This window comes from Rhinolophus sinicus, linkage group LG05, assembly GCF_036562045.2.
Source record: "Rhinolophus sinicus isolate RSC01 linkage group LG05, ASM3656204v1, whole genome shotgun sequence".
Taxonomy (NCBI): Eukaryota; Metazoa; Chordata; class Mammalia; order Chiroptera; family Rhinolophidae; genus Rhinolophus; species Rhinolophus sinicus.
Genome location: NC_133755.1, coordinates 26,660,706 through 26,804,884, shown reverse-complemented (window position 1 = coordinate 26,804,884; position 144,179 = coordinate 26,660,706). Strand labels below are relative to the sequence as shown.

Genomic DNA, 144,179 nt, shown 5'->3' with positions numbered 1-144,179 from the left:
GTAAATCCAACTGTCTTTATGACATCTCTACCTCAACAATCATACAGTACCTCAATCTAACAAGAAACAGACTTATCTTCCACCATGAACTTGGTTCTCTTCCATTGTCCCTCATCCATCCACTGGAGCTAGGGGAGTACAATATGGGGGAGACAAACAAGGAGCATGGACCACATAAGGAGAAAGAGAGGGAGAGTAAAATATTACAGCTGACTCATTTATCACCATGAATAACCCCACCTAATGCAGGCTGACTGAACAGGTGACCTATAAAAGAGTTTAGATCTAAAAGTTGAATATTTTTGCTTGGGACAGCAGTTTTACTGCAGTATTTTCATTTTGGGCAGCCTAAAAGATATTAGGGCAATGACTGTCTCCTGCCAGCAGTGTGCTATTTTTGTTGGTTGTGCTTGTGGTAAAATAGTTTGATTCTGGCTGTAAATGAGAGTTTCTTAGTTACCTGCATAAAAACCCTGACTGCCGGCTCTGTGAACAGATTCAAGGAAAGGACAGTATTAGAGGCATTTCAGGAGCTCCCAAGAGAATCTAACAGAAGTGGGACTCTGAAGCAAACACAGAGGTAATGCCTTCAGGGCTTCTTCACTCAACTAAGAAGAAGAGAAAAACATCTGTCACCCTTTTGAGAAATCAGCACCTTTTGTGGAAAACCATCTTCCCCAATGCTATATCCACACAGCCAAAAATCTAAGGGACTCCTGTAATTGGCTCAAACCCCTGCTCTATTTTTTTACATGTCAAATCCTTCAAATATCTGAGCAGATGATTATTCTCCCTCCTTGGTGACTAGCACAATAAACCCAGTGATTCCCCACAATGTGTCCCTCCCACAAGTCTTAGGCCAACCACTGGGACCTAGTCCTTTCTCAAGGAAGTTTCCAGTGTGGAAGGTAAACGTAGCAGCAGCTCTCAGAAGCAGCACCTTGTCGGCCATTCTCTCTGGCTTTCATGGCTCCTGGAGTGTTGTGGAGAGGCTGAAACCCACAGTATGGGTGTTTCAGAGCCCCAGAAGGCTCCTACTGAACCCGCTCTTCACAACTATATCTTCAGAGACCCAACTCTTGAAAAGAACTTGTTCAGGATCTCTTCATGTTGCATTAGGGACTCTAGTTTCTGAAATACCACCCAGTTCATACCTTTCAAGTCTTCAGTTTTCTGAGGGAAGACACGGGTGTGCCAACTTTCCCTCAGCACGAGGTTGTTTCCATATGCAAGGGAGCCTCTCTTAGCAGTTCAGAAAAGAATCCAGAATTCTCTCCTGGCAAATTCAAAGTCAAGTAGTTTGGAGAACTAATCCCCAAATCTCCTCCATATGTCCTTCCAATAAGATATTAGGACACATTTGAGAATTAGGATCAGGAAAATCCCTTGAGTTTCCTAATATTGCCATCCAAAGTAATCTCCAAAAATGTACAGGAGATTCCTTTTTTTTTTTTTTTTTTAAGAAACCATAGATTTAAGATGAAAATCATGCCTCTCTAATCACATACCATGAAGGTCACATTAGCTCAGGAAAACGAGCAGAGGAAATAGGAAAAATATAAATTACTTTTAGTACCCAGCTATATCTCTAGCAAGGTATTAGGTTTGGTCTTCGGCGCCTGACTAATTTTCAACCTTGGAAAAAATGAAGACACCTGGACATCAAAATGGGTCTTTAGAATATAGAATTGCCTCTATCCTCAAGTGACCCACAAACTTTTCAAGTGATTGAGAACAATATACATGTTAGGTTTAAGACCACTGTAAAAGTTTCCTAGTCAAAAGCCCAATTACAAAATAATGGGAACATTGACCATACAAAATAAACCAAAGGGACTTGGTATATATTCAGCAACTTGTAAGCTTGGTTATTAATCCAAATTTTATATCTAGTCCTAGTTTACATTTAGAAAAGGAAAAGCTACTTAGACTATCCTGAAAGCCCGAGTTGGACCATGAAAATACAAGAAGAAGAACAGAAGGAAGAGGGAACGTTGCCTTAATCTAAAAGGTCCCGGTATTATGCTTAAAAGCAAAGCATCATCCCTAGGATTTATCTTTTCATAGCCTCAAAAAACATCCTAAAATATTCTAACTTCTGTAAAAATTTTTCTCAAAAGTGCAAATAATATACCGATTGTTTCTCTCAGGATACTACATTTATAGCTTTTGACTATATAAAATTATGTATGAAAATCACACTTAGCTTAGGATATAATTCACACAATTATGATTCCTGAAGCCTACATTCAGATATAAAAGTTAAATCACTGTAGCATTTTTTTTCACTTTTTTTCTAATAGCCAACAGTCACATGGAGAAGAATATTAAATGACAGTTCAGTCTAACTAGAGAAACTTTGAGTACCTCATTCTCCATGTTTCTGCTCTGAATTTTCCCAAAGCAGATGCCTCAAGAACTCAAAATAGTTACTGTGTACCCAACAGCTTCTTAAGTAGCCTCTGCAAATGTAAATATAATTCTTTTCTGGTGCTCTTTACAGTAGAAGTTGTTAAGAAACTAAATGACCCTACATACCCAATACGTGAAATGATATGTATAGATAATATATACACACAGTACAAAATTCCTCCTGCAATGTTTGTCGGTCAGTCACACCCCAATGATAACTCAACCTGTTGGTTCCATGGCTCTAGACAGAGGACAGAGGGCTCATATTTCAGCTAAAAGTGATGTCAAATTTAATTTTTTTCCATCACTACCACACAGAAGAGAATCCATTCTAAATGTGACAAGAAAATTAGCACGCCCAAAATAAAAATTCACATTTACCCCTTCACCCAAGTCCCCACTCCCATGACATATGCAGGCATTCTTGTGCCTTACCCAGAATTCTTCTTAGTTGTTTTGCAAAGTTTACTGACTGTCCGAAGACTGCATGTCACATAATGTCCACTTCTGGCTCCCTCAGGGTCAATGTATTCTCCATAAATGGGATGGTAGTCAGGTATTTCCTTAATGTCTGGGCACCTGCAGCAAGGTCGCCTCAAATACCCTGTGGTATTGGTGCTTTAGCCCTTAATCTTGTAAAGCAGTGGCTGCCTGCAGTCATCTCTGCTTTTCCTCTATCCTTTCTCAAAAGCTGTACACATTCCTTCCCGAGGCCTACAATGTAATATAGAAGTTAACAACAGTTAAGCATAAGCAAACCAGCTTGGGTTCATTATGACATGACCTTGAGACAGGGATGGCAGGTACCTCCCCATTCTCAGTGGTGGCACTCTATCCTGCTGAGCTGGAAGTAACAAAGTGCTAAGCATGGCTTTCATGGAAAAGAATCGGTGAATTCTGCCTTCCCCCCTTTTTATAGAATAATTGAAGGAAAAGATTACCAGAAAAGGGGAAACCTTGAGGCTACCTACATTCCAGGCCACATTTATTCAAAAGTCTGGCTATTCTTCTGCCAGATTTACTCAGAAGCCCCAATCCAATTATCCATTTGATACTGTTACTTCATGTGGGTCTAACTATTTGGATTATGATTCTTGAAGCAACCTGCTTTTTATAGTTTGGGAGAATCACCAAAGATGGCTACTTCTCTTTTTTTTTTTTTAACTTTAAGAAACTATAGTCACCATGATGTACATCACATCCCCAGAAATTATTCATCTTACAACTAGAAGTTTGTATCATTTGACCACCTTCCCCCATTTCCCCCACCCAGCCCTGGCAACCACCAATCTATTGCCTGGTTAAATATACTTGATATATCCTTTTACTTTTTCTGTGGTCTCATATTCAAGGTGGATCTCTTATAAACAACATAGGTGAATTTTGGTTTTTAGTTAAGTCAACCTTTATCTTTTAGTATATTTAGTCCACTTACATTTGATGTAATTACAGATACATTTAGGTTTAAATCTACCATTTACTATTGCGGGGGATTTTTTTTGTGGGGGTTGGGTGGATCGCACCTGTTCTATATTTCTTTATTCTCACCTTCATGCTTTATTCTAGATTTTCCCTCTATGAGCTTCTCAGCTACACAATAAATTCTTTTACTATTCTTGTAATGGTAACCATACAAATTACAAATGCACCATTTTATTAATATCTAATTTAAATTTGTGGTTTTAGCAATTGCTGTATAGTGCAAGGATCTCTGAACATATTAATTCTGTTTACCCCTTCTGTCTTTTGTGCTACTATTGCCATGTATTTTCATTCTCTCTATATTTTATTCCCTACAATAAAATAGAGTCTTGACAGCTCTCTGATGTACAGGCGTGTATGTGCGCATACACAAACACACACACACACACACACACACACACACACACATAACTTTTCTAGTTTTTTTAAATGGAAGAGTTGGTCAATAACAAGCTAGTCTATCATTTGGGGATATAAAAATCCAAATAACCCTATCATAAATGGGATTAGTAAGTAATGATTTGTTTATTAATGTTTCCAAGGGTCACAGCTGTTAAATCCTTAGGTCACAGTAATTATTTTTTTATATTTTCATCAGCAGTTGACTTTAAGCTTCCTTTATTTAATTCAGGTGTTGGAAAACTACAGCCTGTGAATCAAGTCAGGCCTGTCACCCATTTTTCTAAATAAAGTTTTACTGGAAAACAATAGCCACATCCATTTACATATGGCCTATGGCTGCTTGCATACTACAGAGACCATGAAGCTTCTGAAGGCAAAAATATTCACTATCTGACCCTTTACATAAAAAGGTTGCTAACCCCATGATTTAATTCCCATTTTGCGTTCTCTTTTCTACATAAGACTTTTCTGCATAAGACTTTTATGCATTCTCTGGTCTCCTGCCTTCCACTCCCTATATTCCAACCCATTCTGGTTATCACTGGTAGATTGCTATTCCAAAACTCAGTTCTAATCACCTTATTCTTCTGCTCAAAACGATAGTATTCTGCCTATGCAAGTGATTTGTATGTACTTATTTTCTTACTAAAATATTTATAGCATTCCTTCCTTGAAGGCAGGATTTGCCTTTAGGATTCTAAAATTCCTTTTTACTATGCTACACCTGACAGGTAATCAATATTTATTCATTTCATTGAATAACAAATTTATTCATTATTAGAAAATTTAAAATGTTCTTTTTTACTCCAGTCTGAACATTAGCTTTAGGCATCTGAAATAATACATATTACTGCCAAATCATTTCATTCCAAGTTCACTTGCAAGTAATTCACCACTACCTGCCCTCGGTTGCTTCCTTTTCTGCCATGCACCATCCCCCATAGGACGCAATTTTATCCTTCCATCCCAGTCTCCTGCTTCCACCAACCAATTCAATTTTGAGCCTCCTTAATCAACTAAACATTCGTCCTTCTAACCATGCCCTTTTCAGTATTTGTGAGAAGTATTTTGTCTGGTCGTTTTGTTCAGAAGTCATGATTTGGAAGATAATAGCCTGCTCTGCTAAACTATATTTATAGCCAGTTCACTTCCCCACTCTCCTTTCTATTCTAAAGCCATAGGGTTGAACTAGAAGGATAAATGAATATAAAACGTGGGCAACCTTTCCCTTCTTCTTTATTTCCCTGTCCAGAGACTCAGCTCTCTAAAGAAAATTATCAGAGTCTCACCTCAGGTGACGCAGCAGATGTAGAGAAGTTTTGAGTGGGTAGGACAAGCTACAATACACATCAAAAATTAGTCCAAAAGGGTCTCCAACCAACTCTTTCTATCCCCCCTTGTTTATATAAAGACATATTTAACTCCATTTTGCATAAATTATTCTTTAGAACATGAGTATCCCTTGAAATGTTCATCGGGGTTGTGTAAATATGACTTCCTTACTTATAAGTTTAGGAAATTATAAGTTAAATACAGTTAAAGAGGTGGGGTTTTTTTACTGCAAGCTTCAGAACCTTCGCTATTCTAACAGGCCCCATGGGTCTGCGAGGGAGGAGTACATTGCAAATAACTTTCCAAAGCTCATTTCATCTCCCTTTTGGAGATCAGCTGTTAACATCTTGATGAACTGCCCGTGTTCCCTCTGAAAAAAAGTTCAGTGAATGCTAACAGAACTTTCAAGTACAGCGTGGTTGGGAAGGGAGAGGACCTTTTTCAAGCTAGGGACCAAAAAAGATGTTTGACCCCTCTTAGGACTTTTGTTGATCTCTATCTCTCATTATTGCTCTATTGAAATACTGTTGCACTGTCAACTTAAACTCCTAGTTCCCGTGAAAGTTTAATTTCCTCCAGCACAGTTCTGCCAGCAAGGCCTAAGCTATCTGCCTTTGAGCTTGCCTGGGGAGCTGTAAAGAATAAAGTATCTCCTGATAGTGACAATTCTAATGGGATAAAGCTGAAGTTAACCAGACAAAGCAACTAGAGAAAAACCTGTTTTGGAGTCTTTATACCTCTCTCTATTTTTATTTCATTTTATTTTGTTTGTTTGATTTGAAATTGCTTTAAATGATAACGTAGGTCAAAAAGGAGAGCAAATTACAATTACTCCCTCCTGGGCCCCTCATTTTAAATTTGCCCCTCTCCAACACCTCTCGTTTTTTTTCTTTTTCTTAAACGAAAACAGTCCTGCCTGGTTTGTTGTGTGTTTTCTTTTCTTCTCTGGGTACGATGATTAAATCAATTGGATATTGGTTTATCACTTGGACCAGCTTGTTGTAAAAGCAATTTTTTTCAAACCTATTTCTCATTTCTAGTACCTTGAGGGAGAAGCACATGACTAGTTTATGAACAGATGCACACTGCAGCTTCCTCCAATAATGTCACCGTAGAAAACATGTTTTAAAAGCAATCATGTCAGTCCAGGAGCAGTTATGAGGCCACTTGTGATGATCAAAAACGCCTGGTGGCATACAGGTAAGGAACAGATAGCAGAGGAAAGTTAGAGGTGACTAAACTATTTCCTGTTCAGCTGAATTTTTAAAAACCACTTCCATGCCTGTTATTTTACAACCAGTGTTAAAAATAGAAACAGCTTCGTCTCAGAAACGTGAAATAATCTTGTAAAAGGATTGTCCACTTGCAGAACTCACAAGACATAAAATTGCATCCACAAGCATTTCCCCCATTCTCCTTTCCAATTGTGTACCCCTTTTCACATGGCATGAAAAGGAAAACCTGAATGTGATTATTCAGGCATAATTTTACCACTCAATTTCTGATGACACACTACTCTCATAGGAATCCACTCTAGAAAAGCAGTTTAACCAAAAACAAGTACTATGTGCATCAGGAAGTTGCTGTAACATTTATAGCAGAAAAGAAAAAGGATATAACCGAAGTATTTAATAATTCATCTACAACATAAATTGTATAGTTTTATAGTGTAGACATAGAAATACTATATATATTAAGTGCAAAGCAAAATACAAAAATCTTAAACTTTGAAAGAAACGTATATACATATGGATGTAGTGGGAAATGCAAATTGATATAGTGGGTTCATTTTAGCTTATAAAAATTACATCATATTCTTTGTGAGGTTGTGTGTGGCACAGAAACCATCTCAGCATCCTCAAATTTCCTTAGGGCCCTCGTTAAGATTGCATTTAGCAAATAAAACTCTAGTACACCAATTAAATTTAATTTCAAATTAAAAAAACAACAACTAATTTTAGTATAATTATTATAAAATATAACGTAGTTTCATAGTTTAATTTTTAATACAATATACATGCAATTTTGAGACCTACTTATATCCAAAAAATTTATTTTTTTATCTGAAATTGAAATTTAACTGGATGTTCTATATTTTATCTGACAACCCTACTCCTATTTCTTCCAAAAACAAGTCTAATGGAGACCTGGAAAAAGAGGCTAGTATTTGGGAGGAAAAGATCATTTAAACTCTAGTGACTCATCTTCTTTTCATTTATATCCCAATAGAGAGAGAATATGTTGGGCTTGGTTTGTCATTATCAATGTGGAGTTCCCCATATTGGGTTTAGTTTCACACCAAACTTCTCCAATGACCAGTTCCTCATGGGAAGCTTTTGACTTACTGATCCTCAGTTTGGCCAGAAATGGTTCACCCTACAAACATGCCACAGACCACAGAAATCTCATGCACAAATTACAATTTGAACTGCTCTTCTCACATAGGGAGTGACACTAAGACTTTTAGGACTCCTCTCCATGACAAAAATTGAAGTGGAGAAAATAAAACATAAATTAGTATATCCATATGCAAACAAGATTTTTTTAAGCCATTCTATTAGCCCATTGCTACAAGAGGCAGAATGGTTGGTGGAAATGGGATTCTAGGAACCACATCAGAACCCAATATAAATATCCCTTCAAATTCCCAATATTTTCCTTTACTAACCATACCAGTAGTATGGCTATCCAAATTTTTAATGAAGGAGTGTCATAAAAAATCTCCTCAAAAGTATAGAAGACAATTTACAGAGTAGCCAGTAAAATGCCTCATTTTACAATTAGAAATGAAGACACCGACAGGTTAAATAAGCTGTTCAAGATCACATCTACTTCTTGACTTCCCTTCTGGAAGTATAATTGAATTTTTTTTTCCATTTTTCTTACCAATGCACAAAGGTGATTGAGAGGACTGACCATTGACAGTAGCTAATTGATTTTCTAGGACTAGGAGATTCATGGTAAGTGAAAGGCAAAATACTAGGGCAATATAGGTAATTCTTGACATGCTTGTTGCAGCACAAACTCAAAGATGAATGCAAGGATTATGATTAACAAATGTGTATTGATTTCAGCTAAGAATATAAAGACTATTTAATTATGACTTACAGTGATTTCCATTTCACAAGTCAATAACTTTTTGCTATGGCTCCCTTCAACTTTGCATTCAGGTGACTGTGTTTTAATGGAAGATGTAACCCACAAACAAATAATCAAAAACAAATCCCGCATCCATTTTTTGCTTCCACAGACAAGAGAGCTAAACATCTCTCTTGGAAAAATTGGAAGCTTAAAATTGTGAAGAGTGACAGTCTATTTTGTGACCTTTTCTAACAGCTTGACTGTACATCAAAAGCTACGCTAACGCCAAGAACGCCAGGTAATAAAGCTTCCGTGCAAGATCATGATCCATTGTCAGATAAGATGGGAAAGTAATGTTTCTGTAGCAGTTCAAAAGAGTTTTAGAAATTGCTAACAAGTAACTGGTTTCTTTCCTTACACCAAAATGTTACAGAATAAAAACACTTCATCTCAAATGAAGCTATAAAAGTGAGAGATGGACTCATAAAACACTTGCATTTTATTTAATTACCTTAGTCTCTTCTTTTCAAGGGAAGGGTGGCATCTTGTGGCACAAACACAGCTTGCTTCAATAACCCTTACTTTCTCTGTGAGCAAAACAGTTTGGAAAGACATCTGGTTCTGAGTAACTATGCGTATTTTTAAATTTCTTTTCCGTACAGAACCATCCCTACTCCTGCCCTTTTGTGGCAGCAGTTACTGTCAGTAGAGAGAGTGGGTGGAAGGTGTTTGGTTTATTAAACACAATCTGACAGCCAAGCCACCAAAACAAGAAGCATCCCGCACAGCTGTGCTCACCTCTCCCCCACTCTATTCCACTTAAGGGGTGGTGGGCCTTATTTTCAGATATCCTGAGATTGTTCTCTCCTTGCTTACTTAGCCTAAGTGATTAACCCTTCCTATAATTACACTTTGCTTCTAAAAGCACTTGGCCTATTTCTAGGAGAGAGAACAGTAGCTGTGGGTTTATTGCAATTCAGTGTTAAGAGTTTTAATCACAGTGCAGGGGAGGAGGAAAGCCCACATACACTCCGGGTCATGAGGGAAAGAAGCAAAAATGTTCCCAAACTGTTTATGAACATACTGAATGAAGGCAGGAACTCTGACACTATAATCACTTTCTTGGGAGTTAACTTTAAATGTAAACTTGAAGTTTTACAGGTCTGACTTGAAGGGAGGGGTGTTTTTTTTTTTCACTTGTCAGCTGCAGTCACTGACATAGCAGAAACGCACATACCCAACACAGAGAAACACCCATTCAGCTCATTTGTAGCTTTTGTATCACAACCTACCCCGTTTGAGGCAGCATCAAAGATGTTTTAAGCCATGTTTACAAGGGCTAGTAGTTTCTAATTTTTCCTTACTTTCCTTTGTAAAAATATCACTGGTGCACACTTGTTTCACAAGCAGATGATTTCAATCTACATACTCTGTGTGTGGACATTTCCCTATGACATGAAATTTAATGCCAGCACCGTGTTCTCTATGTAGATGTATTTTCTAAATCCCCCCAATTATTAAGCACTTAGGTAGTTCTCCTTATAAATAACACTATGTAAATGTTTGTGCACATTTCTGATTATTTTCTTAGAAACTAATTCCTAAAAGTAAAATTTCTGGGTAAAGCATTATGGATATTATAAGTTTTTTAATATATTGTCAAATTGACCATCTAAAAGATCATACCAATTTACATTCCTCTGAGCAATGTTTTCACATAGCAACTTGAGTTTTATCACTTTTTTAAACCTTGCAATTTTGATAAGTGAAAACTAGTGTCTCACTATGAAAAAATGAATTTGTATCATTTCTAGTGGACAAATATTTATTGACATAATTTTACTCTATATGAATTTTTGCTTTTACTTCTTCAAGCCCTTTGCCTCTTTTTAAAATTATTTACATTTTTTATATTAATTAGAATAATCTTTCTATATATTAAGAAACTCAACCCTTTATCATTTAAGTAGAAAATATTGTCCCCAGTTTTTCAATTTCAACTTACTTCATTTTATGGTGTTTTTCTTTGGATTCTAGCTCAGTCTGTTTATGTCTCTTAAGTCTGCCAATAATCTCTTCTTTTCTTTTTCCAGCCTACTTTAACTTGCCTAAGATTTGTAGCCTTTATTCCTTCCAGAAATTGACTTTGATTATTTATCAGTCCAGTATTTGTCACAGGTTGTATTTCATGTCTGAAAAGAATGAATTGATTATTCAATAAATGATGATCAGACAATCAGATAACAAAAAGGATGTAAAACTTACATTCTTACTACAAACCTTACACATACATACAGGTCTACACAAATTCCAGATAAATTTAAAATCTAAAGATAAAAATAAATAAGAAATTAAAACAAAATTTTAAAAAATTAGAAAAAGAAATAAATCGAAAGAACATCTCCTAGTCTCAGCCAAAAATCTTGTCCAACAGAGAACAGTAAGGACTTGAATAATGGCATATGAGTGATATCTCCACAGAGCTCAAGGGCCTGGCCAAATACACCGCTCTGCAAAAGAGAAGCTTCTCACATCCATGAAGGTTTAGCAGAAAAACCCCACTGATGACTGACCTTGACTTTCTCATCCCTGGAGGATATTGTGAGAGATGTATATAACTGCATTTAAAGAATATAAGGTTATGTGATAGTTCTTAATACATCTGATGATTGGGGTCACAGATTCATACCAGATAGAGAGAGAGAGAGATACATAGATAGATAAAAGATCAAAATCCAGATTTTATATATATACATATTTATTTAAATTACTATAAAACAATAAAAAGATAGTAAAAATGACTAAAGTTTATGAAAATTCACCAAAAAATATACAGATGGTGAATATATATATGAAAAGATCTCAGACTCATTAGGAGTCAGGGAAATACAAATTCACACAACAAATAGATATCCTTCTGTCATCTACAAAATTGGCAAAATCAATAACATTGATAATATCCAATTCTGGGAAAGCTATTAAAATCTCTCATGTGCATATAAATTGGCATAGACCCATAGGAAGGCAGTCTGACGGAACCTACCCATGTTTTAAATGTACAAACTGTGACTCAGAAATCCACAGATGCTTTTTCTAAAAAACTACTTGTACCTACACACAAAGGTGGTACAAGCAAGTTTTTTCAGCATTATTTCTCCATTTTTCAGCTTTACAAGGAAAGTTTCCCTTATGGTCTTTGTACATTATTTTTAAGCATCTTTAAGTATATGTCTCTATAAAAATAGAATTGAATTTGCTGAGTCAAGAGGTATACACATCTAAATTTTTATATCAATGGACTAATTGCCCACCAAAATCATCTTACTGATACTCTCTCCCAACAACAGGGTTTGAAAGTGCCCTATTTCCTGTTCTCTTGCCAATATTAAGTATTGTCAACTTTGACCAAACAATGAGTAAAATAATTTGCAGTTAAACAATTTGCATTGCTCTAGTTAACAGAGAGGTTTTAAATGTTTATGTGGTTAGACTTGTAAACCTTCTCTCTTAGAGTTTCTGAGTTTTAGAAAATTTTTCTAATGCTAATTTTCATCTTCTTAAAAATTGTAAAATATGCCTAACATAAAATTTACTATCTTAACCATTTTTAAGTGTACAGTTCAGTAATGTTAAAGTGTATTCACATTGTTGTGCATCCAGTCTCCAGAGCTCTTTCCATCTTGCAAGACTGAAACTGTACCCATTAAACAGCTCTCCATCTCCTTTTCCCTCATTCCACAGCAACCATCATTCTACTTTCTCTCTCTATGAATTTGACTGTTCTAAGTACCTCATATAAGTGAAATCATACAGTGTTTGTCTTTTTGTTACTGGCTTATTTCCATGTAATATATTTTTAATATTTAAAAACTGAAAACAACCTACTAAACAGAGAATATTTAAACTATAATACAGCCATACATTTTATGACATGTAAATGTACTGGCCTGGCAAGTGGTAATTTTGACTCAGATAAAGATCACCATATTGGGTGCTGGTGGTAAAAACTGGCCAGATTTTGGATATATTCTAAAGTTAGTGCCAATAGTATTTCCAATTGGATTGGATATGGGATTTGAGAGAGAAATGATGCTAGTGTTTCTAGCCTGTGGAAAGAGAAGATTGGAGATAGTATTTCCTAAGGTTGGGAAGATGACTGGGGGAACAGGTTGGAATGTGCAGGAATCAGGAGTGACTTTTGGTCACTTTAAATCTAATGTGTAATTGACATCTATAGGTGTATATTCCACAAATAGAACCATTTAAAAGCACTCATTTTAACTTACTGTCTCATGCCTTAAGGTTAGACCAATACATTTTTTTAAAGGATTCAGTAATTTTAACTGGCTGGCTTTTAAACAACAACAGAAAATGAATGCTATTTGTAAATGCAACTTTTTAGCCAAACTTACATTTTAATATGGTGGCCTATTATGCAATGCTACCACTTGTATAAAATGAGTCAAGTGTAGTTTAATAAGACTGGGATACAATAAGATGATTTATAATGTAAAATAGAATTATCACATTTGGTGATTATCAGAACTGTAAGCTGAATAAAAGGAGAAGTCCATCTGTTACTATTTACCTTTCACCCCTACATGAAGGAAATATAAAAGGAAAGAGTTATAGGAGCTTCTTTAAGTGGTTGCATAGAATAAAAGTTCCTATTTGGCAGGGACTGTGTGTTATTCATTTTTTTATCACCCACAGTGGCTTGTGGGTAGTAGGCGTCCAATTAACATTTGTGGAATTTAATCAAAATCTATTGGGCTGTAAAGAAAAATGTCACGATCATTATTCAATACATTTGCACAAGCACTTATTATAAAATGTTTTTTAAAAAAATAGCTTAATTTCTGGCAACTTCAATTATCCCCAACGCTGATAGTAACTGAGAAAATAAGTGATAAAAGGTTCACTACCGTAGAAACATTTGTACTTTACTATTTAAGAGAAAGCAGCTGTCACCTTTAGGCTAGAGAATTATAGGTGAATTATATTCATTGGTTTAATAGCTTAAGTGAAGAAATTCACAGATACACACTGAAACACACTGATAAATGAGAACCACAAATGAAGGAGAGAAAGCAGGATACCAATTACAAAGCAAATAATGTATTAACTGCTAGTAGCATTTTTCTCTTACAGCAAAGTGTCATAGTTGATATGCATGATGATTGTGAAAAGATTCAATTCCACAAATGTGTCAAAGATAACACATAAGTAGATGCTACAAGGATTCAGAAATGTTTATGTTAAACCACATAAAATTTTAAAGACATAGACTCAGCTGCCAAGGACCTAAAAGTCCAAAGGTGAAGATATGAAAAGTATATAAACTATAAGCAAAGGCAGACTATGAAATTTACAGAGTCAGGAATGCAAAAGAATGACAAATAAGAAAGATGTGTTTCATGGAAGGAGACCAACGTCTTTCCAAGTAGAGGAAATATAGGAAACTTTACCATAGAACTAAGTAGAGATTAATGAGAAACATCAATGGAAAAGTGGATTGGGACCAAATTATGGAAGGTATACACACTAAGATCATGATTTTTGTTAATTAGTAAGGGTGGGCAGTTGAGGGTTCTAAAAGAATTCTGAGCAGGGAAATAATATGATAGGAATTCTGGTAGCGAGATTGACCTAACAATGTGTGTAGACTTTGCTACCCAGTGTGGTTCCCACACCAGCAGCAACTTTTTAGAAATACAGGTTCTCAGGTCCCACCCCAGACCTAGGGAATTAGAATCTGCATATTGACAAGATCCCCAGGTAACCTGTGACTCTTTAAAGAGTGACAAGAACTGCTTTAGAATGGCCTGGAGGGGAAATACTCTGGAGATGGAAAGCCAACTAAGAATTCATTGCAATAACACAATCAACAGATAAAGTAGAAAACCACTATTGCCATGCCTCACTTATGTACTGATATCTCTTCGGTGACAATGAGATGCATCTTAAAACAGTCTGGGAACACATTTACTGGGCTTCTGTCCTTTTCTTCTTGAAACCCTAGACTGACTCTCCAGTTCCATTCCAGTTCCATCGTCACCTTTTTCTCTATATGCTGAGGACCCAGGTTTCCCTGAACCAAATTTGTGAAAGTTCTTTCATCCGGTATTTGATGACATAATGAAATCCTCCCTCTGCAGCTAGCGAAGTGGGTCTAAGGAACACTGAAAGGAAGTTTGATGAGTCATCACCTAAGTCACTTCACCCAACCATCTTAAAAGACGACTTTTCTTCTTAAGGATTTTATTTTTTCAAAAACATCATGATGCATTTTGAACTATTTTCTTCATTAAATAGAATATTTTACAGAAGAAAATACTTTCACACCAAGTGAGTACTCACTGTGCCTCTCCCTCCACATAAACTTCCCTAAATGTAACACCTTTCCCACTGTTTCTTACCTTTGTACATGCTATTTCCTCTGCTAGGTAAATCCTCGCACTGATCCCACTGTTCCCACCTAACAAACTCCTGTTCAGCCTTCATTATCTTCTTGAATGAGCTCCAAACCCCCTCTCCTCTCCCTACACAATTAGCTGAGCCCTCATCTGCATTCCAGATCTGGTCAGGGAGGACCCAGCTGTCTCTTCAGTAGATGGTCTGTTACAGAGTTACACCACAGGTAAGCTTCATGCCGTCAAATGTAGTCCATAACACTAAATAGAACTTGAGGTGTGCATTAGTGAAAAGGGGAAAAAAGAGGAAGAACAAAGAAAAAAGAAAAACAATTAGCTATATTAGCAATTTTTTCAACATTGATATCTCACCATTTTCTCATTAGAAAATGAGAATATTTGATGAGATATTCATTACTACTCTGTGATTGACCCATAACATTAATCATAATGGCTAGAACAGACTAAGTTTCTAATGTCCTATAGTTCAATTCTTTTATGCCTTATTAAAAAACAAAAATACTTTATTTTCAAGAGGTTTTTGTCTAATGCTAGTTTCGCTATCTGCACTTCTTAAATAATGTCATATTCTATTGTATTTCAGGCAGCTGCTTATATTGCAACATAAATCTCACCAGACAATGCAGTTATTAGCTGAAATAGTTTCATTTCAAACCAGCATTTTATTGGATTGGAATACTAGGCAGAGAGCTTAGAACAAAAAATGTGCTCTTCACAACGAGCCCATTGCTAGAGGTATGAAATAAATAGATTTTCCAGGGTGAACTCCCAATTATTTTAACTCCAAGTTATTATGTTAAAAATAAACTGTTTTTCCAGGACAAATTTCTGAAATATTAATGTAAAACAAAAATTATGCTTCTGGTATAACTGAGATGACTTGTATCACGGTCATGGCTGAAAGGTTGAAGACAAAAAGCGTATTTACATCGTCTCAAATTATCCTTCCACAAATTACTTACTAATTGAAAGGGAGAAATTGTTACTGTGTATTTAGAATTGTTACTTTATAACACCTTAACTAAGGAATCACAGCAAATATCTCCAATATTGGGACAAAAAGACATCAGGTGTCTCTTTATGGAATGCATTAAGAAGTACTCAACCCCATTTCAGTGATTTCCTTCTGAAAATACATCACCTCTATCTACATCTGAGGAAATTTCAGACAAATCTAAATTATTACCTATACTCCTCAAAAATGTCACCATAAAAATGCTAAAGACAATGGAATTTCAGGACATTTTTCTAGATGAACAGAGAATAAAGAGACATGACAGGTTGGATCCTAGATCTGTAGAGGTAAGGGTGAGGTTTAGTGACACAGCTGCAACACATATTATTGAGACAATTAATTAAACTTGAAAATGAATAGAACAAAACTAATTTACATATGCTAGTAATAACAGAACATCTGTGTTCTGAACGACGGTGTTTGCTACAGGACTGACCACAACCTACTGCCACAGCGTGGCTTCAGGGAGCAATTCAGAAAGGGCATCTCAACGCCGTACCTTCCCTTAAATGCACTTACTAAGTACAAAGAGCTTGCTCACCAGTAAAGTGCAATTTCAAGCCCACACCAAATAAAAGCACAACCTAAGTAAAACACATGCATATATACACACAGAGAGCTTGCTATATACATTGGGAAAGGGGAACTAAAATATACACACTGAGCAAAATTCCTTCTTTCTCTAGACTCTGATGGTGGAAAATACTATTTACAATTTAAATTGGAGCCTAATTATAGTCTAATTCAGTCTCTTGATGAATGATTCCAGATTTCTAACCTCTCCCACCCTCCTTTCCAAGATGGCACCTGAGTGCAGGTGAGCTTTGTACAGGCTCATGAGGTTAGAGGGAGCCCATGATTCTCACGGATCCTTCACAGTAAGGCTGGTCTAGCCCGATCCCTGCTTGTGGGGGCTGGAGCTTGCTGAGCTGTAGCTGGCCCCACTGATTCTTCCGAAGTCCTCACCACTAGAACCTCTTCCTCTCGAACCCAGGCCTGTCTAAACTCCTGGTTCTCTCAGCATCTCTGTTTTCTACTTGAAGGACTGGAACTCATGGCTACCTTCTCCACACCTTGAAGAGCTCTATGAAAAAGCCCTCTAGCCCACCCACCTAGACATCTTTCTCAACCATTATGAATCTACTGCCTGCATGTGTCCTCCCAGCACTCTTCCAAACTAAGGGGCATACAGATTGCCCCAATCTCCCCACCTATGGTAGGCAGAATAAGGACCAGCCCCCAAAGACGTCCATGTCCTCATCCCACAAATTAGGACAACCCATGAATATGTGACTTGGCAAGGGCAATCAAGGTTGCAGACAGAATTAAGGGTGCTAATCAGCTCACTTTGACATGGGAAGATTATTCTGGATTATGTAGCTAGGCCCAATGTCATCACAAGTGGAGACAGAGGCAGAAGAGTTAGAGTCATGTGACGTGAAAAGAAATCTACTGACCACTGATGCCCACCTATGAAGATGGAGAAAGAGGACGATGCGCCAGAGAATGCAGGCGGCCTCTAGAAGCTGCAAAAGGCAAGAAAATGGACTCTCCCCCAGAGCTTCCAGAAATGAATACAGCCCTGCTGACCCCATGATTTTTGCCCAGTGTGATCCATTTTCAACTTCTCACCTCCAGAGCTGTAAGATAATTAATTTGTGTTGTTTAAGCCACTAAGTTTGTGCTAATTTGTTAATCAGTTTAAGGAAACAAATGTACTACTCTGCAAAAAAGCAAAAAGGAATTCCTCCTCCGCCCTGAGATTTCCCCACACACTACCTGTACCACCAAGCACAATACAGGAGGTGAGAGCTGTCAGCTTCTTGGCACCTCTCCATTTTTCTCTTCCCTGCTCCCTTCTCAGGACAATTAAGACAGCAAATTCTTCCAAGGTCTTTCTACACTTAAAGCATCTCCACTACAGCTCAAAATAAATTCAGCATTCAGACACCCAAGTTTTCTCTTGATATTTAAAAGGTGTTGTTTAAATTGAAGAATCCCTCTTCTCTCCCTGCAGAGCCTAGCTTTCAAGACAAGTATCTTAAGGCTGAAGAAAAACTGTTTCAGAGTCAAGATTTGGCTCTAAATGGTATCTTCTGTCTCCCAGTAAAAAACTAAAGCCCACAGAGTCTGTGAGTGGGAAAAGACGTCAGGGAATAAAAATAAATCAGAAAATATATGTTTTAACCTTTGACTTATGGGGCTGCTATGCTATTAGGTGGTAAGCTCCATGAAGACAAGGACCCTGCCTATTTGCTTACTGTATCAGCAGAATTCAGGCAAGTCCAGAAACATAACAAACACTCAGTGAATAATTAAAGAAAAAAGAAAATATATGTTTTAAATATTGGCCCTAATACCCATGCAAATGTGGCATCATTGCAAATTGTTTAGCCCCATCCCACAATCTCCCAACAAAATTGCTGCCCCTAAGCGCCTCCTATACAAAATACTGGAGCTGCCACTAGTCTAGAAAATTTCCATAAATAAAGTGCTTTGATCTAACCGATCATTAAAAAGAGAGAATCCTCACCCTGGTGATTCAGTCAACAAATGTTTATTGAGCACCTACTATGTTCCAGGCACTGATCAGAGGACTGAGGAATAACAGGAATAATAGAGGAAAGGTTTTTCCTAGGACCACCCATCAGTCATTGTCTTCAAACCAGTTCCACCCTGCTCACCTTTTGTTACTCAAAATGGGGTATCAAACGCATCAACCTGAGGAACAGGGTTGAACAACTCGAACTCTGCGGATGGCAGACTGCCTTTGTTTGAAAAATGCTTGAGTTTCAGCTCTGTTTAGACCTTCCCTGAGGTGAGAGGTTTAATGTGGTCCCTTTGAGCTATTTATGGTACAAAACCAATCCCCAACATATCCCCTGACTGCAATATCCCCGAAGAAAGACAGTTATGTGGAAGAACAGGGTGCCAGGGGTTTCTGTTTGACTACTGAGTACAAAAAAGTAGGCTCTACTCCAATCTCTTCGGGTGGTTCAGAGGACTTAATTGGACCGAACCAGGTAGGTACCAGCTAACTGGGCCTGTGAGGTTCTACAGGGAGCTATGAGCCAGGGCTAGAATTTACATGGCAGAAAACAGCTAGGAGGTCAGAGACACAAAACCCTAAGCCTGACCAAAGCCATAGGTACAGAAGAACCACTGTCACTTGGAGGCCTCTATTTTTCTTCATAAGGTTCTGCATGCTGACTGGGATTGAAACATAGGCTAGTCGGGGAGGTCTGCCTTCTTCTTCCTTTGTGCCTAATTTTCCTGTAGAAACCTCTAGTGCCTATTTCTAACCTACCTTGTATGTCTTTTGAATCAGTTGCGTCTTCTTTCACTTAACCTGTTTGAGAAAAGAGAAATGAAATATGAGAAGGGTAGATAGACCAGTTCATCTAGTTTGTGACTTAAAACGTTATAAATGGCCATGAAAACACCCCCAATTATTCCATAAACTATGACCAAGTGCTGGAGGGTTGTAAGAGACGGATTAGTGGATGTAGTAATGTAAAATTTGTCCATCTGCCCTGGAAGTAAGATAGGTTTTTTCCCTCACCACTTTCCTGGGATTGTACCGGTTAACAGCATCTCTCTCTCTCTCTCTCTCTCTCTCTCTCTCTCTCTCTCTCTCTCTGTCTTTCCCTCCCTCTTTCATTTTCCTCTCTCAATCACATATAAACACACACACAAACTTAGTATGTGATAAAGATGGAATTGCTTAGTAGTGGATATTGGGGAAAGTGGTTCACAATGAAGGAAAAAAGACTGGATCACCCTCTGCCATCATATATAAATGTGGATACCAGAGAAATTTAAGACTTAATATAAAAGGAAAAAGCATATAGATAATGGTGAGTGGGGAGAGGGGGAATAGAATGTCTTTGTGACTAAGGGGTAACAGGCTATAAGGAAAGATTATCATTCAACCCTTTATAACATAGACAAAACTAACAGACGAGTGACAGAATGGAGTGCGATAACTGTAATTTCTAATACCAATAAAAGATTAATAGCTAGCCTCTGAAAGGAACTACTGCTAATCAATTGGAACAAACAGAGTAACTTTCAATAAAAAAAATGGGAAAGGATATGAACAGGCAATTCAGAGAAGAAAAAAGATGACAAACATAAAAAAATTTTAAATGCATTAGTATTTAGGGAAATGCAAATGAACACAATTGTGAAATATATTAAATTAATTGGGAAGAAAAAGAATGTTAGACCATGCTAAACATTGGCAGAGGTGTGGCTACATGTGGACCCCCGTGTACTGCTGGTGGAATAGAAAGCAGCAGCCATTCTAAACAGCAACCTTGCAGTACTTACTTAAATTCCCACATGCATAATGCATGGCCCAGCAACTTTGCTCCTGGTTATATACACCAAAAAAAGTTCTCACACAAGCCTATAAGAGGACACCTAAAAGGCTATTCACTGAGCATTATCTGATGGTGGGAAGTGTTGGGGGTAATCTAAGAGAATGGATGGGCAAAAGGTGGTGGATGCATGCCATGGAGTCCCATGATGAAACCAGGCCCAAAGGACTCTGTGTACATCCAGAAACATACATCGATTTGGAAAGTAAGGTATTGAGGCAAAAACTTTAAAAATTGAGTGAGATATAGAATACATGAAAAATAAATGTATACTAAACAACAAAACACAACTTGCGAGAACATAGATAAGCAACTACACTTTAGTTGGTTGCCTGTAGGGTGAGGAGGGGAATGGAGTTGGGAATGGTGATAACAGAGAGTGAATGAGTGTTAAACAAGCAAACAAATGAGAAAAGAGGTCTTGCAAGGACGATGTGCGTTCACCTGAGGGATGAAAGTAACTCAACCTTCTGTACCTGAATCTCACGTGTACTCATAATATTCAAGGAAGTCCTCAACCTGTCAGTGTGAGCTTTCGAACATTCTTCAAACCTCACATCATCATGTTCCATCCTCAGTTACATTGCCTTCTTCTAGCTGGTTCTTCTCTACATTTCACTCTCTCCCCCTCCTTCTCCAGCATTCTCTCTCTAACCTCTATTTCATCTCCCTCATCCTCTTCCCTTTCTCCCTTTCTATTCTTCATTATTTTGTCTTCTTCCTTAATCTTTCTTTCCCTTCATTTCCAAAGTTTCCTTGTTTTCTCCCAGAATAACTTTTAAAATGTATATAACACAACTATTACCACAATAATAACAATAGCTAGCATTTATTGACTGTTTACTATATGCCAAGCACCATTCCAAGCTCTTTATATACATAAATTGATCCCCACACCAACTCAAGTGTAAACTATCCTTAGGCTTATCAGACAAGGAGGAAAGTAACGCATAGAGAGGTGAAATAACTTGCCCAAGGTCACATAACTACTGAGGAGCAAACAATGAATTCAAACTTCAGGCAATCTGGCACCAGAATTCATGCTATTAATCACTATGCTACACTGCCTTCTCTAATCTGCAGATAGACTCTCAGAAGTATTTATAGACCTATGTGAGAATCCTAATTGTAGCCTTGTATAAACTAGAAAAAACAAAACAAAACCTGGTCTTAATCTAACTGTCCACTAATAGTTGTCCATATGCCCAGATGGTCAATGTCCATAAAGAAGGAGCTAGATCTTGCATGTATTCACATGCAAGAAACCTAAAGACATAAGTGAAATATACAAGAAATAAAGTATTGTGTATAACGTGATTTATTTTGTGTAATTTCTTTTTTAAAAGAGATGAGTGTTTGTGTATATGCATACATGCATGCAAAAGTGTGAGTATGTACATCTGAAAACATATTTTTGGAGACATTATACCTAGGAATTTATTCATGGCAGTTTTAGTTGGAAAAAGGGTCTAGAGTAGAAAGAAAGAAAAATTTTACTTTTCATTTCATTCCTTTTTGGATTGAGTAAATCTTCTAACCACACATGTATTAGTTTGTTTTTTAAAAAAGATTTACCAGAATTGTGAGATCGTGGGCCATTTTTACTTTGTTCTTTACATTTATGTACCCCAAAAAAAGAAGCCTAATAGACATTATTTGAACAAATACATATACTTCTATTTTAAATCCACTGATGGCATGACTCACTGATGCTTTCATAATTGAAATTTTCACTTAATGTTTGACATTGTTAATGAAGCACATGATGACAGAGAATACAATTTCACCAAGAGAAAACATAGTTTCTCTTCTCAAACAGCTTGTAGCCTTGGCTTAATGAAGTAGCAGGATAAAGATGGCATATCTCCAATATAACAGACAGCATGTGGCCTTTCAAATGGATTTACATTAGAGCCGAAAAACACCCTTTCCTAATGATAAATGTGAAAGGGAGGATAGAAGGGAAAGGATCTAGATTAAGAATTCTTTGCAAACCCATTTAACGGTATTGAACATTTTACTTCCCACTCCTCAGGAAAATTAGATGTAAAGTATGAATGTTAGTTACTAAATGACCTGGATGATACCCAAAGTTCACATAGTTTAAATGGTTAACACAGTAACTGTCAATGTTTCCCAAGTAGGAGTGTTATGAACATTACATTCAGGCACAACATTATTAAACTTGAATTCAGGTATTGGAGTAGCAAGGGCATCTAAATCTGTTCACTACCCAGACAAAGACCCAGAGAATAGCACTATTGCCTTACTATTAGTGCACATTTTTCATGGCACCAATAAAACATTGTTTTCCTCTAAGAAATTTGGAAGGTTTTCCTCTGTTGTTAACTAAGCTTTTTTTATAGTCTTGAATTAATTTTAAATTAACATAATATACTCTTTTTTAATTATACCCACACTAGGCTTGGAGGTGCCTGAGGAGGCAAAACTGTGAACTATGGCCGGCTGCCTCTAATGCCAGGGTTGGGAGCCGCTCTGCAAGAGGTATCGGGCACAGTGTGGCCAGATGGGGCTTGTTTAGGGTTTGTGAACTTTTGAGAGATTTTAGCAAAGTCCAAAATATGAGCCAAGACAAGCTATTTGTATGGGAAGAAAACACTGGAAGTGGTTCGGGTGGGCCCACAATTGGAGTGGGGTCTCAGGGAATCATCAGGATAGGGAGAATGGTGTCAGGTAGGTTGATAGAGACTCAGATATGGCGCTAAGTCTGCATGCTGGGAGGCGGTAGCACTAAACAAGGGAACAATGCTTTCTGCCTGAGCTTCTGTTTGGAAGAAAGCTGTCCCTCCATCCCTCACCCTAAACCCAGATAACTCAGTTCCTCCCCATATGTCCCTGGTGTCTTTCTAGCTGCTGCCCCAGTACTGGAGCCCAGAGCAAGTGAGTCTATTAATGAGTAAGTCCATGCGCAGGCCCCTTAAGAGGACTATCTGGGACTCCCATGCCCTTTGTCTCACTGAGCCACAAACTCCACTGGTTTTCACAGCCAGAAGTTGTGGAGACTTCTCTTCCCAGCACTGGAACCCTAGGCTGGGAGGCCAGATGCGGGGCTAGAACCCCTAGTTCCTCAGGGGGGGAACCTCCACAGCTGAGATATCCCTCCCAATTTTTAACTACACCCAGGTGTGGGACCAGCCCATTCTGTGGTTCCACCCCTCCTACCAGTCTCAAGGTGGCTTCTTCCATATGTCCTTAGTTGTAGGACTTCCGTTCATCTAGACTTCAGGCAATTCTCAATGATAGTTGTAGTTTAGTTGTAATTTTGTGGTCATGAGAGGAGGCAAGCACAGTGTTTACCTACGCTACCATCTTGGCTGAAAAGCCATCTGATGCACCCTTTTTTCAATGAAGTTTGAAAAAGACTCATTTGAAGCAAGTAAGAATTCCCTGTATTAACTTCAACCATTCAGAAGTTATACTAGAAGAAAAAAACTGTTTTCAATAGCAACAAAAACGATAAATATAATATGCAACATATATTAAGGAAAAGCCTACTCCTAAAAGAACTAAAAGTTAATTGAAAATATAAACAATCAACATCAGTAATGATGGTAATTCATCCCCCAAGTTAACCTATAAATCTGAGACAAACTCCAACAACAACAAAAACCAACCACATCTTTGGAAGCTGTTTAGGAAGCTCTATCAAATATTAAAAGCACATATAAATCTTACTTCTAGTAATTTATCCTACAAATCTACTTGCCCCATGATCCATGTTCAAGGTCATTCACTGTAGCATTGTTTGTAAAAGCAAAAGATTGCAAATAACCTAAGGGATCATCAATAGACCAGTTAAATAAATTATTGCATATTTATCCAGTGAAATACTATGTAGTGGATTAAAAACAAAATATTACAAAGTTCTCAAACAATGACATGTTATCTTATCGGTTATAATATTAATTTTAAACAGAGCTCACTTTCACTTATCAATAGAATTCTATTATTCATCACTCTTGTGCACACATAAAACGGACAGTGTAAGTAAAATCATTTGGTTAAGGGATTCCTAAATCTTCTTCACATCCAGAATCCAACTTCTCAGAATCACTTTTAGACTGAGAGTTAGGCATAGGAGGGTGTCTAGCTTATTTTAGGGTTATGTAAGGAGACTTTAAGAGCTGACAGTCAGACTGAATCCTAAAGGCTCTTAACTCTGAAGCAAATAAACTCAGTGGCAAATGTGTTCAAAACCTAGTCAGAGGATCCATATTTTGCCATGGAATATCATCCTCTGTGCTCCACTTTTATCTCCAAGATCATCAAAAATATTGCCACTCATTAGTTTTGATGCTGGAACCTTGTTAATTTTTACTAGAAGAGGAATTGGGAGGCTTAAACTGGGACTCTTATTTCTTCCAAAGTGGTCTTTCAATGGTCTGTTGCCTGAAACATCAAGGAGTTTGAGCTCCATCCCCTGAAAGCACAAACAGTAATGATCACACCATGACTGCTGCTATTGACTATGGTTGTAAGATGCCATGGAATGTAAGCCTCACCTTAATTTCAGGTGCTAAAATGTGAAAAAAAAAGAAGTGTCATTATTGACATACATCATTTAGAGAGCAGGGTACAGTACAATGTGTAAAGCAAGCCACCGTTTGTGGGAAAATGGGGATAAGGAATAATATATATGATTGTGACGCATAAAATATCTCCAGAAGAATACACACACACATACAACTGTTGTCTGAAGGATGGGTGGCTGGTGATGGGGTAGGAAGGATAACTTCATTGTATAGACATTGTGTCTCTTGAATTTTAAACAATGGGAATATTTAATTCAAAAAATACATTTAAAAATTTATAGATTTGCTTTTATTGTTTTAAACGTAAATTGGAAGTAAGGTACCATTTTATTCTTATCACAAACAACAGTTTTCAATGCTAGATAAAATGTGTTCGCATAAGAAGTAGCTACATTTATTGCTTTATGTATGCAGTTACTTCAGAGCAAAGAGACCCCAAAGGATCCATTACCATAAGTAAAATCTAAATGAAAGTACAAATCAGTTGATAAATCACTCCTGGGTTGCCATTTATGTCCTTGATAGCTGACTCCAAAAGACATTTAAAAGCTTTGAACCACAGAGAAATTTAAAAATGCCATTTCTGATCCATCCATTTGAGTTGTGTATACAAACACAAAAGGGATGGCAGTCATTCATTCAATAAACTACTGAGTGGCTATTGTTAGGGGACTACAAAGACAAAAGTCCTGATTTCAAATACCTCACATTCTAGTAAGGGGAAAAGATTCCATACACCAACGATAGGACTCAATGGGGAATGTACACGTGGTACAATGGAAACAAAGGGTGTCTACCTGATTGTAGGATTATATAGGGACACTTACTCCAAGAATTGACACTCAGACTGAATCTAAAGGCTCTTAATTCTGAAGCTAACAAACTGTGGAAAATCTGTTCAAAATCTGATCAGAGGATCAATTCATCTCTACTCTTGAGCCCATCACCATCTGATAATTGATGAACTTAATAATTCTATCACTTATCTCACATATCCTCAACTTTGCTTTCATATCAGCTTTTTCTTCTCAGCATAGAAATTCATCTTTACATCACCTTTTGCTTCAATGACCCCTTTCAACTATTGCCCTACTTCTTTCCTTTATAATCTCTTGACAAACCATGCTACTTTTACTATCTCTGCTCCTTTAGCTCCCATTCATCCTTCTTGCCACCTCACTGGTAATTACACTTGCCGGGGTAGCCAATAATCTCCTGCCTGCCAAATGCAATTAATATCTTACCATATCTTACTTGACCTCTTTTTCTCATTCCTTGGCTTCTCAAATCTTTTAGTTTGTAATCCAGCCTTCCATCATCTGAATGGCCAGTAATCTCAAGCCTTGAACAAAGATTAAGGAGGTCCCAGCATGGTAAAACTGCCACCTAGCAGAACCAAACGAAAGTCCTCTCTGAGAAAAGACGCCATAATCCTAGGCATCAAAACACTGTCCAGATTTCTTTTAAATACAATGCCCAGCACAGACTTAAAGATAACCAAGCACACAAGGAAACAAACACCCTAAGCAAAAAAAACAATATAAACAATAAGTAACAGAAATGATCCCAAAATAGGATGTATTGAAATTATTAGACACCGATGACTAAAAAGAGCAAAACAACAACAAAACTGTATTTACGATGTTTAAAGAAAAAATGCCAATATTAGAATTTTAAGCAGAAAATTGGAAAGTATAAAAAACAACAAAGAAGACAAGCAAAAGTCTAGAATTGAAAAACATAATGCCTAAAATTAAGAATGAAACAGATGATTTGAACAATATATTAGACACAGATTGAGAAAATTCGTCAACTGAGAAACAGATCAAAATAAACTATCAAGAAGATAGCACAGAAAATTTAGGAAATAAGAAAAGATATTTAGAAAATACATCAAGACGGTATTTAATGCTGTAAATTTTGCATCATGGAGAAGCAGAACAAAATGCATTCTTCCACGGGGCATTGGGGTCCCAAGAGAAAAAGAGAAGGGAAAGGTCTGGGCCCTGCATGCTCACTTCCTATTCCCAAGTTTACCAGGCAAATAATTCCTTCTTCCCCTAAAAGGAGTGTGTGAGGGGGCAGAGAGCTATCAAGAATATCACAATGACTGATAAAGCTAGGGAAAATTCAGGCCACCCCCATAGAAATACTTATTGTTCTAATCTAGGACACTGTGACATATTTGTTTGTGGGGTATGGGAAGGAGAGATTAGGGAAGGAGAAAGTGAATGTACATATAAGGCAAATCTTAAGAAAGCTATAAAACCTACAATCAGGCTAGAAAGGAATAAAAAGATGCCTGAGATATTTCCAGAAGCAGAGTTATTAGGACAAAAATAAAGAGCAGTAGGAGCAGATACAAACGATTGGGGAAAATAGGGAAGAAGAATTGGTTAATACAAAATTCAGATGAAATATAATTTCTTCTAGTATGTCTCTGTTTATCTACATCCCCTTTAAAAATATCAGTTGCACAAAAGCACTTTTTAAAGGCCTGCATTTTTCAGCTAAAATTGGAGAGCAGTTTCAATCAAAGAATCATATAGAGTTAGAAAAGATATCATCTCAATCCTTCCATCTTTAAAAATACCCCTAAGCTAGCCATCTCAGAAAGATACAAATATATCCTATATTTAAAGACCTCCAGAGTAGAATTTTACAGGTCATCCCAGTAACTAATTTCACCACTTAGCACAAACTGTGTTTACCAATGAAATTAACTTATCATTTAGAACCTTAATTTGAATTTCATTAAAGAAAACTAAATTAATTTGACCTACAGCTTAAAGCTAACTTTTTTCCCCTCCAGGAAGATAAATATTATATGAGCTCCATAAGACTGGTCATAAGATACCCTGTTGAACTCGCAAGCAAACCTCCCCACAAAAAGTGGGAAGTTGCATGAGAATGAAAAGCTCAGAGAAAGGATAGCTCTTCATCACCATGCTTGATGGATCTGGTATCGGTGCAGGTGCAGGATTTATGGTGCTGAGGTGAATTCTTGGACTTTGTGGAAATCAATGAAAGTAAAATTCAATTTAAACTTTTTATTAAAATAACATAAATTTTAAGATGTGACTTTCCTGTCCTAGTAAATCATCAAGACTGGGAAGGATTACTAGAGGCAGAACCACAGAGCATCATTCAAGTGCATGAATTATACCCTTGAAGGTAGAGTATTGCCCTTTTTGAGGCCATCAGGAAACGAAAAGTTGAGTCAAGTCTATATACTACAGGCACACTATTCTATTCATATCAGAAGTCTCCAGAAATAGTGATTGGTATGGCCAGCTCAATTACACAGTAATATGCATGCTTGTTAAAATTACTGAAATTTGGAAAGGAGCCATGGTATACAAACACGGTATAACATGTCCTTTCAAACACAGTGATACAGCTTGAGAACTGGCAATATTATTAAAAAAAAAAAAAAAAAAAAGTACACTGTGGCATGACATTGAATTAGCCCAGACTGTTAGCTCCCTCTCTTGAACCCAACCCTAAAGAAGCAAAACCAAAACAAAGCAAACACAAGCAAAACAAAACAAAAACCAACCAAGAGGGAATCACGTGCATTTAAAAAGCTAATATAAAACTCGTAAAAGACCCCTGAGGATGCAGGAGGTGGTTATAATCTTGAGAGGAGAGGAAATGGCAGTCTCACAAAGAGGTTTACAAACTGGGACCTGAGTTTCAAACTACGCTCTCTGGATACTCATTAAAAGTCAAGGTAATAAACAAAACAAAAAAGTCAAGGTAACAAATACCCTCAGGGGAATTTATTTTTCAATTTATTTTTTAAATTGGGGAATATCGGGGAACAGTTTGTTTTTCCAGGACCCATCAGCTCCAAGTCAAGTCTTTGTTTTCAATCTAGTTGTGGAGGGCGCAGCTCACTGGCCCATGTGGGAATCGTACCAGCAACCTTGGGGTTATGAGCACTGCTCTCTAACCAATTGAGCCAACCAGCCACCCCCCTCAGGAGAATTTAAACTCAGAAGGAAAAAAGGCATTTGAAGAGTTTAAGTGCTATAAAACAAAAGATAACATATAGCAAACAAAGCTGAATTAATGGAAAAAATACATTAAGAATTTAAAGTAAGCATAAGACCAAGTATTGGTTACATGAAGCAGAAACAAAAATTTTAAAGAAGAACCAATGAAGAACCATGAAAGGTAGTATAGATACAGTGAAAACTAATTTAATGAGCTGGAAAACTAAGTCAAAGAACCATCTCAGAAGGATTCAGAGATTGATTAACAGGTGGAATATATATGCGATATTATAAATATATGATAAAGATATGAAAATAGAGTGTTGCCATCTGCATAAGTAGTATAATGGGAGAGTAAACAAAAAGAAGTAAATATGTGAAGAATTAATGACTGATAGTTTCTGAAAGACCTCAGATTAAGAAGGCACATATGGTGCCAAGAGCCAAAAAGAGTGAGAAGGAAAAGAAAACCCCAAAATCTAGATATCAGTGGGGAAAACTAAAGGATTTCAAAGTCTAAGAGAAAATTCTAAAAGCTTCCAGAAAGAAAGAGCAATTCAGCTACAAAGAATAAAATTCAGATTATTAGCCTTCTCAACAGCTACACTAGAGACAATGGGGAAATATTTTGAAAGTGTTTAAAGGAAAGAACAATTGAACTTAAAATTTTATGTCCAGTAAAGCTATTGCTTAAATATGAGAAGGCGATAAGAATATCCTTTGTATGCAAAGCCTCAGAATATTTACCACACAAAGACCTGCTGTGAAAACTACTTAAAAAGTAGTCTAACAGGAAGAAGAAAAAAAATAAAGCTATAAGGGAAGTTAGGGTGAGTGAATAATTCGGCAAAGTTTATTTTGTCTAAAAAAGCAAAGGTGAAAAAATAAGTATTCGTAATATTGCAAAAGTAACGTGGGATGATACTAAAGGGCTTTTCTTCAGGGAAAAGGGAAGTAGAGACTAGAGTCAGAGAGAAGTGAGACTCCATTTTACAGATGAGGAAACTAGGCACAGAGAGGTTAAGAAACTTATACAAAGACACACAACCAATAAGAAGCAGTGCCAAGATTCAAAGTCAAGCATTCTGACTCAGAGTCAGTCCACTCTTCGTGGGGAAGATACAGATATTGATAAAATCAAGAACTGTGAAAGGGAAAATAAACATTAGAGTATGTCTTAATAAGTTTTAGGTGATCACTAGGTAAATAAAAATAAAAAATGTGTAACTGTCTAACTGGCATAAGAATATTTTATTTTTTCATTGTAAGGAAGGAGAAGCGAAATAAATAATCAAATGAAACTGTGATAAAGAGATAATATGAATTAGGTGGTCTCAATAACTCTAATATGACAATAACTAAAATAAACATAAATGATTAAACTAATCAACAAAAAGAAATAGGGTATCAGATTGGCTTAAAAATAAGTATGTTTCCACAGAAACATAAATGCAGAAAAGTAGACAATGAAGGGAAGGAAAAAGATATAATAGGCAAGTATAAACTAAAAGAAAGCCAGAGAAACAATCATAATGTCAGATGCAAGTGAATTCAAGGCCAAAAATATAAATATTATATAAAATTAAAAGAATATGAATAAAAAAGGTATAATGAACATATCCCTAAATGTACCTAACAACATCTCAGATAATAATAATAATAGTTCACCTTTATTGAGTGCTTATCATATTCTAGGCATTGTTCGAAGAGTGTTACAGATGTTAACTCATGTAACTTCAACTACCCAAACAGGTAAATACTATTATCCCCATTTTACAGGGGAGGGAACTGAGACACAGAGGATTAAGAGACTTACACAAGAACACATTCAGACTGTCTGACTCAGAACTCACATGCTAAACCTCTATTTTCTGCTACTATTCTAAATTATAAAGTAACTACCGATGTTTTTAAGGATATAAATCAGGAATAAACCATCAATTTATTTGGAAATTTTAACACACCCTACAGAAACTAATAGATCAGGTAGATAACAAATAAACAAAGTAATAAAATATGGGTCAGAAAATTATGGCTTTCAGACTGGCTGCCCATTTTTGTAAATAAAATGTTATAGGAACACAGCTAGACTCATTCATTTATATATTGTCTATGGCTGCTTTTGTATCATAACAGCAGAGTTGAGTAGTCATGACAGAGACTGTATGGCATGCTAAGCCTAAAATATTTACTATCTGTCCTTTAAGGAAAGTTTCCCAACACCGGCTATAGAAGATTTAAACAACAAAATTAACCAGCTCAACCATTGACATATACATCATTTTTACACCCAGAGAACAGAGTCTACACATCTTCCAAACAGTGCATCGAATTCATTATTGTAAAGCTCTAACTCCAGCCTCTTTGCACAATAACACAGCTGTCCAAAATATAACCCTACTTACAATATTAGAGAACAAAACCAACATTAAGGACCAGGTAAATAAGAAGAAAATCAATGCCTTAAAAATGGCATTTGAATGTGACAGTCAAATGCACAGATCTTTAGTGCTAATTTAAATTAGTGTAGATGTATAGATTAGTAAAATGTCTCAATGCAACTATGATTATTAATCAACACATTTTTCATAAGCATTTACTGCACAGTTACTTGAAGCATTTATTGCATGTCCTTTGAAGGAGAAAGAGTGAAGTATATAGGCAGATAAGAGCCTGGGCATTGAGGGCAAGCAGCAAGAATTCCATTCTCAGCTCTGCCCCTTAGCAATGTGTGTCTTTGGGGAAGTCACTTAACCATTCTGTGCCTCAATTTTCTGATCAGTAAGATGTTAAAAATAGTACCCAGCTGATCACAGAGCTATTGGGAGTAATAAGTGAGAGGATGTAAAGGAAAAAGTTTCACATAGTTCCTAGCACAGAAAGTTTTCAATACATGCTACTGGATAGTATCTATTAGTAAATGGGATACCCATTCAACTGATAATTGGAAAATCACCATAACTCCAGAAATAGTGTGCTATGAGATTACTTTTTTAAAAGTTTTAAAAAATATTTTTCCTGTTTCAACAGCTGAGCCAGCCATATTTTGAGAGGCCAGGTGCTGCTCTCCACTATTCTCTCATTCACTAAGAAAACGAGTATCCAAGTTTAAAAGCAAGAACATTGTGGGGAGGAGGGCAGGCAAAGAGCAGGATATCTGTACTGAGGGGAGAATACACTCAAAATGTAAGGAAATCCAAACGTATGAGGTTATCTTTTATTTAGTTCTGTGAACGTCTCCTAATACAGACTGTCAAGAACAATGGTCGGTGCAGAGACATTTTTATGATCAACACCATAGAAAGCCAGATGTTAGCACCAAGATCCTCTCTGATAGGAAGTCAATTTTAAGAATAGAGGTGCAAAGGATGGTTTCTCTTAATTATGACCCTAACCATGATGTCATTGTTCAAAACTCTATCTCATTCTGATCAGTACTAAAGAGATATAGAAACAGGGTTATCCGACTTCAAGAGAAACAAAGCTTCACCAACATTTAGGAAACCCATTCCTTTTATACAGGCATTGGAAATAAAGGCAGAGCAACAAAAACTGGCAAAGGTCATAACTCAAAGATCTGGATTGAGAGCAGAAGAACTTTAGACCCAGAATTTGTCATTAGTGATGCTTGGGGGCAAGTTTAACTTGACATCTCTGGATAAACATGTTAATTTGAATAGTCACTCAAAGAATACCCATAATCTCTGTAACAAAGGATACCTAGAGAGAAAGATTAGAATATCGTCATCATTTTAGGTGACATTTCTTACAAGATTGTGAATCTTTTTTGACTGAAATCTCTAATTGGGAAATATTATCATTTATATAAATAGTACCATTTGACTCATGGCTGACATTGTGTACCATGGGCTTCAATTGATCTGAGACCCTTTGTATAAAAGGTGGGAATCTCCTAAAATAATTGGAAACCTTCAAACCCTCTTTTTTCTCTTGTGTCTATAAGTCCTTATAGAGCAGTTGGCCCCACTAGCTCAGTAATCAAACCTCAATAATAATTATCACAATTGGTCATTTTCATTCAGACTATTACTAAGAAATATTCCCAAAATAACTCTACAAAATTAATACTTTGAGTTGTTTCATTGTTCTTGTCAAACATTGAACTGGTTGAATTAAAACTTGTATTTAGGGGTGGCCGGATGGCTCAGTTGGTTAGAGCGTGAGCTCTCAACAACAAGGTTGCAGGTTCAATTCCCGCATGGGATGGTGGGCTGTGCCCCCTGCAACTAAAGATTGAAAACAGCAACTGGACTTGGAGCTGAGCTGTGCCCTCCACAACTAGATTGAAGGACAACGACTTGGAGCTGATGGGCCCTGAAGAAACACACTGTTCCCAAATGTTCCCCAATAAAAAAACAAACAAACAAAAAACTTGTATTTAAATAAATTATACCATCAACTCCAAAGGAAAAATAATTATAACAAGTTCATTAACTCTCCATCTACTGATCCACCTTCTCCTAGGGTATAACGGAAAAAGATTTTCCTTGGTTTCTAAATCTTTTTATTGAATTAAGCCTAACCATAAACAAAATATATAGCTGTGTTGATTTTCAAAATCACAGAAGCAACACCAAGCAATTTGGAATTTGTTACAGATTTCCTTCTGACATGTATTTACTGAAATATTTGTTGAACAGTTTAAAAGAAAAAAAACAGAAAAAGTAAAAAGGAAAGGAAAGAATGATGCCATGTCAAAAAATCTCATTTCTGTAGGCAGTGTTAGTGTTAATGCAATCAAATGGAATAAACTGGGAAAAAGCTTATTACAAACTGTTTCCAGAGATGATGACTATTTTTTAAATTTGTTCCTCAGGTTATATTTTATCACACTTCTGTTTACACTTAATCCAGGATATAAGATTGGATGATTTGCCTCTGTCAGATGTGGAAGCCTGGGTAAAATAAAGAGTTTTCATTTGGTGCCATAAAACTTCAGACCACAAGGCCATCACAATGACTCAGGGAGGAAAGCAGAACACAGAGCAATCCAAACAGAACATTTTTTCTCTGCCTCATTTCAAAAACCTAACTGGGCTGAAACCATGCAGCCATAAAACATTAACCAGCCTAGACTACATCTCCTGAAGGCCCTGACCTCCAGAAACTTCTGTTTGTTCTGCTTCTTTTTTTTTTTTTTTACAAGCAAAATCTTATAATTATCAGTTCCCCTCCAGAAAACATAAGGATTCCCATACATTGCTGCCGTTTGGCTAAAGGTGAAGCTGTGTCTCTTTTCATGGATATTTTTCTGAAAAAGAGTCTTCTCTTTGGTTTTCAGTGTTTGTTCTATTCCCTCCCCAGAAAGTACATTTAAAAAAAGACTTTTCTTTAAAAAATAAATACATAAAATAAACCAAGGAACAGTGAGTGAGGAATTTTCCCCACTGGGCTCCCTACAAGAAACTTTATGTTTAGTTGATAATAATTAAATATCAATAATATTCAAGCCCTGATCCATATAGATTTTGGTATTTCTTTAAATACCAGTTTTCTACCATTGTCTAAAAAGTAATTTTTAAAAATCTTTCCAAATGCCTTACATAAAAAAGTAATAATTTATGTACATAATTTTAATAAATCTCAAGCAATTAATTGAAGTAAAATCTGAGAAAGACTCTTTGAAGAGACTAATTCCTCTGTCTCTTTCCCACCTCTTGCATTAATGCTTGGTGGGTTTCCTTGGGAATCAACTGCTGTTAAATCGACCAGAGTGAGTAGAGAGCCAAAAGTCTCACGAGCGGCACCAGCTGCAGGTCAGAAAGGAAGACCCACGACTGATTGTATCCCTTCCCGATTCCCAAATAGACCAACATGCTGCTATCACAAAGTGCTGCTATGTCAAACATTACTAAAATAAACCAAAGCTCAAAGGGACCAGGGGATTCTCACAAGCTTATTAACCTGGAGAAGCACTTTCTTCCTTTTTTAGAAAGTGAGCTCCACGAGCCATGGACCTCTTCAGGCTAGTTCACTGCCATATCGCCAGCACCTAGAACAGACATAATCATGATTTTTGAAAATCGTTGTTTTTAATTCTGTAAATTCAAACTGCACAAAATAATCACAACTTTTGGGTTCCAAAGATTATATGCCATAAGATGTCTAACAAGACTATCAGATAGACATAAGGACATACAATTTCAATGAAATTAAGGTCCAACCCATTTCCCTTTATCTGTGGCTAACCTTCTTTGGCCCTTTGTAGAGACATATTGGCTACAGTAACTATTCAGAAAACGGATCTAGTATTGAAGTTTATATTTCATTATAAAGAGGCATTTATCTAAGTATTTAAAGATATATCAAGTGTCAAAAGTAAAATCCGTGAGGCCTGCCCTTCTCCACCTGACTTAAAACTGAGCTGTGCTCTATCTTCCACTCCTGACCTGCCTGAGCTTCTTCTGTTTTTTTTTAAAGTGATTTTCACCTCCTAACACACCATGTATGTTTTATTATGATGATGGTTTCTTTGCTTGCCTCCCTCACCCCCAACTAGAATATAAGTGCGACAGGGGTATATTTAAAGACAGAGAATTTGTTTTGTTCACTGATGCTTCTTTCCTATATGCTTTCTAAAATCATGCCTGATACAGAGTTGATGCTCAGTATTTGTTCAATGAATTAATGTTGTTTTTTTAGAAATTAGATATGTCATTCTACCATGCTTATATTAATGATTGGAAATATAAAAACAGAAACACAAAACTGAGTAAGAATTATCATATACCCAACCTTGGTCTGTTTTTGAAAGTTGAATGAGGGAGTGTTTTATGGGAAATATCATGGGCTTTTAGGAGAGCAGTTATACATTTAGGAAACCAGTTTTAGAGTTTTAGCCAGGTTTTCTGAAAACCATTTCATCTTGGGGATTTATCTGCATCAAGTTTAACTTTGGTCTAGGATACCCTTTGTCTCAGTTCAGAGTGCTTTTGTAAGCGGGTAATAACTGAAGAGCCACTCTTAGGGGTCTAAACCATAAAGACACTTATCGTTTACTTAATAAGAAAAAGTAGGTAGTCCCAAGGTTCAACGAGGTTATTAAGGGTCCAGGATCTTTCCAACTTTCTGCTTCTTCATTCTTAACTTATTGGGTTTTTGTTCTTCATGCTATTGCCTCCTGGTTATAAGACGGCTATCATAGCATAAGGCATCACATCTGCGTTCCAGGCAGAAAAAACGAGGACGATGCCACATCAGAGTCTTCTGGCATCTATCCCTTTTATAAGAAAAGCAAAAAGTTTCCCAGAAAACCCAGTGTCATTTCATTGGCCAGAACTAGGTCACATGAACATCCCCAGGGATTAAAAAGTCTGGAAAAGCAAATGTCTGGCAAAGAAGAACAGGGTTGCTTAACAACCTAGTGGGAGATTTTTAAAAATCCCAATGCCAAGGCCCCACATCAGACTAATTAAATCAGAATCATGGAAGGAGAACAGGAATCTGTATGTGCAGGAAAGGATGAATACCACAGACTGGACCATTCAAGAGTCACTGCCAGGACGAGACATATTGTCATTGTGAATAAAATTTGGGTTTTGTTAAAAAGGGAAGAAGTAAAGGGGGTAGGAGAAAAGCAAATGACAGTGCCAGTCACATGGTTCAACATACTATTATTACTACCACTCTACTTGAAAGACTCATTCTATTGTTATTCTTGCATTTAATCAACAGACATTTATTGAGTACCTCCTAAGTGCTAGACCTTGCAGACAAAAGATGAATAAGTTCTATAACCTAGAGACTAGTGAGGGAGACAAACATGTAAGAAAAAAAACACAAAAAAAATCCATCAAAATCTAATATGCCAGGGACTGGAGGGAAATGTTCAGTTTTACAAGATGAAAAAGTTCTAGAGATCTGTGTCACGATAATGTGAATACAGTCAGCACTACTGAACCATCCACTTAAAATGGTAAACTTTACGTTATATATATATATTTATTTATTTTATTTTATTTTTTTTTACCACAATTAAAAAACCAAAAACAAAACAAAGAAAACAATGTGGTAAATCCTAATAGAGGAAGAAGACTAAGGAACTTATGGGAAAACAAAGGCTTTTTTTTTTTCATTAATCAGAATCTTTGGAAGTCAGTAACAGCCCGATTATCCTTTTCAGTAACCATCTGTCCCTGCTCTTCATTTCACTCTTTATGACCTGATCCTGGGACACCTACCTTGCTTAGAATGTGGTCAAGCAATGGTAAACAATAGTGGCTGCACTATCACACACCCAGAAGAGGCCTTAAGGGGAGAAGAATCAGCAAGCTACACATCTAGGACATCAGACCACGGAACTTCAAAGTCTCACAAGGTTTTAAAGGGTTTCAGCCCGGGCCTTTTCTCAGTCCTATTTATAAACAGGTCAGTATCCCACTTATAACCCCAGTCAACTATTTGAAGATATTTAAGGCTCTTCTTAACTTTCCCTCATTTCAACGAGCTAAACAATTTCGACTCCATTTAACTTTTCTTATCCACTCAGCCACCCTATGTCTCTTGATCGGAGCATTTAATCCTTTTACATTTAAAGTGATTATTGATAGGTACATAGTTATTGCCATTTTTTAAATTTGTAGTTAGATTGTTTTCATCTTTCTTCTGTATACAGAAGTCCTTTTAATATTTCCTGCAATGCTGGCTTGGTGGTAATAAATTCCTTTAGCTTATTCTTTTCTAGGAAGCTCTTTATCTCTCCTTCAATTTTAAATGATAGGCTTGATGGATAAAGCAATCTAGGTTGTAGGTCTTTGTTTTCCATCACTTTGAGTATATCCTGCCACTCCCTCCTGGCCTGCAATGTTTCTGTAGAAAAGTCATTTGATAGTCTTATGGGAGTTCCCTTGTATGTAACTCTCCGTCTTTCTCTTGCTGCTTTTAGGAATCTCTGTCTTTAACCTTTGCCATTTTAACTATAATGTGTCTTGGTATGGACCTGTTTGGGTTTATCCTGGTTGGAGCTCTCTGCACTTCCTGGGCTTGTATGTTGGTTTCCTTCACCAGGTTAGGGAAGTTTTCGGACATTATTACTTCAAATATGTTCTAATCCCTTGCTTCCTCTCTTCACCTTCTGGTATTCCTATGATGCACATGTTGTTGCACTTGATGTTATCCCATAGGTCTCTTAAACCATCTTCATTGTTTTTTGTTTTTTCTTTCTGTTGTTCTGTTTGGGTGATCTCTGCTAACTTGTCTTCTAAGTCGCTGATTCGATCCTCTGCTTCATCTAACCTGCTGGCAATTCCTTCAAGTGAGTTCTTTATTTCAGTAATTGTGTTCTTTAGTTCTAACTGGTTGTTCATCCATTTAACTTTTCGTGTAAGATTTTCCTTAGTTCCTTTTTATCTTTTTCTCTGAACTTCTCTACTTTCATACCCACGTCAAAAATGAAATTGTTGTAATAAATGTCAGAAAAATACTATATTAAATAAAGGTTAATAAAAAAATAATTAGTGGTCAGTTTGCAGCCCACTTTTAGTACTTCGGCTTATAACAACTAAATTGGGATTAAACTTCTGCCTAGCCAGTCTTCCCCATTTCTTCCTTGCATTTGCTCCCATCAGATTGATTTTATTATTGAGATTTTTTTTTTCCCAAGTATTTGAATATCGTTTTGACAGCATCTGGGGAGAAAGCCAAGTATAATTTCAAAAACAGAAAGAAATTTCCAAATCAAGTTATCACCTAACACAGTTTTCAACAAAGTTATGTACATGACTGTTTTTAATTCTATGTATACCCAGTCTGACATAGCAAGTACGTACAAAACCTGAGTCATACATTTAAAACATATGGGTGTCAAATTCATCTGGACTTGTTGGATTAACAATGATTTCCAATATTTGTTACAGCGCTTTGTGTCTTCCAGCTCCCTACACCAGACGCTCAGCATCAAAGTTGCCTTCGAGGAATCCAACTCTCCAAAACTGTAGCTGCTCTTCTCACCCCAAAGCATCTCAAGGTTCATAGCAGTGTTTCCCCAGCCCAACACACATACTCTTTCACAACTTTAGGAACTCATTCTCTAAGGAAATCAAGCTCACCACCACAGTTAAGAAGAGTGCTGACAACTTAAGGAGTGTGTGTGCCCAGCCTAAAAAGTTTGGGAAATCTACACTACAATCCACATTCAATGTAGACGACCAGTACAACATCCAGCATGAACTACATGCCATGTCCAGATAACAGATTAAATCAATTCTGATTGATGTGATTAATTCATATGCTAATACAAAACTTGTACTATTTTAATTTAATTAAAAAAAACACTAGAAGAAAATGATCATCCAAAAATATGAAATTGAGAATGTTGGCCCCAATACCTGATCATTATCCCCATTAGTTAATCTGCCCTGGGTTGCTCCAAGATGGCAATGTCTACACCTGTCAACAATAAGTAACACACATTTAAATATTAGACACTTGGTTTATATGAAATCTATTGTTCCAAGTGAGGGATCAATTCAGCTGAGTCCAGCTGCCAACTGGATTATCTTTATCTGAAATTGGCCTGCATTTCTGCCTTTTGTCAGTGATGACCCAGCACCCCTCTCTGTATGTTCCCAGGTAACAGACCCCTACACCGAGGTTTCTCTTATAGCTCTACTCTGAGTTGCTGCTGTCACTGAATTTACTCAAATCAAAGATGTCCACAATCTATCTTGAGGGTGCCACCTCTTTTCCACATCACAACACCCTGATTCTCTGAATTCTAAAATACCTGAGGCAAAAAGCTCAAAGTTTTGTCTATTTGTTTTACTGAAAGTTTGGGTCACTGGAGACGGTTTAACATGACAGCACCAGAAACAAACCTAAATTGACTATTGAACATCCTTCTCAGACGGTCTTCAGCTACCACACCACGGCCAAGATCTAATTGGTTGCTTATCCCCATGGCCTTAGCTTCCCACAATGCTGTTCCACACATTCCCTTTCCTTATCTGATCTTTGCCCCTCATGAATATTCCCTACATCCTGTCGACAACTTATGCAGAACAGTGTAATTATCTCTATATGTATTTCACTGGTCGGCGACTTGAAGCCTCACTGAACTCCATTAAGGAATTTTCTTAAAACGAAGAGTATTTTGTACCCATGATGAATTTTCAGGCCAGCTTTTAAAATTATATTTTCCCAACCTGACTACATTTCGATTTTGACATTTATGAAGCAGAAGATCTGTATCATCTCAGTTGACCAGAGTGACAGAGCAATAAAGCAGCATATGGTGATTAAAAATACAAGTATTATTATCGGTCTGTGATCTAGAAGCTCATCCAGTACCAAATAATTTCCGGCATCATGTCCTGTTCTGAAGGTATTTTATGAAAGAACCAAATGATTGCCTAAGCTGGTATGGCAGGTTGCATGCTTTTCTTTTCTATATATACCATTTTTCTGTTTAGCCAAGGAATTCATACCATTATGAAAACTTATAGCAGTAAATGTAAACAGTATATTCTTCACTGTTAAATTTCAAACTTTTAAAAAGAAAATTGTTGGGAGATGAGCCTGATTATGTGTGGATATACATCAAAAAGAGCTTTTCCAGGGTGCAAAAATCTGTTTTTCAAAACAGCACAAAATGTCCACGGGCAGCAAAGAATTATCACCCTTCAATAAAAAGAAAAACAGAGATGAATAGATAATAAAGTAAGTTTGCCTATTACGTAGTCCACTCTCAACTCTTCATGAACAAGAATGGGAGAAAAGTTGACTGAATTAAGCAAACCTTCTCATAAAATCTTTAGGTTCTATTCTGCCAAATATCATTCACAATGAAACACGGTATTCCGTGTTTCTGAGAAAATAAAGTCTGTCCCTTGGTTGGTTTTGTTTATTTGCAGATCACATCTGCTTGAGTTTTAAGGTGATTTTTTTTTTCAATTAATACTGAAAAAAACAGGCAAAATAAATAATCATCTACTAGAAAGCAGTAAGACCTTATAGGAATATGAAAGGGGAAAATATCATAATATGGGTATCCTAGCTAGTTTTAGACATTTGGGGGGCTTTCTTTGGACTAAGAAATAGAAAGATAGGTAATAGAAAACCTCTAAAGGAAAACAATTCACAGTAATGGAGCAAGAAAAAAAGAAATATTAAAACAACAGTCTGAGTGAGATGAACATAACTGCAAGGAGAAAATGGCTTTGTTTTATTTAGGCAATATAGTTCATTCAAGTAAATTGAAGAAAATTGTAGATTCAGTCATTCGTTCAGTCAGCAAATGTATCGAAGAAATAATTTCCATACTCCCTTCCAACTGGGCCATTATAAGGGTCTATCAGATATAAATATGGTTTTATGGGCTCAAAATATAGTTAAACAAATAGAATCACATCAAATACACTAGTGTTTCAAAATATGCATTAAATACATGGCTCACTTTTCTGAAAAAGCACTGGATATACTAGACTCTATTTGTACATCAAAATAATAATTTCATGCACTGCATAACTAAAGCAAAACAATACATATAGAAGAATTGTCTCTCTGCATCAAAGCATGGAGATCGCATCTTTTGAATTTTGATGCTACATTAAAACTACAGTGATATAAGCACTAATAAAAAAAGAATGTTTTAAAAGCAGTATTTACGTACGCAATGCAATAATTTTCTGCTAAATTTTCTCTCTTTTGATTGTATATGCAAAGAAGCACCAGTCAAGTGATCACTGTGTGCATGTTAAGTGGTTTAGTCAGTATGTGACCACATAGCTTTTCACCAAATTGCTTTTACACTTGCAGCCATAAAAAATGTTGATTCTTTCTTTCACAATCTGCACTGACTTGATTGGAATGTATGTGCTCGACATTCCTCTGCGTCTGTACCTGTGGCCACAATTCAACAGAATTCTAAAAAAAATTATAAAATCCTACTCTTTATAAGTTACCACGCTAGGTTGTATGAGCAAGAGTTCATCAACCCTCCATGGTGCTTACAAACTACATATCTACCTTGGGGAGGTGGGCCTCAGAAGGCAGATAAGGCCCCAACTTGACAAAGATGTTCAAGAGAGCATGCTGCTAGCCAGCCCTGGGCTGGGGAAGTCATTTCTTCATCCACCTTGCACTGCACTGCCCTAACCTCGCTCCTACCCACCCTCTCTACCATTATTTCCATCTGCTTCTCAACTCATAATTTATGCTCTAATAACACCTAGCTGCTGTTATGGCCTTCCTGTCCCAAAGCCCTCACCACACACACACACTCCCATTAACGTTTGCTGCTCTTTCTACCTGAAACACTACACCACTATTACAAAGCCTCCCACCCCCCTATCTCCAGTGAGTCGTTTAACTTTTACACATCCTTTAATACTTGGCACAGAGTAATTTTCTCCGGGAAGCTCTTCCTGCTGCCAGTTTGTGCTGCCACAGCATCCTGGGTACATTCTTGCTAAATCAATCTCACCATCCTCTAAGCCCTTGAAGTGCAGACCCTTGTGTACTACTTGTCTTTGTATCCTCAAGACTTCGTGTGGTGTTTGGCAGAGAGTAGATGTCCAGTATTTGTTGAATTAGGTGGGATACATTATGTCTACGTGTTTACCTTCCTGGGTACAGAATGTAGGAAGTACTAAGAAAGTGTCATGAGTCTCCCCAGACAGACTTGAGAGTCAGGAACCCCAAAGTATAAAGAAACTGGAATGAGCGGTGGCAACTGCCAAAAGAAACAGCACGTAAGTCTGTAGACAAAAAGGAAAGATTTCACCAAAATAGGAGGGTCTGAGAAGTCTTAGGACTGAACTTTGAAAAGCCCATATTACATGACTCCATATAAATTTTCATGATCCTGTCCCAATAGACCATGAGCTGGGGACGGGGTGGGGAGGAAGAAAGCACATGGGAGCATTTGCCAGAGACAGTCATTCATTTAACAGTTTCTATATATCTATTTATATCACTACAGAGCCAATTTAATGCTGTTTTGTTTTTGTTTTGTTTTGTTTTGGAGGCAGCAAAGTTATACCTAGAGACTGATTTTGTCTTTGCCAGCAACTTACTTAGCACAGGTTCATTGTGGGAATTATAATAATTTCGCAAGCGAATAAAGAAGTATGAATAAACCAATAAAGAAGTAACATACTCCAAACAAATGACAAATTAATCACACTATTGATCCAGGCAAGGGGAGATGAAGGAATTAATTTCAAATTTAATATGAGGTGTACCTTTTTATACCAGGAGGCACTCAGGAGAGACAGTGACCAACCCAGAGCTGATTTCCAGCTGCCAGTACAAAAAGAAAGTCCCCTGTTGCTAGAGCAGGTTGCTAGGAAACAAATACACCAAGGCAGATGTTAGCAGTCTAGGAGTCACCTCACCTAGGCAGAGCAAATGTTCTAAAGGTCTTTGAAGAGTTTTTAGGTTTGCAATGTGTCTCCTTGCTCAAACTGAAACTCAAATAGTCCTCACAAACTCTCAGTACAGCTGACCTTGAACAATAGGAATTTGAACTGTGTGGGCCCACTTACATGCAGATTTTTTATCTATAAACACAGTCAGCCCTTCATTCCACCCTTAGTATCCACCAGTTTCGCATCTGTGGAATCAACTAACCTAGGATGGAAACAGTATTTTCTCATTCCCAGGTGCAGCTTCCCAACTGCGATTCCCAGCCTCAGACAGAAAATACTGTTTGAATCCTTGGATGCAAAGGGCCAACTGTAGTTTAGTTTGGGGAAGTCAAAAGTTATACACAGATTTTCAGCTACTCAGGGGTCAGCACTCCTAACCCCAGTGTTGTTCAAGAGTCAACTCTATTTATAGTCTAAATGTCCCCTTGCCATAATTGCTTCTCCACGTTCTTAACCATAAGCCTCTAGTGGGGCCCCTCAGCAGCTGGGCTGCTGACCACTTATCAGTGACAACAGATAAGATGATCCTGACACAACTTACTTCATTCTTACATCAAAAACAATTTTACTTCTAAAAACAACTTTGTCTTTGTAATATGTGAATTAACACATCACTTACCTAAATGAGTGGGTTTGAAATCATATTAAACCATTACACAACAAATGCTGTTCACTGTATAATATGGATTCTAATCTTCCCAAGTAATATTTTCATGCCAATTTAAAATTCAGAGTTAAAGAAAAAAATCCCTTTAAATACTAGTAAGAGAGCCAATCAAATCAGGTGACCCAAACATTGCCTTGTTAACCTAAGTAGTGCAAGAACTGCAATCTGTTTCATGAACATCAAGGCATTTTGTTGGAGAGTGGGAATGTCTGCCCTGGGTCCTGGGGATTCCCAGCTTTGGCCCAATGCTTGGCGAAGGCAGTGCAGGGCTCCTTCTGTGTGGATAGCAGTGGGGAGGCACCAAGGAGAGAAGGTGAAGTTGGGAGAAATGGAGAAGGTCCATTATATTGGGAATTAAGAAGTCTAGGTTCCTGCCTCAACTCAACTGTGCCACTGACTCGCTGTCCCTTGGCTTCTGTAGGCATCAATTTCCTCAATCTGAAAAATAAGGCCGATAGATTAAAAGATCAATTATATCCCTTCCACCTGTGATTCTACATCATTCCAGATGCCTAACCAAGGAGACTCACAGGGGCCACCCCAGCCGACCTGACCCTCCGGAGCACGCCCGGCCCGCCGGCCTTTGGCTCCACGCGGCCGGCCCACTCCTGCGCGCCGCCGCCGCCGAGCCGCGGACACGCGCCGCGCGCGCCCGAGGCCACGTGACCCCGAGCCGCGGGTCTGCGCCCGAGCCGCCATGGCGGCGGGGCCGAGAGACCCCGCGTGGCGGCCTGCAGCGGGCGCCCGGTTCTTCTGCACCGTGGGCCGAGGCTTAGAGCCCTTCCTGATGCGGGAGGTGCGGGCGCGGCTGGAGGCCACGGAGGTGAGTGAGCCTCTGCGCGTCCCGGAGGGAAGGAGGGCGGCCCTGCCCCTGCAGCCCTCCCGCCACGGTCGGTCTGAGACCCGGGGAAGCTGCGAGCCCCCCACGCTCTCTGCCACAGACCGACCGTGGCGACGGTCCCCGCCCTCGGACTTTAATTACTTCTGGAGAGAACCGCCAGTCGTTTTTCCCTGCACATCTCTCACCGCACGCCAGTCACGGCTGAATTTTTTTTAAAGGAGGGGTTGAGGCACGTTATTTCCTAGGTTCTTTAAAAGCGCACCATAGTACCTGTCATTGCAATTAGACCTGTCCGAGTTAGCGTCTTGTCTCCATACTTTAAATGCAAGTGCTGTATTCTTGAGGTTCAGTGGACTCTTGCCAGTTTCCTGACAATGATGAGACTTTATAGGATTGTTGGGAGGATTAAATGATAAAGAGTTTGTAAAGTAGTCACTTAAACAGGCAGTAAAGACTAACTAGAGAAATACTCTTGGAGGCTTCCTAGACCAGCTTCCAGAGGAACTTAACAGTTGCTGGTATTTATCTGTTGTTAATTTCAATGAAGTGAACAGTTTGGGTTCTACCTGCTGAGCTGGTTTCCTCAAAGCAGAGGGAAAGGATGTAATAGGATAAGCCTTCAGTAACTGGGTGGGATCAAGGTGACAGTGTGAATGATGTGCTGTTGGAAAAGGAAAGTTTGCTAAATGAAACTGACCACTCCAGCTGCGCCTGCGTTGTAAGAAGCCAACAAAAGGAGTTTCTGCAATGAGGGGGTGGGGGGAAAGGAGGATGGAGGAGGTCGTGAGAAGGGCATCAGTCTTACTAGGCTAACTTGCCATTTGTGGCTTTGGTCACAGAATTTGATGTAGCTAGTATAAAAAAATCAGTGTAATAACTTCCAACATTTAATATGTGTCAGGCACATGTTCTTAGGTCCTTACTCTGTATTCACTTTTTTAGTTTTCACAACCTATGACACTTTCATATCTATAAGAGAAGCTCCACATGTAACAGAAAAGGAAAATGAAGCATAGGTAAGTCCAAGAAAGGATTCAAGTCACAGAATCAGAAAATGGCAAAGGTGGGGTTCGAAACCAAGCTGTGCGAAATCAAGCATGAGTAGATAATAAAGTTCAACCCAGGCAGACTGGCTCCCTGGTCCAGTTCCTTGACCACTGTGTGACCATGACATAATGCTGCATTGATTTTTTTTTTATGTTCAATTAGACAAATAGAAGGCTTGATCCAATCTGAGTGTGTTGGATTATTAGAGAAAGACAGACCCTCTCTACTTGTTTTCTTCCATCTTCTCTAAAGACAGAATTAAATGGGAAGGTAATTTAATCACAACCAGAAATTCAATTAATTGTAGGGGAAAACTTCTTGGCAATGAGCAGAATTAAATGCCAAGAGATTTGGAAAATTCTCCTATTTTGATATTTATGTTTTAAGGATAGGTATGCCTGGAAATGGAATCTGAGCAAATAACTTCTCAAATTTCTCCCCAGTATCCCTAATATAAACTCTCTAAGGCAATCCTGAAATAATAATAATAGCATCTAACATTTATGAAACGAGTCAGACACATATGTACATGTTATGATTTAATGCTCAAAAGAATCCTATGTAAGCCATTTTTACCACCATTTTACAAAGAAATAAACAGAAAAGTGATGCTAAGTGGTGGAGCTGGGACTTGCATTTGAAGCCCGTGTGCTTTACCTCTGTGCCAGAGTTTACCGTGGGAAACTACCCCGGAACACCGCATGTAGGTTCTTTCTATAACAGCATGGTAAAACATGTATGTGGGCTTTAGAGTTAAAAGGCATGCTCAAATCTTTTATCTTCCTTTAACAGATTTGTAAGTTTGGGGCAAATTACTGAGCCACACTTTCCTTGGATATAAAATGGAGATGATAATACCGACTTTAAATGATTACTGCATTCTTTGAGACAACGATACGTTGTACAGTGTCTGGCAAATAGTTAGGTTCTCAATAAATGTTCCCATCAAATGAGTTGCACAGGAATACTTAAAATCATTCTTGCAATGACAAGAGACACGGTTAAAAACTTTGGTTTGCTTCCAGAAAATTAATAGTGTAAAATCTGAATTTACAAAACTAATATAGCAGTGATTGTTTAATTTTTAAAAAGTAATCACTCTATTCTGATCAATGTTTTTCCAATTTTAGTAAACATAAGAATCACCTAGGAAACTTGCTGAAAATGCATATTCCTAGTTGCCAGTCCCAGAAGGTAAGCCCAAGGTGTTTGCATTTTAACTTGCAAACTTTCTCCCCATCCAGGTGACTGATACAGCGCTTCCTCCAACACATAGCTTGCAAGAGAAAATGTCCCATCTATTCTGTTTAGGTTTTTATTATGGAGAATTTCAGACATACACAAAAGTAGAATAGTAGGATGAATCTCACTCATCAACCAGCTGCAACAACAATCAACTCCTGGTGAATTCCGCTCCATTCACACTCCCCTACTCCATAGTATTTTTGAAGCAAATCCCAGACATTTCACTGTAACTATTAGCCTGTATAATTATAATATAAGGACTCTTTTTATAGCATAATATATATAAGAAATAATACATAGAATGGCTCTTTTTAAAAATATAAACCACAATATCATTATCACATCTAAAAACAATTCCTTGTCATCAAATATCTAATAGTCTTTATTCAGATTTCATCTTGTCTCGTAAATGTCACTTTTGTTTTTCAGTTTGTGTGTTGAAATCAAGATTCATATAAGGTCCACACATTGTGATTGGCTGATATTTAAGTCTCTTTTAATCTATGCATTCCCCCTCCACCTCTTTTTTTCTCATCACAGTCTGTTATAGAATCTGGGTTGTTTGTCCCACAGTCTAGAACAGGAATCAGCAAACTTTTTCTGTCAAGGGTCAGATAATGTTTTAGGCTTTGTGGATCACTTTGTGATTTCTGTTACATATTCTCTGTTGTTGTCAAAGTGGCTATTTAAACTTAAATTTAAAAATTCACTTTCTCAAGCACATTAGTCACGTTTCAAGTGCTCGGAAGTCACATGTGCTCATGCTGACTGTATTGGACAGCAAACGTCACAGAAAGCTGTTCGACAGCACTGCTAGAATTTCCCCCAGTTTATATACTGCCAACTGCATCTCCATGGCAGAGTCTAACGTGCTTCTCTATCCTCTGTGTTTCCTGTGTATTGGAATCCTGTAAGTCATATCTAGAGCTCGCTCAGATTCAGGTTTGATTTTTTTTTTTTTTTTCTCCTCCTGGTGGTAGGGCAAACTTCTTTCTAGGTTCCTAGGTATTTTTAAATATATACATTATATAAATATATGTGTTTTATATATAATACATTTATATGTTACGTCTATTTTTATAGAGACACTGTATATATATATATATATATATATATATATATATTTCTTACTGAGACTACTTTTAAGAAATATAGTGGGGAAAAGTAAGCTTTACTTTGTGACCATGTTTAATGTATTAAATACTTTTCTTATAAGGATAATAATAGGAACAGTTATTCTTAAGATAAAATTCAGTACAGTAGAGGAGTGCCTAATGCCAGCTAGCCGCAAAGGCCCTGTCAAGTGATTCATTGGTCTTGATAAACCCACATAGCAAAGACTATTTAACCCAAGTCCTGAATAAGCCAACCAATTTTTAGCTTCTAAAGGGGTCGTGATAATAGAAGGTAGTGGGGTAGAACTAAGCAGATAGTCTAGTTATTTCATTTAATGGGATGATTGCATAAGATTGCTTTTTCGAAGATTCTCTGAATTCCTTTTAGATTGAATGCCTTTTTAACAATTAATAATACATAGTTTTTAATTCTCATCTAAAATGAACCAAAAAAAAACTCACACACCACTGTTTTTCCTTTAATAAAGGCTGTTATTTCACCTTTGTGTTAGGCATAAAACCAGCTGGTTTTAGACACTTGATTATGATTTAATTCAAAATGGAAAAACAGATTGTATATATGAATAAATTTTCAAGTAACAAATATTAGGATGAAATATTCTAAAACACCACATTATCCCTAAGAATTGTAATTGAACACCATCAGTTACAAGCAATAAACCAAGAAAAAAAAGGTAATACTATATTCAGCCATTTTTGAAATCATAAGCACCAAAATTCATTCTCCCTACTGCTTTAAGGTATAATAGCTTATCTTCACAAAGGGCAAACCATACAAATGCTTTCATATATATGATTGATTTTCACAGTGACTATTCTATAATTTAGTATACTACTTCTGATTATACGCTTATTACTTGTAAAAAAAAAAATGTAGGCCTTATGTTAATTTTTAAATAAAGAGAATAAGTTGATTTTGGTTTTGAGAATGTATTTAGTATTTTCATGGATCAACACATTATTCTTATGATTTGACACCCTAAATAAACCTTTCCTGAGTCCCCCACCCCACAAAGGATATTTTTAGAAAAAACTAATTGTATAAATGTTTCCCTTGATATTCAATGAGTAAGAAAAGATAAGATCTTTGTACAATTAAAGAACTGTAAGTTAATGTCTAGATCATTGACTTTAGGTTAAAAATCACTGGTCTAGATGTTTGCATCAGTTTATTTATAGAACTTGAATCTTACAACCATACATTTTCAGTAAAATATTTATTTCAATTCCCCCAGAGTCTTGGAAAGGTATTTGTTATCATGTCAGTTAACATTTGTGTGTGTGTGTGTGATGGCCTTAATATCATCTATATTTCTACGTCAAATAATATAAAATCTGATTTTTTGAAAATGTACTCTTTAAAACTTTGTTTTCAACTTCTAAGCATTCTGAGGTTTATATTTAGTTTTGACATTAGTGGGACAATGTCACCTTTGTAATGAAAAAGAAGCAAATTTTAGAAATCAATTTCTTGTTTTATCTACTTCATTATCCCCTTTAAATATTGATTCCTAAACATTCATCGTATTTCCTACTTCATCTATCTGATCAGCTGCATTGCTGGTATCTAAGCTATTTGGGCTTTAGTTTTCCTTATTTCTCTAGCTTTACTGAGATATAATTGACATATAACATTGTGTAAGGTTAAGGTATACAATGTGTTGATTTGATACATTTATATATTGCAAAATAATTACTACGGTAGCATTAGTTACCACCTCCATCCTGTCACATAATAACAATTCATATATTGTGGTGAGAACATTTAAGACCTACTCTCTTAGGAACTTTCAAGTATATAATACAATATTATTAGCTATAATCACCATGCTGTCCCGTTACAGCCCCAGAGCTTGTTAATCTTATAGCCAGAAGTATTTGGGTTTTAATTGGTGTCAACCTAAGCCTGGCTCAGCAGAGATTCTTCGTCAAGCTAGAATAGTAACCCCAGAAATTACCATCCCAAAAGCTTAATTAGACCATGTCAGATTAAAAAAACAAAAAAAAACAAACAAACAAACAAAAACTTGGGAGTTCAAGTTGCCATTAAATGGAGCTGCCTAAACACATGGGCTACCCCAAATTCCCTAGTGCCTCAGCTCTAGGAGATGACCTAGAATCGTGTTAGTCAGCCCATGGCCACTGCTGAAAGAATTCCAGGACAATCCACATCTACCTTGAACTTAATAGGGTTGGGCTAACCCAAGAAGATTTAGGATTCCGTTGGCATTGAGCACCATTTGCCATACCTCATTAGACTCCCTATGACTTAGGGCTCTTTTTTTTTTTTTTTTTTTTTTGAACTTTAGTAATTTTTTATTTTTCAATTACAGCTGACATAACAATATTATGTTAGTTTCAGGTGTACAACATAGTGATAGACATTTATATAACTTACGAAGCTCTTTTCATTTTTCTTCCCTGATTTTTACCAAATAGTCATCCTATCTCCAAAGCCTGTTTTTGCTTGATGCATATTTCTTCCATCCATTTTTCAGTTCCCACAGCCAAGTGTCTCATTATTTCTACCTCAGTAATCTTACTTCTCCCTCCAGCTTCACGTTCCACACTCAGTCTTTTATGCCTCTTCCAAAATAATTTTTTTCTGCCAACTAATTCAGTGCTGTCAGTTTTCATCAGAAGTCTATAATGGTTGACCATTACCATCTGTGGTCCTCCATTTCACGACCATTTATCACGCTGGCCTGAGCTACACCATCCATCCACCTGACACTCTCAATCAGCACAACACAGCAAATGTTGCCATGGTCACTTACAGTTTACTTCAGCCAGGTTGTCACTCCCACTTCTGCATCTTGCCTTTTGTTCTTTTGTTAGAATTCCTCTTCCCAAATCTTCTCCGAGACTTTTACTAACTAGGGCTTCCAAATGCAGTGCTACTTATCGTACCTGAGTTTATTATATAAAAACTTTTTCATTTTCTTCAGGTTTAATTCAAGTTATTGTCTTGTAAATTTTACATTTTAATTAGTATGTCACAGTATGTCTATTACATTACATTGTTATTCATCTTTTGGATATATGCTCCTGGTAGACCAAAAGGTAGGTTTTTTATAAATACCCATTGATTTGTTAACTTTGGGCTACACACCTAACTTAGCCTATCCATTATATCCTTTCTTTGCCCACTTTCAAATAGTATGTGAGATTTGGCAATATAATTACTGAGTAATTTGTGTTGTTTTTCTAGTAGTGTGTGTATACACATTTACATACATATGCAACTTTACAAAAAGTAACATAACATAAAAAGATGATGGTCTTGGTCACTGACTATGTGATTTTATACAAATCTTTTAACCTAAGCCTCAGTTTCCTAATCTGTAAAATGGGGGTGATAAAAATCTACCTTAGAGAGTTGTTTTAAGGATTAGAGGGGGAAATGTATTCAGAGTGCCTAGTACAATGTCTGACAAGTAGTAGATACTTCAGAAATGGTCATTTTAATTTATTGTTAATCTAGATGCTATGTTTTAATTCATTAAGGGGAGAAAAGGGAAATGGTTCTTACTCTACACTGGACTACATTGATATCTTTTTTTCTGTCTCTAGGTTGAATATATTTTAGGAAAAGTTTTTTTTACCACCTGTTCTGACTTGAATATGCTGAAAAAGTTAAAATCTGCAGAAAGGTTATTTTTGCTGATTAAAAAGCAGTTTCCTGTTCCTTCTGTAAGTAAAGGTATGGTGTATACCTATTGCTTTTACCCACATAATATGTTGTACTCCAAAGTGTTCTGCTTGATAACACATATATAGCTATTTCACATTTTAAAGTGAAATATGTAGCTATTTTCACATTCATTCATACCCATGGGATCATCGATTATGTATTTCCTAAATATTACCTAATTGTATTATCACCTAATGGTGTCTCTTATTTTTGCAATCTGCTGCCTATATTCTGAGATTTTAATGTCTTAAGTCACAGTTCTTCCTTGAGAATTATGATCAGATACCTTTTCTAGAGATATGTATGGTCAATTGCATTTATTTAGATTTAGGAGCATGTAATAAACCAAAATGCATTGTTTTAATAATTGGTCAGAACTATCACTTTATAATTTTTAACTGATGAGTGATATAATTGGAAACATACTACATATTAAAATTTTCTGTTTGGGAGACCTTAATGTTTGAATACATTTACAGTCATTTATAAAGCATTAGAGTTAAAACGGACTCTGTCCACTCCCTAATTTTATAAATATGCTGCTAAAATAATTTAAAGATCTTGAAAAAAGGGTCAGACACTGCTGGATTAAACATTGCCTTAAATTTCATTTTGATTGCTGATTGTGTACAAGAGATCATGTAATCTTACAGTCTATAATAAACTGTGTCAAGAAAGATATAAATTGGCAAGAAATCAAGACAGGGAAGAAAGTTTATTTTAAAGCACATCGTAAGGTATTATACTGTGGAGTCAATATAATTTCATTCCAGTATTCCACACACTGACATCATTAGAGAAATACGGTAATTACTCTTAGATCATATTGACCCCTGTTCATTTATAAAGCATGCTGGCCGTGCCTAAGTTATGAATGGGTTGTGTATCTGAAATGTTACTTTATGGAATCTCATTTTATGATGTGTGCTAATATTTATGGTCTAAAATAATCTCAAGATTCAGTTGCTCTGTTTCTGAGCTCTATGTTTTGCAATTGATTCTATTTTTTTAAACTTAGTTTTTATAGGCAAGATCAACATTATTTCAAAGATCGATACACATTCTATATGCATATATTGAAGAGATACTTATATTGGACAAATTATCTTGCTGAAGTATATAATAATTCTATGGGAATTTTAAGACAGTTTTGATGTTAAGTATGGAATATAAGAATTAGCCTTATTCTGCATAATATTCTTATGTTAAATGATATAAATTCCAGGTGAAAGTGAAGTCATTCTTCATGTAGTGATTAAAAAAAAAACTTATTTTAAAGAATTAAAGATAATGGAATTTGGAAGTGATGAATATAATAGACTATCTGTAAAGCTTCAATATAAGATAAACTGAAATTTTATTTATTTAGGAAAAATATTTAGTGAAGTGCAAAGACTTATAAATGATGATCCTGAGAGTTGGTTGAATGTCATTTCAATCTGGAAAAATCTTCTTGAACTTGATGCAAAAAAGGAAAATCTTTCTCAAAGAGATGCTAACCCACAAAAAATAAAACTGGGAAAAAATGACACCATCATTGGTAAGAAATTAAAAACAGAACAAATGCAAGAGACAGAAGAGAATAGGGAATGCCAGCTGGAGAAACAAATAGAAGAAACATTGGAGCAAGGAGATTCTCTCACTAAAAGAGAAAAATTTCAAGAAGAAGAATTTCAGAATGATGTAGCAAAAGCCGTTGATACTCATAATGAGAACAACTTGACTTTCAGAGTTTCTTGTCGCTGCAGTGGAGCTATTGCAAAGACCTTTACTGCACAGGTACTCCCACCTCCAAAGTGGGTTCCCATTCTCTAAACGAATTAAGGAATTTTTAGATTTAAAACGAGCTGAGAACCTTTCATGGAATAGATAACTAGGCTCAAGCAGATAACTAGGCCTCATATCAGGTAATTAAATATCTTTAAAAATGCATTTTTCATTTTAACTTGACCTCAGATGCTTAAGAGGAATAGTATGCCGTTCCGTGTAATGACCTCCTTTTACTTTCTGCCCCCCAAATTTCCTTAAACTCATAGATACCCTTTACACTTGGAAACCCTAATATGATCATAAGATTTTTGGGTTTCTCTTCAGTTCAGTTCTGCGTTTATTGAGTGATTATTCTGCCCCTAAATCCTGTGTGTGGGATTGTCACCAGAACCCAGACTGCAAATACATAAATGCATTCGAGGTCTCAACTATCTAGAGGAGAGTGAACATTACAGATTCCTTCAAAAAACCTTGTCAGTTCACCCTTACAAAATTCAGTGATACAAAAGGCATACCATGTTTCCCGGAAAAGAAGACCAACTCTTATATTAATTTTTGCTCCAAAAGACGCATTAGGGCTTATGTTCAGGTGATGTCATCCTGAAAAATTATGCTGGGGCTTATTTTCTGGTTAGGTCTTATTTTTGGGGAAACAGTAGGTCTGGGTTCTTTGGCCAACTGTAAAATCAAATAAACCCTAAAATTTGAATCTAATGCTACTGATCTGGTTTAAACGTAGAGGCTTGCGGTAGGTAAAAAGTTAATCTTTCAGCTTACATCTGTTTCTAAAACCCAGTCAGCCTTATTTATTAGGTCCTAATCTGGTTATTTCATATATCTAAAATTACAAGAATAGAGGTTGCATATGAGTAGATGTTAATGCCATAGAATGCATGGGGCTGGGGGGTGGGGAAGAGGTAAAATACAGGCCTTATCTCCTTGGATAGAAAATGCTTTAGTGTAATATTTTAATATTGTAATTTTAAATTACCATCAGATAGTCTGACTAGATTTTCCTACCGGCTCTGTTAGTTTTCGCTTATATTTTAACTTAAAATTTTCATTTTTAGTATTCTTATCTTTTCTATAACTTGCTGCTTTTCCAGGAGATAGGAAGAATAGTTGGAATTGCTCTTATGAAACAGTTTGGATGGAAAGCTGATTTGAGGAATCCAAATTTAGAGGTAATGAATGTTCATTTTATTTTTATATGCTTATAACCTAATTCTTTAAAGACAATGTCAACGATTCTTACTGTACTTTTCAATTTTACTTTAGAGTTTCAACAAGCATGTCTACATTCTATTCTATCCAGCAGTCTATTTTCTCTCTAGCAGCACGACAGCACAGATAATTTTGCTAATAGTTTTCACTGTGAAAATGTCTTCTCCAAATAAGGTGTTTTGGAATGGAATTGTTTTGTCACAGTTGAACTAAAAAACATTTATTGTAAGGTTGCAGAGATGCTCTCTACAATCACTGTAATATATAACAAGTCTCTGTGATAAGAAATTCTAGTAATTGTTAAAAGAAGACAGAAAGGTCTGCACAAAATTCAATAGTATGTTAGTAGGGGCTTTGTCAGGGTTATGGGTTTATGCTTTTCTCTTGTTCTTCTCTTTTTTTAAATTAATGAGGTTACACTATTTTTAACTGGAACAAAGTAAAACATATGGGGAAATAAATACTAGCTATTAAAAAATATTCACTATTTTTTGAGAACTACTCATAAACTTGGCAGGTAGTTTATTTTTAATTTTCATAATTCAATAATTCATAAATTTATTGTTACATAGCTTTAAATGAAGTAATAGCTGGCTAAATCAGAACGTTTTGTGTTTTATTTTTAAGTGTTTTATATTATGCTTTTTCACTTTTAAAAATAATGCCTGGTATGTATCTTTTATTGCTGTCATGCAAAATTTTGACCCTAAGAATATCTTGACATAAGAGCATCTTCCTTTCATCTCCCCCTTTTCAGTTCTCTTCTGCTCTCCTGGTTTCCACCTCTTCATCTCCCTCTGATTCTCACTGTCTCAGAATAATGGTTTTCTCATAGTTGAGCTCATAAATGAATATAGTTAATTTCATTCCTTTTAATACAAGTAATGATAACTATTATTAGTAGAAATAATCAACACAAAACAATATTGACAACAGTAAAATCACATGTAGTAAAATTTGTGACCAAAATTGACAGAAGAATCAAATCTCAACAAATTTTGTTTTGCAAAATAAATTGAAAACTTTTTATAAGGGAGAAACGGTTCTTAATAACAGTTGATGTATAAAAATCTCAGTATATCATATCTTTAGTATGAGTTTTAAATAGAAGAGAATTAATCCCAATAAATAATTTTGCTAAAATGAATAATATAAAAAATTGGAAGCTTTAGCTGTGGTGATCAAGGAATTAAATTGACTAAAGGAATCCATTCCAGATCATTCTTTTCTTGATGAAAATTTATCAATATTGGAATGATCCTGATAAAGCGGCATATAGTACACTTGATCTTAGCCAAAAGGCCGAGAAGCTATTAAAAATGGCATATATTAAAAATAACCTTGTGGTGAAAGTATTGGTGTTTAAAAGCTCCTGAGGTCAAACCGCAAGATTAGAATATTCCATAAACCTCATCAGACTACAAAAGTAAGGTTCTAACTTTTAAAATTTATGTAGATTACTGATTATAACTTGAGACCTTTAAATTATCTTTATGGCCTAACACAAGAAAGGTAATAGAAAGGAAGAAGCTCACCTATAGGTAGTAAAGAGAGAAAAACGTCACCATGTATTTGGCCTAAAGAAAGCTTTCTGTTACCCTAAAAGTATGTGTAGCCTGTGATAGTCCTGTGGGCCTCAAGTGTTATTTGAGGTTAGAATTAGGGTAGATTTAGGAAGTCTTCTGTAACCCAAAATGCTGAGAAGTCTGATCCAGTTATGATAATCCAGAGAATCTCTGGGGAAAAAGTTGGTCTTGAGTTCTTCATAACATGATTCTCCACATAACTTGTATTCCAAATTGACCTCAGAATTTTTCTACGAAATGTACTTAAAATGTGCTTCATCTCTGCTCAAGTAAAAATACTATGGAACGTTTTTCCAGATATGACAAATAAGGCCTTGGAATTTCTTATTAAAATACAGGTTTGAAACAGAACTTTTCAAATTGTCAGTAATTTGGTAATGCATTTCCTGTTCCATTCTGACTTCTCTATTTGTTCTTTCAGATCTTTATACATCTAAGTGACATTTACTCTGTGGTGGGAATTCCTGTTTTCAGGTAGATACTGTATTTTGCGCTTCAGGTTTGTCCCATAGGAGAGATGGTAAAATTGAGAACTTCAGCTTTTCATTTATAGTATGAAACATTGATATAACAAAGCATTTGAATTCTTTACTTGAGCCAGTAAAGTTATTTTCATGGAGCTTAATGGATATAATTTGATCTGACCAGTTAGAGCTCTGAAAGATTTTATCACAATAATCCACTGATTACATGATTCATACTGAAAATTATGTCTATTATTAAATCATTGTCATAGGCCCATATTTAAGCTAAAATTATTAGTCTGTTGGCATCTTAGAGTTTTAATTAAAATAGAAAATACAGCACAGTTCCTAAAATTCACCTTGAACATGACCTGTGTGCAGCTGTGCTGTACTGTACACATACAGCATAGTGGATAAAAACTCTAGACCTCAAGTCTACCATCTCCACAGATTTTAACTGCAAATTATGATATTCCTCCGCTATAAAATCAGGAAAATAATAATACCTACTTCATTGCTTTGTGGCTGGGATTAAATGGGATAACCTACATGAGAATGCTTGGTACTATTTCTAGGATACAGTAAGTGTTGAATAAATTTCACCTGTTTTATTTTTTAAACAGAGCAGCAACTAGGGAGGGAAGAAAGGAGCATTTATTAGAATAAGATTAATTTATTCAATTAATTTCAGTTGAAACATGTAATGAATACTTACTATATGCTAAGCATTATGCTACATATTCAACTTTCAAAGATGGGAAAGATGGCTATTAAGTTCAAGGAATTCAGTCTACTGGTGGAACAGAATTAGAAAAGAGAACCTAACTTTGGAGGACGGAAAGCAAAAGAACAAAGAGAAGAATCACTTAAATGGGAGATGTCTCCTTTAGTGTAGACAATGCAATGCCATGCTTCATTTCATCTTTTGAAAAAGATGCAAATAAGCAAAAGGCAAACTTACAAAGGGGACTTTTTATAGAAAACCTATTTCAAAGTTACCACCCATTGAGCCCTACTTCCCACACTACATCTCTGTCAGAAAATAGCACGTTCCCCTTGCTGACTCCAAATCGGCAAGAAAAAGCCTCTTCCATATGGGAAGACAGGGAAGTATTAAACACTTCAGAAAGATTTCCCTCATGCGTGATTACAGTTTTATAAATCAAACACATAAGGGTTTAAATTTCTGTTATCTAAAATTTTATCTTTCTGCACTACCACACTGGCTGGAAAAACACGGTGCTGATTAGAGAAGGTATTCTTGTAAGGTTACATACTCTCCAATTTACGGAATACTTTCATGTGGGTTGTGTGAACGTGTTAAAATGATTTCACAGATAGGGACAAAGTTTATCATTTTTATTTATATCAGGTTCCTCTTTAACTTACAGTAACATGGGGTGTTTCATCAGGTTCTATTTTTTGTAGGGTTCCTTTAGCCAGCAGAGCTTACATCAGGACAACAGGACTGAGATCTACCATAGCATGGGCAATGGCCTCTGTCGCTGAAATTGAGGTGAGGAAAATGTTTTCATTCTTATTGATATAATAGGAAGGTCCTTTCCAAAATTAACTTACACAGTTTCTTATTGATGGACATCTTGGTTGCTTTCTTTTCCTTTCCTTTCTTTTCTCTTTTTTATCTTTTTGTTGTTGTTGTTGTTGTTGCCATTACATATAGGAAGTACTACAGCGATACATTTTTATATATTGGTGAACTTCTGAGAGTATTTTGACTATGAAAAAGCTGGATCAAAAGATAGCTACATTTGATTATTTCTAATTGTTTCTCACAATCATGTGTCCTGTAAAACCTCTGCTTCTTAAAATTTTTTCCTATGACCAAGATCTTAATCAATTTTTGTAAATGTTCCATGGACATAAGAAAATAATTTTGGGGCGGCCAGATGGCTCAGTTGGTTAGAACATGAGCTCTTAACAACAGGGTTGCCGGTTCGATTCCCACATGGGCCAGTGAGCTGCGCCCTCCACAACTAGATTGAAGACAAGCTGAGTTGCCCGTGGGGCCCCGTGGGGCGGCCATATGGTTCAGTTGGTTAGACTGCAGTTAGAGTGTAAGCTCTTAACAACAAAGTTGCCAGTTCAATTCCTGCATGGGATGGTGGGCTGCGCCCCCTGCAACTAAAGATTAAAAACGGCAAGTGGACTTGGAGCTGAGCTGTGCCCTCCACAACTAGATTGAAGGACAACGACTGATGGGTCCTGGAAAAACACATCATTCCCCAATAAAAAATAATAATAATAATTTTATTTTCTAGTCATTGTCCTCTATATCTTAGCTTACTATTTTATATCTGCTCAATTTTGAAAGAGGTAGTTTGAAATCTCATTCAGATTTTTTTAAGTTTTTGCATTTTTATTAGTTATTGCCTTATTCAGCTGCTCTGTAGTTTAGTATATGCACATTTATGGTGCTGTCGCTTCCTCATGAATTGTGCCTTTTTATTGCTGCATAAAGTTCTCTTTATCTTGATTAGTGAGTTTAAACTTAAATTTCACTATTTCTTATTACTGTTTTCACTCCTTTCTTTTTCTTCGCATTTGCCTTATTTTTCTTTGACCCTGCCATATTTTCAGTCTGTTTTTTACAAATACATAGCTGTTTTTATCCCACTCTGACGGTCTCTGTCTTTCGATTAGAGAACTCAGTATTGTGACAGACACACCTGATTGTATTTCTCCTTTTTTACTTTGTTTAGAACATCTTCAGTTCACCCTTTTTATTTTTGCTAGTTTAATCAAGTTACTTGGTAATCATTTTATTGTTCTCCCTGAGGCTGGAGATTTTACTTTGTTGTGCTAGTCAATGAATGGTTCCCTTTCCCAGCTCTCTTAATTAAACACATGGGACTCTACTATTACTTTATAACAAGACATCTACTCCTTCCTCTGCCAAGACACTTTAGTCTTCCCCATCTCCCCCTCTCCCCTGAGATGAGACCTCTAGAGCACTTTTTTCTCTTCTCCAGCCCCTTTACTCCTCCCTACAATGAGACCTTTGAAACGTTTTCCCTCCTTTCACTCTGTACTCCCATCTACTGGACTGAACTAAATTATTCATCATGTATCAGGTTCCCCTTAAAGTATATCCCTTCTGTTTCTAAAATTCTTATTTAGCACTTAAATTATACAGCCTGTCCTTAATTCTTAAGATAGAGTTGTGTATGACAAACACATATTTTTGTATAAACACGCAAAGATATATTGCAAGGTGTGTCACTCCTCACCATTGTTCTTCGCTTTATCTTTTCCCACTTGAGGTCTCTGCTCTGGTTTATTTATTGCTTAAAGTGTTAGGTATTTTCCTCAAATATGGTATCTGAATAATACTTTGTCTGAATTTCTATATGTCCTCAGATCTCTTCCTTTTATCGTAGGTATGCCCATCTTGGCTTGAGTTGCAAACCTTTTCTCTCAGATGTCTACAGACGCTGTCCCATTGTCTTAGCTTCCAGTGGAGTACATGAGTTGTCCATGACAGTATGGTTTTTCTTTTCCTTTATAGCTACCTTGTTCTTTCTGCTTAGCAGCTTGTAAGACTTTGTTCTTTAATCCTATAAAGTTCAGGAACATTACCAGGATGTACTTATGTAAGTGTCTTTTCTATTCATCCCATAACTCAGTGAGTCTGACTGCCTGGGTTCTAATTCTGGCTCCACCACTTACTGGCTGGGAAACTTAGGGCAAGATACTTAACATCTCTGTGCCTCAGTTTATTTGCAAGATGAAAAGTATAATCTCACAGGGTCATGTGAGGATTAAGTGAATTAGCATTTATCACGTGATTAGAACAGTGCCTGCCATATTAGAATGTGTGTAAATATTGCTGCTATAGTAATAATTATAGTTATAATTATTTGAAATACATAATTATAAAAATTATTATTTCTCTAGCTCAGGCAATTTTTTTTTCATTATTTAATAATTATTACGTCAACTGCTTTGTGTTAGTAACTTTAACTTTAAACCACTATCTTTTTTCTGCTTCTGAAATGCTTGTTATAGTGCTCGCTTCGGCAGCACATATACTGAAATGCTTGTTATAAACATGTTCAGCTTCCTGGAGCTGTCCTGCAAATCATTTATCCTTTCTCATATGGATTCCATCACTTTATATTTTGGCTCTGCATTTTGAGTTATTCTTGAACATTTATCTTGCAAGTTATAACGAGTCATAGAGTTATGCTCTATTTATTGAAATTTTTAGCCTAACACTCATGGTTTTTAGCTTTCGAAAGTTGTGTGTATGTGTGTGTGCATGTGCTACATTTGAATATCTCTAGAAGCTCTTCTTTTATTCAGATGTTTATCTGTCTTTTCCAGTAGTTCTATTTCATTGAATGTGTGTTCTGATTGTTTTGCCAGTTCATTCTCTGACTACTGACACACACCCCTCCCCTTAGCTCTGCCATTATTTTTCTTTGTTGGCTCACTGAGGCTGAAGTGTGGTCATTAAAGTATTTTAAATGGCTGGAATCCTATCAATAGTACAAGACGAATAGATCTCTGATGCCACTGGGCTTGGCAGTGTAAGGACACTGTTAGCCATGCTGGGACACTTGCTGAAAACTTTTCTGTTCACTTGTCTCCCTCCAAGTCCATAGATCTCTGAAGACCAAGTTCTTCCCTGGTTCCAATGATTGTCCCTCTGCGCTCCAGTGCTGTTCTCTGATCAGCCACGTAGCCCACGGCAAGGAGGCCCCATACCAGTTCCTTCTTCTGGGCCCCAGCAGCCCAGGGCTTCTCTTAGTGCCCATTGCCTCTGGGTCTGAGCATCCCTTGGTTCAGGGGAAGTAAATAGCTTAGAGCCGAGAGAAGAGGAAAGAGCTTCTTTCAGATTACCATGTTCCCAGAACCGATGATTTTCTTTTTCATTTGATTTAACTTTTTAGTCCAAATTTCTTTTAGTATAAGGAATGAGGTAGGGTTACAGTTTTGTTTTTTTCCAAACTGCCAGTGGTTTCACCACAGTTTATATTGAAGTACAAATTTATATAACCACCTACAAACTGGCAGTGCTGCCTTTGTCTTGATATATACATCCATGCTTCAGCAAAGTAGAAAGTAAATTATTGAAAATATCCAAAGTTAACGCTCGATCAAATTTTTTCCTTACTGTCAGTTTGCCTGCATGTTTCTCTAAATGTGACCACCAATAAAGAAGGTATGTGAAGTGTGTAAGAAGTAGCAGAGCAGAGGGCTTTTGTGGGGAGTGCAGTGATGACCCATGATGGAGGTGATCCCAGCGTCCAGCCTTCATCTAGTCCCCTCTTTGGAGCTTCTTACCCAGAGCAGTGCTCAGATAGCTCAACCTTGGGTAGGCCAGTGCCACTAAAAATGAAATTAAAACCTGGGGATGTTAGATATTTTTCACGCTTATTATAAACTGTTCTCCTTCCTACATATCATAACAAGGAAAATCGACTTCTATAAATCTTAGTTATGACAGACATACAGAGCTACTTCTCTACTTCAGCCTGGGTACACAAATGTCATGGCTAGAAAGAGTCCTACAGTTAAATAAAGATATTTAAAGATGTTTAAGGTCAGGTTACCTCATTGAACATGGACCCATGGGGGAGGAAGAACACAGTGTTTGGCACATTTTAAGATTTTAATATAAATTAGTTCTCATACCACAATTTATTTTAAATAAAATTGCCATTTAAATCATTATTCCTTTTACTTGCTTCCCCTTCATAGGGGATTCAGATGGTACTCTGCCTAGAATTTAGTACCAGGGGAAAGTCAGTCTCCGTCTCGCTCTCTCGCTCTGTGTATCTCCTATAGGACGTTTTGTTTCTTACCATTGGGTGCCCTCTGGCTCTGACTGAAACCTGGCTGTCCACTGCGCACTCTGCTTTCCCTATAGACACAACAAGGGCCCACTGGGCCTGGAGGTGGGGTAGGTGTCCTGCCTGCGCCTCATTGTTTCTTTTGCCCAAAACTTCTCAGTGCCTTTGAAGCACATGCCATCAGATTATCCCAGTCATATACAGACGTCTTCCCGTTATTCCTGTGAGGGTACTAGCCATTTTTCCTATCATCGTTCTTTATGATCTCAATGTCCACGCTGTAATATGACCCCTTAGTGTCTTGGCGTCCTTACCTCTAATGATCTGCCTTAGTCACATCCTAGACCTTATCCATACCCAGAAGGATATACCTCTCAACAATATCAATTTCAAGAATCTTGCTCTTAACCATCTTCCCTTTCCCGTTTACATCCTTGAGCACCCTGACACAATTCTGTAGCCCCTTGAGAGATCCAATCATTTCAGCCTGCCACTGTCCATTACTCACCACCTGTCCTCATCCCTTCCTCACAGCTTGGATTTGATGTTCTACCATTACAGTTATTTCCTTGCCCACATTTTTTTTAACTCTCTTGCTTCTTATTTGACTTAAGTATTGGAATCAGAAGAGAACTTCAGTATGTTCTCCTCACAAAAATCTACCAACGTCTTAGAATCTGTGCCCACGTACTTTGCCTTATCGTCATTACCATAAGTGACTGTCCTTGTTTCTCTCCATTACTAGAGTACTGGATTCCAGTCCCTCTTGCCAGTCCTGTTCAGGACGTTTCTCTAATCAGCATGTACACTTGCTGCAATATCTTGCAACTTAAAAAAATAACCTCCTGAACCCACATGCTCCTTCAGCTATCACCCCTTTCTCTGTTTCCCTTTGCAAAAACACTCTTAAAACCAGTTGTCCGTGTTTGCTACCTCTGTTTCTCTTCCCATTCCCTCTTGCGCCCATTTCCATCAGGCTTTTATCACCAACACCCCACTGAAGCTGCTCATCTTACTTAACCTGTTAGCACTTTGACACTCAGCACTCTCCTTGTTGGAACTTTCTTTTCCACTTTGTTTCAGTAACACCAAGTTGGTTCTCCTCCTGCATCAGCCTGTGCTGCTCTCAGTTTGCATTGCTGACTCTTCATCTACCAAACATCTATACTTAAGTGATCACCGAGGTCCCACTCATAGACTTTCTTCTTTTTTCATTTCTCTTATTTCCTGGATGACTCATCTAGTTCTGAGGTCTTAAATGCTATTTGTACACTGACTAGCACTGCTCCCAAATTCATATCTGCAGCCTGGGCCTCTCCTCTGAACTCCAGACTCATATGTATGTCCAATGACTCACTTGGCATCTGTACTTGGTCCAAGAGAGATCTCAAAATTAGCATTCCAGAACTGTATTCTTGCCTCCTTTGAAGCTTCTCCCAACTTTTCTCTCAGTAACAGGCAGCTCTGTGCTCCCAGTTGCTCAGGTCACAAAGTTGAGTCATTTCAGACTGTTGTCATTCTTTAACATTCCATCTCCAACCCATCCTGTTGGCTCCACCTTTAAAATATATCCAGAATCCAACTCCTTCTCGCCATTTGCACGAGTGCCACTCTTAAGTCAGGTCACCGTCACCTCTGCCTGGATCCCCTAACTAGCCTCCCTGCTAACACTCTTCCCCTTCTGTTCTAGTCTCAACAGAGCAACTAGAGTGATGCCTTTGAAGTGTAATGTCATGTTCCTCCTCCGCAAAACCCTCCAATAGCTTCCCGTCCTTCAGAATAGAACTAGAATCCTTACAGTACCTACTAGATCTGACAAGATGTGGCCCCCAGAGTGGGAGTGACTCGTTTTTTTCCTCCAAATTTTCTGTTCTCTTCCCAGGTGCTCGTAGAATTCCACTTTCCGGGCCCCTTGAAACTGTGTCATGTGACTTTTGTGCTTTAGCCAGTTCAGTGTTGGTGGACATGATGCGTGTCATTTCCAGATGGCACCTTTAAGAGCCAGTGTGTAATTTGTCGTGCCGCAGTGATGGCCGTGCTTCCGGACGGTGAGCACTTCATCACTTTGGCTTCCAGAGTAAGGAGCAGAAGCCCTAGGTGCCTTGCTGTGCACATGTAGCCCAACATTACGTGCTGTTCTAAGCCGCTAAGACTCGGAGACTGTTACTACATGCAGCATAACCCTGCGCATCTTGCTGGAACCGCCTAGCTATATCTCTGATGGAATCGCCACATTCTTCCTCTCGCTCGCTGTGCTTTGGCCCCACCGGTCTCCTTCCTAATCTTTGAACATGCCAAGTGCACACTTGCCTTAGGGCATAACTACCTGACATTCCTAATAAAGTGTAAAAAGGAATCTTTACTCTGGAAATATTGATTCCTCAAGTTTTAGGTTTCTATTGTAATACTTGTTATGATAAACTTAATAATACCGAATCAATATTTCTGTCTTTAGGCTGGTATGTTTGTTTTAGATCCAATGTGTGGATTTGGAACAATACTTTTGGAAGCTGCTAAAGAATGGCCAGTAAGTTCTAAACTTTGGTAAACTAAGCAATATATTTACTTTAATTGGTATATGTATATTCACTTACCAATTATTTACAAGTAGATTGTCTTTGGAGATTATTATTTTTAATTGTATGAGTCTTTATTTACTGTTGTTAAAATGGATTATGAAGGGTTAATTAAATTGCTATGTTATTTAATTAAAATACTATGATAAATTTAGGAAAATATGAGTAATTCCAATAATTAGGCATAACAGATTGTGTTAATCCCCAAATTCTTTAGGCATTTGCAATTGTAAAATATTATTAATAGATTTTTAAAACTTTAACAAAAACTTTTAATTTTTTTGCTATTGCATATCATTTTAAGGAAATACTATAAATTTGTTTTAACCTGAATTAACAAATCTCTTAATTTTATTTTTATTATTTGAAAAAATGCAAGTAAGTTTTCATAACTACATAAGATATTTGATAGTTTTATTTATAATTAAAATATGAATTTCTTTCCTCATAGGATGTATATTATGTGGGTGCTGATGTCAGCACCTCACAGTTACTAGGTGCATCTGACAATCTGAAAGCTGCAGGCCTTAAGGATAAGATTGAGTTACTTAAAGTCTCTGTAATAGGTAAGATATTTAAAATGCAAACATTTGGGGAAATTAACATATGTAAATAGATTAGAATCACAATATAAAACAAGACTCACTTTTCATATATAAAGGTTGAATTGTTTATATCCGGTAATGTATCTGTGGGGCTAATACTCAGTTTACTACTTCCAACCGTGTTTCCCCGAAAATACAGTTTCCCCGAATATAAGACTTAGCTGGACAATCAGCTCTAATGCATCTTTTGGAGCAAAAATTAATATAAGACCTGGTCTTATTTTACTATAATATAAGACCGGGTCTTATATAATATAAGACTGGGTATAATATAATATAATACCAGGTCTTATATTAATTTTTGCTCCAAAAGACACATTAGAGCTGATTGTCCGGCTAGGTCTTATTTTGGGGGAAACAGGGTAATTGTTACATTTTTACTTTTTACTTTTCAAAAATTCATAATTGGGAACATTTATATAGTGTTCTAAGCATTTAAATAAAAGCATGTCTTTTTAAGATGTATTTGTTGCATCTGAACCATTTCTCATGTCATAACCAGGGGTCATTTAATATAGGTATAAAATAAAGAGAAAATAATAGTTATTATGAAACAACTCTTTGGATTTCTTTCAGATAAACTATGAAATGTTCTGAATTATCTTACCTTCCCCTTGCCTCACAATGGACAGTATTCCTATATGTAGGAGCAAGGTAACCAACCATCCCAGTTTGCTAGACCAGTACTTACAATGCCAAAACTGGGAAAATCTGGGGCACACCAGGACAGTTGGTCACCCTGTGAGGCAGAAGGAACCACTACCCCCTGTTTACTGATGGGGACTAAGCGGTAACAAACTTGACTAGGAATCAAGTCTGTTGAGTCCAGTCAAAATAATATTTCCATAAAACCCATGGTATTTAGACTATTTTACCATGCATCCCTTATTTCTTTCCCTTTCCCTTACTACACCTTTCTCCCTTAAAAATGAGCACATTTCATTCTAAGCTAAAAAAATTATATTCTCACGGTATGAAAAGGTAAGTAGATAGGTGCCAGAATTAAACCTATAATCTGGAGGAACAAAATATTGTTTTACAAAAGTTGATTGCGGTGGAAAAGTAGTCGAGATGAATACCAACCAGAAGGAAATATTAGGATAACTTCTTTGTAAAAGCATAACAAAGCGGCCCAAAAGAAGTCATATTGTTGATTGAGCTCATATAGTTGTTTGCAGCCCACGACTATTTTTTCAGCCTTTCTGTCAAGGTTTTTAATGGGACTCTGTGCATAAGACAGAAATTTCTAGAGGAAACTGAGCCGTGAATAGACTGAAATCAAGTTTTCGTGAACTCTGGTTTCTTTATAAAAGCTATTTTGGGAGGACTTTCAAGGGAACAATGGCTTCTTCAGTTGTTCCAGAGCAGCTGCTTTTCAAACCCTTTACAATGTCCAGAACACCTTGGAGGCACGAGGAAGGAAGTACTTGCCCATCACACCTCTGCCACACTACCAACTCCTCTTTTATCTGTTTTCATTTTAGGGGCATTTCCCATAAGATTTCACTTTGAAAACAAGCAAAAATGCTCAAAAATGCTCAGTCGTTTCAAAAAAAATGGTTGCTTTAAAAATAAATAAATCTCTGGCACCAGGTAGCCAAATAAATCCCAGCTTTTGAAAGAATCCCTCTAACTACGATGTTAAGAATAGACTGCTATAGGGCAAGGATGGAAACGAAGAGACTGGTGACAAGACTATTGCAATAATCCAGGTAAGAAATGATGGTGGTTTGGACCAAAGTGGTATTCATGAAGGTGTTAACAACAGGTCAAATATGTATTTTTTAGAAAGGAAAGCTGACTGTATTTGTTGTTTGTTGTTGGATTGAATGTGGGGTGTGAGAGAAAGAATGACTCTGCTCGTAAGCTTTCTGGCTTGAGCAGCTAGAGAATGGAGTTGCATTTGCTGAGCTGGGAAAAACTACAGGAAGCACAAGTTAAGAGTTTTGGACCAGTTAAGTTTGATGATTATTAGACACTACATGGAAAAGATGTCGAGTTGGGAGCTCAATATACAAATCTGGAGTTTAGGGGAGAGATTGGGCATCACCAGTATAGATAGCACTTAAAGCCATGAGACCACCTAGGGAATGAGTGTAAATAGAGAAGAGAAAGAGCCCTGGGGATGAGATGCTTCGAGTTCTGGAAGGTGAGGCTCTAGTAAAGGAACAGCCAGTGATGTAAGAGAATAAGAGAGAAAACCCAAGGAAAAGAGAATGATCAGCTGTGTCAGATGCTGCCAATTGCTGAAGTAAAATGAGGCCTGGTGATTGCAGATGTCAAGGCCCGTTTCCCTGAAGCAGCAGGAGCGAAGGCCTGTGTGCATGGGTCCCAGAGAGAACGGGAGGAGGTAACTTCTCCAGTTCAGTTTACATCATTCTCTTGAGTAGTTTAACTGGTAAGAGGAGCAAAGAAATGGGCCAGCAACTCAGAAAGTGGGGAGATTCAGGATCAAGCAGGGATTTTTTTTGAGGATAGAAATTAGAATTTACTTTTTTTTCAAAGTACAAGTTTGCATAGTAAAGAGAATGATCAAATAAAAAGGAGAAACTTGACGTGCAGGAGAGAATTGTTCCTCTGATACACTCACGGCCCCCAAGAAGGCAAGAAGGGATGGGACCCAGTGCACCAGGGTGGGGCAGGCATTTCTAGGAACGGGGAAGGCAGAGCACTTGACACTTGTACTAGGTCATTCCAGACCAGCTGTAGCCAACTATTAGTGCGCATTTCCCTAAACCTTTATTGAGACTCAATATTATCATTTTATTACAATTTTTAAAACTACAAATTTGATAGGTTTTTAAAATTTATCTTTCTTTAATTACTAGTGAGATAAAACATTTTTCACCTTATGTCATTTGTAGATTTTTCTTTTGTGATTTACTTGTTTTCAGGATAACTTTCTGGAGAAAAGAATAGAACATCTATTTTAAATTGTTTCATCATTATAACCTTTTACTGTTAAATTTCAGTGTAGAGGGGACTCTCTATCTTGTGTACATAGGGGCCAATATCAACTATTTAATAATTAGCCCTTCATTGTATATCTCTATGTTAGAGGTGGACATTCTCGCTGGATACAAGTGTTTGTTATCTTCACTCGTTTGGTTTTACCTTCTTTCATCATAAATATAATTTAGAATGTTGAGACCTATGAGTCCCTTGTTCAACATGATGGGTGCAACAGTGTCACACCTTTTACTACTATGATGAGAAAGAGCAGGGGTGGACTTTGGAGCCAAATAGACCGAGTATAAATTCTTCACTGTATGGCCTTCAGCAAAATACTGGACCTCTCTGTATTTTCTCATCTATAATATGAAGGTGATACCTTCTTCCTAGGGCTGTAGTGAGGATTTATCACATAAGCACACAGAGCCTGACACACAGCATGAATTAAAGACCTCTGTATGCATGGATGTCTCTAGGAAGCTAGGAATACTCCTGTCATGATTTATGTCTCTGCAGAATCACCGCCTTCATTCTCTTGGTGTACTTTAATGACTTTATTGTTTCTACTTTTTTAGTAATATTCACTTTATTTTATAACCATCTAGTGGTATAAAAGGAGGTGACCCTTTCACATGCAGAAATTGCATGTGTTTATTCCTAAATTTTAATCATCATGAAACATTTGGTACCAAATAATGCTATGTTACAGGCTATCTTAGGAAATGATTAGTCATTGGTTAGGCTTTTTTTGTTGTTGTTGTTTTATTGAACTACAGATATTTTTCTTGGTGTAAAGTGGAGAGGTATAATAAATACAGATTTGAGCAAAGAAACACATGTATGGTTAATTAAAATGACAAAATTATCGCCAGATAAAAAGGGGCGAGGTGTTTTCACGCCTTCCAATTAGACATTCTATAGCCTGTCATACATTTCTTCAGTGAAAGAGTTATAACAAGATTATTGGTAACAATTATGCTTTGTTCTCAGGTGTCATTCATTTCTACCTGTGTAGGAGTAAGGCATGCTTTTTTCAGTATACCCATAATCTCCCCGTAATATTCTGGTTATATTTTCTTTCTTATTAGTGTAAATTTTCCTCTAATACCTATCCTGCCCTTTCCTGCCTGGCCCCTGCTGTTCTGGCCACGTGTCCTGTGGCCCACGCCTTATTCTGCAAGATTGATGAAGCTGCCAGGCTGCCCATGTGGGGAGTCAGAAGGAAATGTTGGAAATGATGAGTTAGGTATATGTGAAACATGTGTAGGAAAATAGGGAATAAGAGGCTTACCATAGAGAGTTGAGTGTTTTTGCTATAATGGCTTTACCATTTATTGTATAATATAAATACTTTTTTATTACTTGTTAACAATTCTATTCTGTAATAAACTCAGCAGCAATAACTTTTAAAAAGTGCATATTGAATGAAAAAGTAAGTACAGTAAGTCCTCACTTAATGTCATCGATAGGTTCTTGGAACTTCAGTGAAACAGTGTATAACGAAACCAGTTTTACCATAGGCTAACTAATATACACAAGAGTTAAGTTCCTCCGGCATCTCATCAACATTAAAACAATATTGAATGAAATGAATCTATTCAAGGACCTGCTGTATTGAGTTTCCATTTCTCAAGAAAGCTGATAATGAACACATCTTGTGTAAAATGTTGACATTTACCATCCACATGAGGGCATGGTGATATCACTGACCAAAGGAAACAAATCTCTTTATAGAAGCATCTAGCATTTACTTCAAAACTTAGGAGTTATTCTAAGGAAACTAAGCCCAAAGCCAACTATTTATGACATGTATGAAGAAAATGCATTTAAATATTTCACTCTGTGAAGCATGACTTTTTATTTGAATCAAATGACTACTCTTCTAAATTAATTTTGCTCATTTTTAATTCCAAGTTGTTGTTTTTTATGTACATAAGAATGAATGGGAAGTAAAATAAGTAGAAAAGAAAAATATACTCAGAAAGTGTGGATGTTAAGATTGGGTGTATGATAACCTTATAGAATAACCCATAATTCCCACCTTACAATAACCTAATTTCTGAGAAGAGAATGGATGAGAAAGAAATGTAGGTTTCATAATCAAACACTATGTTTAATTTTATTTAGTAATAGTATTTGTCTTGTTGATTATTGTTTAGCCTCTTCTCTACTATTAGGACTTAAGTAGATGTTCTTAATGTTTTGGGTCCCTTTTAAAAATTCAATGAAAGCTATGGTTCATCTCCCTTAAAAACAAATAAATCTACACATGCAAAATTTAATATAACTACGTATAACTATAAAAAGGGAAATGAAAGTTACAGAATATAACTTTGTAAAAGGTTTTTCTAGACAACTTAATGTATTTCTTCTTGGCTCTGGCAATTTTCTAGTCATGTAATATGTTTAGAGAATTGAATTTTCTGGTTAACTTAAAATTCTGCGTAACTTATGTCATATTTTATCATACCTGAAAAACCAATTTGCAAAGAACAGAGTATAATAACTATTCCATTTATCTTCAGTGATTCTGAAAGCCTTTTGGGTACTTATGACTTCTTAGAAGCAATATTAGCTACCCTAAATTGTATTTAATATGTAAAAATAATCCTATGTTCTTCAATTGCCTCATTTAGGTTGTAAATATTTGAACTTACTAAGTAGGATTCTCTGATTTCTGTATTTCAGAATTGCCTTTGCCTTCAGAAAGTGTCGATGTTATTATTTCTGACATTCCATTTGGGAAAAAGTTTAAGTTAGGAAAGGACATCAGAAGCATTTTACAAGAATTGGAAAGGTAAGGTATTGAATTTATTTCCATAATTTTGAGCTGTTGGGCATTTAACCAAAATACATCCGTAGCTCTTCAGTTAAGATTTGATTGTATTTTGTAATTTCCCAGAGTTTTTGTGTCTTCATTTTCTAAGGTTTTAAACTAGAAGTTTATAATTTAAATAGTTATTCCATATCATCTTACACTATGTTGCATTCAGAAAAACATATTAGTTTTTCATTTTTGCCTGGAATTTGAATATCTGAAATAGCGACCTTCCATCTCTGAGCGAGGTAATTTACATATTTACTTCCAATCCTCACAAAAACCCTGCCTCCTATGTGTTAATGTCCCACAACTTTACAGATGGGAAACTGGTACCCGGAAAGATTAACTTTCTCAAGATCACACAGCTACTAAACAACAGAACAGAATTCACATAAAAAACATCCAGTAACGTGGACTGGACAACACCTGCATTGTTGATTGTGAAATGAAAATGCTTAAGTGTTCTTCATGTTATGGTTTATTACACTCCAAAGGTCGATGTCAGGTAGTATAATTCAGTGAAAGTACTTCTTTGAGAGGTTTAAACAGTGGAGCCTGAATGTATATTTTTCTGGTCATTTAAGTTGATAAAGCAGAGAGCCTAGAATGCATAGAGGAATGAAAGGACATGAATAAGAAATCAAATCACATTAAATTCCCTCAGCTGAGCATTTGATAGAGCAGGACTATAAGTGTTCAAGAGCCTGTGTATAAGTGATGTCACCCGTTGAAACAATGAGCCCTGTGTTTTGGATGGAGAAAATTCAGTGTCACAAGGAGACACTGACGTTCTATAAGGAGAATTAAAGTTTAACATGAAGTCTAAGTCTAAAAGCCATCTCGTCTCCTTCTTGCCATCTGGGTTATCCTCACTTCTTTTTGGATTATCTTATTTCTAAGCAGCGTCCGTTATTCAGTTACCTAGCTCTGATACGTTGCCTGAGATCTCTTTCTGGGCAGCACCCATCATTCAGACATTTCCAGTGCTCCAGTTCTCCCTTTTGCCTGATAGCACATTCCCTTTGCGCAGATATTGCAACCCTGACTTCCTATTAAAATCATTTCAGGAGCTTCTGAAAAACGCTGATGCCCATTCTCCCCGTCTCCCCACCAAGGCTCTGATTTCATTGGTCTGGAGTAGAACCTGGGCGTCAGTATTCCTTAACCGCTCCCAAGGTGTGTGTGTCATACAGCCAGGGTTAATAAGCACAACCTTTGCACCCAACTAGGTAATTCACCAGCTATAGTATTAAGCCAACTCACTGATACGAGTGAGCAGTGGCTTACATTCCACCTGGAACTTTCCAGAAATAATGGCTTAACCTAATTGACAATTTAATGCTGCCTATTTTAGACATTACAAGTTAGTGAAGGGCATTATTTTGAATAGACGGTCCTTTCAACACTAGTAAAATTCCACCAGCCTGACTTTCTCTAGGCTGGTTTTGGTTCTTAGTCTAGGTGATTGAAAATAAGACAGTAACAGATATTACTGGCCTCACACTGTGGCAGTAAATTTAAATATTTACCTAAGAGTCATGAAGTGATTCAAGGTTTCCCACATAGTCTCAGTAGGACCAGTTGAAAGTGTATATATTTATACATAAGGAACTTCTCTGATCAGACATTTTTGCCACTTGCCCACAGCCTTTATAGTTTGACTTTTGATTTTATGGTTTCAGGTTTTATACAGGCGATGCTGGATGATATAGTGGTGAAGAGGACAGGCTTTGAAACCGGATACTGGGTTCCATTTTTGGTTCTATTACTAGTAGTTCTTCGGTTTTAGGCATATCGCTTAGTCACTTTGTGCCTCGTCGTTAAATAATAGTACCTGCCTCACAGCACTGTTCTGAGGATTTAGTGGATTTAAATTCCTTAGAACAGTGGTGAGCACCTAGAAAGTGCTCAGTAACTGTTAGGTCTTAGGTGGTTTTTTGGTGTAAACCACTTCAAACTCTTTGGGGAAGTAGGTGGGGACATACACAGGTATATCAAGTATGCGTGTACATAACTTTTCTCCTGGAGATTTACAAATAGTTTAAAGCTCCAATTAAAAAAAAAAAGGAAGGAAGGGGAAATTATGTTAGTAAAAATAAGAAAAAAAAATACAAGAAGTCAGCAAATCTGTTTATAATAGGGCAAGAACTAGTTGGTCCTGTATGTAATACAGAACTGGACTCTTCAAGAAAGAACATGCATCAGAATTAAAGATCGTCAGACATATGATTGCTCTGGCGGCATGAGCTCTGCACTCTTCACTCAGTTATTTCCTCCTTTAATTTCTTTCAGCAGTAACCATTTCAGGAATACAGAGCACTGTGAGGAATCCAGAGAAGTATAATATTGGAGTTTTCCTCTCAAATATAACCAGGGAAAACATACGAGCAAAATTAGAAATTCAGCTCACTCACCTTGAAGGAAGAAGTCGCTGTGTGCCCAAGAGGCTTGAGGTGGATTTGTGAAAGAAGCAAGGTTTCAGTGAAATTTAGAAATTTGGAAAGAATAAAAAAGGACACCCTACCATGTTTTATACATACAGATGTTCAAGAAGTATTTCTTGAGTAAAAACTTCAAAAAATACTGCCAAAAAAATGTACACAAGTGGACACTTTGGTCAACTTATTGCTCAAGCAGTAGTTCGCCATAATCAGAAGTGTCTGGACGCTGATGGTAACCACTTTGAGCACCTCTTGTAATTGCAGAAGTCAAACATGGCTTGTATTCATCTGTTGTTATCAGTATATATTGAGTATTACAATTTTAATACAGTTTTTCTTTCTTAAAATGTGTGTACATTTTTTGGCACACTCTGTATGTTCAAGGAACAATGAATACACCAGACTGCTGGGAACAGAGATTGGTGGTAGAAGGTTAAGGCCTAATGAGTTCCAAAGTCAAATAATCTGGGACTATTTGCATTATCAGCCCCTAGTCTTAGAGGTTCACATGCAAAAGAAAAATCTTTTTTATGCTGTTTGATACAGAGTTTCCCCAACTTATTGACTACAGAATCTTTGTTTTACAAGAAATAATATCTCATACTGCACTAGTGTTCAAACTTACTAGTGTTCAAACTTACTATATGAGTAAGTTACTTAAAACCACAGTGCCTCGGTTTTTCAATCTGGCAAAAATGGTAATGCTAACAGGACATACTTGAAAGAATAATTCTGAGGATTACATGATACATAACACAAAGTACTATGTGCCTGGCACATGGTAAGTGCTTGATAAATATCAGCTGTCTGCATCATTACTGCCACTATTGTTCTACTACTATTTCTATTGTTATATTGTCTTAGGATAATTTCCTGCAAGTGAGAAGACCTATTTGCTAGGTCAAAAGTTACACACATTTCATAGTTTAAATACATCTTTGCTAAATTGCTGTCCCAAAAACATTGTACCAATTTCCATCTCAGCAGTACTCATTTTCTCAAAATCCCGCCATCTTGAGTATGGCAGTGTTTTTATTTTTGTTAATATGGTAGGTAAAAAAATTGTATCTCGTTTATTATTTTAATTATATTTTATTCTAAGTGTTTAGAGATATTTGTCTGTTTTCTTATTTCTGTCCCATCTCATATAGCCATATCTCCTCAGGGATTGTACTCCACCCTCTTCTCGTTCTTATCTTCAGACTATTCATCTCCTCTTTCTTTCCAGATTCACTCATCCCTCCCCTGGCACTTTTGGAGCTGGAGGTCTTACTATTCCACACGCTATACTAAGCCGTGGGGATATAGTTGTGAATGAGATAATGTCCCTCCCCATGTGGGACTTGCATTCCAGCAAAGACAGATCTTTAATAAATAAACAGGATACTTTCAGATCCTGATTGATAATATGAAGGAAATAAGACAGGATATTTTGCTAGGGAGTGTCTGAGAGAGAAGCAGTGGCTACCTTAGTCAGGGGAGGCCTCTCCAAGGAGATGATATTTGCATTCTGGGGCCTAAATGATGAGACAGCACACAGGAATGAGTGTTAGGTGCAGAGTGAACAGCGAGGCCAGGCGTTCTACCACAAGAAGCCGCTGGCCGACTTTGAGCAACTGAAGGAAGATGAGTGTGTCAGACCCTAGTGTGCACAGGGGGCCAGCAGGCAGTGAAGTGGGAAAGGCAGGTGCGGGTCAGATTGTGGCGAGTGTAGAGTTTATTTCAAGTAGAGAGGAAAAGAGAGTTAGCAGGGGTTTACATTTGTAGTCTGTGTGGAAACTGGGAAGGGAGAGTGGGAGGAGTGACAAGAACGGAAAACGACCTGTCAGGAGATTGTTGCAATAGTGTAGGCAGGATTTGAGATGGAAAATGAAGTAGATGTGATGTCATCTGGAGACAGACTTGTCTAGCTTGGCTGATTGTCCTCATGAGGAAAAGCTCCGTACGCTCCTGACATCTTTGCTGGGCAAGAGGGCAGTTCCTTTTAACTCTTGGTTCTCTAGCTGTCACCCTGTTTCCTTACCTATACGACTGAACTTCTTGAACAAACAGTCTACACTAGACATCTCTGCTTGCTCACTTTCCAGTCCCCACTTGATTCCAGCAGCCCAGCATTTTGCTGCTGCCCTCAGGTTCCCTAATGACTTCTTACCCTCCTCGGCACTTGTTAGCCCTGTAGCCTTTGGCACTATTGACACCATGACATCACTACTGTCTAGATTTTCTCCTAGGATTGTTTCCTGGGCTCCTCCTCCTCTATCCTGCCTTAACTGTTCAGCCTCTATTCCTTGGCCCTTTTTCTCTTTTCCCTGCACTCTCACCCCAGATTATCTGACCCACCATTACGGCTTTAATCTCCCATTTGCGATTGAGCACTCCAAAACCTCTGCCTGAGTCCTGGTCTTTCTCATTACCTCCAGGCTGGTGGAATCTCTGCTGACACCCTCTCAGAACCCTTCCTCTCGCCTCCTCCCCCACCCTGGGCCCAGCTCCTTCTCTTTACTCCCTCCCCCCTGCTTTCTCTGCCTCCAGCACCCTCCCTTGCTCCAGCCCCTCCTTATCACTTGGCCTGGCTTACTCCTGCGTGTCCTGTAACTACTGTGTAGGGTTGGGACCCACCTGATGTGTTCCCATGTCACATCATACCTGCCTTGATGGCATTTGCCACACTTTAACTCTCTCCCACTGTTCAGTAATCTCCTTAGCAACTCAGAGGCCTGTATGGCACTCATTGCTCTTTCCACATAAGTGCGATACAGACTTTGGTCCAATGATTGAGTAAATGTATTCTCAACAAGCTGACATTTCAAGGCCTTCCCTTCTTTTTCTGATCTTCACTTTTGCCATTCTTTTGTTCCTGTTCTCACTCTTGACTGCTGACTTTCTTCTGCCATCAGTCGGCTGCTTTCAATATATGCTGATTCTTTAGGATTCTTTCATTTGTCTTTTCCCGTGTACAATCATTTATTAGAATGTGATTACAAATTACTTGGAGGCTTGCCTTTTAAGTAGAGTAAAAATAGATAATTAAAGCAGATTTGTACTAGCAATTTCATAATTACTATAATGAATGTGCATTATGGAAGATACTACCTAATTATTAAAATCCTTGTATTTAAATAGATAAAATTAAACTTCAAATTGAAAACACCACATATTTTAAATAAAGTGGGATTGTTATCTAAAAAGAAGGGACTACTCATACCAGTTACCATTTTTTGTCAGAGTGCTTCGTGTTGGAGGGACTGTCGTGTTGTTGCTCAGTGAAGCCCACCACAGACGCCTTAAAGACGGTGAAGGGTGCAGCATCCCTTTGAATTCCAAAGGCGGCCACACAGATGAACTTGGAGTTGCGAAGTGCTTGATTCCCGAAGAAAAAACGGGCATAGCAAAGACAGTGTCACCTTCGTTGGAATCTAGTAACCAGGAATGCTTAGACAAGATGCCACCGTTTGGCTCCTTGGTGCCAGTGGAATGCTACAAAGTGAGCCTTGGGAAAACAGATGCTTTCATATACAAGTATAAGAAGTCACACTCTTCTGGACTATAGCAGGCTAGATACCGTAAGCCTACTATGTCAGCTCTACAGCAACAGAAGTGTTTGTCTCTAGGATCTAGACAGCCCCACAGAATTCCAAGCAGACAGATACCCGTGAACACAGAAGGCGTGGCTGCTTGACACAGGTTTTTAGTAAGAGTTTGCTTTATACTCCAAAGGGATTAATGTTTCTGACAAGGAACTATTAATAATTTAAACTAAAGTATGCTTAACCTTTGCATTCTGTCAGAATATGAAAAGTTCTGCTCTGCCTGCAGTGTTTCTGAGCAGAAGCTTCAATATCATCAAAACAGAAGTTTTCAGGGGTTAACAAAGTATATCACAATCATCACAAGGTTGGTAATATTTTTTTAAGGTTGGTAATATTTTAACTGTCAGATTTTTTTTAACGTTGAAACTTTTATATTACATCTTTTGATATTAAACTTGATTTTTTTGAACCTGTAATTTTCTTCTCCATTGGAATGATAATTTTATTTACAATACATTTTACATGTTATACATCCCATATTATGTAAAGCATCAATGGGAATAAAAATTATATGAATTGAGCCAATATCCTCCAACATTGTAGAAAATAAACTTTGCTTTTTTCTGAAAGCATTAGTAAATTGTCGTCACATACTTGTTTAAGTTAAATGCATTCCTTGTGTTCACTGCTTGAGAAGGTGGTACAGGAAATTAATGAAAATATGATTTTCTTTTCAGTAACCTAATACAGTGCTTAGCTTCTTGGCTGCTTTGGTAGCATTTGAACAACGTTCCCATATTTGGCGAATTTGTCACCTTGTGAATCCCACCTCCAAAGTAGAAGCAGAAACCGTGTTTTCCAGCTGTGGTGAGGCATGTAACCTAGGCCCAGTATCAAAGTCCACTGGTCAGAGTGGGGATCATGGGGTACAGGTGATAAGTGAAATTTTGACCTGAGAGCACCTTACAGGAAGCTCAGTGGGACGTGAGCCTGTCACATATTCATACAACAAATACTGCATACCTACTCTCTGCCAAGGCACCGTTCTAGGCCCTTGGAGCACATCAGTAAACCAAACAAAGATCCCTGCCCTCAGAGGACTTAAACATTCTAGTAGGAGAAACAGATAAGAAACAGTAGACATAATAAGTCATTTATTTGATAGGTTAAAAGGTGCTAACTGATGGGGTGGGAGAAGAAAGCAGAGTAAAGTGATCGGGGAGTAGAGGACAATGGGAGCAGAAGTGTTTTACATGTTTAAATAGGTCAGGTCTCACTGAGAATATGAGATTTGAGCAAATATTTAAAGAACGCGGAAGAGTGTTCCAGGCAGATGGAACAGCCAGGTGCAAAGGCCCTGAGGCAAGAGAGTGTCTGATGTGTTTGAGGAACAGCAAAGAGGCAGATGTGGCTGGAACTAGAGTGAGTGAGAGGATCGAGACAAAGTGAGCGGCTGGTGGGGATGGCAGGTTAGATTATATGAGGACTTGAAGGCAGTTAGGAGGACTCTGCCTTTGACTCGAAGCCACTGGAGAGTTTTGAACAGGTAGAGATCGAACATACATTTTACAGGATCACTGTGACCGCTGTATTGTGAAGCGACTGTAGGGGGACAAGGTCGGAAGTAGACCAGTTGGGAGGTTTTTGCAATAATCCTAGCAAGAGAAATGGTGGTAGCAACAGAGGTGGTACAAGGCACCTGGATTATGGATATATTTTCAAAGTAGAACTAGCAAGATCCGCTGATGTGTGTGACATGTGTGTGATGTGACAGATGGAGAGGACACAGGAATGACTGCAAGATTTTGGCCAAGGACTTGGAACAATGCAGTTTCTATCAACTAAGAGGGGAAAGGCCACTGGAGGGGCAGGTTGGGTGGGAGATGTCAGAAGTTCAGTTTTAGACTTGCTAATTATGAGATGTGCATTACACCAAGAGGAGAAGTTGAATAAGTAATTGAATGTTTGAGTGTGCTGTTAAAAAAAAAAAAAAGTCTGCTCTGGAGATATAAATCCAGGAATTTTCAGCATATAGATGCCATAAAAATGGATGGGGTCACCAAAGAACTGAGCGTAGGCGAGAAAGGAAGAGGAGGAGCCAGGCTGAGCCCTTTTTTCCTCCAAGAGGAAGAGGTCTGGAGAAGAGGCGTCTACAAGGGAGACCCAGAAGGAACAAGTGAGCAGGAGGAAAACAGTGGTTGCCTGGAAGGCAAGTGAACAAAGGGCATAGAGGAGACCGTGATCAACTTTTAAATGCTGCTAAGCACAGCCCAGTAAGATGAGGACTGAATTGATGTTGAATTTAGTAATGAGGAGGTCATTAGTGAGTTTGACAATGGGAGTTTTGGTGGCGTGGAGACCGGAGATGGAGCAAAACAAGACTGGATTGGATTTAAGAGAAGATAGGAAAAGAGCTGGAGGCAGTGAATATAGGCAACTCTTTCAACTAGTTTTCCTGAAAATGGAGCAAAGAATGGAGATACTGTGTTTCCCCGAAAATAAGACCAGGTCTTATATTGATTTTTGCTCCAAAAGACGCATTAAGGCTTATGTTCAGGGGACGTCGTCCTGAAACATCATGCGAGGGCTTATTTTCTGGTTAGGTCTCATTTTCGGGGAAACACAGTAGTAGGTTGATAGAGGATGTGGAATCAAGATAATTTTTTTTTTTTTAAGATGGGACAAGTAGCAGCATTATTTTTTTTTTTAACGTTGAAAATGTTCTAGGAAAAACGAAAAACTGATGAAGTAGGAAAAAGAGGATAAATGCTGGAGCCTTGAATAGGGGGATGAATGCAGTCCACACGTGGAGGAATGAGCTTTTGAGAAGAGCATGAATAATTTCTCTATGGTTACGAGTGGGAAGGCAGCATACAGGCATTTCTGCAATAACATGATAAATGTGCTCCTGAAAATGTTTTCATTCTCAAATTTATGCACTAAAAAATACCAATTTATGGAAACAATAAGGTTAGGGCTGCCATTCCAAACCTACCTAACTTTGCAACCTGCGCACTAACACAAACAACATTGTTTTCAAAACAGTTATATTTCTAATAAATAAACACACCAGTAAATAAAGGATTTCACCATTCCAAGAAAAAGGTAGCAGGAAGGGTAGACTGCTGAGTTACACAAAAAGCACTTCCTAGACAAAACCTATGGCCAAACTGGACCAAGAAGAAGGTGCAGTGAAGGGGCATCATGTAAAACACCTTATTCTCCTACAGCTCATTCAGCTGATTCCCTGGTGTCCTTCACACTCGGCTGCTCTTACCTGGCGGCACAAAATACTAACGAGCTGGTGGAAAACATCACTTATGAACCCACCCAGTTTCCATATCATAGTGACATCATGCCCTACTTGGTGGTAATATTTATATTAATATCCCTTCCAGAAACACGCATGGTAGGAGAACAGCCTGTAAGTGGGAGCAGATACTGGAAGGTGGGCAGACGTAGCAGAGGTAGACTGTGGAAGTTCTTTTCTGACTGCTTCACTTTTCTCAGTAAAAAATTACGTGGTCATTTCCCCCTAGTTTCTGAGTCTAAGCAATAGATCTCAGCAATTGCAGTATCCCCACAGTGGCCTCTGACCCATGGAGTAAGGGTGTCTATGATTGGATGGCCAAGGTCACACAGCCTCTTAGAATCCCCCTTGCTACCAAAATGGCCAAACAAAAGCAATACCATATCTTTATAGAAACTGCAGCTATTAGTGCCACCAGGAAGAAAGAAGCACAGATGCTTGATGGAATGCGGGCATCTGAAAACAACTTATGTCACCTTTGGGTTTGCTGCTCCAACTCATTTACTTTTAATGGAGGCCTGGGCAAGAGAGGGCTCGCCAGCTGGTCCAGACCCACTGCAGGCAGCTCTGCATGTTTGCCCTTCTGACCCGAATCAAATGGTGCTCAGAGTGTCTGTGGCTGCCTGTGGATGTGGTGTGCAGCCTACAGCAAGTCCTAATAGAGGAAGTACAGCTGCAGCATCTTAGCCTTTGGAGCAAAGCCAAGCTCTCTTATGCATGTAATTATTCTCCTTTTGGAACTAACACTTGACCTGCTCCTAGGGCTTACCACAGGACAGGAGGTGACTGTGTGATCTAACCTGCCATCGTGAACCAGCCATGATTTGACCCGCAAGTTCAGTGGGCCCAGCCCAGCAGCAGCACGCCCTCATCGGGTGGAAAGAGTGTATGTCAGCACTGAGCTCTGCATGGCTGAGGGTCCTTGTGAGCTGCAGGAGTGGTCAGTGCTTTATCTTGGGATGTGCCTCCTGCCTGCTGGGCTGCTACCTGCCCTCGTGACCATGGCCCCCTGGGGAATTCCCAATGAACCAAGGAAGAAAAAAGTCAAATCTGGTTTGCAGATGGCTCTGCAAGTGTTGCTGGCACCTGCTGGAATTGAACTGCTGGGGCATTTCAGCCCCACTCGGGGCCAGGGAACAATGGGGAAAGCAACCCTTCCCAGGGAGCAGAACTGGGAATGGTCCACATTGTACACTTCGCCTGGAAGGAGAGCCGGCCTGCAAGGCAGATGCTTACCATATCATGGCAGCAGTTGCCAGTTTGAAAGGACAGCCTGCTACATGAAAGGAGGTCTGGAAAAGAGATGTTGAATGGACATCTCCGAACAGGCCCCCAAAATATGGCAGTGTATCTTGTCCCAGTAGAATGGTCCAGAGTTCCCACTGTGGAGAAGGTCTAAGTATGCAGGTGAAAGATTGCCGGCCCTGTGCCTTCCCCTTCTCCCAGCCACCCTTGTTCAAAGGCCTCGGGAACAAAGTGGCCATGGTTGGAGGGATAGAGATAATGCATTGGCCCAACAGGGACTTCTCCTCACCTGAGGATGATTAATTTCCAGCAGCAGTGACCAACCCTGGGATTTGCTGTGATGCCACATCCTGGAGGGGAATTATAGTGGAGACTCATCCCTCATGGAGAGAGCAATACATAGTTTGTCCTCACTGTAATAACTACTCTTTCTGGATTTGGCTTCTCCAGGCCAGCAGCACCTTTCACTGTCTTGATCTCTGTCATTTATTTCCATGCAACAATGCTTCTCACCAGAGTTCAGTTACAGTGGTGTGAGTGAGCCAGTACACCTATGCTCATAGGATTTCTAGTCTTACCAAGTACCCCATCAGCTGAAACAAAAGGCCTTATGGCATGGCGGGACAGCCTATTAACACTCAATTACTGTGCCAGCAGGGAGGGAATTCCTTGAGGGGGTGAGATGCCTCTCTACTGGCTGCTGGGTGTGCTATGAACCAGCAACCAATACAAAGAGCAGTGTCTAATGCTCTTTATCCTGAAGTCAGAATAAAGGGACCAACAGGTGAAAGTGGGAGGGGTACCGGTTACCCCATCACCTCTAATTAAACAGGCACCATAATGGAACCCACTTTCTGGAAGAGTGGCAGCAGAAGCATCTGGCCTCAGGGGTCAGAAGGGACATGGCAGCATTCAGGGTACAAATCAGTGGTGCAAGCTGCAGTGTGTGTGCCCAGCAGAGGCTGCAGGGGGTCACTGTGGCTTATGGTTTCTATGGCGTCCTTAGTTGGACAGCCACCCAGACTAACTTTCTGGCCCTCTTGAACCCCTTGATATATTTTCTAATAAACCCCTTTTCTACTTAACTACCTAGAGTAGATTCTATTGGTTATAACTGGGAACGCTCTCCCACACACCTAGGTTACTGAAGCACACTCTTGCCATGCAGGCACTGGCCCTCTCGTTCTCGGTGAAGAGTCCCATATTTCGCATTTCCCCTTTTGCCCTATTTCCCAGGTTTCAATTTTATAGTCTTTGCTGCTCCTCCCCAAATGACCTTTAATGTTTGTTCTCTCAAAGACTTTGAATAATATAGTCTCTGTCATTCTGTGCCTAAGTTTTACTTGCAACTTCAGGAGAAAAAAGAAATGTGTGGGAGTGGACATCTTTGTGTATGTGACCAGGAGGCAGCAAATGGCAGGTAGAAAACGGCATTTCTTCATCGATTTGAATGACAGTGGTGGACATCATAAGAAGCTGTGGCTCTAATTATCTTGGTACCTCACAGAAGGAAATCATGGTTTCAGTTTCGGCTGAAATATCTTTAATATCAAATGCATAAAGCTTTTGGAGAATTTTCCAAAATTTGAGGATATCTTCCAGTTGGAATTTTTATAGTATTTTTTTTTCCTTTGGCACAAGAACAATTAATATTTCTTGAACTAAATTAAAATGGTTCCTTAGAAGGGAACAAATAAATGCCTGTGGATCTGAGGGCAGTGAATCAAAGGGACACTCAAAAGAAAGTCATGCAAGAGACAGACATCAGCCAGGGGAGATCCCTGCTTTCTATGTCACCTAGAAAGCTAAGTCTCATTGGGGATTCAAAATATATTGATTTTCAAGAGGAACCTCTCACTTAGATACTAGGTAAATATGATTATTCAAGGAGTTATGCAAGAAAGCCTGTGGACTAAAATTAGGTGAGATCCAAGGTCTTCACAAAGATATCCAGGTAATTAAGAAATCTCCAGTGAGTACTTTTACACATGTTATACAAACACTCTTTTTCCAGTGCTTGTAGCTTTTTCAATTCTCTGATTCTTTCACTCATTCATTTACTCCTTTGTTCATTTAGCTATCAAACACTTACTGAGTACTTGTTATGTATCCAGCTCTGAGGGTGCTTATTGGTAAACTGGTCTTGCCCAAAATGTTCCTGTGACAGCTTTCTAGAAAGAGAGGTAAGCAGGGGGTGGGAGGGCACCAGCCAGAAGTCCAAGTTTATGATAGATAGGATTATTTCTGACCTCTGGAAATGGAGGAATGAAACCACGCTGTAAAAAAGCTTGACAAAGAGAGAAAGATAAACAGAGTTCAGGAAAATAGTTCAGAGAAAAAAGTAGGGATTTATTGGGTGTTTAAAGAAATAACTGAAAACTTGGCCTACGTACATGAAGAGCTTAGCTTTAAATCAGACAAGCTCATTCAAGAGAATCAGGAGATCTGAAGTATAATTTTGCCATCTGAATGCCACAATCACTTAATATTGTCAGTTTTCATCAAGTTCCTTCAGCAGTAATTGCCTTCTCAAGGGTGTAATAAATGAGAGCAATTACTCCCTGTCCCCTCCCTGCCTGCCCTCCTCTCTTTCACACATTATTTCTACTGTTTAGTTGTCATCTTTCTAGTTGCCCTTTTGTGACTCCTGCCCTTGAGATGTCTACACTATTTGAGATTGAGTTCACCTTAGACGAGTGGGCATATTAACCATATATTCTGTCAAAGAGCTCCAAACACCCAGTACCAGACTCTGTATTAACCTGAGAACCAAGGAAAATTAATTGCCTGGGCCAGAGGTTTTGGCTTTTTGTTTTTATCTAAGTCAGATTATATCAGTCTCCTGCTCAAAACCCTTCAATGACGTTCCATTTTACTCAGAACAAAACCCAAAGTCCTGATCTGGACCCTGGTACCCCTCTAATTTCATCTCTAACACTCTCCCTTTCACTCTGCCCCCTTGCTGACACTGGAATATGCAAAGTTCAGTCCCATCTCAGGTTTTGATATTTGCTGTCCCATCTCCCCTGGACATTTTCCCACATACCTATATTGTTCAGGCTCTCTGTTCAGATGTTCCCGTATTAGCAAGGCCATCCCTTGTCCTCCCTATCTAGATGAGCCACCCCTCACCCTTCACACCCTCTTCTCCTAGTCGTCCCTCTTTCTCTTTATAGAGCCTATCATCACCACAAACCACATGTTTGCTTATTGTCTGTCTCTCTGACATTACAATGACAGCTCTGGAGGAGAAAGGCTTTGTTGGTTTGCTCACTGGTTACCTACCCCCAGCACTGAAGTCAGTCTCTGGAACACACTAGGCGCTCAGTATAGATCTGATAAACAACCACATGCAAGTTATTTTTCATGGTCATCTGCCAGCCACGTGAACAAAGCCAGAAAGTTCCAGGATGCTAAACCAAGTTCCCCCTCACTTTGACCAAATTCATGTATTCAGTGTCACAAAGGAAAAAATTTTTTTCAACTGTTATTGCCTGAAGGAAGATTTTTTTCTTTTTCCTTTGTGACATTAGAATGTATGAAATCGTGCAGTACGGAACCAGTTGCTCAGTCGTTACTAGGTAAAAGCTTGACATTTTCTGTGACACCCTTCTCGATTATGTAGGTGTATCACAGACCCACAGGCTGATTGCTTTAAAAGTAATGAAATTGTACTAAATTTCATCTTAACCCGTTGCATTCTTCATTCATCTGGCTCCCTGCAGTAAGTGGTTTTTGGGTTTTTTTTAACAAGTTTATGGAAAGCGGGCGTCCACATGTCCCATTCCACATAGCTGTACATGGCTCTCTGCCCATCAGCCTGCCTCACCCCAGCTCACCCTCTCCCTTCCCCTCACCTTTGCTTCAGCTCTCTTGAAAACCATTCCCCATTCCTGTGAACACTCTTTAAATTGTTACTTTATTTGGAAAATTCTTTGTTTAAGAACTGGCTCATCCTTTGAATCAATAATGAATTAATCACTTGTCTTATCTCCCCCAGATTACCTTTCACGGTTGATTTAGTTTCAATTCCTGAGTCCATTTTATTTGAGAAACATGTTGGCATGATAGTGATTTACCATAGTCACAGCAGAGGCATATAAAGCAGAGGCTGAGGCTCCATCGACATGTTTGCAGGAATATAGAAACTCAGATATGTCAACCTCAAAACCTACTTAGCTCATTTGCTAGAGAGTTAGCCATCTTGCTAGAGACAGGCTGAAAGCTCTTGGGGTAATGCTTGGTCTCAGTGTCCTCCCTAGTTAACAGGGAAGACAATCAGAGCCTCCATGTACCTCCCAAGGCTGTCTTGAGGTTTGGTTTGGTTTTGTTCTTAAGTCACTTGATAGCAACCAAACTCTTGAAGAGAAAATACAGAATGAAGTACCCTCCCTGATGCCTAATAAAAAACTGGGAAGAAGTTCTTGTCTTGACTGAACATCAGATGGCTTTATTACACTGTTTGTGGAACTTACATGCTATGTTTTTAAACATTAGTCCCTGTTCAACTTGGATAAAGAAAATGAAAATCTTATAGAGGTGTTCAAAATACTTCATGGGCTTCTTAAATGTGTGGTTATTGCCAAGGTCCCTGGAAAGCACAGCAGCTCATGAACATCTCCAGAGGATCAGAAGTGGTGATGGAGTTTCAGGGCCACACATCCAGACAGTCACAAAACAAGGACTAAAATTCAGGTGTCTCTGAGTTCCCATCCTATCTCCAACCACAAAGCTATCTAGCCAACTTTTTTAAATAATTGCTTTCATTTAATAACTTTCAAAAGCCACCGGGAATGCTTTTACAGGACAAAGTAAGGAGGACCTACCCACTTAAATATTAATCTTGGAGCAGCCCTAGTGACGTGGGAATTTCTCAAAATGCTCTGGACGAGGAGTGCCAAGAAGTTAATTAAAATTGCTGTCATACCTTTAGGCTACTGCAGAGTACAGGGTCTTCTGAAGGGCAGTCATGTAAGGAGAGGTTCTGTGCTTATAAAAATAGGTCTGGCATTCTTTACAGAATTACAAAGGGCAGTGTGTGCTCTGGCTTAGAAATACAGCAGCTTGATTAAAAACTGCAGAGCAGTAACTTCCAAGGGGAACCATGAAAAACACCGAGGAATGTGAACCTATCTAGATGTATAAAATTTTGAGAAATAAACTCAGATACGGTTAAAAATGCACTATTGGTGTTTGTGCTGGGTCTTGGGTAAATGACATACATCATTTACCCAAGAGATTGGAGAGAGTAGAAAGAGTAATAACTTTGAAGTGAGCAGGCCAGAATCTAAACCTTGGCTCTGCCAGTGAGTACCTTAAGGAAGGTTATTTAACCTCTAGGAGCCTTAGTTTCTCCATCTATAAAGTAGGAGTGTTTATAAAGAGCATCGCTTGGAATAGTCACAGAGGAAACGCTGAGTCAGTCCCTTTGGTGTCTCATCAATACCAAGAGACAGAACTACAAAGGATTTGAAAATCAGAGCTTTCTTTTCCATTTATTTGTATCTAACCTTTACAAGAATGAATGAGACCTAGGAATTCACTGGACTGGGACTCTAGCACCATCTTCTTAGACTCAAGTGCTTTAAAAGAGGGAGGTAGGTTTTGTTTTGGGGTTTTGTCGTTGTGTTATTTTTGTTTTTGTTTTGAGCTCCCAATAGAGTCCAGAATTAATAAATGGAAAACCAGAGGCTTGGGGAGAAATGAAAAGACCTTAACAATGAATGCAGTTCTCTGGATTCCTTTTGTATCCTTATGCTTAACAGCTTCAATTGCTGTGATGAGATATGATGTGAATTACGTGTGGGGAATGAGGTTGAAGCCCACTGAAGCCACAGCTGAGTCAAGTTTAGTTCAGGCATGGCCAGTTTCTAAAGCAAGTATTTATGTGCTTCTCACCTGACAGACAAAGCTATGGGAATAAAAATAAAAAGTTTTTTCTGATTCAAGAACTAAAGGTTCTGAGCTTCATGTCTGGTTGTGATTGTGAAGGAGCTACAGTGTTCAGGGATCACAGTCAATGAGTTCCGGGCCCTTCTTCTCAGGATCTAGCAGAGCCTCCAAGAACCCTTGCAATAGCAAGGCTTCCATGCATTTTCCAGAATTCCCAGAGGATGTCACTCCACATCTTTGCAGATAGTGAGTAAATTTACCTCTAAGATCCTGTGTAGATTTAGAACATTTCCTAAAGAACTTGAGGGTACTGTTCCCGCATCCTCACAACCCACACTCAAAAGGCATCATCAGAGTAGAATCATCCAAAATGAGTAGAACATGGGGCAGTGGTCTGTGCATTTTATGAATGTCATCAATGCCAGCCCTAATGAATAGTTTGCCTGGTGGGATTTAAGATGGGGGTGGACAATGTGTGACATCTGCCTTTTCCATTCACCCACAATCATTATGTTCTTTCTCCCTGGGCCAGGACTGAAATCTTCCCAGTCACCATTAATTGACCAAGTTCACACTCACATTGAATCCTATTTGACAATCCTGGTAGAGGTAGCTTCTGGAGAACAATTAGAAATCAAAGAGGGTGAAGCTGGCAGTTGGGTCAATTAGATAGATGGAGCATTAGGGTCATTGGACCATAAACTACAGCTTTTTAATCCTGGGCTCCACTCAGCTAAGGATTAATGCCAACCTATGTGACACTGGATTTACCATGAAACTTAGCAGTTTTTCCTTTTTTTTTTTTTTTCAACTTATCTTATCCCCTCTTTGTTACAAGAACCATAGTATCCTTAGTTAATAACCTAACTGAAAGTTGCTCAGTTGTCATCTTTGATAATGTCCCTTCTTCCCCCACCCTCCATTCAATTTACCAGCAAGTCTTGGCAAGTCTGTCTCGCGAAGGAGACCAAAGATGGCGGAGTAGATAAACACTGTGTGTGTTTCCTTCGATGAACACATTAAAATTACAACTAAATTACAGAACAATCAACCTTGAAAACCGTCTGAAGCATGGCTGAACAGAAATGTTATAATTAAGGATATAAAGAAGAAGCCACATCAAGACTGGTAGGAAGGATGGAGACACGAAACATACTGGTCCCAAACCTACGTGTGGCCAATGAAAATTAAGAGGGATATCTCAGCCATGCAGGTTTCGCCCTGGAGGAGCAAAGGACCCCAGCCCCACTCCAGGCTCTTGTGCAGGGAAGAGGAGCCTCCACAATATCCGGCTGTGAAAAATAGTGGGGATTCCAACACTTCAGGTGGAATGGAAGGCTGCAGGAAACCTAGATGTCCTTTAAAAGGGCCCGTGCACAGACTCACTCGCTCACAGGCACTTACCTTGGGCTCCGGTGAAGGGACGGTGACTTGGGGAATGTCAGAGGCATACGGGGAGCAGACTGAGGTGTGTGGCTTCGAGGTCAGGGCTAGAGAATAGTCCCAATTTCCCTGTGAGAGATCCTACTACCGTGCAGCAGGCAGGCGGCTGCCATCTTTAATGTGTTGAGCCCTCCCCCTACGCTTACGGCCAAACCTCAATCTAATTGGTCTGGTGAGCTATGGGCTACTCCCTGCTGACTCTCTGGGACCCTGCCTCATCTTACTCCCTCAATGTCAGAGGCACTGTCTCCAAGGCAGCCAACCCTGCTGAATTGCTCTCTTTCTTGAAAAACTATTGGAATCTTCAGGACCCACATGAGCAGCAGCTGAACTCAAGGTGCTCTGAGACTTTTGCTGAGTAGCTCCAGGCTCAGCCCTGGCTCTGAACTACAGTCTATATTAAATCTGTTAACCACAACTCTTTCCACTCTAGTGACTCCCTGAGACCCTGCCTCACCCAACTCATGTACCACATGAGGCTTTATCAGAGGCTGAACCTTAAGGGAGCTGACAGGTGGCAGCAGGACTCGGGGTGTCCTGGCTTTTTGTGGAGCTACCCAGGCCCGGTACTGGCAGCCATACTCAGATCGCAGTGTGGCCTCTCCCACATACCTCCAGGGTTAGTGCAGACACCAAACAACCACAGATCGCTTTGTAGCTTCTACCAGGTAGTCCCCACCCAGTCACAGGCAGTGGGTGACATGGGCCTGCACTGGAGACCCTTCCAAGAGGCCCCTAAACCAACATACTTGAAGGGTGGCATTAGACCACAGCAGAGCAGCACCCAATTAGCCCCACAAGTGGCACACCAAAAGGGTGGTCTCAACAGGCACCAGAGCCCACTGGAGTGAATCCCACTCAGTGGGGTAAGCCCCCCACACAGCAGCCTGTAAGCTGTGAACATGGTGAAACCCCACAGCCAATCATCCTGAGAGTCAATCCCTCCCACTGATTTAGCCAATAGCAATCAAGACTCAACTATAACAGGAGGGTACTCACAGCCCACACAAGGGTCATTCCTGGAGCACCCAGAGCAGGTGACCAGGGAGACTGTGGCAGGGCCCCATAGGTCACCTACTACACAAGGCCACCTGGCCAAGACTGGAAGACATTGCAGATCTACCTCATACATAGAAACAAATAGAGAGGCAGCCAAAATGAAGAAACAAATACATCCCAAATGAAAGAACAGGAGCAAACTCCAGAAATAAACTAAATCAAGGCAAGAAACCTACCAGATACAGAGTTCAAAACAACGGTTATAAAGATGCTCAAGGAACTTAGTGAGAACTTCAACAAAGAGATAGTATACATAAAAAATAACAGAAATCATAAGAAAGAACCAGTCAGAAATGAAGAATACAATCACTGAAATGAAGAATGCACTAGAAGGAATCACCCGCAGACTAGACGAAAGCAGAGGATTGAATCAAAGATTTGGAAGATAAGTCAGCAGAAAACAATCAGAACAGCAAAAAGAAAAAAGAAAAAAAGTGAGGATAGTTTAAAAGATCTCTGGAAAAACATCAAGCATAACAACATTCGCATCATAGGAACACCAGAAGGAGAAGAGGGAAAGCAAGGGATTGAGAACCTATTTGAAGAAAGAGTGACTGAAAACGTTCCTAATCTGGCAAAGGAAATAGAGAAGTCCAGGAAGTGCAGAGAGTCCTAAACAAATGAACCCAAATAGGCCAACACCAAGACACATTATAATTAAATTCCAAAGGTTAATGTACTGTATAGTGAATATAGTCAATAAAGTTGTGATTGCATAGTATGGTGTCAGGTTGTGCTGGACTTATCATGGTGATCACTTCTTTAGGTATATAAATGTTGAATAACTATGGTGTACACCTGAAACTAATATAATATTGCATGTTAGCTATATTTTAATAAAAACCTTTAAAAAGTAAAATAAATTGAAAAAAAATAGTCTGTCTCCAAAATACATCCACCCACTTCTCTCCATCTTCATTGCCACCCTCTTGGTCCAGGCCACCAGCATGTTGCCTGGACTCCTGTAACACCCTCTTCCTTGACAGCTTCTCCACCTCCAGTCTTGGCTTCTTCCAATCCATTCTCTAACCAGCACAACACTGACATTCTTAAAGTGGAAATCAGATCATATCCCTGTCCTTCTTTAAATACTTCCATGCTTTCCATTGCCAAAATAAAACCTAGCCTCCTTACAGTGGTTAGCAAGGCTCTGCCTATCTCGGCAATCTCACCTGCTCCACTGCCCGCTTGCTCTCGCCACTCCGGCCCCACAGTCTCCTCTCAGTTCCTGTCTGCAGAGAGGCCCTAAAAGAGGACCTGAAAGAGGACTGTGTGTAGCCGAAGGCCTTGCACATAGCAGGACGTGTTTTATAGTACTAACATGCTAATGAGGGAGACATGGGAAATAAAGAACAGAAAATTATCTTATTTTATAGCCAACTAATTTGTTTTCCTCCAAGGAAGCTTCAAGAAGACATAATCTAATAGGTTTAGGGCAAGTAGAAATTGTGCTTGGAAGGCTGGCAAAATTTAGGTTGTACATGGAGAGGAGATATATTGGATAGCCATTTTCCCAGTATGCAATGGGGCGCCCTGAGCATCTTCAAGCATTGGTGGTTGCCCTGCAGCAAGGAGAACTTCCTCTTTCTGGTCAAAGGACAAGACCCTTGAGAAATTTAAATAATTCCATTGAAAAGGCTTCTTGGTCAGTATAGCTATTTGCATTTAAAGGAAGTCATTTTTGAAGCAGTCCTTTCAGAATTCTACTTAGAAATTTAAAACATACCCACACATAAATGAGAACACTTTAAATTGAGGTGTAAAACCATATTGAGGTTACTAACTTAATATTGTTTGAGCCATCAAATAAATGTTCCATAGTATTTAGTTCATAACACATTTCAAGTTATATCTGGGTTAGTTTGGGTTAATAGTCCCTTTAATTATTCTAATGAGGTGTACTTGCTGCCAAAGCTATAGTCTTATCCCATTTAGCCTATAATACTACTGTATATTTTTTTATGGGCTCCCTAAAATTGGTGCTAAGGGAGTCAGTTCTGTCCAGGGAAGATGAGAGTTTATCTTTGTGACTCTGAATTCATGTTTTTATTCCGCAAAGATTTCTGAGCACCTACTGTTTTTCAGGGAGAAGCTTTGAGAACAAAACATGAGTAAGACAGAGTTTCCACCTTACAAGAGTGTTTGATCCAGGTAGGGGTGAACAGGTGATTAGCATGCAGAGTGTAACTGCGTGCTACACTCATGTCAGTAAAGGCGTTAAAGCAGTGTGGTATGCTTAAGGCAGGCTTCCAGGAGTGTTGTGCTGCAGCTGAGACACAAGGGAAAGTCAGCATGAGCCAGGCGGAGGAATGGGCGGGCCCAGCAGAGGAAACAGCCTGAGCAAAGAAAGCCATAGAGCGAGCAAGCAGCATCAGCATCCCACATACACTGGCCTCCACTGGGTCATTTCTCTTGACCTTGTGGCCTGAGTCTCCAGGATCCCAGGTTCCTCTTCATCCTTAACTCTGGTAACTGAGGCTTACCTGTGTAATACACCATTTTCATTCTCAGATTTAAGTTTTCGATGGGGAATCTTTAAAAGGCAAAAAAAGTTAGTAATGTACTTTTTATGTTTCTGAGGATAAATTCAAATAATAATGATATGAAGTAAAATCAGCCAATGAAAAGGTAATTCAAAAGAAACTTATTTTAAAAACTGCATCGAATTACTTTAATCTGGGATTTAGGAAATCATTTAGGGCTTGAAAGGACGACTTTAATTTTTTCACTTGTACTTTAGTGCATATTATCAGAATAAGCTTCACAAGGGCAAGAAACTTTGTTTTGTCTCATTGATGTTTCTCAAGTGCCTAGAATAGTGCTTGGCACATAGCAGGCATTCAATAAACATTTGTTAAAAGATAAAATGACTTTAATGTAGAAATTACATTCTACATAAGTTTCCTACATCCTGGACTCTTGACTATCAAGGGTCCATGTTGCTCCAAAGGAGGAGGTAGGGTTCGCTCAGCGTGGGCAGCAGTGGTTCTAACATTGCAAATAAACCAAGGACGACACTGTTAAAAGGCGGGGCCTGTGGGGCCTATAGTTATCTCACCAAGGTAGATGTCTTGTAAATGTCTATACATGGCAGACAAACGTGATTCTTGGTTTATAATCCCAGTTGTTCTGTAAATCCACTTTCTATTCAAAGTCCTATCTTGCAGGACGGGGAGGGGGAAGATTTACCCTCAGTTGTTATTGGGGACACATACACACAGTGTGTCAATGTCACTGGGCCTTCCAAGGGTCAGGCTGGCTACCACTGAGAATCTCATTATTCCAAGGCTGGTCCCTCCCAGCCCATTGGTTCTGCTATTCATGGTTGGCACATGAGAACTATTGTACCAAGGGCCCCAGTATCCTTGGAAATGCCACACAGCCATCCTCTCTGATACCTTCAGGGAGCACGTGGCTTGCCATCCTTTTTTCTTTCCAGTCTCTGTGCTTTTTCTTTCCCTTGAGCACTTATAACCCATAAAGTCAGTGATCTGACCCCCCCCCCCTTTCTGGACCCTCTGCATCCTCACTTCAATGAGCTCAGCTACCTCTGCTTTCCGCCCTGCAGAAAACCTCTGAGGCAAAGAAATACAGGCTGGCTATAGGCATGTGGAGGTGGGACAGAGAGAACATAGGGAGAAAAACAAATTATCTCAATAAATTATTCTGCCCCACGCAGTACTGTATGGCCATTTCAGTCATTCTTTATTCATAAGCCAATTAAGAAAATATCCCTAAGAGAAGCCCCAGGGCTGGGGGCCAAATGCCCAGCTTTGGCAACATTTGCTCACTCTTACCTGACAGTAAACAGAAAGCAAGGAACCTTGGGCACATAGCTCTTTGCTCTGAGCTCACTTTGGCTGGAAGGCAGAGGGACTCTGTTCTTGCCAGCACACATTTAAATCCTGACTGAACTTTTCCTGCTTCTGGGCAAATCTTTCTGGTGCATGAACCCTTCAACCTTCTGTCACTCCGAGGCTTTCTTCCATTCTCACCTCAAATCCCTAGGAAGCGTCTCAGAAACTTCAAAAGTCACTCACTCAGATGCTGCTTTGGTGGTTGGAATATAAATGTTCACGAGTCTTGACATCTTCTATGGGAATCTATAAGCAAGACTTCAAAGAAACAGTGCACCTGCTTTGAGAATTTCCCACATAAGTAATAAATAAAAATAATTGCCTCTTTCTGTATGTCTCTGATCTCATCCAAAGGGATGGGTTGAACAGCCCTGAAAGATTGCCAGGGATTATACCCACAGGCCTTGGCGAGAACTCGTGTGGTCTCTAGGATCATCTAACCTCTTCCAAAAGGCTCATGTGACAATATATGGACACTGTCACTTGGAAATCAGGCTTTATTTGGGAAGGGGATGTAGATGATCATTTTCCTTTTATGAGTACCAAATCAGTTCTTATAACGAAGAAAAAAATGTATCCTTTGCAAAATTAAACAGTGTACCTGCAACTTCTGGGTATGGCAACTTCCCCTATTTTAAAGAGCCTTTTTATCACACATTGTATATAGAATAGAGGATAATGTTGGAGCTAAAAGGAAAAGCTTAGAAATGAGCTGGTGCCCCCCCCACTCCTTCCACCACCACCCCGCCCCCCCATTTAAAGATAAGGAAACACAATGGAAGGATTTTAACTTCTGTCCTACATCCACACATAAGAAAAGGATTGAGAAGAAGAGGAAGCAAGCATTCTGAGTCTGATCCTCAGCTTGCTCATCAAGAAACTGGAATGATAGTATGTACCTACCTCAGATTGCTGCAACCAACGAGGATTAAATGAAATTATACCTGGAAAAAAACATGGCCCAGTTAGTGGCCCATAGTAAGAGCTAAAGCAGTGTCAGCTGCTAAGGAGACAACGGCGGCTCTGGCCAGAGCTGTGGCTTTCTGTCCCAGCTGCACATCAGAATTATCTGAGATGTTTTTCAGAAATACTCAAGCCCAGGCCCAGCCACAGATGTTCTGAGTCAGCTGGTCTGTGGTGGAGTCCAGTTCAGGTACAGCTGGAGAATCAGGTACAGCTGATTCTAAGGGGCAGCCAAGGTCGAACACCACTGGCTCAGGAGGTCCAGGAAGAAGGGCAAACCATGTATCCTTATTACTGGCTAAACACCAGGGAGATGGTAAAGAGAGAGGGAGGGAAGGATGGAGGGAGGAAGAAGCGGAGACAGAAAGAGATTTAAAATACTAAGGTAAGATTGTAAAAGAAATTTGAAAATGACATCTTTTTTCAATACAAAGTGGGTGATTGCTACAAAAGATAAATAATAATGACTAACCCAATGGAAATGAAGCAATTAGTAAGGCTTAATCATAGTCTTATTAAAACAGGGTTCTGGTCTGTCCATATAGTCAGGGAGACCTGTTGCCACAGCTGAAACACAGGAAACACACACTCAGATTAACAAGAGGGCAGTCGTTTAATGCAGAAACCCAGTTAACAGAGAGACAGAGGTTGAACAACAGATAGGACTTCAAACAATACTGCATATTGTCATGGATTCGCTCTTACACGGTTGATCTGTTTTTCTTATGATCTTGATTCCAGTACAAAGACAGAGCAGAGACTTCAATTAAAACAATAAATAAATAAGGCAACAGAAGAAGAATCTTCCTGTGACGAGGAACATCCACAAGCACAAACATTTGGTGCCGACACAACGAGACCCCATTCGGACAAGTGCTGAAGATGCTGCATTAAAATTTAACAAGCATGGTACAATGACAAAAAAAAAAAAAAAAATTATACTTGCTTTGTTAGGAATCCGTTTGCAAATAGAAATGACTCTCGGGTCATTGTTATATACAAACTTTCTGAAATAAATGGCAATCATACAAATTTTTTCCATTGCAATGTCTTCTTTTTTCTAAACCTAGAAATAAATGTTCCATGGCACTGCTTCCCTATTCCTCACAGTCGAAGCATAAATAGTCATTAAAGCACTTGAATCCACAGTAGTCTTGTCCTTAGAAAGGTATGGAGGTTTTGCATGAGTTTTATATCAGTCATCCAGGAAGGGCTGGCAGGCAACAGGTTGGAATGTCAAAGAGCGCTTTGTGCTTGGGATCCTGATGCAAACTCCAGTCTCTTCCCCTCAGGAGTCGTCCGCCCCATGGACGGGCCCCCGAGCAGTGAACTTGAGTGTGGACAGTCATACCGTGGAGTCCCTGCCAGACTTTAGATGTGCAATCTTGGTCCGGCTAATAAACGGATAAGCGATGCAGAGACCTCCAGCTGCCACAATAAAGCCTAAACTGCACCAGGCGCAAAAGATAGACCAGCTGTAGCCATGTTCCACATCACCAGGCAGGCTATAAATTAGCTTCGGGAGCCGGTTCAAATCATAGGAGATGCTGGCAGCGTAAGTGCAGAGGGAAATGGTGCAAAATATTCCTATAAATAACGCAAAAAGACGGAATGATCAGTTACAGTTTTGCCTGCTACAGGGCAAATGCCAGGTCGGCCGTTGTGAAAATCAAATCAACCGATGAGGCAATCACTCCAAATTAATACAGGATCTCAAATTCTTTAATTGACTTGAATTACTTCAACAAACAGGGGCAAAACCTTTATGTGTCAGACCATACGTCAGGTACTGGAGATATAGGAATGAAGAACACGGGAAAATCCTGATAACTTTAATTATTCAGAATGATCTTGCTTGAATGGTATATATATTTAAATTTATATATATTTTTATTATTAAAAACAACTTAATAAAAATTCTAATTATTTTTAAGGGAAAATATCTGCTATAGTCACTCAAAGCTAATAAAATCTTTATTTCCCCTTGATCTATACCTGATTTGACACATTTTTATATTGTTGCAATCATACAAATTCTGCTTTTTAAAATTACCATTTATCATTAATATTTATCATGTTGCCTGTAAATAACATTTTGAATGAATTTTTACAAGCGCTAAATCATTTTTAAGGCACAGAGCCTGGCACATACTAGGACCTCAACAAATCATTGTGAGGTTTTTGTTTGTTTGTTTAATGGGTGAATAAAAGTTTTAAGTAATATAAATTAAATCCAGGAAATTAGAATTAATGTAAAATAGCTGAGTAAGGAGGTCATACATTTCAACCACTCAGAATGAATGACCTAAAGATTTGAGTGACATAAAGAAACTGGACAGACCCAAAATTTTACTTTTTTATACCAACATACGTATGCAATCCTTCCAGAACACTAAAATCAGGATTCTAATTTAAAAAATGAAAAAATGCCCCAAACACCGGATTTTTAGTACTCAACTGATTCGCCAAGGATGTAGATGCTTCTATTCCACCACAATGGACTCTCAAGGATGCTTTTTTCGGATGGGCAGGGGATCAGAACCAGGCTGCTGCTAAGCTGAAGATGGGTAAGAAAAACAGAACCTGGCCCCCAGTGACGTGTCAGAATGTCCAGTTCTGTTCTGAGTCCTACGACATCTCTTCTTCATACTTTGGTTTATCCCTGTGTGCAGTGGGGGTTGCAACTGTTTGCTGGAAAATTACTTTGGTGACCTTAGAGATCTGTGCAGCCTCTCCATAGGAAACAGAGACACAGATTTGGGAACTAAAGAGAGGGGACTAAACGAAATGGATTACCATCATCACCGTTGCTTTTTAATAGAGCTTTGGTGATCAGAAACACTACCAGAAAAACAAACTAAGAGCACGTAGCAATTGGGAGAGAATGAAGATCACGTTAATGCCAAAATTTAAGAGCTGGAGTTCTGCCTCCACTCAAATCAAGTAAGAGCACATCGCCTGAATCCTTTCCCACATGTGCACTTAGAAGGGAAATGTTTTAAATTAAGAGGACACTTGATCGGAGATAATTTGATATTTCCTACTCTTTGCCTAATTCTGTTTTTAAGTTCTAAAGTGATTCTGTTTTTCTAAAAAGGATTAAAATCTTATCTTCCAATTTCTTGCTCCACATTAGAATGGCAAACATATCACTTTGAATTCTCTAAAGAAAGATCATGATGGAAACAATTGTTTTGTAAAGGAGGGAACCAGTCCAAAAAGATGACTCCTCTGCTCTTTTCAAACCTTGTGAAAAGCAAATGTTCTTACATCCACGTGAATGTTTCCACTGGCACCAAAATAAAGACAGTGTTTGTATATAACAAGGTCCTTCTAACGAACGTTGGAAATAGAACAACAAGGCAGTTAGAAAAAAAATTGATCTCTGGAGTATCAACAGGTACAATATAATAGTAGAAAATGGCCTGTTCGCAGAAAAAAAAAACTGCATTCTGCATTTAACTGTCTGCACACAGCTGAATGCCTAAAAGCAAGGCTTTTTACAAGTAACGTGGTTTTAATGACCTCTGAAAGCCTGAGTTCAAACTGAGACTTTTAAGCATCCTTTGATGTCCAAATGCATTGGGCTGAGATGCAGAAAACGCGTATTCTGGTCCCCAGATCTACTACTAATCACTGTGTGACCTTGAAATTACCTAGCCTCGCTGAGCCTTGGTCTCTCCGTCTAGGAAAAAAAAATGGGGGACCTAGTTACTGAAGTCTTGTACTACAGAATTCGATGTCAGAATTCTACGATTCTGTTATTCCAAAACATGGTATAGAGCAAGAACGTTTCCCAAAACTTCTTAGCGAATCTCGTACGTGGTATTATGCCACTAAATAAAAAATTGATGATCTTGGAATTTTTCTTTCTGTATATACTCCTTTTGATTTTATACTAAATGTTGATATTATTAGCATCTCTCCGCTGCCAACTCCATAAGATTGCTTTTGGTGAAATAAAGGTTAGCATAACACCACCAGTTCACACAGAATAGAAAAAGGAATATAAGAAACAATCTAACCTGAGGATTTAACCGGGAGGATGATTTTCTCTGCCCTCACTGGCATGCACGCTTGTGCTTACCTCATGGACATGGAGAATGATGTCACTAATAAAATGTCTTTCTTTGACCAAGTTGCCAGAAAACTAAAACTCCCTAAAGCTAAATCAGGGGCCCACCATGAGCAAAAGTCAGGGACTTCATGGCATGCTTTTTTTTTTTTTTGCTAATGTCACCCTTGGATCCATTTGCCTTGCAAACCTGATTGCTCCTTTGTCTTATTTTTATGACTTATTTGCATTTCTCTTATCATGAAACATATGCATCTCTGTGCCACTTAAGTTCTTTTTGGAATAAGGCATTCATCAAACCTTGGTGAAAACCTGCTTCATTTTCTTCTGCCTTTACTTACTCAGCTGAAAGAGGTGGAGAGGGTAATTAAATATGTACCCAGGATACCCTTCCCCTTTCCCACAAATGTCCCCACAGGCTGCCCTTCACTGGCTTTTTTATCCTCCTTCCAAGATGCTTTTGCAGTCATTCTGAGAGTAAAGAAAGATTAACAAAAGATCATATCTAAGAGTCCCTCCTTTTCAGACCTTCACACCTCTAAGAAAGTTTGCAAATACTTAGCTGCCACAGCTATTATTTGTGGGATGGACAGGATTACAAGCAAATATACTGAGAGGAGACAAATCATTGTTTCCAATATTTCCAAAAAGCTTTTGTAAAAGAGGCCTAACCCACTCAAGACATTTTAAGAAGGGAAAAAAACAAAAACAAACAAAAAACACCTTCAAAGACACCAAGAAAAGGTGTTGGTTAAATGATGAAAACATCTTTGTTGTACCTGGATTATTAGCTCAATTTTGATACTGTGGAATTCCCTTTTAGTTACGTACGTATATCTTACAGTAGTCGTGTATGAGTCTGCTAGGGCTGCCTAACAAAGTACCACAGACAGGGTGGCTGAGACAGCAGAAATTTATTATCTCACAATCCTGGAAGCTAGACGTCTTAGATCAAGGTGTGGGCAGGGTTGCTTTCATCTAAGGCCTCTCTCCTTGGCTTGTAGACGGCTATCTTCTCCCTATGTCATCACATAGTCCTTCCTCTGTAACTGGGTCCAAATTTCCTCTTCTTACAAGGGCACGAGTCATATTGGATTAGGGCCCACCCTAATTACCTCATTTTAATTACCTCTTTAAAGATCTATCTCCAAATACAGTCACATTTTGAGGTGCTAGGGGTTAGAACTTCCACATATAAATTTGGGGGGCACATAATTCAGCCCATAACGTCATGTATGTGTGTGTCTGTGTGTGTCTGTGTGTGTGTCTGTGTGTCTGTGTTTGTGTTCAATGTGTGAAGCATATTTCTACCCCTTTTAGAGGCCTAAGCAAGATTTCATTATTTTAAATGTTAATCAGTTTTTCAAGAATTATTTATCAAGCCTCTACTATGTCCCAGACCCAATTCTGATTATCTTAGAGGTCGCTTAGTTGAATGAGTTCTTGATGGTCACTGCCATATTTGGTTTGAGGTTGATGTGATTAGGACCTCAAGTGTTCTTTCCACTCCACTTTCCAGCACGTATTTCAGGGAAAGGTAGCAGAGATCTGTCAGACTTCCTGTAAGTTCCACTCAGAGTCTAACAGAGCTGAGTACATGAAGTCAACAAAACCTGCGGAACAAAACCAAGTTCTGCAACACACTGAGTTCTTCCAACCTAAGAACCAGTTCATCCCAGATTGACCCATGTAGGTCTTATCCATATAGCAAATGATTTCAAATAATGCTGCATTGTTGTCAGTAGGAATTTAGTTAATGCAAGGTATGGGACGAGGGCATGAAAGATAAGGTACCACCGCTGCATTCAAAAGTTCCAAATCAAATGGTCCTTCCTGAAAATCCATGAGGGGGGAAGTCACCTCTGCCCCATTCTTCCAATGACTTTTCCTTCCCTTCTGCTTCTCCCCTGACCAGCTAGGAGTTACCTGTGGCTACACTGATACTCTTCAGCCCAGATGGTGGCGCCCAGGAAGAGAGGTTCTTGACTCTCAAGCTAGGTCCTGGCTATTGCTGGTAGCACCTTCAAAAGGGTGAATAACAACTCGTTCTGAAAAGCACTGTATGCAGCTATTTTCCTTATAAAATATTAAAAGGTTTTTTTCCAATATTCTTAATTAGAATATGACATTATAGAATTTTAGGGACGGAAGGGATATTTTCAGATCAAAACAGAAGAAAAATTATGCTGCCATTCCAGACCATCAACCTAATTTCCTTCCCTAAAACCTTCCTGGTGCCTGTGGTCGGCTGGTAACATGTAATTAGGGTAACTGGGCCCACTCTTTGGACCATCCTCTTTTGATGTGCTTGAAAGGCTGAAAGAAGTGGAAGTTACTTCACCCTGGTTAGCCTGCTTGATAAATAGCATAACTGCAACGCCCTAAGGCATAAACATTGATTTTTTTTTCACTCCTTCAAATGGTGAGCTGCCCATTATTCTGATCTGTTTGCAATTACAAAAAAGAAAAGAAAAAACTCATGCTACTTTTCACACAGATCACTCAAAAAATCATTCCTAAGTTGTCTTAACTAAATGACTGGGCAGAATAATAGAGATAGGCAAAACTTTACAAAAAATAAACAAATAAAAGACCCACAATCTGCAGTTATGAAATCCAGAAACATCCACTCTTTTTCTGAAAGATTGCAGCATTCTCATTTAAAGGCAAAGCCTGACCTAGTGTGACATAAGGCTATTTATAGTTCTTATTGATCCAGCTAAGTGTGAATATTCATATGTTTTGCTGCAAAAATGTTAATGTATTTGATTTCAGACCCTGCTGAGGGTGGTAAATAATATACGACATATGCACCATGTTACTTTTCTAAACTAAAACTTTAAAATCCTGAATTCTAAAACACACCTGGTCCCAAGGGTTTCAAAGAATGCATTAAGGATCTGTAGTTTTAAGTTATAATCAATGGATAACCTAGATAATTCAATACAGCTACTAACAACAGCAGTCTTTTTTTCTTTTGAAGGCACTGAAGCAAAGCAATGGATACCCTAACGTGGGTGTTAATTGTCCCTGAGCTTTGCTGGGGCAGCCCAGGCTCTGTCTCCTCTTTGTGCTGTCAGGACACTGGATGTAAGGCCCTGCCTCACTGGCTGTGGCCATTCATGGCACAGCCTCTGAAGGGGAATGGATCCAGGGGCAGTGAGGCCCCCACCAAGGGAGGACCATGCTTTATCCAATTTCTGAAACTCCCCGTATAGTAAAAGATAATAAAAACTTTCCAACAGAGACATAAAAATTGTATTTAAAAATGTTTGCTTTGCATAAATTAACCCTTTAAAATATTTATCTTTGTAACAAATTATCATCCTAATTACATGATAATGGCCATCTAATGAAATTAGGTTTAATGTTGATGAAATACTCAGCCACGGTGCCCTGAAAGCAGTGTGTTCTAGTAATGGGCCCTATTTGACAGCTGGAAGAAGAGTGTCTTATTCCCTCCATCCTCTGAGTCCGCCTCTGCGACCATGTGTGTAACCTCAGAGGACAGGAAGTCAAAAGGCTACCTTTGGAGCTCCTGCCCCTGGTCCTTCTGAAGGACCCCTAGAGAGGCCCCAGAAAAAAGCGGGCAGAAAAGAGGACACAACCTGGCTTCCCGATGAGAGCTGACAGTGGACAGTACTGCTGTTCCACTTGTGGGTAACCAAGAACTGTCTGTATGCAATAAGGCAGAAAGAAAGATTGTTTCGAAGTTTCCATTTTAACATCTCAAACTGTCACATCACTGATGTTCTTCATTGCAGGTTTGGCTAATAAGTTCAAGTAGAGAATGAAGGTGCCAATGCACTAGAAGGGGCTAAATTTAGCATCAAAAAATCTGTGGGAGTAACTGTGTCAAGGGCTGCTGAAGGCACCTCGGCTTAATTAAAATCAATACTTTTAACCCTTCTGGCTCTCGTTTCCTGTTACTGCAGCTAATTTATCTCATGCAATGGACTAATGGATTAACGTAGTCATCTCAGTGTTTACAAAGGAAATGTAAAGGCATTGTTTATAGTAAGAAAACAAAAAGGACCTCCCTACATCCCACAGTAAGGGAACAGATGACTCTTCCGGGGTAAGCACATGCAGCTCTTAGACACTGAGTAGAGAACAATGCAGCGACATGGGGAAGGAATCCTTATGGTGTGATGTCAAGTGGATGCCCAGAAGACTAAATACTTTCCATGTGATGGTGGTTGCAAACATTTTTCTTTTCCTTTCTTTCCTTTTTTAATGAGGCAAACACATGGGCAATATTTGGCCCAGAATAAGGAAAATATTTAAACAACCGAATTTTTCAAATGGTGGGATCTGTAAGTGAATTTTCCCTTTCTTCCAAAAATGTTGTTTGGGCAACCACAAGCACAGGAAGGAAAACAATGTTGCATTGTGTCTGTCAGCCCTTCAGGACTGCTCATCAAACTTCAAGTTCATAGATCTGGGGTGGTTTTTCTTTTTTGGCTATTATGGGTTTTTATTATTGAGGCTATTGTTTTGCTTGTTTTTGTTTAACAATTGCACAGGGGCTTTTGATGATAAATCCTGACCCTTGAGCCAGTCTGGCCCGGAATTACAATCCACATGTGGATCAGAAATAAGGGCTGAGCAGGGAAAGGTGGAACTAGCTCAGGAAACATGCGTCCTAGCTCTCCTCTGAGTAGACGCAATGCTGAACTACCCTCCTTTCACTTAATACCAAGCCAGCCCCTCAGCCTCCCAAGGAAAACTCACTAGGCCTGGCTTTTATGGCCTTGTGATTTATTTCACTGCTCACAGTTGTTTTATATGCTGAGAACATCCTAAATTATTCATGTATTACCCACATTAAACGTGTCCTTTAAAAGCTACCGGCATACCTCGGAGATATTACGGGTCAGTTCCAGACCACTGCAATCAAGTGAGGATCACGATAAAGCAAGTCATAGTATTTTTGCTGGGGGAAAGTCTTGCCTTTAACTTACAAGAAAAGCAACACCTGGGGGATGCAATAAAGTGATGCGCAAAGTGATACGCGATAAAACAAGGTACGCCTGGACTTCTGCGGAGGTTTTTGTCATCTTGTTGTGCGGGAGACCTTGCTCGCTGCGCCATTTGTTGTGCGGAACGGCCTGCGGGGTCTCTGGTCCCGCTCCCCACATAAGAACGCAGGATATGGTGAGGCCAAAAAGGAACACCCACGGAGCCATAGGTAGGGGAGTCATACCACTGTGGTCTCACTGGAGGCTGGGTTCACCGGACGTGCGAGCTGCTGTCCGCTTTTCTGCCAACCGACCGATGACTCTCCTCCACTCCCCTCAACTCTGTTCCTCTGCTCTCTTCCATAGCCGCAGCAGTTATATTAGTGGCCAATGGCTCACTGGTTACAGCTGACAGCCAATCAGCCACAGCCGACGGCCATCCACCACCCGAGCCAGCACCCCTCCACGTGAGGCCGAGAGCCTGTAAACTACTTTCTGGGGCTCTGTCCCCACACATCTACAGCTTCTCTCATGTTCCTGACCAGGGCGTGTGATATGGGCCTTTCCGAGGCTGGGGGGAGTGAATCTGCAGTGCTTTGATGTGGGACAAGAGACAGGGAAATAGGCACTCGACTAATAACGGGAGGGAAGACAATAGGGAAGATTTTGAACGACCACTGAGCCCCCGCAGAAGCATCAATGAGTCCTCTGATTCTTTGCTGCCCTCCCCCGCTCATTCTAAAATTTGGATTTTAAATGAATCCCTTCGGCAGGCACCCGATGGCTGTTCATGAGGGTTCAAATCTTCCTCCAAAACCTCAGGAACTAGAATTTTAGCCTCCCTGTGCTATCGACGTGGCAGCCGCTGTGTATTCACCAAAAGCTGGAAAACCTAAGTTGGTTTTGTGCTCACAACTATTCAGGGGCCATGTGACTTCTGAATGCTCTGTCAGGACGCTTGCCAGGATGATCCACATTGGGCTGGGAAAGGAGCAGATAGGAGTTAGAAGAAGGGCCCCTGCCTGGGAATTGAGTTTCTTAGGCTGATTGGTTGACCACGCCAGAAAGCCAAGTGCCACCTCTCAGCCCTGAAAGACAAACTGATAGAAAATGGTGTCGTCCACAGAGGGGTGCTGCTGCCTCCAGTTAACTCAGGTTTGAGTGACCATTACAGTGAGACACGCTGGACCACCCACTTGTCACTTGAGGAACAGAATACCAGGTTAGTAGAAATAAGCGTATTCAAAATGGTTACGTAGCTAGAGTAATATTAGTTCTGAGACTGAGCCTACTTTTTGAAACTCTTAATTTGGCATTCACTAATCATTAATACACTAATTTTCTGTGAAGGAGCGGAAGGAAAGATTTCTTTCTTGTAAGTCAACTTTGGTCAGTGTTAGCCGTGAACTCAGCTTCTAACTCCTCGCACCTGCTAATGAAAAAGGCCACACACCTCCCTTCTCGTCTCCTGCTTTAAGGTGAAGTCACTTCTCTGCTTAAAACCTTCTGGTGGCTTCCATCACCCTTAGATTAAAATCCATGCCATTGCCTGCCTCTCCCCTCTCAGGTGATACTATCCTTCCCTTCCCTGCCCTCCAGCCACACTGGTCTTTCTGTAGCTCAAAATGTACCAACCCACCCCTGCCTTAGGACTTGGCACTTCTGGCTTCCTCGGCCCACAGCACATTCCCAACCTTTGGCTGCTTCTCTGGATTTTACTCAGAAATCACCGCCACAGCAAGGCCTCCCCTGAGTCCCCTGTTCCACCCTGTTTATTTTCACTATAGCTTTCATCACTATCATCGATTATTGTTTATGTCTCCCTAAAACAAAAATGGAGAAGGATTTCGTCTGCCTTGTCTCTAGTACCCAGAGCAGTGCCTGGGACACAGTAAGTCCTCAAAAAAATCTGTGCAGTGAAATGAATGCATGTTTTATTTGTAAAAATGACACCAATGACGCCATCACTAAGAGATGTGCTACGAGTTGACTTGCAGCCTGGGGGGATGGGCTGTACTGATCTGTCACCCTCTTTCTCCTCAGGGCTCTGGATAAGCAATGGTCCTTGTCTGCCAAGAGTCCAGGCCAGGGTTGGGGCACAGTATGAAAAAAAAGGGACCGAAAAATCAGAGCTGACTCATATGGAGATTAAACCCAAGACACTTCCATCTAACCTTCTAACAGGCCACAGTGAAGGACTCAGGGATGCATTTTTGACACTGTTGTTTCTTTAAATTCTTCATTACCCACCAAAGCCTGATGACCTTGTAGGTGCTTTTCTCACACGTGAAAACAAAATAAATGGAAAGATAACAAAGTGAAGCTAGCTGCGTACAGAGTAGCCTTCACTTTTGCTGGGAGAGACATATAAGGGGTTCAGCGTACCTGTCATGAGGAAAAGAAGGCCAGCCACGTGCTGGGTCAGGCTTTCCTCCCAGAAGAAACTGACCGTGGCCACAATGCAGCCACACAGCAGGACGGCTACGGCCATGCCCAGGAAGCCAGCGGTGATTCTTCTTAAATCTAATCTCAAAACACAAACAGACATGCCACATAATGAGCAGAAGAAGGAAAGGTAGTGACAATTGGAGAATGAAGAGCTTTGTACGAATGTATGTTACGAAAATCATTAAGGTACATGGACAGGCTTGGGGCCTACAGAACAGAGGTGATTTAGGACATCCTCTTCCCAGGTATTTCATAAGAGGAACGAGGGGGTTAACTAATGGAGGGCTCAGAGTCTACCCTCTCTGAGTTCATGGAAAAGTCCATACCAGTAGAGAACCAACCAGAGGACAATGCCAAGGTCAACTTGGGTAATGGATAGCAAGTTGCTTAGTAAACGGACAGCGAGGTGGCTTTAGCAAGTATCTTCATTATCCTTAAAAGAACAATAGAAAGGTAGGTTACCACCACAGCAATGGCTATAATTAATCTGACTTGGGAGAAAGAGCCTAACGGTGAGCTATGGTGAAATATGGTTTTACCTGAGCACCATCGATGCCAATTATTTTCTTTTTCATTCATATCTACTCCTGCCTATTTTCAAAAAGGATTTGGCAAAATGAAGGCAATCGAAATAGGGCCCAAAGTGCACACATGAGACATCTGTTCATAACCGCCCTCTCCCTTTAAACATAGGCCCCCAAACCCAAGCACCCCTTTACCCAGGTTAAGGAGGCACTGTTTCCATGGGTCAAGTGTCCATCACTGTCAGGTCTGATCTATCACAGAAACACAATTGTGACGACTGGGCCAGGAACACAGCCCCTCCCCCACCTTCTAGGCCAAACCCAGCGATGGACTGACCCCACATACCCGGACACACTTCCACTCTGATTGCTACCCTAAAGCAGCACTCTGATTGCCCCACTACTTTTAGTCTTCTTCCTTCCTTTTTTACTCTGAACAAAACCAACTTCAAAAAACATGTTAGCTAAATTTCTATAATCCTTCTTAAAGCAGTAGATCTCAAACATAGGTCTGCAGCCCCTGGGGCCAGCATACACATCCAGCCAAAATGAGGGGCATGCCCCACTGTTTGAAGTGTGGGCTGCTCCACTAAGGTGGAAGGACCCAGGCAACCTCCACAGCGTTATGCGTTCATGGGTCTCCTTGCCATCTCAGGGGTGCTGCATAGAGGATGGATTTATGGTAGCTTCCGCTCTTGGACCTAGTCACACGTGGACCATCCCTTTCTTTTAAGGAAATTTGTCACTTCCAACTCAGAGCATCTAAATTAAAGCAGGGCTGCCTAGAAGAGCAAGTGTAGACACCACAAAGCAAGGGGCCAGGAGCAGTGATAATTTAAAGGGGCTGAATTTCATGTTAAGGGTATAAGAAGTTTTGAGACCTCCCCTCTGAGCAGGAGAAATGTAATAATAATTCCGCTACTATTATCTCACAACCTCCTAAATTCCCTGTGGCTCAAGTTGTATTTTCTATGACCATGAAAAGGCATAAGCTTCAGGTATAATCCACACGGGATTCGCAATTGTACCAGACAGGTTAAGCTTCTCTGGTAAACATGGTACAGATCAGCAAGTGTGACTTTCTAAGAGCCACGCATAAGACTGCTAACAGCGTATTTTCATGAGAACCTCAAAAAGGATTAAAAGGAAAATGCTCAAATACTGTCTTGCTGGGCAATAACATGGTACAAACTCTTAGAGTAAAGGAATGAGGTTCTTTTTCAGGATCCTGGGGTGATCTTTTCTGACCTGTCTAAAACCTGAGACTGTGGCTTTCCAGACAGATGATTACAGCAAAGAATTCCAAACACGCTCACAAAAATTAAGACACAAGACGGCTTAGATAAGACTCAGATCTGCTGAGAAATGAGAGTTAACATCAGCCAGCAAGAAAGAATTTTCAGGAAGTCCTACTATTAAGACATAAACCACATTTTAGCCAATGACTTTCCCAGTCCTAAATTTCTCGATCATAATATTTACAATATTAGACCACTGCAATAAAGCTTCCATTTATGCATCTGAGATTCAAAACAGAGCCTTTTGATCAGCAGAGTTTTACTTTGAAAATGAGACCCTCCAGGGTTTTCTGCAGTGGCTTTAGTCAGCAAACAAGGAAGTCTTTGCCACTTATTTCATCGGAAAAGGACAATGTCAACCTCTGATTAGGGTAAACAACAGAAAAGAATTCAGTCTATGTTTTGCTTTCCTATCTATCACCAGGCAGCATGAATCAACAGTTTATAGGTAAATATCAGCCCTCTTAAGCCTCACAATGATCCTTTCTGGAGTTTTCCATTTTCCTGACAGTGAAAAAGGGTCGCATCCACTGTTGAGATGCAGAAGTAACAGACACCCCCTGAGACAATCACGACATACACTCATACAAATATTTTAGCAGAAATACCAACGTCTGAGATAAACACAGTAATCAAAATGAATATTGTATAAACACCACAAAAATAAGAGTACTAAGGTATAATCTCCTTGGTTTACTAAGATAAGTGACAGAGCAGGTCCTTACACCTGATGACTTGATAAAGAAAAGACTTGTGTACAGAAGCCACCAGGGCAGACACACACACACACACACACTGCACTGTCTCAACAAAGCCTCAGTGCCTGATTTTCACACATTTGATGTGTAAACAAGTTGTGACAACAACATAGTGAAATGACTCCCTGAGTCTCTCTCCAAGTCAAATTGGGCCCAGAGGCCCACATATGATCAGCCCAATATTTTTCAGTCCAAATCTGAGAGGCCTGGCGGGAAATATTTTTGTTCAGAAAGACACCATTTCCCCTCTGACCCTTAACCAGAAATACTCACGGAGCAGGTGCCATTCATCTTGCTGTATTGTCTTGGTTAAATTGAAAGGAATGTTTCGTAAGCGGATTGGCTGAGAAAAGTGGTACTTGATAGCTGTGCATCGCTGCGCAATACCTTGAAGGAAATAAGAAATGTGATTTACTAGGCTGTGCATTTCTAATAGAATTCTGGAGACCTAAGGCAAAACAATGTATTCTAAACTGGGTGGACTGGGGGAGGGGATAGGAATTTCCTGATTATTCTCACTAATAGAGGCAAGTCAGAGCAGTGAAAATCTAAAACATAAAAAAAAATTGGGGGGGCAGCCGGGTGGCTCAGTTGATTAGAGCACAAGCTCTCAACAAGATTAACCGAAAATGGCAACTGGACTTGGAGCTGAGCTGCACCCTCCACAACTAGATTGAAGCCCTTGAAAAACACATTGTTCTCTAATAAAAAAAAATAATAAAATAAAAAAATTTTAACCCTGCTTCATTTTTGAATGTATTAAATTTGATAAGTATCTAAACTCCCCTAATTGAGTTACAACACTGAGTTTGTATTAACTAAACACAAAACTCCTCAAGGACAAATGGCCTAAAAGTATACAGATGGTTGGGAGAAATCAACTTGAAATATTAAGTTAACACATATAAATTACATGTGTCTGAATCTGATCCAATCTCTAACTCTCAAATGGGTTGCATCAAAAAGTTTATTAGGAACTGTGTTATCTGAAAACCAGAAGCCATCTTTTTTGGTAAAGACAATCTTCCACATGGTGGTTTAGGTGGTGATTAGGTCTCCAGAAAACCTGCAAGAGCCTATTTTACCCCAGGCCAGCTAATGTAATTCCTTAATACAAATTTCACTGACCTGAATTCTGGGCCCTGAGAGAAAGGATAATATTGAAAAATGTCCTCCCTTTCCTGGTTGCACATCATCCCAACGCACAATATTTTGAAATGGGCAAATGTACCCATCGCTTTGTCTAGTACTTTCTCCTACCCTCCCTCCCAACCCATACTGCAATCTGATTAGATTAATTTAAAAGCGATGTGGATGAATGTTAATCCTTTAATCCTGGCAGCTGTTTAAAAAATATTTTCATAAATGAAAATAAATCTCTAATTGGTGGAATTTGAGTAAGTATAATACTTAATGCTGGAGATGGGGTGTGGACGGGAGAAATTGTTCTCCTATATTCAGAGGGTCTGGCCCTAGAACAACTGCTGTGCTAGGGAAATATGTGGTCCCCTTTATATCATTGCAAATATTCTTAGGCACATCTCCCCCTCTGCCCCTTGCTGGGAACAGGCATGATCCCAGTGGGCAGGGAGAGAAGCAGAAAGGAGGTGAGCAGGCGGCCCAGTGCTCTCCCACTTCCCCAGGGGAGTCCTGCATGTGCCAAGTATGAGGTAAGCAGTGCACACATCACCAAGTTTCCTTTCCCACTAGGCTCCCACTAGGCACCACTCAGAAGATCCCTGAAATGAGAAGAGAAAGGAGGCGGGGGGAATGACAAGGCCTGGCCTTGACAGTAACAAGCAGTCCTCAAAGATCCCAAGGACTGGGAGTCTGGTGGTGAGCCCAGAACTCCTCAGCGGAGTTTGCAAGAAAATGTGCTACAATCCCGGTTCTACTCCCGAGGAAGATAAGTAGAGACTTCAGGCAGAATTAGAGGAGAAAGTGGGAGTGAAGGACAGGTCAGCAGCAGTGTCAGAGGCCTGCCATTTGCTGTGGGTTTTTTTTCGTTGTTCTTAATACTTGTTCCACTGTCATAGTTGAAAATCTAATAGATTCAAAGAGGAAAGATTTGGCTTCCTATAGCATACACGTAAAACTGACACAATGAAACTTGACAAAAATCACACAGGAGAAGACCTGTAGTCGCTTGATGGCTTGCCACAGTCAAGTTAGGTCCTCTTAATAAAAAGACAAGTAAGTATACATATATACTCAGATGGTGGTAAAGACAGAAGTTCCATGCAATGTTATGTTAAAGAGTGATACTGTGAAAATCCACAAGGAGGCATTAGATTCAAGTTTTTTTCAAAGTCATGCATGCAAACTTTGAAATTAACTGGCTCTCTGGGTTTAGAGAGCAATGAATCTGGCTCTCTGAAAAGGAACACAAAAAGCATGATCTCATAGCACCAGATGGCATCACACAATGGGGGGAGGAAACATGCAGAGGGTTGAAAAGAACAAGTTGTGGTCTATATTTAGTGATTAATGAGCTTCTTAAAGAGCCAAGTAGAGCCACTTTAATGATGATATAAACCATAGAATAAGATCTATTAATATGCTGCACAGGGGTTAGGAATGGGGTTTATGGCCTGGTGAATTTCTGTTGTTTCTGATGCTTAAAGAGATGAATCAAATTCCAAGCTAAGTCATAGAAATCCATACTCTAGGTTAAATGAGGGAGAAATGTGAGAAACAGCAGAACATGCTGTAAAAAGTCATTAGTACCAAACAAGATGAAGCAGTATATGTGGTAGCTAAAGGCCTTGCAGTCAGACAGACTTGGATTTGAATCCCAGCTGTGTGACTTTTGACAAGTTACTTAATCTCTCGGAGCCTCGGTTCCCTCATCTGAAACAGAGGGGGAATAATGGCAGATACTTTATGGGATTATTATGAGGAACGAAAGAGGTAACTCAATTCAAAGACTTAGCATTAGATGTAGTCCACTCTAAGCACTTTGATAAATGTCAACATTTAATGATGAGTTATCTCTTAGCAGCTGCTCACGTTCACCATACAGAACCATTGCCACACACTGGGAGTCTGTACCCTAAACAGGCATCATGGATGAACCCAGACAGACACATGAAACAGCTGCCTGAACAATGGCCCAACCAATGGCTCTCATGTTTCCTCTCCATTCTCACCACCTCAGTACAAGACGCCCATCACTTTACTCCTGAAGAGTTGGCCTACTGGCCTCCTTGCCACCATTCTCTCCACTCTCCAACCCACCCTGCATGCCTCTATTAGATAAATCTGCTGTGTGAAGATTTGGGGCCTCTGGAGCCTCAGTTGCCCATCTGTAACGTGGAATATGAAAACCTCTAAGATTTTTGTTATGTCCACCTACCTTCTACAGTATCATTAACTTACGATGTGTCTTTAGACTGATTACTTTCAGTGGAAATAGTTTTACTTGCCATAATGTAAACCTGTATTTATTTTAGACTTACGCATTTATTTAAAAATAAAGTGCCACATAGTAAGTGCTACATAGTGGTTTATTAAATAGCTTGAATGCTGTGCCAGGGTGTCAACTTCCACACTTAGGCAAACAGAAGATGAGACCATCTGAGGGACCACTCTGAGGTGGCCCCTTAGAGCAATGAGCCTGGGTTTTCATCGTCCGGTTCTGCCTTGCCCTTGTCCAAAAACATACCACCAGCTTCCCCCTGAATCAAACCTAAGGTCTAAGTCCCTATTATCTATTGCTTCCCCTCACCTCAATTTCACTTACCTGTGACCGGTTCCCAGGATCCCCCACAGGCCTCCCAGACATGTGCCCTGGCCATGTGGTGCCCATTTCTTCCTCTGCCTACAGCTCTCACCTTGGAACAATCCAAAACCTACTACACCCTTCAGGCCTACTGCCTTCATTCAAAAGACCTTCCCCAAACACAGTAGCCCACGTAGCTGATGCCCTTCTCTGGCTTCATTTTGATATTAGAGGAAGAGCCATACCATCTGGCTCTTGCTTACTCAGTCTTTGTCATTTCCTAATAGATCAGAAAGTCTGCCTCCCTCTGAACTTCCCAAGTTCCTTAAAAGTTGAGGCTGTGACTTCTTCCTGGGTCTGTGACGGTTAAGACGTACGTCAACAGCAGTTGCTGACAACAGCAATACAACTGAGGCTTCAGGTTCTCTTAGAGATGAAAGGGTCGGTGAAAAACAGTCTTCATTGTTTCCTGAAACATTTCAAAGGCAACTTGGAATTCTATAACGGGCCTGTGGGCAGCAAAGAACTCTTTTCCCACCTGCTCTGCCTGTACAGAGCCCAGTTTAAAAGGAAATATCAATCATGGGGTCACAGGGCAGGGTAGCTGCCATGTTCTTGTCAGAGAGATGTAATTTCAGAGGAAATCAGGTGCTAAGCTGACATAAAATAAAATAAAATGTTTTACTCACTACCTCCTTTCATGGATATGAACAGCCCTCACTTAGATAAATAAATCAAATTCAGTAAGTTTAGAGGCTTAATGCTAACTTTTAAGCCTCCAATGACCAAAACAAGGCCTGAAAGTGAAGCCCCTGAGGGTAAACCCATCACCACATCTCCAGAATGGAAAGGAAAGAGGCACAAAATTAGTAAATCTAGACAGGCACTGTCCAGTAAAAACATAGTGCAGGTGATATACATAATTTAAAATTTTCTGATGGTCACACTAAAAAACCAGGTGAGATTAAGTTTCATATATTTTCATTTACCACGCAACATTTTGAAAATTACTGAGATTTTCTTATATACTTTTTTTCATCCTAAGTCTTTGAAATCAAGTGTGTGTTTTCCACTTACAGTGCATCTCCTGTTGAATAAGTCTCCTTTCAAGTTCTCAAGAGTCTTGTGGCTGGTGGTGGTTGTACTAAAAAGATGAGATTTCCAGATGAAGGTAAGACTCCAATTAAAGCAAAAGCAACTGAAAGCAAGAATGTGTGATGTAGGAAGTGCCTGAAAGGTGTGAAAGTTATTCCTTGTCTAGCTCTTCTCTCCACAATATACTCTCTTGTCTGCTTTAATTGTTTCTTGTTTCTAATGCAGAATCAACTTCTTAGGAGTACGAAGCATTAGGACCTGCATTCACTCTAGATTCTCTTTGGAGCAACAGTCTGGATTTGCACTCTGGCTTCACCACTCACTAGCTGCGAGCCCTTGGCAAGTGACTTAACCTCTCTGAGTAAACATCATCACAGGAAGATGGGTTTTTTTAAGTGGCAGTGGAAAAACCAGAAATAACAGTGTTCAAACAGGCATGATCTTACGCAAAAGTGGAAATTGTCATTGGTTTAGGATCGTGGATAACCACTGGTTTCCTGGATTTAGTTTTAAATTTTCTTTAATGTGGTGATTATTCTGTATCTACAGTAAAAAGTAATACAACATTTACAACTTTACAGCCAGAGATTCTCAGCTTCGTAGAATCATCATGGCACCCGGTAGGTGCCTTACCTGATGGGATGGATATTTTTGATCGGAGGCTAAAGAGAGAATGTGATTTTGTGTGGCTTGGGGGGATTTCAGTCCACCTGAGGGCTCTCGGCTTCTGTCTCCCTCCCCATTCTCTTTTTCTCCTCCCCTTTACCCTCCCTCTCTTGCAGGAGATGGGAGGACAGTGTGGAAACAATTCGTATTCTTTTTTCTCCATCTCAGAGTTGCCAATGTGGGAAAGGGGATAGAACTATGCCATTGGAGTATACCGTTCTTTCTGTGGAAAGCAGACACAGGCAAGAACCAATGCCCCATCCCAAACCTTGTTCCCTGAACCCTGACTCATGTGAAACCGAATACAGCCGTCTACTCAGTGGACGCTGGACCACAACACACTGTGGTATTTCCTTCCCACAGAGGATACCAAGTTACAGGGATGAGCTGACAGTCGCTGCTGGTCATTCTTGCTCTAGTCACAACATGCTGACCTAAGAGAGATCAATACAGTCTGAACAAAAGCTGTCTTAATCATACATGGGTCTCCAGGTGTTGTTAATACACACCCAGAGTGAAAATCTCCTGGATTCAGGAAGGCATCCAAACAGTCCGTTTGGGAAGTAAATCTAAGCTTTCTTCCCTCTCCAGTATGACTTTTCAATTAGTGTGAATATATATATATATATATATATATATATATATATATAATCAAATGGTGAAGCCTGTGTACTCTCAAATACTGGGAAAAACTTAGGAATATGGGGGATTTTTGTGCATTTAATACATGTGTGTGTATAAGAAGGGTGTAAACTAGAATATTGGCTTTGGAACCAGCTGTGTGACTTACAGCAATAAACTCAACCACTCTGATATCGTAAAATAGAGGTAATACAAGTTCATAGAGTTGTCATGAGGATTGAACAATATACAGTTGACCTTAGTACAAGGCATGGGGGGGGCGGGGGTTAGGGTGCTGACGCCCTCCCAGTTGAAAATCCTCATTAACTTTTGACTCTGCAGTGGGCGCTTGGCATCCCCAATTTGACAAACCGTGGATCCCAAATGAAAACAGCACTTTTGATCTGCAGTTGGGAAACCACGGTTGGGAATGTGGAAAAACTGTTTTCTATCCATGGTTGGTAGAATCTGCAGATGTGAAACCTGCGAATAGCAGGGCCAATAGTATTTAATGGGGGGAAAATCCGCATATAAGTGGACCCATTCAGTTCAAATCCGTGTTGTTCAAGGGTCAAATGTACCTGTAATTTCACCTTCATCTCCAGCATTTGGGAGAAAGTAAGTTGCCAACTCTCAGTCACTACTCTTTTGCCATCAAAAGTCAATCGTTTATTTTTTCTTTCACTCATTCATTTATTCGTTTGTTCCATAAACATTTATTTAGTAAGTGCCTTTCAGATGAAGGACCTACTTTCCGAATCTAGAATATGGTACCACAAAAGTCAAAAATGAACAAAGTGAAACTAAACTGTAATTCTGAACTGGGGAGAGAGGAAATGAGGAAGGGATGAAGGGAGGGAAGAAAGGAGGGGGGGAGGGAAGGAGGGAGAGAGACAGAGAGACAGAGAGAGAAAGATGTCTCCCACCTGTCACATGATGACCTATAAACACTGGTGACCTTAGCAATTTCCCAAATACTCAAGAAAGAGCAACTTACTGGGAAAAGTCTGCCATTTTAGAATGGGTTGGCAGTGTTCCAGGCAAATTATACTTAAAAACAATGCACTCTTGGTCACTTCCAGGTGTCTTTACAGAATCCTTCTAATTGAATTACACGTTCAGAAGTTTGTTTCCTTTATGAAAATGATCCCTGGATCAAGCTGAATTGACTAATTACTACTGCATACAGAGATTAGGAAGGCAATATTTGGTAGAGGTAATTTATTAAAATATAAGCAAGGGCAATAGCTCTGCTCAGACTGTGAAAAAAATTTAAACATATTTGCTACTGTGAACAATGCTCTCATGTCCCCTTCACCAGATGGGCTACTGGATTTATGAGGGGATGTGTCACAGACACATATCAAGATAAATGGAAAGCAGGCGCCCCTTTGAAGCAGCCTGCAGGATCTAAAGGCAGAGCCTGTTCTGTGGCTCCCTCCCCAACTGATAGAGTTGTACTCCTGGGCTTTGCTAGGCTATGGAAAGCAATTTCAAAAAACAAGCTCAACTGATTTTAAGCAATATTTTCTACTTTTTCTAAGTCATGATCAAGGCTAAGCAGTCATCAAGCAAAAGTGACAAATCTGACCTTCATTTTCTTTAACTTCTTCAGTCCATCCTCTCATGGTTAGGTGGCCTGGTAGGTACCAGAGACAAGAAGTGAACTCTCCAGATTGAATGGATGACCAAGGGTTCACTCCAACAAGGGCAGAAGGTGGCACTCACCACCTTCCAATGGCAGAACCTTATGACGGGAAGAAGCCAAATCCCAAAGCCACTTGCAGCAGCCACAAAAGACGACACGGTGGGGCCCTCTGTCTTTGGCAGCCTTTGTCACGATTTCCCATCTGTTCTGCTTCCTCCAACAGCTCCACAGACATCACTAAATCATGACATAAATCTGCAGCAGATAAGCACACTTTTGAGACTACCAGGATTGTGCTAGTGTGGTTATAGGAAAAGGATAAGCATGCTCTTATTTATTACATAGCCTCTTCTGCCGTTTTCAGACTGCCTTCTCCCACATCTCTGTCGGTTGCAGAAGCCAGACATCCTTCCCTTTTCACAAACAAGGAGAACAAGGCACAGACCACGTAAGTGGCCTGCCTACGGCCACATTATGAAATAGTGATGATAATTGACTGAGGGCATACCCCACGCCAGGCTATTACATGAGAGCTTGACTCACATTTCCCCCATGAGACAGGTTCTATGATTACCTCTGTTTTACAGTGGAGGAAACTGAGGCTCAGAGAAGTTAAATAATCTGACTGAAGTCTCACAGATAACAAGTGACAGAGCTGGCACTGAGTTTGCTTCTGCCTCCAAAACCAGTTCTTAGATATACTAACAGACCTTGTCAGATGAGGGTCACTATGATTATGTCTGATCATGTCTAATTAGTCCCCTTACATGGACAAGGAGAAAGCAGGCAGGGATGGATTGACATGTGGCATTGCTTTGATCATAATATTAATCTGCGTATTTCCACCCCTTTTGCTCTCACACTCCCTCCATCCACAAAGAGCAGACACAAGGCTCCAGGAAAGCACTGTCCAAAGCTCTGTGGGCAGATTTCTTTCCCTGTTTGCTGAGCAGGTGTTCAGATGCCTACACCCGACTGGGGCAGAGGAAAACCCAAAGGGGCAGAGGAATGGCTGGGGAGAAAGAGGAAAGCACTGGAAGGATGGCAGGGGGCAAAGAGTCCACCTCTCTGTAACCTCAGAGCCCTAGACACAGATGAGTCCCAGATTGAAGGTTGGGGCAGACTGGGAGTATGATTAACACCTAAAGTGAGGAAAGTAAAACCTCACCCTTGACCAAGTGGAACTGCCCTGTCCTGATGGGAATCTCTCTATGTGTGGGGAAAGAGCCCCCCCACTCCAACTGCACACTCTAAGCTTAAGTCCCCATTCTTCCTCCTATCAGAACTCACATAATTCAGTCAAAACAACCATCAGGTGCTTGCACTTGACATATAAATGTACTTCTGGTCCAGCTCCAATGACAGTGTGAAGGGGAGCTGTAATTCTTTGTTTAACACCTGTGCTTATCACATCTCGCCTTAACAAGTCTTTGTCAGAGGACAAAGAGAGGACAAGATGTGTATAGTTCAGAGCTGTACCATACTACCGTCCTCATTGCATCTTGTCACAAACACACACACACACATACACACACCACCACCACCACCACCACCACCACCACCACCACGACCACCACCAACAACAACAATGACACATTTCAGCCCACATCTCATCATAACATGCCCACAAAATGTTTCCAGCCCTAATTTTACATCAAGCTCTATGAAGGACATATACAACCGGGCAGAAAAAAGAAAAAGTGCCAATAAGCAGTTTTACTAAGCATCACTTCAATCAGCTATTTGGGGATATAGCAGTAAGAAGGGGAGGGAGAGCAGAGTTTCACAGAATCACAAAAATTAAAGGTTAACACCCAGCCCCCATTCACCCTGTGGGTCAGTGGCCCTGCCCGGCTGCCCTCCATCCCGCCCACAGGCCTGGGCTCAGGGAGGCCGCTCCCTTCTGCCACCCGCTCAGCCCAGCACAGCACATTAGCATTCTTATCAGTCCCCTCAACCCAAGGGGAAAAACTGTCAGCTGCCTCGTACTTCAGCATCACCCTCGGCACCAGAAGCCTGAGCCTGTGCATAATTGACAAGGAATATGTTGATAAGGAATGGGACTGTTCCAAGTTTCTGAAGGATAACTAGGTAATTAAAAGAAAAATCTAATTTAAGAAACTTCTGAAGAAATTCTTTTAAACTCTCTGGCAACATCCTTTATGGATTATTCTCTTACCAGTGATTTCTGTGTTGCCTTCGTTGGGTTCTCAAAGCCTGCGGCTCCATGTTCCAGGGTATCCCCCAGTCCTCAGCCTCCTCAGTGGCCAACTTGTATACAAAGCCCCGGACTAGAAGCAGAAAGGCCACCTCCGTTTCCTCGTCCGAAGTCTGAGCACCTGGTGACTTCCTGCTCAGGATTTAGCACAGTGCCCTCTGAGAACCCCCGCACCCGGGCCAGCAGCTGCCCCCGCTTGTGCAGAGCAATGAAAAGGTCTCCGAAGAGCCCCATTAATGACCAGGAGCACAAATGTGCACAGATGAAATCAGCCTCTGCGGGGCTCCCTGCTTCTGGGGGCACCACTGGCCTGCCTGGCTGGTTGAAGTGCACACAATGCACCAGCCAGCTGCCAGACACAGCCTGAGCCATGCAAACACACATGTGGGACTCCTCAGCCAGACCCCAGGAGGTCTATCACTTCCTAACAGACAGCCTGGACCCCCGTGTTCATCACCTCCCTGTCCTGGAGGTTGGCTTAACATTGGATGATGGCCCTATCACCTGCTCCCTTTATGAAATTCCCTGTGTCTTAATTAATCTGTAAGATGAGGCTGGTAATATTAATTTCATATGGTATTCCAAGGCATTCTTTAGGCATGATCATCTTTAATCCATGCTTCCTGCATCACCCCACTTGGTCACAACTTAACTAACTAATCTTACCCAGCTCAGATTTGTTGTAGAGCTTGTCTAATCTCAGCTATTGAAACTTGTGATTTTCTTCCAATCCAACCCCACCCATAAACTGAATGAAAACAAACACAGGCCTGCCTTCAGAGAGTTTAGAGTCTAGTGAAGGACACTGGCATTATAATAGCACTAATAGATGTGAAATCACAACTCTTACATAAAGGAGATGCATTCAGTGCTCTGACACCACCGAACAGGAGGCACCCTGAGAAGGCTGACGTCCCAAGGATGAGCAGGATTGTCCTCGTGAGGCAGAAGGAAGGGCACGTATGGGGCTTTGGAGAGGAAGGCCTGCAGGACTGGGGTACAGGAGGGGAGGGGGTATCAGGGAAGATGTTGCTCGAGAGGAAATTGAGGCCTAGACCACAGAGGGCCTGAAGGCAAATGGAGACCTGGTCTCTGTGGTGAGCCTCAATGGAAGTCATCACAGGTTGTAAACTAGGAGCAGTCGTGATCAAAATGGATTTTGTAAAACAAACAAGCATAACACACTTCACTCTTGCCCCAGCGTGGAGGAAGGGTTGGAAGGGGCTAGCGGTCATTTGAGTAATGGAGAATACAAGCAGGCCGCAGCAGAACTGCCCAGAGAGACAGGTGCCCAGTGAGGGGAGGTCCGAGAAGGCCTCCTGGAGTGAATTTGAAAACTGAGTCAGAGTCAGCCAGGTCCAAGGGCAGGTGGTTGGTGGCGTTCGGGGAAGGAATAGGCATTCCAGACAGAAGAGCAAAAGTGAGGGCAGGCGCTGATGGACAGGAGGCTTGGTATTGCTGGTGTATAAAGTGTGAGATGGAGAGTGATCAGAAATAAAGCACTAAGGGGGAAGATTGGCAGAGACCAGACAGGAAGAGCTCCTTCCCACACTGTAAGGCCTCAATCCAGTAAGTTATCAGGAGCCACAGAAGGGTTTAAGCAGAGAAGTGATATGATCAAGTTTCATTTTAGATAGATGATTCTGTCGGTTGGGAAAAACGGGGAGGGCATATGAGGAGATAAGGGAGCTGGAAAGATTCATTAACTATTCATTAACTATACATCCACAGTTAAAGTAGTATATAAGTATTAAAAATGATTAAAATTGGGAAATTCTCATGGCTTAATCTTAAGATACAAAGCAGTATGTATCGTATTATGTCAAACACATGCTTGTGTATATATTTGCATCAAGACTGGATGAACATGTCCTAATTTTTACAGGGTTATATAACTAAGTTGCAGGGTTATAGATGATTTCTGTTTTCTTCTTTGCAGTTTTCTGCATTTTCTACAATGAGAATGTATTTACGAAAGTTCACCATCAGAAAAAAATGAAGATTTCAACTACATGAAGTCAGCATAACAGCCCTATCAAACTGATAGCGACAATTTACATTTTGCTAGTGCCTGATATTTAGTGACCCTACATCTTAAGCCACAAGGTAAATATCATTCTCTCTGTGTTCACAGAAAGGAAAATGAAAAACAGGGAAGCAACATGATTCATTTAACAAGACACAAAGGGCTAGAGGCAGAAGTAGACAGGCACTGGGCAGATAGATGCATGCACTCCTCAACTGGTTCAATTCTATCTGCAGAGAAATGATTTGAACAGAACAGATCATGCACAATCCAATAATTAAGATAGCCAAAATAATTAGAGACAGCCCAACAGACTGCATAATTATCAGCCTAGATCAATAAAGAAGTCAATCCACAACTTTGAATAAATAAGGCCGAGGGCTACACTGCTGCAGGGACTGTTATTCCAGAATCCTGTGCTCAGTGATGACAGTATTTTTCTAGAAGTGAGGAGGGGCCAGCAGAAGAAGGCAAGAAAGCAGAAGGCGCTTGCACACTGTGCCCATCCTCACCCATGCTGATTGTGCTAAAAGAGAGGATAAAGTTAAGAGGAACACAAGTGGGACACAAAAGTGACACACTCAACTCCCAGGCCAAAAGGGGTAATATACACAGTCCCATTTCTACAATTACTCATCACTTCCCCACATCTCCCCATCACCCTCAAGAGCTACATAAACACAATCCTAGATGAAGCCAGAGCTGCAGATGTTAGAGCCCCTGGTTCCTGCCTGCCCAGGTTGAGCTCCTGTCCCCTCCTGGGCAGAGGAGCTGTGGTCCCAGGAAAGCACCAGGCCTGACTGCTTGTCTTCATTGTGTACCCAGAAAACACAGCCAAGATCACCCCCTGGGAGACTGGCCTATGTGATAATTATTTTTACTTATTTATTTTAAAACTTCAAGAAAGCTTAGAGAAACCCAGTGGTATTTTTATAGCCTAACATAACGTTGTTGGCTTTGCTGGACGGGTGAGGTGAGACTATGGGGAGGGAGGATGAGAAGGGAGGAGGTTTCCCAAAATTGCCAAGCTTGCAGATTAAACAAGTGCAAATTAGTCAGTGTCCAAATTTATGCTGAAATGGACAATACTGTGTTTTGCAAGCCAATAAAGTGACATTTACATGTAAATACACAGAAAATGAATAACCAATTTACATTTCCTTAATCTACTGCAAGTGGCCCTGAGGATCGATAGGATAACAATTAACTAGAAGTTCAGCATCCGTGGATCCTAATTCAACCTTGCCACTGCCAATCCCCCTGTATCTGCTTTTTCTAAAGGAGGTGGTAATGGGCTGTCACAAGAGAGAATGTCTAACAAGCCACGGCTGTGAACAGAAGACCGTAGGTTGCCCTGCAAATGAGAGCTAGCAGGGCCTGTCAATCATCTGGACACTCTCAGAGACCCACCCATCTGCCCATCCGGTGACCCCTCTATTTCTGAGCCCTCCTATTGTCCCTTGGGGTAAGTCATTCTTACCCTGCTCTCATTCTCCTTTTCTCCTCTGGGAAGGATGGTCACAGCTTTCCATCATTCCATAAATAGGAAGTGCCCTATACCTTGATACTGTAAGACTCACCTATTGCAGCACAGCAGAGCACCCCAAAGGCCTCAGGCAGGGACAATAAAGTCCCAAAGTCTTCACTTGCAGGAGTACCTCCTGAAACCTCACCTTAAGACTATCTGTCCTAACTTCAGATATAATTCCAACGTACTTCATCTTTGGCCTCTGTTTCTAGCCCATGAGAAGCAGCAGAGTAGAATATAAAAAGGGGCAGCTAGAGATAGACAACGGAAGCAGAAGGAAGCGATATTTAGAAAAGCAGCAAGCATGAAAAAATCAGAACAAGCACAATCATTTTTTTAAAGGAGAGTAGACTGTGTCACTTAGTTTTGAGGCAAATAATCTGCACGCCTCTATATTCCCTAAGGAGACCTAGGTATTACATCATAGTTTATAATGAAAACCTTGAGTCATTAAGCCAAAGTTAAATTTAATGCTCTGTTTCAGAAAGCAGAGATGTGCATAAATGCATTGAATAAATATATCCATCCAGTTAAATAAAAACAAGTTTGACGCACATAAAGTTAGGTTTTAGCTATCTGGAAAACTTACTCTTTACTTCCTGATGCTCTAAATAAGTCACAAAATGTAATAATTTGGAAAACTCTTAGAAATCATGAAGTCTGACCTTTCGCTATTAAAGTGGGAAACTGTGATCTAGAGAGATTTAAAAGACTTGCCAAGGTCCTCCATGTACATGTAGCTGGAGGACCCCAGACCAGGCCTGTAGTGCCTGGTACCCGGGTTCCTCATCTCCCCCCTATGACATAGACACATGCCCTCAATATACAAATGGCAATTACCAGCAGTTCCAGTGTTATTCTCCTCCATCACATACGCATATGCTTAGTCAGGGAACACATCTCCTTTTTCTCTCTGTAAAAACTGGTTAGAGTTTTGTGGCGTGATTGTGCTGGGAACGTCTAAGGTACTTTTTCTTATATTCCATGGGTATTGCACTCCTTGTCATGGGCTACTACAGAGTAATTTCACTTCCCTAGTTCATAATCTCCCACTGATTTTGTAAGACTCTTCCCTATTATTACTGTTTGTAAAAGGAAAGAAACAAAATCGCAAGAGGATGAAGAAACTTTCTAAATACATTCCCAAAGCAAGAGACCAAAGTTAAGACCATTAACTGATGGCTCTCCTCTCATTCTCCATGGAATTGCCTTTCCTCCATCCTCCCCATCACCGTTCAGTGTAGGTTAGTTGACCTTCTTTCAACTGGTTTCTTTTCCTCCTCTTAGATAGTCTTCTAAGTAAGTCTTCCAAACGACCAAAACGTTTATGACAGGCAAAGGTGAGGTGGTCCACTCAAGACCCAGACCATCTACAGTCTGTCTTCTGGATATCCCACTCTGACTCTCTCAGTAAGAACCAGCCTGACCCTGATGGGGATGGCACAGATGACCCGTCTTGTCTACCTGATCTCTGCTTTGTGTGGGAGGATTTAAGTAAAAACGACTGGTCCTCTCAAGGATCAGAAGGTGAGCAGCACATCTGCCATTATAATCATTGCCATGGATGATGAAAGAGGTTACCTGGGTATTTCCTTTTCTCTGCATAAAAGAGGAAATTTGGGGTCAAGGAAAGTCATGGCATGTTCAAATTTTTTCAATAGGGCTTTCAGTGAAATTAACTATTATGCCAATTACACTATGTGGCTAGCCACCTAAACTATCATTTGAGGGGAAAAAAGAAATTAAAATGAATAACCTAGATTCATAATATGAATTAAAGTGATCAAACATAACTTCTAGTGGATTATTAAATTCAGAAAGCGTATCTCTAAAACTTTTGAACAAAACGAAGCATAACCCATAATTGTAGACTTCTCATTTACTTTATGTGGATAATGAGTATTAAATACTCTTAGGAAGGAAAAAAAGAATACACCTAGAATTTTTTTCCTGTGGTAACAAAGAAAAAGTATATGGTTTCTTTCTTTCATCAAGATCATTTCAAAACGTCTTCAAAAAAATTTTAAATGAGCAAGTAAGGCAAATTTAAATTAGGCTATGCAGTTTTCTAAAGGGTACTCCTTTTTTTTGCTCTGTTATAAACTCTAACTCGAGTTCCTAAAACCAGATATAACTTATTATTACCAAGTCCCTATGAAATCACCTAAGAAGAAAAAAATTACACAGCTGAGTCCTTCCAACCAAATGGCAAACATTGCTCCTACAGAAGAGAGTTGCAGGAATAATATAGAAAGTCCCGCTTTCTCCTTTGAAACCCTCAGGAATAAAAAAGAAAATTAGCAATAAGAAAGCTTGTCACATTCCAAAGGGCAAAAGAAAGACATGTGGGTGAACAATCTGAAAACAGGAAAAGGCTCTCGAACTTGGATTGTCCTAAGGCTTCCTGCTTCTAGAGAGAACTGACCTTTTCCTCTCCTTACACTTTGCTGAGTTAATTAAGCTGCTGTTATCTAGGCATTCTATAATTACAGCCGGTTAATGCTGCCAGAGACCCAACAGGTTACAGGGATACAACCTCTATATTTACAAATGAGAAAAGGAAGACCTGGAGAGGTGAGGGGACTTGCCCAAGGTCATATAGCTAGTTAATAGTAGAGGGAAGAAGATGCCCCGAGTCTCCTGACTCCTGTCACCTCAATAAACTGCAAGATAAATTTGCTAGGAGGGAGATCACTTTAGAATGTCAGCAAAGCCATCGGTCTCTTGGAGAGCTAGCTGTGTGTGAGGAGTCGGAAGAACACTCCTGCGGCCCAAGTGATTCTCCAGTCTTTTTCAGTATACGAGACCCTCCCTAGAAACAAGGCTGATAGAGTAGCAGAATAGTTCAGTGAACAGACTGACGAAGGGCAGCAACCCAGAGTCTTTCAGCAATTTGTTTCAGCTATTCTGCTTTCTGGCCAAAGGAAGCATTGGACTTGCAACGATTGTATTGGGGAAAAAAATATCTAATATGCCAAATCTGTACATGGAAATACTTAGAATGAACTTGACAAAACACCATCTATGTATTGAGTTCCTAATTATTTGAAAATCGCCCCAGTAGGTCCTGTGAGAGAACAGAGACAAAGGAACTGTTCCTTGGAGATAGGGACTTCCTATGGAGATAAGCATAAAAACAAGAAAACCTCAATAATAATATAATCCTTTAGTTAAGGATTCAGAACACTTGATGAGAAAAATCCCTCATAAAGGAGCACTCTGTTAATTTTACACTGATTTTTTTTTAATTCTTCAAAAATAAAAGCATACCACAATGTTTTTTTACATCTACTACTATTTTTTTAAAATGCCAAGTACTTTGCCTTCTTTGAATTAATTATTAACGTCCTAGTCTTTGAAAGCTGAGAATAATTCTCCCTTCTCCTTGTCCTTGAACTACATGAAAAACTCTGAAGTGGGTGAGAAGAAAATGGACCACATATGACTGATTTGAATCTATCCAATACAATTTTTTTCAACAGCCATTCTGTAGAAAGGTCACCATGTGTCAGATACTGAGCTGGGCGGCATCTGTCCCTGGCCTTAAGGTTAGGAGAAAAATGGACAAGAAAACAAACCACAATGTAATATAGAAAGTACTGTAATAGAAGTATGTATAAAGCACATTGGCTCCCAGCTAATAAAGCAATTCATTCTGCAGGGAATGAGGGGCTAAAGGGATAGTCAAAGAAATTTAGAAAGGAAATAACAATGGCACTAAGCTTTCAAGGAAGAGCGCCCAGATGGACAGGAGGTGATGAATTCCAGGCAGAGGAAATAGAATACACAATGACACAGAGAGCGAAGAACATATGTTTTGAGGGAATAGCAAATGGGCTGGTATAACCTGATCCTAGATTTCATGGAGAGGTGGCTGGGGTATACACAATCAGAAATGTCATTGGAAGCACACAGTGAAGGCTATTTTATGACTGCTGAAAAGTTTAGGCTTATAGCTGTGGGCAGTGAGAAACCATCAGAGATTTTTTTCTCTTTTACCATTTTAAGGATAGGATCCAACTTCATTGAGTACCTTGTGTAGCCATTCCCACTCTCTATTTCCAGACCATTTTATCAACCCAAAAGAAAACTGTGTACCCATTAAGTAGTACTCACTCTTCCTTCCCCCTCGTTTTCTGTCTCTGTGGATTGGCCTGTTCTATAAATAGAATATTTCTATAAATGGAATCATACAATACATTGCCTTCTGTGTTGTGTCCGGTTTCTTTCACTTAGCAAAATGTTTTCAAGGTCCATCCATGTTGTCGCGTGTGTCAGCACTTCATTCCTTTAGTGGACTGAATAATGGTCCATTATATAGATAGACCACATTTGGTTTACCCACTCATCAGTTGATGGACATTTGGGTTGTAGCTACCTTTTGGCTAATGTAAATACTGCTGCTATGAACATGCACATAGATTTTGTTTGAGTTTCTGGTTTCAATTCTTCTAGGTATATTCCTAAGGGTGGAATTGCTAGATCATTTGGTAATTCTGTTTCATTTATTGAGGAAACCAACAGACAGAGATTTTTAATAAAAGAAAAAATATGATAAGATTGCATTTTAGAAAGATAAATGTACCTAATAGATATTTAAAGAAATAAGATCCCATCGAGATGGTTCTCCAAAGATCCACCAAGTAGCTGCTCATTTGCTCCTTCCTGCTTTCCTCTCTTTCCTGCCTGCTCTCTTGCTTTTTCTTTCTATTTGAACCTTCAAATTGGCATGCAATCTGGTGGTCCAAATATATGTCCACCCACATACCTTGTGGATATACACCACCTTCTGAGGCTTCTGTGCTAAAATCCTGCTAGCTCAGCCCATCTGTAACAGTTCAGATTGTTTTTCTTACTTTGAAATTCCTGCTGTAAAGAGATATCAAGCTTTAATATATAGGCCTCTTGGTTTCAAATGACAGGTCCAAGAGGAGCACAGCAATTCCATCAGGAAACGTGAGGTGCCCTGCAGTGGTTTCACACAAACATCCTGCCAAGAAGTCTGGGGTTCATCTTAATACACTCTCCCTACATCCCACGCGACCAAACAGAGAATCACACACTGCTAAACAACCGCTTCCTCAGGTGGCCTTCCAGGTTTGCAATTTTGAAAGCAAATAATTCTTTACAGAAATTTCAAGGATTATTCAAGCCCAATACAGACACAAGTAAAGTTGCTTTTTTTCAAATTGGTCAGTTTCTGAAATTTTGAACATGTGCCTCTATCAAGGCATCAGGACACAGGCAATAGCAAAGAGTGATTTTCTCATTTTCTTTCTCAAAGATGCCACCCCCCTACCCCCACCAGTAAAGATAGAAGTTAATCACTGGAGACAGCTCTAGATTCTTATCAGCCAAGAGACAGTATCAGAGGAATCTGCATTTAAAAAAAAATGCTAAAACTAATCCGTATCTACCATGAATTTCCCCCATGTATTTGCCTTCCCACAATTTGCCAGCCCTAGAAACTCAAAGTCCTTTTCCTCTGTCTTGTCATTTCTTGAAAAATGTATTGTTCCTTTGATAAGATGCTACATAAGCCCAAGCTTTAACTACCTCTGTGAGTTATTCATCTCTGAGTACTCCCATGTATATAATGATACATATGTTAAACTTCTGTTCGTTTTTCCCTCATTAATCTGTCTTTTGACAGTCTAATTTATAGGGTCCAAACCAGGGAACTTAGGAGCGTAGAGGGCAAAAGATGTTTTTCCTCCCTTATGCGCACCAGGGCAGGATGTGGAGAGACCATAGTAAATCTGGAATAGCTACAGGAAAGCTGGGTTCTCCTCTCAGTCCTGTTTTACCTATGGGATGACCACAAGTAGGACAGGACTGCCATGTAGATTTCTCTGCTGTGACAGTCACCATGGTTGTGTACACAACAGTCATACTTCCTTCGCTAACAAAAGCCGGATTTTGTCCAGGTGTCAGGTAGCCAAGTGCTTCCAGGGAAGACTGGGACCTTCCCCAGCACCATGGAGGAAGCTTGACTGGTCTAAAGAAATTAGGATAATTCCATTCCACTTGTCAGGGATTGGCTAAGGAATGGTCATGTGACATAATTCTGACCTATGAGAAGTCTGCTGAGAGACCTCTGGGAAATTGCATTTATTGTATAAAGGGTTCACAAAAAAGGGGCATGGCCTCTCCGGCTTCCTAGTCTTTAAACTGTTGTTGTGTGAGGCAGAGATTCATTGCACTGCTGTGAGCAGGAAGAGATAAGCCTAAAGGCAAATCATCCATGTTGGGGCTACTAACGCCCAACAGCATTGAATCTTTAATCACCCCAAGTACAGGCTTCCTCCAGACTTCTTGTTTTGGGAGATAATACATTTTCCTTGTAGGTTAAACCATTTTCATTTGGATTTTCTGTTATTTGGCACTAAAAGATCCTTAATTGATAAACCCACCTATATGAGTGGATAAATGTCTATCAAGCACTTTCACTAATTGTGTTTTTAAACATTAGACCCACAACCCAAATTATGTTTCATACTTATCAGAAATGCTGCTGTACCTGACCTTTTCAGAAATAAAAACAACTCCAGAAAACTACATATATGGGAGAATACTTGGCCAGGAAAAAAAAGAAAAGTCTGCCATTTTAACCTGCAACTAGAACTAGAAGAGTGCTACAACAAGAACTCTGTGATAATGTAGAAATAAAAACCTGCTCTAAAAAACACCCATACCACAAATTTTCAAAATGAAAATCTGGGCCTCTTAGTAGCACTCAATTTCCCCCACGGCATCGTCAAAACATTACTGCGGAATCACCTATCTGTGTGGTTTAGAGAATAGAGAACTTCTCTGCCTAATGCCTCTCAGGGCCTCTCAGACACCTTTTTTTTTTTTCCAGTTTTTCTTTTTTTTGTTTGTTTTTAATTTATTGGGGAGACAATTGTTAGTGAAATTACATAGATTTCAGGTGTACAATTCTGTATTACATCATCTATAAATCCCATTGTGTGTTCACCACCCAGAGTCAGTTCTCCTTCCATCACCATATATTGGATCCCCCTTACCCTCATCTCCCACCCCCCAACCCCCTTACCCTCTGGTAACCTCTCAGACACTTTTGTTTTAATAACTCTGTCATATTTGGAGGGAATGCAAAACTGTGACCTTTTATGATTTCTCCTGTCATTAAAAAAAGAATTTTCCCAAATCAGGTACGTTGGGATCAGTTCAGAAGACTAACAGGTCATGAATTATTTGTACAGCTCCCAATTTTCAAATCAATGATTGTACCTGGGGATGACTGAAGCACCCATGCTCACAATATCCATCAGCTCCCCTTAAACCCCCACCCCTGAAAAATACCCCATCTGGATAAAGTCTCCACCCCCACCGCCAATCATATTGCTGTCTCTAAGCCCCTTCTACAAGATTGGAGGGCCTCCCTGTCCAAATGATAGACTGTTTTATAAAGTAAAACTAATTCGAGATTATGCTGATAACAACATCCTTTCCCTCCCAGGCATTCTGATAATACTCTTTGGGAAAGCAAAGAATGGGGTTAGAGGTGGCACACTAGAAATTTCATGTAATTGACAGGAGTTTACAAACAAGTGAAAATCATCTATCAAGGGCATAATAGTAAAAAAAAAAAAAAGGGGGGGTAAGGATAACTACTCAAAGTTCCTTTCAACTCTATGAGTCTCTGATTCTACAGGTGCTTACCCATTTTCCTCCTATCATTTTGAGTTTCAGAAAGAAAAGTTATCCTTGAGGGGAAAAAAAAGGAAAGAAACACAACATGACTTTAATGCTTCTTCAGTGGACATCTTCTGGCTGGATTTTATCTTTTACTGCTGAATACTAAACAGTTTCCTGTGTGTCTAGAAACACAACATGACTTTAATGCTTCTTCATTGGACATCTTCTGGCTAGATTTTATCTTTTACTGCTGAATACTAAACTGTTTCCTTGTGTCTTTTGTTTGTTTCCAACACCTGAACAAAAAGACAGCATTTTTCCAAAACATTCACATTAGCAGTCATTGTTTGTCCTGTCAATCTTGAGTTCAGCTTATCTCTTCATTTTTCTAGTATTTGTTAGTTTTATGTTCCTTCAACCAATACTTCTATTGCCTGAACACCAAACAAAAGTTTCCCTACGATATGTTAAATGCTAAAGATTAAATCACCTGGATTAAGTGATTCTTAAGTATCAGTGGCATGAAACAAACACTGAGTTCCAACTGGTCGAGACTCAGTTATTCCCATTGGCCGTTATATTTTTGGTTTCTTCCCCCTACAGTTTATTTTCTATGTCAATTGTCACTCTGATGATCCAGTTCATAGTTTTTCAATCACATGACAAGTGATCTATTCCGTTGTTTTTCAGGATAACTTCACTGAGTACCATTTAACAGGATGCACATACTTAAAATTCCATGACAACTGTAAACATTACTGTGAGCAATTTTCAAAATTGTAAGAGGTTAAGAAATGGCATTCAAACACAAATTAACCAACAGCACCCCCCACCTATTCCCACCCCAGGCTTCCTTACTGCCCTGGGTGTGGTTAAGGAAAGCATAACCTCAAGGGACAAGGAGGACAGAGCACCCATGTTTGTCACTATGTAGCCTCTTATTTTCAAAAGCATTTCTTTTCCAACACTCACTAGTAACATGTGTTGGCTGACTGTTGAGTGAAGCAAATGCTCACATCCCCTACACCAAATAAAAATTCCTCAAAATGTAGACAAAGGAAATCAAAGCCAAATACAGCCTCCCACATCCCACTCCCCACACCCCCTACGCTGCCTGTTCCACTGTTATAGAGCCTAAGTCTGCAAACCAGGGCTTACTAGCATGGCAGATGAAAGCATCAGTGTTGATTTGCAGTTCGGTGACCTGTTGTAAAGGGACAGTTAAGCCTTTTGGAATTATCTATATATTCAGAATTTCCCACTTGTATTTCTGGAATCTCTTCCCTGTCTACTACCTGCATAGTAACAAACAACTTAGAGAAACCAAAAGGGAACATATTACATCCTTTAGATCCTTAGAGGAGAAATGAGTTGATTGAGTTTTCACCAATGAACAAAATATTAAAAACTCTGAACACTGGGGGACATCCAGAAAGTTAATAGAAAATAATTCAATGTGTCCTCAGTAATTCAAGATAACAGGAATTAAAATATGGTTTGTATTGTTCCCCTTTTTTTTTTTTTCACTTGCTAATGCATTCCCTGATGGGTGCCCCATGACATTTCTGTTTGGTCTGCAATCAGCTTATCTGGCTGAGTTACAAGAAAGATGGAGTACAGCGTGTAGTTTCCAGTCACTCTGCAGCAAACAAAGGCTGTCAGCTTCATGCCGGCTCTCTCATGTTCCAAGAAGTTCAGATACTTCCTTTTAGTTAAAACTTTGAAATAAAACAGATTAATCACTGCAATCACTTTTAACCACAGGGAAATACTATAAGAGAGCGAAAAAAATAAACTGTCGTGAATTTGACCAGGTTTTGAAGATAAAGTCCAAACAGCTTTATTGTGATACAAATCTTTACAACCAGTTGTGGAAAGCTTTCAACAATATCAGTGGGGTGGTGCTTTTTTAAAATAGTAACTGTAGAAAATGCAATTTTATTAAACCTAAAGTAGGTCTACATAATTAAAATGATCTTATCTGAATTGCCCCCCAAATACTGAGCTAATGCTTTACTACAAAATAGACAGATTTCCTGTTTGCATTATTTGCCAATCCTCCAGTTTGGTTGTTTTCAACTATTTCCTTCCATTTCACCAGTTGTTTTTGCAAATGGGTGGGAAGTGAGGAGGATGACCAAATCTGATTATTTTTACTCTTATAACCAGCAAATAATACAAGAAAATGAGCCCCAGATGTTCACACAGTTGAGTATTAAAGGACAGAGGAATCTCCCTGAAAGATAAGGTAACATGGAAAGGTGGGCTCAGGGAATAAGAAGACAGACAATCCAAGGTCACAGTTTGCTTGGCAGAGGTCACAGATCAGTAATCTGGGGTATACTGCACAGCAGGTATATTCAAAGATGAAAGGAGATTTTCATTCTTGGTAACTGTTGGAAAAACCCTAGGATCTGCCTAAATTCCTTCAATGTTCCCATTCCTCATGGTTTCCCACTTTGTATTGACATTGGGAGTCTCCTCATTCCCTCAAAGGAATGTAATGTCCAGATGCCCCCCCAACAAACGCTTATCTTCTATGGCAATCAAGAACACTTGCAATTATGAGCAGTGTGCCTGATGGAGGTTGAGGGCTCTTTTGAAGCTTTGAAGAAGAAAAATCAGTAGCTAAGGAAAAAAATCACAGCAACTCGGGTATAATTGGATGTGAACTTTCTATGACATACCAAAAACTCTTCTTTTTTCCCCCCTCTCAATTCCTGCTAAATGTTACCCATGAAACATGGTGGATACAAATGTCATTGATTCTGGCAATTTTGATCACAAACCACTTAAAACACCATCAACTTTTGTGTTTATAAATTACTTTAAAAGACAATTTATGTGTGCAAATGGAAAGAATAGAAGCAAATATCTTTTTTTGATAGGAGAGTGGCAAGTAAGAATTTAATTTCTATTCAACATAACCTTCAGGAGTGTTAGCAATAGAATGTGTCAGAATACAGAATACCATACTTGGGTACAGCGAGCCTCAAAACACTGTGGGATAAAACTACAAATCTCATCATTAAGTAGTATGAGCTGGCAGTTGTTTAATTGAAAAGGGTTCATTTATTCCTATGTCTAATGTCTCAAATGATACAGAAACAAAATGCATATTCTTCTTTCCCCTGTGTGTGATATAACAGCGCACTGGGAGACTCACCATAAATTTCAGCCATGACAGGAAAAATCACTCCTTCCTTTGCCTAGATGAGAAATTTGGCAGTGCTAATGAACAGTGAGAAAAGCAGTCTTCAACATGGAGTTGTGTACGTGCCCCCGGGCTACACAAGCAATCCTTTGGAATGCAGGGTGAAATAGTTGAACTTCCATTTATATCTATTTATTACCACATCCCTTCAAAATTTGCTTTTGTCTGTGTTTTACAATGGATGTGTTCGTACAGCCCACGCACGTGACTTAAAAATGAATAAATTATGTAGAATGGTGCTCAAAACAATTTCGGAGACCACTTGCCTTGAGAAATAAAGAAATAAAAAGGAAGTCTTAGTGATATCCCCGACACCCCCAAAAGTTTTGCCAAAAGCATCTTCTGGTCCAAGAGAAGGTCAGAGGATAATATCTGAACTGATGGGTCAGGGGGGAGAAACAGTGCTAGCCTCTCAGCATTCCTAGGTATATCTGCTCTTGGGAGATAATTATTCCAACACAAATGATACTTTGGTCTACAAATGAGCTGAAGAAAGTCATCAATCTATCAGGTAGAACTTGGTGGGTCCTGTACGGACTATTAATTTCATGGAAAATAAGCAACAGGGGAAACAGATAAATCATTAGCAGAGTGAAAAACAGACCCAACGAATTCCTACCAATTCTCCAACTTTTTTTTTGTTGCGGAGAGCAAAATGACAAAGTATTTATGTCCCATTGCCTTTGATATCTCTGTTTATCTCATTAGAGGAAAAATGCTTCTAAAACCACAAGGACATGTTCTATTTCAAGTTTCAAGAATTCAGTCCCCAATGATTTACACAAGTTAACATTAGGCATACAGAATTATAATCTTCATATGTCTGAAATTCTATCATTTTAAATTTCATAAAAACAAAACACTACAGCATTAATTTTCCTTCAGTTTATTGCAGGCAATATATAATATTAGAATTTGATTTACATAAATGAGGTACACATATTTGAAAAAGCAATGTTAATTGTTTTTAATGAAAAATTTTAATTAAAAAAAATTTTAAAGTAAAGTTAAGGCTGGCAGAACAATTGGAACTTTTGATATAATTTCCATGACTAATTCCTATTCAAACTTAATTTCTCCAAAGTTCTACATAATGTATTCACTAGTCTCATCAATGTTTATTTATGAAAGTCAGCGTTTTCAGTAACTGAAAGAAGCATTATATAATCTTTCCAAGTGCATCTCCTTCCATCTGTCCTCCTGTTTTACTGTTCATCCAGCAGTTTAAACATAAGAATCACACTTGGAACAGAACAACCGGGCGTCCCCCAAAGGGTACAGCACTCCATCACTTTGCACTGTGTTCTCTGTCATTTACCTCCCAATGCGAGCAGCCTTCCCAAAGTGCTCATCCCATAACTTACTAAGAGTAGTTACTATAAAATCCACTAGAAAATAAATCCACTACTTGACATAAACTCAGTGAGGGCAGACATTTTTATCCATTTTGTTCACTCTTGTATCTTCTGCACCCAGAACAATTCCTGACTCTCAATATATATCTGTTCAGTAAATAAATTGGGGGAATGAATGAAATATTATCACCTCCATTTGACAGATTAACTAAGACTCAGAATTTCATAAAGATAGCAGGTGGTAGGGCCATAATTTAATGTAAGCCAACCTCCAAGACAGGAGGGTGATGTGGAATGAAGAACCTATCTTTAGGTCATCTCCTCTCATTTCCTGGGCTCCTTACACAATCTGTGCCACACACCCCTGCCTTACTGACTTTCTGTGACTTTCACACATAAGAAAGGCTTCTTTCACACCCATGGCAGACCCAGTGTCACTGAGGGGCCTGTGGCTCTAGCTCTAAGTCCATTTTCACAAGTTCCTTACTACTAGGCTCCCTCAATCTACCCCTCTTATTGCTGAGTGGAAGATAACTTCATTTGCATACTTATCGGAGACAGTTTTTACCAGCAAAACTGACCAGCAAAGCTTCCTTAGCATCAAAAGTTAGCTGCAAGAAGGGCCTATATGAAAGTATAATTTAGAGTCAATTGACCAACTCAAATACAAAAGAACTCCCACATATGTAGCCAAAATCTTCCTAATATTACCTGGCACATAATAGGCTTTCAATGGGCATTTATTGCATCAGACAGTAAACTATGGAAATAGAGTGCAGACCTAGTGTCTCTAAAGCCTTTGTAATTTCCCATGTTATCCTAGTGGGCAAGATAGTGAAATGTGGCTTGGTCAACATAGTGTGAGTAGCAGGACTTGTGGCAGGAAATACAACTGTATTTAAACTGTGCTGGTGAATGGTCGTTTGTCAGCCTGATAGAATAGCATAGGGTTTTCTCTAGTCTTGGTTCTTAATGGGTTTATCAATAACGTCACCTCCATTCTCATTGAGGTAGCTAGTTCAAGGTCCAATCTAGAACTTCGAGGGTCACTCTGGGCTACAAGTGAACTAGAATCATAATGAAAGGGTAACAATCAGACTTTGATGGTTTTTTCCAAATACTTGTCCCATTGAGAGAAATGTTTTTCTGGCTCATGCGATTTCTCTTAAGTAGATTAATACTACAAAGTCTACACACTTCATTTCTAAACAATCTCTCATTGTTCACATTGAATGCTTGTCTCCTCTACATCTCTCAAAAATACCTGCCTCCAGTAACAGGAAATGCAAACAATTCCAGTTATAAGAATGTTTTCCATATTATCAACTCTACATTTTCCTCTGCAACTTTCACCCACCTCCTGGCTTTGCTCTCTAAGTCCAAATGAAGAAAGGCTGACCTTTTTTTTTCTCAAAAGCTCACTAAATATGCCAGGTGGTTCTTGTGACCCTTTCCCACTCCTCACCACTCTCCCATTTGAGTCTCTTTTTCTTCATTCCTTATTATTAAAATTTCTACATGTTAGGACTCATAAACAAGATAATTTAGAAAAGAAAGTAAGAATGGAACTTGGGATCCTAGTTATCTAGTTTTTTTAATTAGATGTGATGTAAAATTCTAATTAATATGTGACTCATTTAAGAAATTCATACCACAGCCACTAATGTCAGATGCCAAAACCAAGGTGAAAATGTTTACCTACTACAATTGCCAAAGTCACCTGTTTGAGAAAGGAAAATGTTAGTGATATTTTCCTTTCTCAAATTATTCATAGCTGTTCATTTTAAAGCTATGTCACCCTTTCACTTCACAGATGATGAAACAAATCTAGAGGAGTTGTGGAACTAGCCCAAGGTAGGTGAGTAGCAATGTTAAAAGTGCTTCAGGCATTTTTGGCCATCTTCCAAATAACAAATTATGGTCCTATAATGTACTGATGTCTGTCATTTTCTCCAAACTCCTCGTGTCTTAATAATGTCAGCTCATTAACTTCCCAGGAAACTAAATTTGCATTGTTATTATTACAACAATCATAGAATTCAGAACTAGAAAATTCTTTAAAATATATAATTTTTTTAGTTTAGTGGTTACCAGAGGGTAAGGGGGGTGGGGGTTGGGGGGTGGGAGATGAGGGTAAGGGGGATCCAATATATGGTGATGGAAGGAGAACTGACTCTGGGTGATGAACACACAATGGGATTTATAGATGATGTAATACAGAATTGTACACCTGAAATCTATGTAATTTTACTAACAACTAATACTACAGACAAGAAACTGAAAGCCAAAGAGGCCCGGACACCTGTTGGAGGCCACACTGCAAATGACCAGCAGAGCCAGCAACAAAGCCCATGTCTTCTGATTACAACCTAGAACTTTTTAGTGTTCTGTACAAAGGATTAGCTAAACATCATCGATATTATAAACCTGAGTTTGTTTTAATCTAAAACATTGCATTCATCACATAAAAATAGAATTCCTCTAACTAGTATACAAATTCCGTCTTATGAAAGTGCTACTCGTAGGCTGGACAACCATTTGTCAGAAAGACTGTAGAAGAAGGAATTGAACAATGGGTGGCAGGTTGGATTCAATGACTTCTAATGTCTCTTCTGTCTTTAGGATTTGATTCTGGATTGCCTAGGAGCTAGGCACCTCAGCCAGCCAGGGCACCTGAACAGGTGGGGAATGTGCTGTGTCCAGGAGCAGGGTCCCTCTCCTGCTATTGGGTTGGACTCTGCCCCTATGTTGCAGGCATTATTCTATATCCAATTTACATGCAATCAAATACTCTAGGCATAGAAATAATGTAAAGAAATACAGGTCTGTCATTTCCAAAGACAAACTACACTGCTTAGCGTTCAAAATTGCCTTGCCTAAATGAGCATTCCATAACAAGCCTCCAAATTCAGCTTTTACGGTTTATTCATGTACTATGTTACTATCAGAATTAATTATGCAGCATCTTTATGAGGAGAAATCAGATTTGGATGCAAGTTAGGAGAGGAAAGAAAAAGGTGCACTTTTTCTTTGTAGGAGAAGTTACTATATCTGATTCCCCCCAAAAGCTCTGGAGTCCTTCCATGCACAGACAGGTTTCAGATGGCAGTCCCCAGCTGAGCTAGCCATGGGAAGGAGGAAGTTGACATGCTTAAGAAATGAAAAATATGCCAACTAATAAGATTCTGACGGCCAAAATGTTATTAACCCCCTCCTTTCTGAGTAATTCCATTCCAACCTGTAATTCAACACAAGTCTGTTCTTTTGCTTTCCTGAGTGGCTACTAAATAATAAAATGTACTGGTTGCAGACTTTTTCCTTTTTTAGCAGTAATGAATCCAAGGGAAAGATGGTTTTCTTTTCATCGCAAAGAAAAAGAATGTATATTAAGGGTGGAGCTCTGCAATTTAGAAGGAAGCTTCCGCAATAGGATTGTCACAATGAATATTTTTACATGAGCGTACCAAAAAAACATCAGACTGTCTGATTACAGGCACGGGGACCAGGTGTTGCATAGGTTTTATAAGAGTACATTGATGCTCTACAACTCAGTGCCAAATAACAAAACAGCAACCAAAACAGCCCTACAAGGTATGACAAACACATACAAGAGTGATTATGTAGAGATTCCATGTGCAAACCCAGAAAGCGATACTTTGAAGGATTTGGGCATGTTCTCGCCTCTCCTCACCCTGGTGTGCCTAGACACCGAGGGTGGTGTGCCCAGATATCCGGAAGGTTGAAAAAAGTGGATGTCCTATCTGAGTCCAGCGTCCTCCACCCATGCACGGATGGTGTATTTGCGGTCTAATCCATAAGAACCCTGCACTTAGGGGGTTTGCAGGAATAGTCCTCCGGCCTCCTTAGTTCCCCATTAGCCTGCCAGCTACCACAGCAGTTCCATCTGCTACCAACTTCAGCTCGACACAAGAAAAAGCCCCTTTCTCCCACTTCGGAGGTTTGCACCCCTTTTCTTCCAAAGGTTTTTCTCAAAGGAAAGCACAACTTGAGGGAAGGAGCTCGACTGGGAAAGCTCAGGTCTTTCTGATTGTTACCCCATGGGGAGCACCTTCAAGAAAATCGACACATGCCTTCCAAGTCAGGCAGGCGTACAGACAGCGAAGGATGCGAGGAGAGGGAAAGGAGGCAAAGGAAAAAGCAGATAAAGGCGGGGGGCGGGGGGCGCTAAAGCACAGACTTCAAGGAAGGGGAGAAGGAAGAACAGGATGAGAGGGAAAGAAGAGTCATGGAAAGAAAGAAGAGCGAGAGAGAGAAGAACGAAGGAATGAGGGATAAAGAAAGGAGGCGGCGGGGAAGGATGAAAGAATGTGCCTGGGAGCGGAGTGCGGGGACGCGGTGGGGAGGTGGCGGCTGCAGGGACCGGCGCGCCCCTGGGGAGCCGCGGGCTGTGCTCCGCGCGCGGGCCGCTCACCTTTCAAGATGAGGGTGTCGATGTCGCGGTCGATGCCCAGGAAGTAGCACTTCCTCCAGAGGCCCGAGTAGGTGGCGAAGAGCGGCCGGCCGCACTCGGCGTCCAGCCCGCCGAGCCCCAGCAGAGAGCGCCAGGACTCCGGGTCCGTGCGCCCGGGGCCGCCCGGGAGCAGCCGGCGCCCCAGTGGGGGCGAGTCCCGCAGCGGCAGGTGCGACAGCGGCATCAGACGGTTCTTCTGGTCCGGGGGATCGGCGCCCGACCGGCTGCGCTCGCAGCTCTCCTTGTGGCGCCGGGGGTCGGTCTCGTACCAGTGGTCGGTGAAGATGGCCGTGACGAGCAGCCCCAGGGAGCAGAGGCTGAGGCCGAGGCTGAACGCCGTGATGAGCGCCCGCGGCTCCATGGCTTCCCGCCCCGCCGCAGCCGCCGGTGGGCTCGCGCGCCGCCGCCAGACACAATGCTCTTGGCCTCAGCTCTGCTCCGCGCTCCCTCCCGCGTTCCCCACCTGCCCCCCACCTCCCTCCCGCGGCCTCCCCGCCCCCGGCTGCCGGCCCGCTGGCTCCCTCTCCCCCTTCCCTCTCTCTCCTTCCCACTGCCCTCCCGCCCTCTCACCGGCCCCCGTCTCCTCGCCTTTGCCCAGCTGACAGCACTTTCTGGCCCCCCTCCTCCCCGCCAGCCCCCTGGTCTCACTGCGTTCCCCCACCCCCGCTCACTCTCCTCGCCCCTCTTCCTTCCTCCAGATCTAACAGTGCTCACTTCTCTCCAGTGGTCCGCCTTCCCTTTTTAATCCTCCTCGCCGCCCTCACTTTTCTCCCTTATCCTCCTCTCTTCCCTTAACCCTGTCCCTACTGACCCCTTACTTTCCCTCAACTCTTCCACTCTCTCTTTCCCCCACTCATTTGTCCCTGTTTCCCCGCCCCGCGCGCGGCCCTTTATATCCCTGCCCTGGACCCGATGCTTCTCTGCACCTACCCCAAAGCACACTGCCTCCTGTCCTTTCCCCTCCAACGACCTTAAAAGACATCCACCAGCATCAGACTCAGTCTTGTCACTTGTCCAACTTGATTTTGCTCAGTGTCCCGTTTTGTACCCAGAAGCAAATCCCATACAGGTCGGGCTGCGTCGTAGTGTTTAACTCCTGGAAATTTTGATCTGGAGCTGAAGACCCTTTCTCCCGCCCATTGGCAAGCTCTCTGTTGTCTTCGTCTTTCCCTCTCACTTGCCGATTACAACCTCATTGCCCAAGCATTCTCTCTGCTCCAGCCCCTCTTCTGAAAGAAAGGACACCGACTGTCACTGAAGCGACAGACTGATGCCCCCAGTGTTTCTCCCCATTTCACTTCAGCCTGCACGGAGATGGACTTCTCCTTCTTTGATTACCTCCATTGCCCACCAGACTGACAGCCTCCTGGAATTTCTAGAAGAGCATAGGATCAATAAACCCTTGCAATGGCACCTGCTCTGTGAAGTGATTATTGCCTCTGAATAAAGAAATCCCCCAGGAATAAATCAAAGTAATGATTTTTCTCCTGGGCAAGTTTCTTGCACGGACTGGGAAGAACAACAACAAAGCAAGGCTACACACCAAAGTCAACATGTCAGCTCTCTTCCATTCAGAAGAGACACAGCAATCACAGATGGTCATTCTGAGAATGGCAGGAACATTGACATTTTCTAAAACGAAGAAATGTTAGGACCCAGGGTACTGAAAGAGTTAATTGCTTATGTTGTGTATTCTTACAACAGAGGTGCAGTACCCTCATGCCATTCAGTGCCCTGGGGGGCCATGTCAGAGACAGAAAACCATGCTGCATGAGCCTAGGGATGCCAATTCTTATGTTCTTATGCTATGAAATATTAATGATCAAGAGATTATGAAGCATTCATTAGATGCTAAATGTCATTACTCCACAGTTTAATGGGACTTATTAATTAGTGCCCTGCATCAATTGGTATTAATGTGATTTGTATATTTCTTCTGGACTGGCACCTGTAAAGGTGATACGAGAGTCTTGCTCAGATTTATTTTCATTGCTGTTTGTGCTCAGTATCTTCAGAGGGTATGTTTCTGATGAAGACTTGTACCTCCTCTGAGCTGTTCAGTTCACAGATCACTTAAGCAAATCTTTCAGTCATATCAGACCCCCGTGCCAATTTCTGCTGACCTGACAATGTGAATTATTGCTTGGATTTTCTCACAGCTTCAGCAAGATCTATGGTGAGCTCTAGTCTAATTAAGGAAGACAAAGAATTATAATTTTAGTGTTCCTCTCACCTATAAGCTTTCCCTTAAAAGGAAATGCTAAGCTCATCAAAGGAGTCTTATCTGGACTTACACAAAAATGATGAGACTTAGAAGCTTTCTTTTCTTTATACCCAATAATATGTGTAATATCCTAGATCTTTATGGATACACAGAGAATACCGTTTTAACTGGGAGCCTGTAGTTGACATTGGAAATTCACTCAAATTGTCATGTGTCCTTTTATTTTTAAAAACTGCCTCTTGAGATAAAGTGATTGCAAACCTTGGTCAGAGACTTGGCAAGTCCTCGCTCCCTTTTCAAACACTGATGTTCTGCAGGAAACGAATATTCTGCCATACTTCAGAGTCACCTGACTAACTTCACACAGTAACCCTGTCCCCAACTGGAATAGACACAAGGAAGCCTCTTTTTTCAGGCACTTCTGGTAAATTTAAGAGAAGACGATGTTCTGCCTCATCTTCCCTGCCAGAACTCTTGGATCATCCTCTCCTTAGAACATAGCATTATCCTCAAAGTTCATTTATGGCTATGTTTAAGATCAGTCTCAGCATATAATCCAAAGTTTATGATGGATTACCCTTGACAGCATTTCATAAAAAATGTCACACATTACAAATACGGGCCAGCAGCATGTAATGAGCGCACTGCCTCTGCTGGTACAGTGTTAACGCCATCAGCAGAGATGTGACATATGATGCGGACACAGGCTTTGCTACGGCAACTGCACATTGCTCCATCCACGTTCTTAAATGTTCTCTTTTGGATATTTCCAACAATAAAATGCCAGCCACTAACCCTCCACACTGGTAGGGGAGCAGGAAATGCAAAGATCAGTAAATGGCTCCCATCTTCAAGATGCTCCCCATCTAGTAGCAAGAGACAGACACACAGACTGTTCTATGTGCTCGAGTAGAAATAAGAACAAAGTGTTGTGGGAACATGGAAAATGAAAAAATTAACTGCTTGGGAGAGTCAGGCAGACTACTTAGAGATGGTAGCTTTTGAGTTAGTTCTCAAAGGATGAGTTAAATTTTACCAAGAGGAATAGATCAGGCATACTGGAGTTACAGTTAGACTATAACTCCTTGATTTGCATGTCTGCCTCGCACATTGGAGGCTTCGGTATGTTGGGCCACTGCAAAATAAGAAGTTTTTCCCCTTTTCCTGCCTCCCCTCAGCCCCAACTCCGGTTCAAGCCGTTGTTTCTCAGTCTAGTTGTGTAGGATACAGCTCCCTGGCCCATGCTGGTATTATGAGCCTTGTGCCCCAGGTCGGATGACCTCTCATGATGGTGTTCTGGCAGCACATGGTAGCCCATGCCAAACTCCGGCAGCCCACAGCAACTCAGCTCCAGTGAGAGCTGTTGTTCACAATCTTAGCTGTAGAGGGCACAGCTCACTGGCCCATGTGGGAATCGAACCAGTGACCTCGGCAGTGGGAGCACAGCGCTCCGGCCACCTGAGCGACCTGGTCAGCCCAAGAATTTTTCACCTTCTTGTTTTTAAATTATAAAGTCGTCATGTGCTAATGCCTGCCTACAAACTACATACTTACAGAGGAGTAGAAGCAGAAGTCTGAGCCAGAATACAGTCACTGCATGAGGGCATTTAGCCTGGCAGGAAGTCAGCATGCTGTGAGATCAAATATCCAACCAGAACACTGCGGCGTATCTCAGCTGTGGCTGTGCTGTGACCTCAATGTTTTCAAACTTAGCTTGTTCTTCACTTGTCTTAAATTTCTCTCTGCTGTCTCCAGATCCGAAATCCCCCCCATGCATCTGATATCCCTCAGAGAATAACAACATTCAAAAATGACAGAGATAGAGCCAGAGAATTTCCACCTGGGTGTTTCAGTGTATGATTGAACTCAACATGTCCAAAAGTAAACTCTGCCCCTCCCCACTTCCCTCTCTCTGATATTGAGAAGTCATTCAAGTCACTCAGACTCAATATTTTAGAATTATCTATCACATTCACAAAGGGGTGGGGATTTTTCCTTTGACAT

At 39.5% G+C, this 144,179-nt stretch overlaps 2 protein-coding genes, 1 long non-coding RNA gene and 1 pseudogene across 9 annotated transcripts; 1 reads left to right on the top strand and 3 right to left on the bottom strand.

The window, feature by feature from the left end:
* Positions 1–44,783: 44,783 nt before the first annotated feature.
* THUMPD2 (THUMP domain 2 tRNA and snRNA guanosine methyltransferase) lies at positions 44,784–78,206 on the top strand. Of its 7 annotated transcripts, XM_074331912.1 has the most exons (12): positions 44,840–44,968; positions 45,929–46,002; positions 47,164–47,227; positions 51,988–52,117; positions 53,478–53,887; positions 54,985–55,062; positions 57,110–57,162; positions 58,581–58,668; positions 65,424–65,495; positions 65,996–66,110; positions 71,790–71,898; positions 77,589–78,206. In XM_074331912.1, the coding sequence occupies exons 2-12, from the start codon at positions 45,992–45,994 to the stop codon at positions 77,911–77,913; spliced, it is 1,455 nt and encodes a 484-aa protein (XP_074188013.1). In that variant the 5' UTR covers positions 44,840–44,968; positions 45,929–45,991; the 3' UTR covers positions 77,914–78,206. The 7 variants fall into 7 exon arrangements, with proteins under 7 accessions (XP_019598216.2, XP_074188015.1, XP_074188014.1 ...); XM_019742662.2 differs by lacking the exon at positions 45,929–46,002 and having other exon boundaries at positions 44,831–44,968; XM_019742657.2 differs by lacking the exons at positions 45,929–46,002; positions 47,164–47,227 and having other exon boundaries at positions 44,784–44,968.
* Positions 56,286–56,416, bottom strand: LOC141572010 (U2 spliceosomal RNA; annotated as a pseudogene).
* An 18,050-nt stretch (positions 78,207–96,256) lies between the features above and the next one.
* TMEM178A (transmembrane protein 178A) lies at positions 96,257–140,408 on the bottom strand. Its single transcript, XM_019742645.2, has 4 exons — positions 139,913–140,408; positions 110,000–110,113; positions 107,084–107,221; positions 96,257–97,249 (listed from the first exon to the last, which is right to left on the bottom strand). The coding sequence occupies exons 1-4, from the start codon at positions 140,310–140,312 to the stop codon at positions 97,008–97,010; spliced, it is 894 nt and encodes a 297-aa protein (XP_019598204.1). The 5' UTR covers positions 140,313–140,408; the 3' UTR covers positions 96,257–97,007.
* Positions 110,121–118,424, bottom strand: LOC141571526 (uncharacterized). The gene is made up of 3 exons (XR_012496305.1): positions 117,421–118,424; positions 114,525–114,591; positions 110,121–113,916 (listed from the first exon to the last, which is right to left on the bottom strand). It is a non-coding gene; the product is annotated as an uncharacterized LOC141571526 (long non-coding RNA).
* Positions 140,409–144,179: the final 3,771 nt, after the last annotated feature.

Coding starts and splice junctions, on each gene's coding strand:
- THUMPD2 (XM_019742657.2), top strand. CDS start 44,843: ATGGCGGCGGGGCCGAGAGACCCCGCGTGGCGGCCTGCAGCGGGCGCC. Junction 53,888..54,984: donor CAAAGACCTTTACTGCACAG/GTACTCCCACCT, acceptor CTGCTTTTCCAG/GAGATAGGAAGAATAGTTGG. Junction 55,063..57,109: donor TGAGGAATCCAAATTTAGAG/GTAATGAATGTT, acceptor TTGTTCTTTCAG/ATCTTTATACATCTAAGTGA.
- TMEM178A (XM_019742645.2), bottom strand. CDS start 140,312: ATGGAGCCGCGGGCGCTCATCACGGCGTTCAGCCTCGGCCTCAGCCTC. Junction 110,114..139,912: donor CGACACCCTCATCTTGAAAG/GTGAGCGGCCCG, acceptor ATTTCCTTCAAG/GTATTGCGCAGCGATGCACA. Junction 97,250..107,083: donor CCTTCTTTTCCTCATGACAG/GTACGCTGAACC, acceptor CGTTATTTATAG/GAATATTTTGCACCATTTCC.